The sequence below is a fragment of the Geotrypetes seraphini genome, chromosome 1 (assembly GCF_902459505.1).
Source record: "Geotrypetes seraphini chromosome 1, aGeoSer1.1, whole genome shotgun sequence".
Taxonomy (NCBI): domain Eukaryota; kingdom Metazoa; phylum Chordata; class Amphibia; order Gymnophiona; family Dermophiidae; genus Geotrypetes; species Geotrypetes seraphini.
In genome coordinates, this window is record NC_047084.1 from 468,294,023 (window position 1) to 468,438,201 (window position 144,179).

The following is a 144,179-nucleotide window of genomic DNA, read 5'->3' on the forward strand; positions in this document are numbered from 1 at the left end:
GTCTAAGTTGTGTGTATAGTTCCACCGTAAGTTGTAATTTTAATTATGTACATCGCTAAGAATTTTGATTAAGCGACTAATCAAATTTTTAATAAACTTGAAACTTGAATACCTGCTTACATTTCCACATGCTTTGCAGCTGCAACGTATGCAGGGAAGGACTTCCATCAAAACCATTTGCAAGGCAAATTTTAAAAGGGACATTTAGTGGAGAGAATTTGTTTATAATTCTGTCTACTTTTATTTAATTGGAAAATGTATGCCATCCATAATCTCTGTTATTTTGACAATTTAGATGTTCAAATTAGAATGATCTTTCTTTGTCTATTAAATATTACTTGCAAATGTTTCTATGAGACATGGGTGAAAGAAGCATTGCATGTGTGATATTCAGAAACCTATTAACAATAGCCTTGCTTTCCACAGAAATGTTATGAATCAAGTAATTGCTCCATTGTGACTGAATTCATCATTGTGGGACTAACCAATACTCAAGAACAGTATATCTTCCTCTTCCTGGCATTCCTCATCATCTATCTCATCACCCTGATTGGGAACTTCCTCATCTTCACTCTCATAACCAATGATTCCCGGCTGCACAATCCTATGTACTTTTTCTTAGCCAACCTTTCTTTTGTAGACCTGAGCTGTGCTTCCATCACCATTCCTAACATGCTAGACAACTTCCTCTCAGATAGGAAGTCCATCTCCTTCCTTGGCTGCATCACACAGTTGTGTTGCTTCCAGTTCTTTGTTGTGGTTGAATGTTACCTGTTAGCTGCAATGGCCTATGATCGCTATGTTGCCATCTGTTACCCACTGAGTTATGCATTGATGATGGACAGGAAGACATGTGCCAAATTGATGTTTGGATGTTGGGTTTCTGGCCTGGTGAATTTGACTGTGGAAGCTGTTTCCATCTCTACTTTAGACTTCTGTGGCCCCAATAAAATTGACCATTTCTTTTGTGATTTTGCTCCTTTATTGAAACTATCTTGCTCTGATACAACTATGAATCAGATCATCTTTGTGGTGGTCGTGGTGCTCTGTGGCATGATCCCATTTCTGCTGATTGCTGCTTCATATGGTTTCATTATTAATGCCATCTTGAAAATCCGTTCAACAGAGGGGAGGCATAAGACTTTTTCCACCTGCTCGTCACATCTGCTGGTGGTAACATTATTCTATTTCAGTGGAACCTATAGCTGTATCCGCCCCTATTATGAAAATACAGAAGATAAAGAAGTGAAAGTCACAGCTATGATATATACAACTCTAACTCCCATGTTAAATCCCCTTATTTATAGCCTGAGGAACAAGGAAGTTGCAGGAGCATTGAAGAAACTGATTACACAGAAGAGATTTTCGCAAGAAAAGCACACATTTAGATCTTGAACTCTTGGGCCCTGTGTAGCCAAAGTAATTTATCGACTTATGATAGTAAATGTGGTGCTAGGGTTGTGTTTGTCTTATATTTGCTTATTATGATGCTTTTCCTTGTAACTAATAATTAGTTGAACCATCCTCAGCTTCTGCTAAAATATATGAGTTGCTGTATTGGGTCAGACTAAAGGTCTATCAACCCATTATTCTGTCCCCAACTATGGTAGATATATTTAATGCTGTGTATTCTTAGGAATATGCAGTATCTTTTCAAAAGTTTACTGCTTTTACCACAACCTCCTGCAATGAATGCCAGACCTTAATTAAGCAATGAGTAAAAAAATGTTTCACAGCATTCGCTTGAATGTGCTTTTCAGGAACTTTATTGTTTTTCTAATTTTTGAAAGAGTAACCACCAGATATGTTTACCTTTTCTAGTCTACACAAGCATTTGAGAGCCTGTGTTTAGACTTGTCATAAGATGTTTAAAGCATTTTCGTTCCAAAAAGCTTTTCCTGTACTTGTTGCATATACTCGTATGTAATATGATTTGAAGAGAGCACATTGGGAGTGCAAATTGAGGTATCCATAACATGATTGTCTTGCTATTTATTTAGGGCTAGATTCAGTAAATGGTGCTCAAAATTTGGTGCCACAGAAAATCAAAACTAAGATCGATTTACGGAATCATGCTTAGTGCTGATTCCAAGGCCTCACTTTAGGCATCAGACTTATGCCTGCTGAAACCTGGTTTAAATGCTGGCTTCAAAGTTAGGCATACTGAGATTGCAATTTATAATTCTGTATGCAACTTTTCAGAATGCCCTTGACATGTCCATGGCCACATCCTCTTTAGAGTTTCATGAAAGACTTCTGGCTTATGCAATGAAGTTTGATATCATCGGTGTTTCATCACTGATTTGGAAACCTTCAAAGTCTTTCTCTAGAGCAGGGGTGCCCACACTTTTTGGGCTTGCAAGCTACTTTTAAAATGGCTAAGTCAAAATGATCTACCAACAATAAAAATACTAAACATATACCCCCTCTTTTAATACTAGCGCACGCTAAGTGCTAATGCGTCCATTATATTCTATGGCCGCATTAGCATTTAGCACGTACTAAATCGGCTAACGTGCCTTAGTAAAAGAACCCCCCATATTTATTTATATATATACCGAGTGCACCTCTTCTGTCCTCCAGACCTCGTTCCATTCCCCAACTAACATCTCTCTCTGTTCCTCCAGGAGTCCAACTTTTCTTCCTCTCTCCTCTACCCCTATTGGCAACATGCCTCCCTCTCTCTCCCTCCTCTGTTCTGATCTTGCATCTCTCTGTTCTTCCTCAGGGTCTCTCCCTCTGTCTCTTCTGTCTGTACCTTCCATAGTCCAACATCTTCCCACCTCTCTTCTACCTCCCCTTTGTTTCAAGCTTCTCCTTCTCTCTATCTTCCTTCTGCTAACATTTTGAGGCCTTCCACATTTGGTCCAGGTCTTTGTCTCTCTCACTCTGACTTCCCTCTCCCCAGGGCCTGGCATCTCTCTCTCCTCGGTTCAGGGTGTTTCCCCTCTCTAACCCTTCTAGTAGTCCAGGATCTGCCCTGTCTTCCCCCACCCTTTTGGTTCAAGGCTGCTTCCCCCCTCCCCTCCTTAAGGTCCTTTTCTCTCCCCCCCCGTTGCAGCATCTCTAAGGCAACCCCCATCCCACTGGGGCCCTCGCGATGGGCACAGCCTTACCTCCGCTGCTTCCCGCACAAAGACTGTCAGGACCTCAGACCTCTTGATTGCAACTGTTCTCATCTCCGTTCTTTGCTCTGGGCCTAACTACCACAGATGAAAATTAATTATGGCAGCCTGCAGAGTGAACATAGCAGGCTGCCGTTGGCCTCTGTAGAATGTTCTCTCTGCCGCGGTCCCGCCCTCCTCTAACATCAGGGGCGGGACCATGGTAAAGGGAACGTGCTACAGATGCCTATGGCAGCCTGCTACATTTGCTCTGCAGGCTGCCGTAATTAACTTTCAACTGTGGTAGGCCCAGAGTGAAGAACGGAGGACGCTGAGGGGGAAGCGTGTCATCTGAGCAAGACAGCCGGGCGCTCAACTAAATTAGCTGGGCAGAGCGCCTGGCTAAAAGATGCTAAAGACACTAGGGAGAACACACTAGGGAGAACAGTGGCATTGCCTTTGCGATCGACCGGTAGATAGCGATCAACGTTTTGGGGACCCCCTGCTCAATAGTTTCATTTTCACCCATCATTGTTGATGTCCAAAGTTTATGCCAAGCATTTTTTAATGCTGATCTAGTTACATCCTTGAGAAAGTCTTGAATTCTTATGCCTCTGTTAATTGCATCAAGTATTCAATTCAGAAAACAGTCTTTATACAGTACTTGGTCTTCATGGAACGTAAAATTCCTTGGTCACAAAGCTGTATTAAGGACGTCACTTTGGGTGAGAGGTAATTGGCTATTATTTTTCACAAGAAGTTCTTAAGGTGGATGTGCAGGCTAAAACCAGTAAAACTTCACAGTTCTCTTCCAGATCAACTCTTGCTGCTGGCACAAAGTTGTTATGGAAACAATTGCTAAATGTTTTTTTTGGTTATCCATGCTTTCTTTTTAACATAATAGCCCACAGGTAGATGATGTACGCCCTTGAAACATTGGGTATGTTGGCTTTTTCCAATCATTGCCAACTTTAATTTGTGTGTGCCTATAGCACTGGTATATGCAAGTACAGTTAAACTATCCTTTGTATCATTAAAACCATATAGTGCTCATTTATCCGCTGTTGTCAGTGTTTTTATAGGAACATAGCACCAGTAGAGAGATGTTTCATCAACACTGTAAATTTGTTCAGGGCCAAGGTTTCCACAGATATCCTTTTAGCAAATTTATCAATGTAACCTTCATCTGCCTCATAATCAGTAAACGCTGATTCACTTCTTAAATTTCTGCAGCCGAGCTTTTAAATATTCACACTCACTGACAATATTCATTTCTTGTTGGTATTTTTTTGCTCGCTTCATTACCATCAAACCAGTCAATGATATGCGTTCATTTCTTCTTTGCCAGCTCTATTCAATCAGCAATGATCTAAGTTTTCATTTTTTGCTCTTTGCAATGTTTTTCTAGTTTTCTTTAATTTCTGGTCACTCTAAAACTTATCTTTCTGGTTCTTTAAGTCATATATGGTTGTTGTTCCTAAAGCATGTTCTTCAGTCAGTTGTTATACAGACACACCTTAATCAAACTTCCCAATATGTCAACTTCCTGTGTGATTGATAGAGATAAATGCTTCCTTTTCTGCTTTTTACTGCTATGCCATATGACTTTTTCTGTTTCTCACTGCTACCCTGAGTAGAATCTGCATCTCTTCTTTGCCACTTTCCAGTCCTCTGACCTGAATTGCACAGAGATCAGGAGAAAAGCGCGCACCTGCTTTGGTTTCAGCATGCACCACTTTGGGAAAATTGACTACTTTCAGTTCACATTAAATTTCAGTTTTCGGAGCTTTTTGATTTTTGGAATTTTGGATGAAGGATCTGGTACCTATGCATGGATTTGAGCAAGATCTTTGCCAAAGGTTCCATATAAGCAAACTATCAATAAACTGAGTACCCTTAGTATGGTCCCTAAAGAGACTGATTGGATTAGAAACTGTTTGAGTGGGAGGTGACAAAGTTTACTGATAAATGGTGTGTTGCAGAGCTTGGTCCTCGGTCCTGTTTTTAAAAAAAATATTTTTATAAGTCATATTGCAGATAATACCAAAATCTAGAACAAAGTAGAGACCCTGGAATGTGTAAAAAATATGAAAAGGATCTCTAGTTAAGTATGAAGAATGGTATGCTGTAGATCAGTGATTCCCAAACAGCGGCCTGTGGACCTTTGAGGGTCAATGAGAATATTTTTTTCATGTTGCTATAATCCACGTGAGCAGAATTTAGAAGTGCCAAAAAAGCAGCAACTGTGTGGTAAAACTGAAGGTGGCTGCACTTTCCAGAAACAGAGGCATTCGAGGGGGAGGTACCAGCAGTGGAAGCAGTGGCGGCATGATTAGAGGTAAATGTAAAGGTTGGGAGCAGGACTGTCAGAAACTACAGGACCTGGAAACGGCAATGCAGAATCAGTAGGTGAGGAGAAGGAAAGATACTTATGGTGGAGACTAACTGAAGGAAGAGAGAAAAGACACTCTTAGGGACTGGCTGGGAAAGGGGAGACTGAGGCTGGGTTCATAGACAACGGCGCGAAAGACAAAGGTGCGCGCCGACAACTGAGCGCAAGACGGAGGTGCGCGCCACACAAAATTACAGTTTTTAGGGGCTCCGATGGGGGGTTTTGTTGGAGAGCCCCCCCCAGTTTACTTAATAGACATTGCGCCGGCGTTATTGGGGGTTTGGGGGGTTGTAACCCTTCACATTTTACTGTAAACTTAACTTTTTCCCTAAAAACAGGGAAAAAGTGAAGTTTTCAGTAAAATGTGGGGGGTTACAACCCCCCACAATGCGGCGCGATGTCTATTAAGTAAAGTGGGAGGGTTCCCCCCCCACATACCACCGTCGGAGCCCTAAAAAACAGTAATTTTGTGCTGCATGCGACTCTGCGCTGCGCTCAATTGTCTGGGTGCGCCTTTGTCCCGGCGCGCTTTTGACCTGACACCCTGAGGCTGATGAGGATTAGCTGGGGAAGGAGGAAGAAAGACTGGTGGGAGCAGGAGGAAAAGAGAGAGAGTATGGTGGGAGACTTGCTAGAGAAACATAGAAACATAGAAAAAAGCAGCAGAAAAGGGCTATAGCCCACCAAGTCTGCCCATTTCAAGTATCCCCTCCCCTGAATTTACTCCCTTAAAGATCCCACGCGAGTATCCCATTTTCTCTTAAAATCCGTCACGCTGCTGGCCTTTATCACCTGGAGTGGGAGTCTGTCCCAATGATCCACTACTCTTTCGGTGAAGAAGTACTTCCTGGAGTCGCCATGAAACTTCCCTCCCCTGATCTTCAGCAGATGCCCTCTGGTGGTCGAGGGTCCCATGAGCCAGAAGATATCATCTTCTGACTCGATGCGTCCCGTGATGTACTTATATGTTTCAATCATATCTCCCCATTCTCTTCTTTCCTCAAGTGAGTACAGCCGCAATTTTTTTAATCTTTCTTCATATGTGAGATCCTTGAGCCCCAAGACCATCCTGATGGCCGTTCGCTGAACCGACTCGATCCTCAGCATGTCCTTTTGGTAGTGTGGTCTCCAAAACTGAACACAGTACTCCAAGTGAGGCCTCACCATGGCTCTGTACAACGGCATCATAACTTCAGGTCTCCTGCTGATGAAACCTCTGCAGATACACCCCATCATTTGTCTTGCCCTGGAGGAAGCCTTCTCCACTTGATTGGCAACCTTCATGTCCTCACTAATGATCACCCCTAGGTCGCGTTCCGCTGTGGTCCTAACCAAGGTCTCACCATTTAGTACATAAGTTCTACGCGGGTTTCTCTTACCCAGGTGTATTATCTTGCATTTTTTAGCATTGAAGCCTAGCTGCCAAGTAGTTGACCATTGCTCCAGCAGCAGTAGGTCGTGTGTCATATTATCAGGTAATAAGCTTCTGCCTACTATGTTGCAAAGTTTGGCGTCGTCGTCGAACAGTGATACCCTTCCTCTAAGTGCTTGCGTCATATCTCTTATGAATAAGTTAAATAGAATCGGGCCCAGGACCGAGCCCTGCGGCACTCCACTGATCACGTCCGATGCTTCGGATGGGGTACCGTTCACCACCACCTTCTGAAGTCTACCACTCAGCCAATCCCCAACCCATGTAGTTAGAGTGTCTCCTAATCCTATCGATTTCAGCTTGTTCAGTAATCTTCGATGAGGGACGCTATCAAATGCTTTGCTGAAGTCCAAATATACCACGTCCAGTGACTCTCCGGCATCCAGTTGTCTAGTAACCCAGTCAAAAAAGCTAATCAGATTAGATTGGCAGGATCTACCCTGGGTGAACCCGTGTTGGTGTGGATCACACAGTTTTTCTTCATCTAGGATTGTGTCAAGATTCTGTTTGATCAGTGTTTCCATGAGTTTACACACTATAGACATGAGACTCACTGGTCTGTAGTTTGCTGTCTCTGTCCTGCAGCCCTTTTTGTGGAGTGGGATTACGTTGGTGGTTTTCCAGTCCAAGGGGACCCTTCCTGTGCTTAGGGAAAGATTGAAAAGAACAGATAATGGTTCTGCCAGGACATCCCTTAACTCCCTGAGCATTCTGGGGTGTAGGTTATCCGGTCCAATGGCTTTGTTTACTTTGAGTCTTGATAGTTCGTCATAGACGCTACTGGGCTTAAATTCAAAATCTTGAAACGGGTCTTTCTGGTTATCTCCCATCTGCAGCTGTGGACCAGCTCCCGGCGCTTCGCGGGTGAACACTGAACAGAAGTATTTGTTTAGTAGTTCTGCCTTCTCAGAATCTGATTCCGCAAAGTTACCGTCCGATTGCTTCAGGCGTACTATCCCATCTTTGTTTCTTTTCCTGTCACTAATATAGCTGAAGAAAGATTTATCCCCTTTCTTAATTTTCCGTGCTAGCTCTTCCTCCATTCGGAGTTTGGCTTCTCTGAGAAAAAACTGTGAAGTATGGCTGGAGAAAGACAGAGAGAGACCAGAGAGGGAGAAATGCAGACTGGCAATGACAAGCAGAAGGGAAAAAAAGAGAGACAGAGAAAGAAAGATACTTGATAGAGACCATATGGTGGGAAAGAGAGATAGAAATATCTCCCATTACTCTTATTTCTCAGACCTCCAACTCTATTTACAGTTTCCCACATGTGGTTATTACCCAGCCCTCCCTTCATTGGCTCATCCTTTATGTTACGTGCTACATCCTTCAACTTGTTATTTAAACAAAGCCCCTAGTTAATATTGCCGAGACATCAAGTTCTACTGTTCTTGGAGGCATTGTGTTCACACAGTTACATAAACTATCCTCACTGTCTCTGCAAGCATCAGCAACAATTAACACTGCTATATGTAGACAGTATTAGTACAAATTTCCCCCTACTGTTTTTATATTATTACATTCTGCAATAATTAACCCATATACCTATTAGAAAAATATATCTGCTAGTATAAACACTCATATTATATTATAAAGTTATTTCTTAATTTATTTCTCACACTCATCACAAACATACAGGAAGCTTTACTGTATAAATTTCTGATGGCAGAAGAATAAAATAAACTTTGTTTTCTCTGCTATGGGTTCCTTTTTTAATCTTTGTTTCCCTCTCTGAGCTATTGATCTGGCTGGGTTTGAGTTCTTCAGAAAGCTCACAATACACTTTCAAATTCAAACACACAACAATCAGCACCATGGAATTAAAAATAAATCTCTCAATCTCTCTATCTTAAATCCAAACTGTTTTTCTCAGGTTCCTTTTTCTTCTATATTAAATTAAAGCAATTCAGGGACTGACTGAAAATTACAATAAAACAGTTTTAAAAATGAAATGGAAATTACTTTTCAAACATGCTAACAAGCGTTCACAGCCAAGCAAAACTGACAATTAAGAAGTTAAACACTTCATGAAGGAAAATTCTCTAACTTTGACAGGAGCACCTTTCAGCACATCCATACACGTCTCAAACCACAGCAGCTCTCTCTAACGGAACGCCAAGCTGTTCCCTTGGCAACGGAGATTCAGCTGCCAGCAGCTGACCACTCACAGCCAATCAGGCACCACTTATAGAATCAGCGCCAAAATGTCCCCATATCCACACAAGGCAAGAATCATTCTAAAACTTTTCCACCTATCCCCTATTCAGTGAAATCTATTCAATAATCACTAATAATAAAACCCTAGGGCGCGCATGCGCTCTTGAAAATTCGTGATTCCTGGCGCCGTGAGGTGTGCTTCTGTGGCAGTATTCTATTTCACACCTCACAGCGCTTGCAGGGGCTGGAAGCATGTGCGGTGGCTGAAGGCACGCGACTGTGCTCTCTCCAAACCTCCCGGCTCCAGTGGCATAGGCAGCACCCGTGACAGCAACCGAGTGGTGGACAGCAGCCCCGCTCCGGCCGTTGACCCTCCACAAACCTCCCGGCTCCAGCGGCGTAGGCAGCACTATAAACATGCTGCTTTGCGCCCTTCTACTGCTGATTTCCTTTGCCGCGTCTCTGATGACATCATCGGAGATAGACGTGGGAAAGGAAATCAGCAGTAGAGGCCGCGAAGCAGCGTGTTTAAAGTGCTGCCTACGTGGCTGGAGCCTGGAGGTTTGTCGGCGGTGGGAGGGTCAGGAACAGGCCAGATCGAGCAGGACAATGGCAATAAAAGAAGGGGGATGGGCTGAACGGAGCAGGGAAGGGTAAGGGAAGAGAAGTTAAGAGAAGGGAAAGGGGGGTGGGGGAAAATGCTGCTACTGCTTCTGCACTGGAAAGGGGGGATAGGAGGGAAATGCTGTTGCTGCTGCATAGGGAAGTGGGATGGAAATGCTGCTGCACAGGGAAATGGGGAAAAATGACAGACAGACAGTGGGAGGGAAGGAGACAGAAAGAAAGAAAGACACAGGGGCAGGGAGAGGGACAGAAAGACAGAGAAAGGGGGCCAGAGAGAGATAGTCAGCGGGAGAGGGAAAGGGGGCTGCTTTGGGGGGAGGGGTGTGCTTGGGGCAAACAGCTTTGCTCTGGGGGGGAAGACAGAAGGGCCCATGGAGAGATAGGGAGAGGGAAAGGGGGATGCTTTGGGGGGAGGGGTGTGCTTGGGGCAAACAGCTTTGCTCTGGGGGGAAGACAGAAGGTGCCATGGAGAGACAGGGAGAGGGAAAGGGGGCTGCTTTGGGGGGGAGGGGTGTGCTGGGGGGAGACAGAAGGGGCCATGGAGAGATAGGGAGAGGGAAAGGGGGCTGCTTTGGGGGGAGGTGTGCTGGGGACAGACAGCTTTGCTCTGGGGAGAATACAGAAGAGGGCCATGGAGAGACATTTGGGGGGAGGTGTGTGCTGGGGGCAGACAGCTTTGCTCGGGGGGGGGAGGGGGAGACAGAAGGATACAGACAGCGGCCAAGGAGAGAGAGATAAAGAAACACAGACAGACAGACACATCTATTCTAGCACCCGTTAATGTAACGGGCTTAAAGACTAGTATCATATAATTGTTTAGCAGGAAAACAAGCAGACTGTGTATATTTGAAGGTTTTAGTCCCTACTTTGTCTCCCAAGTTTTATACATAAAAACCCAGGTCAGAGATACAGTTTTTCAAGTTTGGAGTTTTATACCTACTGATATCCATTCAACCCTGAAGCAGCCCCTTTGGCGAAACACAGCTATGTCGTGCATGCTTGTATAAAACCTGGGAACCATAGAAGTGAGTACATTAAAAAAAAAAAAAAAGGGAATACAGCCTTCAAATTTACATGCTCAACTTTTTTTTTTTTTCTTGCTAAACAATTTTGGTCTTGCAAATCATTTGCTTTGTTGTTTAATTAGATGATTGACTGCGTCAAATGGTGCCCAGATGACCAAAAAATAAGTGAAGACCTTCTGAATTTATTTTAGTTTTGATTTAGAATGGCATTTAAAATCTATTTCTATCACTTGTAATTTGAGGTGGGTTACAAAAAAAAGAGAGGTATTACATACAGAGAACAATGTTAGAAATATTTAGAATTTGCATAATTAATACACACTCATTCTTACAATTACTGGAAGAATCATTTATTACTATGCACACCGATGCTATTAGGTTCTGCATCCCCTACCCTCTATGTCATGTCTGTCTGTCCAAGTTAGATTGTAAGCTCGTCCGAGCAGGGACTGTCTATGAATATCAAAATGTACAGCGCGGTGTACGCTTTTCAGTGCTATATAAGTAATAAGTAGTAGTAGTAGTCTAGCCTAAAACATCCAAATTGAGCTCTGGACTTTTGTACAATGATAATCGCTGTATAACATGCAAGTGCTAAGCCTATCCTAAGCCTACCTCTATCACGTCTCCTTAAGCTTTAGACACACTGGAGACGAAACGACCAGAAAGACATCTTGAAAGTTAGTTTGGTAAATGCCCACTTGGATATTTTTACTAGTATGACGCTCAAGTGTTAGTTTATACCATCTTACGGATGTCTATCTTTTTTGAAAATGAACTCCTTAAGATTCATCTTTGCTTTTTTATAAGTTTCAATAAATATTTATCTAATGTTGAGCTGGCATTAGTTCTAGCCGCGTAACGCAGGTTTAGCATGTGCTAAAATTCTGCATGCGCTAAAAACGCTACCGCAGCTTTGTCAAAGGAGCCCTATTTTTTAAAATCATATTTGGGAGAAAGATTTGTGAACTAACGATTAATCAATGGCTCTGAACCTCAGATCTGCTTGGCTGTGACAATTGCTTATTTCATTATCAGGGAACAATTTGCCCTTTGTATACCCTTGAGCACTAATATGTTCAAGGGGAGAATTATTACATTAGGGAGAGAAAAAAAGTGTAGCATTAGAACTCAGATCCCTGGAGATAGTATAAAGCACAATAATATTCCTCTAAAGGTGGTGTAGATAATACTAAACTATAAATAATAAACTGTTCTCTGCATCAACGAAAGCCAGAGTTCTTCCTTCCTGTTATTTCTGCACAAAAAAAAGACATTTTTTGTTTTTTTGTGGCTCTCCAATATAGCTGTTCATTCTTATTGGAATAGGGTCATCCACATGGGCTCATGGAGCGTGGCAGGTCACCTATAGTAAGTGCTCTTCCCTACCTTAACAATGTTTTCAATCCTCTACAATACATGTTTTGCACACCATTCTGAATTTTGGAGTCTACTTTCTCTCTGCAGTAAAGTAAAATGAAAGCAATATTTTTAAACTAGAAAGCTGAAAACAGAAGTCATGAAGCCTACATGAACACATACTCTTTGCATCATGCATTTGATAGCTAGAAAGCCTGACTAGGAGCCTCAATTGAATCCTATTTCATAACTTTTTTGAAGCACATTGCTTTCTCCATTCCTATTGTTTTTTTCCCATACGTGTCTTACTTACTATCAACAACTTGTATTTCTCTTCCCATCCTCTCCTTTTGTTTCAATATGTTTTTGTTAGGTTAGTTCTAAGTGTTTGTCCTGTTTCCCCCTAAAATTTTGTAATTTTATTGATTTGTACATCGCTTAGAATTTTAAATAAGCGATTAATCAAGTTTATAATAAACTTGAAACTATATCACTCCTTGCTACACAGGGACTTTTATTAGCAGAAGAATGCATTCTAAACTTCATTATCTGCTGCCTGACTGTAGTGGCTGAGTTACTATGTTGCATATGCCAGTAAAATGAGAGAAAACTGAACTGGGAATTACGGAACACAAATACATACATTATTTATAATAAATCTTTCTTGCAGAGGGATTTCTATTACCGGAGGAAAACAAATATCCATACAAAACACATTCTGTGCTTTCTCATCCATTGATGTTCTGCAGCAATTGAATGATACGCTGGTGTATGACATGTAAATGGAGATAAATGTCAGCCAAGAGTCACAGAACAGAATAGACATCACTGATAGGCCACTGTTACACACCAATTATTTTCTCCTTAGATTAGATTCCCCCCCCCCCCCAAAGTCTGAGCTCCAGGAAAGTGAACATATAATCAAAGTTGTATCAGAGGGTGGAATAACTTGCTCAAGATTGCTAGGATCATCAGTGAAAGAAGCAGGATTTTAATGCTGGCTTTCCCTGATTCTTTTTTTTTTTTTAGTTCAATAAGTTTTTTTTATTATAATTTGAATAATACATTATCCAATAACAAAAGGAAAAAAAGAGAATCAACAATCAAAGTACGTACTACATCATGCATAAATCCTTTTTAAGCCCACTAAACAGGGGGGGAGGGAGGAGGGGGGGGGCAGGGTACTAATACAACAGGAAAAAGTAAAAGAAAAGATAAAGGAAAGATTCTCAGCTCGCCTTCGTGAACCTTGTATCACTCCTTACTGTTTTAGGGATACATTCCTCCTCAAAATCTTAGGAATGAAACAATGCAAATAAAGTAAATTATTTCTGCTCACGAGCAACTAGAAATTGTTCCAGTTGAATGGGATCCCAAAAAACATATTCAACATCGTGTAACTTAACTAAACATTTACAGGGAAATTTTAAATAAAAAGATGCCTCTAGGGCCAAAACTCTAAGCTTTAACTTCAAAAACTCTTTCCTTCTAAATTGAGTAGCTCTGGAAACATCAGGAAAAATCCAAACTAAGTCACCACAAAATTGAGTTAATCTGCCCAAGAGGTGGACCACCTGGTCACAAGAGAAATTAATCTAACTGAATTTTTGGCTTTTCCTGATTCTTGACATTCTCCTTTAACCAAAAAGCTGCCACTCCCCATTGGTTTCATTTCCTATTTCTTTACTTAGAATATATGGGGGTAATATTCAGCTAGCAGCAGTCAGCATTATTTTAACAGATGGCCAATTCTAACTGGATTGTATTTGAATATTTAGTACTAGCATAAGCATAGAGCTGGTATGTTATTTCCTAATTGGAGAAGCATATACTCAATATCAAAAAATTCAATGCAACTTCACATTCATGTTTTCATTGGTATAACCACTAGTATCTCATGGATCTTCAGACCACCACTTGAGTAGAATAACTTCATGTGGTATCAGTGAGGGGACAATGGATTATAAAAGCTAAGTGAAATGAACTCTGATATCACTTTTAAGTATTTATAATAAGATTAAGTATTTAATACACAGTGTAGATAAAAAGAAAAAGAAAAAATCACGAGGAATTTAGACATGAAGTTAGACTACTCAAATGATGGTCTGAAGATCCATGAGATACTAGATGAGCTAGATGGACCATTGGTCTGACCTAGCTATTCTTATGGTCTTACGTGTGTATGATCTGATATTTTTATGGAACTAATTGAGCATGTTTTAACAACTCCCCTCTTTCGTTTGTAGACAAACTATTAAAAAAAAAATCCTAGAATAAGTCTTGTGGTAGCAGAGTGAAAGCATAATTTATTTATATACCACTTATAGCCTAAGTGGTTTATATTCAGGTACTCAAGCATTTTTCCCTGTCTGTCCTGGTGGGCTCACACTACCTAATATACCTAGGGCAATGTAGGATTAGGTGCCTTGAGCAAGATCATAGGAAGCACTGTGGGGTTTGAACCCACAACATTGTCCAGGGTAACCTTATGATCCAGAGCAAACTTGCTTATCTACAATCTACTTGGTTAGTAAAGCCCCCCGGTTTCGAGAAGTATATTAACACATGGATTTTTTTAAATCACATTCATCTCACAATGTTCACTTCTATATATATATATATATATATATATATATATTCACCAAAATTCAGATATACATGTTACATACCTTAAGATAGTGATTTGCATATAATGGAGGCAGTGTATGCAAATTTCTTTCATGCATATTCATTGTGGATATCCTGAAAACCTGATTGGCAAGAGGGTACTCCAGGACAGAGTTGAGAAAACACTGCCTTAGGACCCCTGAGGAATGCTCCACAAGCTGACACATGGACCGTATTAGGCCCGCATCACTGATATGTGATTTGGATGAGTTTGAGCTTATATCATTACACTACATTACATTAATGACTTCTATTCCGCCTGTACCATGCAGTTCTGGGCGGATTACAAAAGAAACAGCTGGACATTTCCAGGAGAATTATAAGAAGATTGGAGAATTACAATTTAGGGTTTAGGATATAGAAAAGATGACTGGGCTATTCCGGTAGATTTACAATTTGGGGAGCTGTACAAATAGGAGATAGTGCAATTCCAGTAAATATACAATTTGGGAAGCAGTTGACATGCTTGAGGCTTTGAAGAGAAAGAATAACTGGAGATGAGGAGAGGTTTGGGGGGGAATTACACGGAGGGGAAAACCAGAGTTAGAGTTAAGACATCTGGATAAATTTTTTGAATAGAAGGGTTTTGATTTCTTTTCGAAAAGATTTGAAGTCGCTCGTTGTTATCAGCAAGTTGGAGAGGGTATGGTCAAGTTTCGCTGCTTGCGTCGCTAGTAGGTTGTCAAACATCTTCTTGCGCTGAGTGCCTTTGAGTGGGGGGTAGGTAAATGGGGTCTGAGTTCTTCTTTGTCTAGTAGTGTTGGTAATTTGATTTTATAGTGTTTAATAAAAATTTTCACCATGAAATTACATTCCATAGTTTTCTTTTGTTTTGGGATTCTGACCAGTTAGGCACATTCTTGGTACTTAAATGTTGGCACTCTTGCTATAGAATTACTCCCTTGGTAGGTAATTCTGTAGCTGGCAATGTGCAAATAAATCCCAGTATCCAAGTAATTTATATTTGCACGTACATAAATAGCAATAATTTGGGTAAACTCTATTCTGTAATCAGTGGCATAGTGAGAGAGATTGGCACCCGGCGTCATCGTACCATATGCCCCCCCACCCCACTCTTCTCTGCTGTTTGAGTTCCCCTCACTCTTCCCCACCGCTTCAGCATTCTCCCGTCCCCGCGTACCTCTTGAAATATTCACTGTCACGAGCAGGAAGTGGAAAATGCAACTTGCGCCGGTGAACATTTAAAGATGTGGGGCAGCGGAGAGGAGGAGATGGCGCCCAAGGCCTTCCGTTCCCCCCTTACTATGCCACTGTCTGTAGCTATGTACCTGTCTTCAATAGTGTGTAGCATGTAGATGGAGTCTAGGCAGAGCATAGGCAGGGCTAAGAACATAAGAACATAAGAAGTTGCTTCCGCTGAGGCAGACCAGAGGTCCATCTTGCCCAGCGGTCCGCTCCCGCGGCGGCCCATCAGGCCTAATTGCCTGAACAGTGTCCCTGTCTAATTTTGTAACTGCTTCTAATCCTCTAATCCTATCCCTATAACCTACCTCTACTCCTATCTGTACCCCTCAATCCCTTTGTCTTCCAGGTACCTATCCAAACCTTCTTTGAAGCCTTGTAGCGTGCTCCTGCTTATCACGTCCTCCGGTAGCTCGTTCCATGTATCCACCACCCTCTGGGTGAAAAAGAACTTCCTGGCGTTTGTTCTAAACCTTCCCCCTTTCAATTTCTCTGAGTGCCCCCTTGTGCTTGTGGTTCCCCATAATTTGAAAAATCTGTCCCTGTCTACTCTTTCTATGCCCTTCATGATCTTGAAGGTTTCTATCATGTCTCCTCTAAGTCTCCGCTTTTCCAGGGAGAAAAGCCCCAGCTTTTTCAGTCTATCAGTATATGAGAGATCCTCCATACCCTTTATTAGTTTAGTCACTCTTCTCTGGACTCTCTCAAGTACCGCCATGTCCTTCTTGAGGTACGGCGACCAGTACTGGACACAGTACTCCAGGTGCGGGCGCACCATTGCACGATACAGTGGCAGGATTACTTCCTTTGTCCTGGTCGTGATACCCTTCTTAATGATTCCCAACATTTTGTTCGACTTCCTTGAGGCTGTGGCGCACTGCGCCGACGCCTTCAATGATGTGTCTACCATCACTCCCAGGTCTCTTTCAAGGTTACTCACCCCTAGCGGTGATCCCCCCATTTTGTAAGTGAACATCGGGTTCTTTTTCCCTACATGCATGACCTTGCATTTCCCTATGTTGAAGCTCATTTGTCACTTTTTGGCCCACTCCTCCAGCGCTGTCAGATCCTTTTGGAGATCTTCGTAGTCCTCCATGTTTTCAACCCTGCTGTATAGTTTGGTGTCATCCGCAAATTTAATAACCTCACATTTTGTTCCTGCCTCCAGGTCATTAATAAATATATAGAACAGGAGCGGTCCCAGCACCGACCCCTGAGGAACTCCGCTCATGACCCATTGCCAGTCTGAGTAATGGCTCTTTATTCCAACCCTTTGTTTCCTTCCGCCAGCCAGTTTCTGATCCATCGGTGGACCTCCCCTTGTACCCCGTGGTTCCATAGCTTCCTTAGCACTCTTTCGTGTGGTACCTTGTTGAAGGCTTTTTGGAAGTCAAGGTAAATGATGTCTATAGATTCCCCTTTATCCACCTGGCTGTTTACCCCCTCAAAGAAGTATAGTAAGTTTGTGAGGCATGACCTGCCCTTGCAGAAGCCATGCTGGCTCGGCTTTAGCTGCCCAGTTTTTTCGATGTGTTCCCAGATGCTGTCTTTAATCAGTGCTTCCATCATCTTTCCCGGGACCGAGGTTAAGCTCACCGGCCTGTAGTTTCCTGGGTCTCCCCTTGAGCCCTTCTTGAAGATGGGCGTGACATTTGCTATGATTTGAGTCAGTGTTTGTGCCTAAACAACACATACATTATACCAGGTTACATTAGTATTCAAAGAAAGAAAGTAGGCACTTAGGCCCAGAATAAATGATCTTTTTAACTGAGTTCCAAAGTGGCTATGGCCACCTAAAAAATCAACGCCAGAATTGCACCTCCTAACACCGCCTAACACCACTTGGGCATAGCTAACACCAGAAGTGGCATTAGGCGGATTAAAGCATCTATGCCAGAAATGTAGGGCAGAAAAACCCCAGCATATATTTCTGGCACCTACCATTACTGGAGGTGGCCACAGACACCAGCACTGGTTACAGAATCAGGGTCTTATTTTCTTTATAGAAGAGACCTCATATTGGTACCAGAAAAGGGTAGACTAGTATAAGTCTGCGTAGGGATTTCATTTTGAACTCCTTGTTCCAATTCCTGCTTACTTTTCCAATATACTTTGAGCTGCAACGTATGCAGAGAAAGGACTTCCATCAAAACCATTGGCAAGGCAAATTTTAAAAGGGACACTTAGTGGGGAGAATTTGTTTATAATTCTGTCTACTTCTATTTAATTGGAAAATGTATGCCATCCATAATCTCTGTTATTTTGACAATTTAGATGTTAAAATTAGGATGATCATTCTTTGTCTACTAAATATTACTTGCAAATGTTTCTATGAGATATGGGTGAAAGAAGCATTGCATGTGTGATATTCAGAAACCTATTAACAATAGCCTTGCTTTCCACAGAAATGTTATGAATCAAGGAATTGCTCCATTGTGACTGAATTCATCATTGTGGGACTAACCAATACTCAAGAACAGTATATCTTCCTCTTCCTGGCATTCCTCATCATCTATCTCATCACCCTGATTGGGAACTTCCTCATCCTCACTCTCATAACCAATGATTCCCGGCTGCACAATCCTATGTACTTTTTCTTATCCATCCTTTCCTTCCTAGACCTGAGCTGTGCTTCTGTCACTATTCCTAAAATGCTAGACAACTTCCTCTCAGATAGGAAGTCCATCTCCTTCCTTGGCTGCATCACACAGTTGTGTTGCTTCCAGTTCTTTGGTGTGGTTGAATGTTACTTGTTAGCTGCAATGGCCTATGATCGCTATGTTGCCATCTGTTACCCACTGAGTTATGCATTGATGATGGACAGGAAAACATGTGCCAAGTTGATGATTGGATGTTGGTTTTGTGGCTTGGTGAATATAACTGTAGATGTTATTTCTATCTCTACTTTAGACTTCTGTGGCCCCAATAAAATTGACCATTTCTTTTGTGATTTTGCTCCTTTATTGAAGCTATCATGCTCTGATACAACCATCAATCAGATCATCTTTTTTGTTGTCGTGGTACTCTGTGGTGTACTCCCATTTCTGCTGATTGCTGCTTCATATGGTTTCATTATTAATGCCATCTTGAAAATCCGTTCAACAGAGGGGAGGCATAAGACTTTTTCCACCTGCTCTTCACATCTGCTGGTGGTAACATTATTCTATTTCAGTGGAACCTATAGCTGTATCCGCCCCTATTATGAAAATACAGAAGATAAAGAGGTGAAAGTCATAGCTGTGATATATACAACTCTAACACCCATGTTAAATCCCCTCATCTATAGCCTGAGGAACAAGGAAATTGCAAGAGCATTGAAGAAACTAATAATACAGAAGAGATTTTCGCAGGAAAAGCACACATTTAGATCCTGAACTCTTGGGTCATGTGTGGCTAATGAAATTCATTGACCTATGAAAGTACATGTGTTATTAGGGTTATGTTTGTCTTATATTTGCTTATTATGATGCTTTTCCTTATTAGTTATAGCATCCTCAGATTCTGCTAGAATACTGTATATGAATTGCTGTGAAGGCAATATATTTTTACCGTTACAGCACCACAAACTTGGAACTCTCTTCCACTTTACTTAAGACAGGAGAAAAATTTTGATAAATTTAAAAGCCAACTTAAGAGCTTTCTTTTTAAAGACGCTTTCAATATCTAATTGAAATGCCAATTGCTCTTTATAGCTGCCGTTCATTTTGTTCAATTGTGTATTATACTCCCAATAAACTATTTTGTTTTCCCTTTCCCTTTGTATATTACCCTTAAATGTTCTTCCTTACCTATCATAAAATGTATTTCATTCCCTTCTATCCTAGTGTTTCCTGTTGTAATGTGTCTATTTTTAAAAGATTTTTATATTTTTTATATATTCTTGTTATTGTTTACCTTATATTTATAGTTTATGTACATCGCTTAGTAACTGTGATAGGCGACCAATCAAATAACGAATAAACTTGAAACTTGAAACATATGAGTTGCTGTACTGGGTCAGACTAAAGGTCTATCAACCCATTATTCTGTCCCTAACTATGGTAGATAGCTTTAATGCTGTGTATTCTTAGGAATATGCAATATCTTTTCCCCAATTTACTGCTTTTACCACAACCTCCTGCAATGAATGCCAGACCTTAATTAAGCAATGAGTAAAAAAATGTTTCATAGGATTCATTTTAATGCGCTTTTCAAGAATTTTATTGTTTTTCTAATTTTTGAAAGAGTAACCAACAGATATGTTTACCTTTTCCAGTCTACACAAGCATTTGAGAGCCTGTGTTTAGACTTGTCATAAGATGTTAAAAGCATTTTTGTTCCAAAAAGCTTTTCCTGTACTTGTTGCATATACTCGTATGTAATATGATTTGAAGAGAGCACATTGGGAGTGCAAATTGAGGTATCCATAACATGATTGCCTTGCTATTTATTTAGGGCTAGATTCAGTACCGTATTTTCGCGGATATAACGCGCGCGTTATACGCGTTTTTACCTACCGCGCATACCCCTCGCGCGTTATACGCGTGAGCGCGGTATACAAAAGTTTTTCTACATAGTTCCCACCCCGCCCGACGCCCGATTCACCCCCCCCCCAGCAGGACCGCTCGCACCCCCACCCCGAACGACCGCTCGCACGCGCTCCCACCCGCACCCGCGATCGGAGCAAGAGGGAGCCCAAGCCCTCTTGCCCGGCCGACTCCCCGACAATATCGGGCCAGGAGGGAGCCCAAACCCTCCTGGCCACGGCGACCCCCTACCCCCCCCCCGCACTACATTACGGGCAGGAGGGATCCCAGGCCCTCCTGCCCTCGACGCAAACCCCCCTCCCTCCCTCCAACGACCGCCCCCCCAAGAACCTCCGACCACCCCCCCAGCCGACCCGCGACCCCCCTGGCCGACCCCCACGACACTCCCACCCCCCTTCCCCGTACCTTTGCTAGTTGGCCGGACAGACGGGAGCCAAACCCGCCTGTCCGGCAGGCAGCCAACGATGGAATGAGGCCGGATTGGCCCATCCGTCCCAAAGCTCCGCCTACTGGTGGGGCCTAAGGCGTGTGGGCCAATCAGAATAGGCCCTGGAGCCTTAGGTCCCACCTGGGGGCGCGGCCTGAGGCACATGGTCGGGTTGGGCCCATGTGCCTCAGGCCACGCCCCCAGGTGGGACCTAAGGCTCCAGGGCCTATTCTGATTGGCCCACGCGCCTTAGGCCCCACCAGTAGGCGGAGCTTTGGGACGGATGGGCCAATCCGGCCTCATTCCGTCGTTGGCTGCCTGCCGGACAGGCGGGTTTGGCTCCCGTCTGTCCGGCCAACTACCAAAGGTACGGGGAAGGGGGGTGGGGGGTGTCGTGGGGGTCGGCCAGGGGGGTCGCGGGTCGGCTGGGGGGGCGGTCGGAGGTTCTTGGGGGGGGCGGTCGTTGGAGGGAGGGAGGGGGGTTTGCGTCGAGGGCAGGAGGGCCTGGGATCCCTCCTGCCCGTAATGTAGTGCGGGGTGGGGGTAGGGGGTCGCCGTAGCCAGGAGGGTTTGGGCTCCCTCCTGGCCCGATATTGTCGGGGAGTCGGCCGGGCAAGAGGGCTTGGGCTCCCTCTTGCTCCGATCGCGGGTGCGGGTGGGAGCGCGTGCGAGCGGTCGTTCGGGGTGGGGGTGCGAGCGGTCCTGCTGGGGGGGGTGAATCGGGCGTTGGGCGGGGTGGGGGTAGGGGGTCACCGTGGCCAGGAGGGTTTGGGCTCCCTTCTGGCCCGATATTGTCGGGGAGTCGGCGGTCCTTCGGGGTGGGGGTGCGAGTGGTCCTGCCGGGGGGGGGGCAGGGCGGGTAAACGGAGAGTCGGGACAGCGCACGGAGAGTCGGGGAGGGCGAAAGGAGAGTCGGGGTGGCCAGAGGAGAGTCGGGGCGGGCGAAAGGAGAGTCGGGGTGGCCAGAGGAGAGTCGGGGCGGGCGAAAGGAGAGTCGGGGTGGCCAGAGGAGAGTCGGGGCGGGCGAAAGGACAGTCGGGCAGCATGCGCGTTATACCCGTGAGCGCGGTATACAAAAGTTTTTATACATAATATTGTGGTTTCTGCGCGCTATACCCGTGTGCGCGTTTTACACGGGTGCGCGTTATATCCGCGAAAATACGGTAAATGGTGCTCAAAATTTGGGGGCCATAGAAAATCAGCACTAAGAGCGATTCTATAAAGGGTGTGCACCCTTTATAGAATCTGCTTAGCACTGATTTCTAGGCCTAACTTTAGGCACCAGATTTATGCCTGCTGAAACCTGGTTTAAATGGTGGCATCCAAGTTTCACACACTGAGACCGTAATCTATAATTCTGAATGCAACTTTTCAGAATGCTCTTAACATGCCCATGGCCACACTCCCTTTGGAGCTACATGCTAGAAGGTACCATGCCTTACAGAATAGTGTGAAGCCATGTACACAAATACATTTTAATCACTGCCAGGTAATATCAATAATACTATTAGAGGCATTTTCAAAACACAAAACATAAAAAAAAACTCCATCTAAATCAGCATGTAGACATTTTTGTGGCAAAATGTCCAAATGCTGAATTTTGAAACAAATATTTTAGATGTTTTGCAGTAAATTCACGCTCAGGGATTTCTAATTCACAAAAGGACATGTTAGAGGTGTGTTTTGGGAGGGATTTGGGATGGCTTAGACTTGTACGTCTTGCAGTGATAATCAAACCTTTTATAAGATGTCCTGGACAGAACTTAGATGTTCTGACCCAGACCTGTTAAGAAGCATCTACTGTAAATGCCAAAAAGGAACCCAAATTGACCATATGACTACTGGTATGATACCCCCCACACTTCCCCCACTGTTCTGTCGGCATGTCTATTTATTTATTCAGTTTTCTATACCGTTCTCCCAGGAGAGCTCAGAACGGTTTACATAAGTTTATTCAGGTACTCATGCATTTTTCTCTGTCTGTCCCAGCGGGCTCACAATCTACAGTATCTAATGTACCTGGTAGCCCCTTCCATGTCTACAAGGTGTTGATTTGTACATTTCTAACTTGGACATTTTTATGGTTGATAATGGTAAATAAAGTTAGATATCTTGGTGGTATAGCTGTTCTGGCAGCCAAGACATTCAAGTAGACGATTTTCTCTCTAAAATTATTTGGACATGCTGTTCAAAAATGTACATTCGCCACCTTCAACTTTGGATGTCGTGTGGGAAACTTCTAAAGTTGGACTTAGACGTTTTATTGAAAATGGCTCTCCGTGTAAATGATTTTTGTTCCTGGGCAGTAAGGCCCAGATTCTATAAAGTGCACCTAACGGCGCTTAAGTGGTGCTTGCCGTTTCAGCGCCCAAATTACTATAAGTGATTAATGAGCGATTTTAGGGTCTTAACAAGCACTAATTGGCATATAGGCGTGCAACAGAATTAAACGCAAGTTTTCAGATGCATCTACAATTTGTGAAGGTGTACTCCATTGCTTACTGCACCTATCCAGTGCCTAATCATAGAAGCAGGGGCGTAACATGGGCATGGTCTGGGAGAGGCCTCAATATAGGCGTCGGTTCACATATTTGGGTGGCAAACCACATCTATCTATTGTGGAAATTGTAGCTGAATGAAAATCTGGTCTACTTTTCAGTGTAGTTCGAGCTTCAGCTAGACACTACTTTCTGTGGGCGGAACATGGATGACCCCAATGTGATCTTCTACATGGAGTTCAAAGATGTTATTTTTGCTTTATTTAGCTCCAAATACATTTAATAAGCCACCAAATGAACAAGGTACATCTATACAAACATATTGCATGCAAAACCTACTACTTTTCTGAGCAAACAGCAATATTATTTACTAATTAGAGCACGTGAAAAAACACAGCTTTAGGTTTCCTGCTCAAAAAAGAACTCTTTTTTTCTCAATTAACAGTGCTTCAATCAGCTCATTCTTCCAAGAAATGCACATACTTGACATAAATAAAGAGATTGCACAGAGAGCTTCATTTGCAAAAGGGTAAAAACAGAAAGAATAGATACAAAGCTTAGCATGGCTTCTACTTCATTGCAAATGGAGGTGTGCAGCTGCACAATGCTGACCTCATTGTGAGATCATCAAGGTGCACCTGCAAGGTAGAATGCCACAATTAAAAGATGTGCTGGCACTTGAACGCTTGATAGCTAGAAGATCAGCATAGTGCTTTTATACATAGAGCTACAGCAGCATCCACTTAGGTGTCTCTGATTGCCCTGTCATATCATAGCTTACTGACCTGCTTACATATCATCTGGCTTTGGTATGATATGTCAGTTACCTCAAAGAAAGCATTTGTAGCTCCCCAAGTTAAGGCACCTCATCTATTCTCTCAAGCTCACCAGTTCAAACCCCACTCTCACGTCCACTAATGGTGGACTTTGCCATTGTCATCAGCATTGTGCTGTTTGCAGGCACACTTATTTAGATCTTGACATGGCCAGGATATCCTAAGCTCTCATGGTAGGAAACCTCTCCCCTGACTGAAAGACAGTATTTGTGGCTCACCAAGTTTAAGGCACCTCATCTATTCTCTTAAGGTCACCGGTTGCAGAATTGGGAGGGGTCACGGGCAGATGGGGACATTCCTCAGAGCTGTGCATATAATTATAGAATAAGGGCATCTAGTTCCTGCCATGCCTACTTTGGCATTAAACAGCCTAAAGCATCTATATGGGTGTAATCTGGCACCTTTTATTTAGGCGCCTCTACCTTTCCGTTTGTAATGGCGCTTCAATGAACTTAGGCACTGGTTTTAGAATTTGTCCCTATGTACAAAGATGGCATACACTAAACAGTGAGCACTCTTTCACAAACTGTCATGCATGAGTGCATTATCAGAAAAGGATGCACCATCTTTACACATAGATTGCACTATTTAATAAGAAAACAACAAATAGCACACTCTTTAGAATGCATCCAATAATGTCTATGACCAAATTTACTTTCTTTTCTCCTAATTTTCTGTCTTATGATACAGACTCTAAATAGTTCTCCTTTGTGTTAGCAGATGTCCAGTTTTCCCTGGACATGTCCTTCTTTGTTTGGGTTTTGAAAAGTTTCCTCAAAATCTCGTCGGGTAGGAGGTCATCCGCGCATGTGCGGATGCCACGTGATGACATCACGTGCACTCATGTTCATGTATGATGTCATCATGTTGTATCTGTGCATGATCGGATGCCCTCCTGCCTGACGAAAGCAGGCATTGGGGGGTGGGGCTAGGGTGGGATTGGGGGCGGGACTGGGGCATGATGAGGCGGGGCAGGGATGGGATGGGTAGAACTGGTCGGGCCTGGGGGTAGGTCTAGGGGTCTGGACTTTACTAAAGTAAAATCTGGTAACTCTAGTTCTCCTCCAATTAGCTTAATTTTGAGCTATGACTAGAAGCAGGTAAAAAGTGAACTGGAGGCAATTTTTGGCTTAAAAATAAAGACTCCCTTTAGAGGGCATTCTAATAGTGATCCCTGTGCTTAATTTCTCTCCCTCCTCTTCCTTAGTTTTAGAGCACGGAGCTAAAGTTCTGACGGGGTTCCCCATATACTGCTACACTACAATCTTAAGAATTGCCACTGCTGGGTCAGACCAGTGGTCCATCATGCCCAGCAGTCCTTTCACACGGCAGCCCTCTTCTTGTTGGACGTCAATTAAGAGAAAAGAAGGCAAGGCTCTTCTCTTAACGTAGGAGCCTTTTAATAAAGCTTAGCATTCACAAACAAACATTAGCACAAGCTAAATGCTGAGGGTCTCATTTTAATCCTATGAGCCAAGTGGCAAGTAGCGCATATTAAGTTTCATTAACAAAGCCCCTTAGTAGGTTTGTGCTCAAATATTATTGGGCCATATTTGCAAGGAGACATCCTACTATTCAGGTTTGATTTGCAACCTGTCTGGAGCAGGGGCCCAGAACATTCTTTTTGCTAATGTATAGGAAAGAGCATTCTGACAGCCTGCTACAGATGATTTGATTTTTCTAATTTAGCACTTTTTGCACTTCAGCAAACAATAACATTTGCTCTATGAATGCCTGAGAGAAAATGGTGCTCTGCTGATGTGGTGCCTTAATTTTCCTAAAAACCAAAGGCGGTGGGAGAAACAACACTCTGTATCCAGATAAACTTTATAGTCAAAACATTTTTGATTGTAGCTGCTAATTTATGCACAAAATCAACCAAGGAAAAGCCAATTGATGTAAACGGACTTAACATGGTCTGGGTTTTAGCTTGCTGTGCCTTTCTCAGGAGTCTAGTCTTCTAAGGTATAAGATCAGACAATAAAAATCAATTCGTTAAGAAGATTCATATTCAGATAGGTTGGGGTGGTGAATGCTGGTCTGCTGCCATCACTCATGGGATTTCAGATAAAATAGGTAGTCACAGGCTTATTTGGCTATTTTATAACAGTTCAACATGATTGGCCAAATGCCTTGTGCATCTGTCTTCTTCCAAGGTGGCTCCACTGTGTCTGCCTCTATGCACCATGCTTTCCTGCCAAAAATCAATGACATAAATGAAGATACGGCAAATTCCACACTCCTGTTCATGCAGTGGGATTAAATGCATTGGAGCTGAAAACAGTTGATATGAAAATGGTGAAGTCAATGCAAATGAAGTAGACCTGAGTAGACTCTCTGAATGAGTAAAATCCTCAGGAGAGCTTGAATTTCTGGTTTAAAACCTATCTATGAATGCACCTATAATTATGATTGCACTAACGGAAATGTCATATTGCATATCTCAGCCTTTAATGGGTTAACACCAAAACTGAATCTATTTGTCCTGAAAATAATGATGATGTTTTAATCCTCATTATCAATTAATTACTGTTTTTTCCCTTTTACTGTTGTAGAGGAAAAATTGCTTGTCTCTTCGCTTGCTGGATGGAGGAGGAGCTTACCTAAGATGGTGGCTTGAATGCAGCCGTGGAGACACCATCGGAGTTCCTGCAGATAATTTTCCTTGACCGGGTTCTATGGTCAAAAGAAAATCAAGGATCTGGGTTTTCCAGGATGAATCTGCTGTAACGGAAGGGCCAATGGACGTGTTTGTGGCACGAGGAGTCCGAACTCAGCAATCCTCTGCAATGAGAGACACGCAGGCTGAAGCGTGTGATCTCTCTTGGGCGCCACCTTGTCCCCAGAGGAGCGTAGTCCTCTGATTCATCCCAAGGCAACGGGATGGCAGATGGAGGAGAAACCAGCTCGGGATGCTCCTTTCCTGACCCAGCAGAGTGTGGACAATGGCTCTACATGGAAGGCTGAGGAGGCTGTTTCTACAACGTTGCAGCGTTCGGAGAGTGAGATACAGCAGGCTACTAGAGCTCTTTTCCTGACAGAAAAGAAAGCTGCTGTGGCTAAAGGTACATTATTTTCTACAGAGGGCTTGGGGAGCAGTATTGTGCCTATGCAAAGGCCGAAGGAATTCAATATGGAAACGCTTTGGGAGGTAATTTCAAATTTGCAACTTACTTTGGGAACTCAATTCCAGCAACTTTCACAACGTTACACAGCAGTTTTATCTGAAAATTTGGATATAAAGAATAAAGTTTCATGTCTTGAGAGTAATTTGGATGAACATGGCTCCAGAGTAAAAGTAGTTGAGACCTAGGTCTTAACTTGGATTAAGGATAGTGGGAATCTTCATTTCAAGATAGAAATGCTGGAGAATGCCACCAAGAAATATAATCTTCGGATTATAAACTTTCCCAAAAAGTTTCCTTTATCAGCACATGACATGTTTAAAAAATATTTAACTGAAGTTCTTAAGGTTCCAAAAACTTCATATCCATCTCTCTCAAAAATTTATTACCTTCCTAGGAGACTTAAATCTCAAAATCCTAACCAGCAGAATTTATCTGCTGATAGTTTGGATTTAACAAATTTCTTAGAGAGGTCGGAAACTGAAGCGCAGGATACAGCTACATTGCTGGTACAGTTCGCTATAGATTCAGACAGGGAATGGATGTTAAAATTATTTTTCAAATATAAAGATGTGACCTTTATGTCACATGTTGTAAGGATATTCCCTGATGTATCTTGTACTACACAAAATAGAAGGAAACAATTTCTCATTTTGAGACTCCAGGCATTGCAGTTGGGCGCAACATTTGTCTTGTAAATGTGTTATGGTCTATCAAGACAGCCGATATGTTTTCTATGAACTACAGCAGCTCTCTAGATTTATATCTGCCCATGGGCAATCTGTAATTACTAAGTGAACCTGTTTCATCTCAGTATAAGCTCAGAGAGGATATGTTCTGACACCTACTAGCTCCATCTTAATTTTCCTTTGTTAAAGTTTCCTTTTAAATTTTCAGTCTATTTACAGCTCCTCCACCACTTATTGAGGACTAATTATACATTGTGAACTATTAGTTACATTACATTACATTACATTAGTGATTTCTATTCCGCCAATACTTTGCGGTTCAAGGCGGATTACATAAAAGTTTTCAGAAATTACATACAAGTTTACATGAATAGTATAAGAGATGTCGTAAGAGTTACATATGGATTATCAGAGAGTTTTCGAGATCTTAAGGTGATAAATGTTTAGGTAATAAGAATTATCAGAGAGTTGTCAAGATCTAAGGTGGTAAGTGTTGGGTAAATAGAGGTATTTAGCATTAGTTGGGTAGTTGGGGGCATATTAGAGTGGGTGTAGAGTGGGTAAGGGTTTGAGTAGGAACTGGTCGTGTTAGATAGGTTTTATGTATTTTTTGAAGAGCACGGTCTTAGCATCTTTATTGAAGGTTTTGTAGTCTGTGGTTGATAACAACAGAGTGGTGATATGTCTGTCCAGTTTAGCTGCTTTGGTGGCCATTAGGTTGTCATATAATTTTCCTCGTTTAACATTTTTGGTTGGTGGGTGTGTGAATAGTGAGTGGGTTCTCCTGTGCCTGGTTGAGGTGGATTGGGTTAGTCGGTTATTCCAGTAGGTTGGGCTTTCTCCATTAATAGTTTTGAATAGTAGGCAGTAGAATCTGAAGTGTATTCTTGCTTGTATTGGGAGCCAGTGAGAGTCGAGGTATGCTTCTGTGATGTGGTCATATTTTTTCAATGAGTAGATGAGTCTTAGGGCTGTATTTTGTATAGTATGTAATTGTTTTATCATGGTCGCTGTTCATGGGAGGTATAGTATGTTGCAGTAGTCTATTAGTCCAAGGATAAGGGATTGTATCAGAAGTAGGAATTGTTTCCTGTCAAAGAATTTTTGAATTTTTCTTAGATTTCTCATGGTCACGAATGATGCTTTTATTACTTTGTTGATTTATGGTTGCATGTAAGGAATATTTCTCTTTTTTTTTTATCAAATATTTTATTGATTTTAATATACAATGTACATTAAATACAGAAAGAAAAATGTTAACGTATTAACACTGTATTTTTTCTTATTTGACTGATGATTATGTTAAAAGTTTAAAATTTAAATAAAGAATTAAAAAAAATGAAAAACTGCTTGTTGGAGAAGGGAAAAAATGTTAGGATTGTCATATGACCTAGAATCGCTTCCTTAAGAACAATGTCTTAAATGCTCCTTTGACTTCCTTGTTCCTCATGCTGTAGATGATAGGATTCAGCATAGGGTTAATAACACTATATAACACTGCTATGACCTTCACCTCCTGACTCATTGCATACATAGAGTAGGGATTCACATAGCAATAAGTCCCACTGCCGTAGTATAATGTCACCACCATCAGGTGTGAGGCACAGGTGGAGAATGTCTTACGCCGTCCGGTTGATGTACGGATCTTCAAAATGGCAGAAACAATGCAGGCATAGGATGCCACTACCAACAGGAAGGGGATGATACCACTGATAAACACAACTACCATAAAGACAATTTCATGTGCGAAGATACTAGAGCAAGAAAGCTTGTAGAGTGGGGGGATATCACAGAAAATGTGATCGATGACATTAGGGCCACAGAAGTCCAAAGTAGAGACACAGACAGCCTCTGTCACTGAATTTAGGAAGCCCATGAGCCAGCAGCCAGCAATAAGCTGGAATCGGACTCTCCTATTCATAATCAATGTGTAATTTAATGGATAACAGATGGCAACATAGCGATCATAGGCCATAGCAGCTAAGATATAACACTCCACCACAATAAAGAACTGGAAACAATACATCTGCAACATACAGCCAAAGAAGGAAATGGACTTCCTGTCAGACAGAAAATTGTCTAACATTTTAGGGACAGTAACAGAGACACAGTGTAAGTCAACAATGGAGAGGTTGGCCAGGAAGAAGTACATGGGACTATGGAGGCGGGAATCATTGATGATGAGGGTAAGAATGAACAGGTTTCCCACAATGGTGATGAGGTAGATGATGAAGAATATGAAGAAAAAGATGAGCTTGTGCTGCTGACCAATATAAAGACCCAGAATGATAAATTCAGTCACACTGGAATGGTTTCCTCTATCCATGATGTCCATGATGTCAGAGAGTACCATTATTAGGTCTATTTTTTACTTTTCTTTTAGCTACATAGTAAATTGACAGCAGAAAAAGACTATCTGGCCTATGAATGCTTTCCCTACTAAAGATGATACTTCTCAGCTGCCAAACAGGGAGTGTGACCACTTGCAAGGTTCCATATCATCTAGGAAAATCTTTATCTTCCTCCTCTGCACTCCACCATCCTGGGAAAAAACAATATACACATTAGTTACATCCAAAACACTAAATTTCCCATGCCTATTGTGACAAACCCAAGTCCGTTTTGGGTTTTGTCCATAATAAACCCGAATCCGTCCAAGGTTTTGTCCCAAGAATCAGGAGAAACCACACTGAGCCTAGGTGTAGGAGAGCTGACCAGGTGGCCTGCCAATTAACAGAGCAAGCTGACTTCTGCTCAGACAATGATATGGAGTTAGAAGAGGCAGGGCAGGAAAAGGTTAGGGAGAAAAGCTGCACCCAGTGCAAACCCGTCCCTGCCATTGTCAGAAGTCTGATTCCGTTTGAACAGACTGTTAGAATTAGGACTAGCAAGAATCCTGCCTGTAGTAATAGGGAGCAGGCTGGTGTGTGGAAAACCCAGAGGGGGAGTGGCTCTCCACAGGATATAACGTGGCTCCTCAGAACAGGAAGAGGAAGGAGGCACACTGGAGAGGAACAGCCAAGAGGGAGACAAACAGCAGGAGAGGATAAGTTCCTCTCTACCCTACCTGCAGTGGCTGGTGACACAGACTGGCCAATGTCCGATACAGAGGAGATGTGTTCTGCCTCTGAGGTTTTGAAGCAGCAGGAAGAAGAAGCCATGGAGACTCAAGAAAGCAGGGTAGGAATTGAGGCTTACCCCATAGCAATGGAGGTGCAGTGAAACATTGGAGTTTTTGTTTGCCTGCAGTTTTGAGTTCCCAGTTAAGCTATACCTGTTTGTGCAAAAGGTTAGGTTCTCTATTGAGCATGAACTTTGCATAGTTTCTTATAGCCTTAAGGTTTGCTGCCTACAAGTGTGTGCATGTTTCCTCAGCTACTTATCAAGCTAGGAAATCACGTTTCTCCTTCACAGCTTTGCATGATTACTGCAGCAACGTTTCAGAGGGAAACATATGCATGATACTGGGATTTGATTAGAACAGTGATTTTGTTTGATATGGACTGTGTGATAAAACATTACATGCCTGATGTATATCTGCTCTGGTGAAGAGGACTGAGTTATATTATACTGTTAAAGCCCAGAAGCAGGGGACTACACTTAAGCCATTGCCGGCGGACTTGAACACTTTGGGTTTTGGGGATTTTGATGGTTTTTGAGGCACATAATTTCATGGAATGAATGTTTTCTGTAACTATCAGGCAGAAGCCTGCATTTTTGTTTATTTGGCCAGTGGCTGGAATAAAGCTATTTTTGTTTTGCCATTTCTGACTTGGACTCTTTTACCTTGCATGCTCATGAGGCAGATATTGGGCCTGCATTAAGACCTGAAGGATCCCTTGGTAGGAAGGGACACGCTGGATCTGAGGTCTTGGTCACGTCCCCGTGGGCTCGCCATGCCTTACAGGAGCGCGGGTGTGACACTATGCAATGTGAAATATTTTTGTATTTTTGGATCAGTTATTTGCTTTCACTCAGTGTGAATTACAGTCAGGTAGAGTAGGTCCTGAAGTTCCCTTCCAAGGGGACTGCAAATAGATAAGGAGATTATTGATAGGTAATAGAGCACTTGCATGGACATTTAAGGAAAAAGATGTTTTTATCTGAAGCACCTTACTTTTCAGTGCAATCAATTTTTTCTCTCTAATTTGTGTGTTATCGAGCTAAAATTATAGAAAGATATTAGTGAAATGTATTTATTTTCCTTAGATACATTTTATTTTCATATTTTCAGTGTTTGTTTTCTCATTATTGTGTACTAATTGATGTCTTAGATATTTTTGTACTTCTGATTTTTATCTTTATAAGACACCTGCATTCTTTGCTTTGTTTGCATATTATACACTAAAATTGTCGCCCTGTGGTAATTCTCCATATCTTGAGCTGGTTGTCTGAAGTCCCCTCTCCACATTTTTGTCTAAAATAGGGCTCTATATTTAGTACATGATTTTAATCCATATGTTTATTCACACCTTAAAAAATGTAGCAGATTGGAATGGAAAACCTTTGACAGAATTCATTTTGGCTTTGTGCAATCAAAACCATGATCATCATTATGTTCAATAATTTTGTTCTTCATAATAGTTTCTACCATTTTTCACACACTTCTCTAACAATATTTTATCTTGTGGCACATTTCCCTTGTTTAAAGGTCCCTAAATTATAACTTAAATTATTGCATTGCATGCATGGTATTGTAAATAAACTTGCTCTGTAAAATAAAATTCTACAGTAGGTCTTCCATAAGTGCTCTAAGTATCTGTTTTAAATATTACATAGAGCTATGTTATAAGTAGGTAGTCCTTCCCAAATTAGCATCTCTTTGGCCCCCTTTTATGAGGCTGCATTATCATTTTTTATCACCAGCCTTGGCAGTAAAATCTTTGATGCTCATAGAATTCTTATGTGCGTCGGAGATAATATTGCTGTGGCCGGCGATAAAAAACCCTAATGTAGCATCATAAAAGGGAGGGGGGGGTTATGATATATTTATTTTTTAAAAATTTATATCCCACTGCATTCACAGTTCTGCGTGGGTTCCACTAAAACATACATAATCAAATTATGTCAAAATAAACAAACATAAAATAAAACTCATATAAAATTTATATTCTACTACTATTCTCACTAAAACATTTTGCAATAACATATTAAATTGAAAATCTACCTGTTCTAACTCCTCCTTTTACAAAACTACAATAGTGATTTTTAGCTCAAGCTGGCACACTGAATGCTCTGTACTGCTCCTGATGCTCCTAGGAATTCTATGAGTGTTGGGAGCAGCGCAAAGCATTCTGTGTGCTGCCCTGTGTTAATAAATGCTATCGCAGTTTTGTAAAAGGAGGTGTAAATGAAGGAACTTACTCATATTATCTCTTGAATAACAGCATTTTCACATCTCTCCTAAATTGCATCACAGTGGAAGACTACTTAATTTCAATTAACAATAAATTCCACAAAACTGCACCCTGTACTGATACCATTTACTGTCAAATTCTTACTTGTTTCACCAAATTCAATGATGGAATTTCAAGATTCCCTGATTCTCAGACCATAATGTTCTCTTTGGTTATACTACGAGAGGAGGCCCGGCCTGACAATACAGTAGGCCTTGCCTGTATGATGTTTAAAAAAGTTACGGAATTAAAGGGAGGTAGTTTCATCACCGAATAGCTCTCTGGGAGAGTATGATGAAACTTTGGGGTTTGTTGCTGTTTTATTTAGATTGTTCTGAATTTTAAATGATGTGAATATTGTTATTAAAGCTGCGGCCAAATTAGTTATTCCACAGATATGAGTCAGTGTGATTATTTATGAAAGCTATACTGTTGGAAGCAGGTGTTAAAGTGAAAATGCTAATGTTATAAGTAGCAATGCGTATTAAGGTACTAATGCAAGTTAGATCTAAAGTTGGGCCCATCAGAGCTGTTAAATTTAATTTGAATGAACATTAACTTCTTCATTATGGGTCCATTAGATGCAATATCTTCATTCTCTTGGAGATCTTCACTGGCAAATTATAGATGTAATGAAATAAGAGTGGGAGGGAGGGATTTATGAACGCCAGCTTAATTATAAAGAACAAAATAGAGTTTTGAGTTAAATACAGTTCACCCGAAGGAACTCAATGAAGAACAATGCAATCAAATATATTACAGGTGGTAAAGGCGTCTTTTTTTCAATTACGGATGTTGTCTAAAGTTAGGCCAATGTTGTCTGTGATTTTAGGACAGTGATACAATATCTAGTGGTCTGTAGACTGGATTTCTGCAATATCTTATGGCTAGGGTTACCATATTTGTGAAGACAAAAAGAGGACACATGACCACACCCAAAGCCCCACCCATATTCTACCTACTGCCTCCACACTCCACCCATTTCCTTGGTCACCTTTCCCATCCTCTGTATCCTTTCAGTGCTTCTCTCTCTCCCTTCCTCCAACCCTCTTCCCACACAGGTGCTTCTCTCTCTCTCCTTCCAAACCCCTCTCCTATGGGCCTTCTTTCTTTCTTTCTCCCCCTCCCCTGTGGGTGCCCCTCTATCTCCCTCCAACTTCCTCTCCTGCTCTTTCTGTCTCTCCCCTCCCATCCAGCACTATCCTACTCCATGTTCTTTTCTCCAGCACTCTCTTCTTTCCATAATGCTTCTCCAGCCCTCTCTCCCTCCATGCTGTTTCTCAAGCCCTCTTCCCTCCCTCTATGCTGTATTTCCAGCCCCCTCCATGCTGTTCCTTCAGCTTGCCCTCCTTCTCTCCATGCTGTTTCTCCAGCCCCCTCCCCTTCCCCCTCCGACAATGCTTCCCCTCATGACCTCTCAAGCTCTCTACTCCCCCACCTACCTTTTCCCTGTGCCTGGTCGCTGTAATTGAACCTTTGGGTAGCAGGCAGCAGCAATGAGCTAAGCCTGCTCCTGCCAGACTACCCCAAAAGCTGCCTCTTTGCAAGTCCTGCCTATGCAGGAACAGGAAGTCGCTGTAGAGAGGCGGCTTCTGGGGCAGACTGGCGGTAGCAGGCTTACCTCGTTGCAGCTGCTGGCTACCCGAAGATTCAATTACAGCGGACGGGCCCAGGGAAGAGGTAGGTGGAGGAATTGGGAGCGCTGGCTAAACCCATACAGATTTCTCCATTTAAAAAAACCATCCAGGCACCCAGACTGTCCTTAAAAAAGAGGACATGTCCAGGTTTTCCCAGTGGCAGAGAGAAAAGGAAAGTGAGGGAGATAGACAGAAGGAAAGAGACTGCGGGGCCCCCTGGAGCTGTAGGGCCCAGGGCAGCTGCCCTGTTTGCCCTCCCCTAATGCTGACCCTGCAAAGGAGAAGTTAAATAGTTTGGACTGTTCTGAAAATAACTATTTTTCTCTGCTCAAAAGAGCCTTTTTTCACCTTGAGAAGAGTAAAATTCACGTTTGGAGCTTATAACGGTGGTGTGGACTTCCTTTATTTCTGAGAGAAAGGAAAGCAGAATGTCTGGTGCTTGCTTGCTGTGGGACTCAAGGGTCCCAGCTCTCACAAATAAAATTAACTTCCTGCCAGCATCCAGATAAACAAGAAGATTACATATTGTAAGCCTTTGCGAAACATTTAAGAGACTGAGGTCATACTTCGCATGTCCTAGCTTAGGAGTGAGGTTCATTCTTGTCATGATATGCACAAAACTAACCCATTCAGAAAAATTGCCCTGAGACATACACATAAACACACATGGATATGCACACAGTCGCACAAAAACATACAGATATACAATATACATGCATGTGGACACGTGAAAGCAACACTCACACCACATTCCCACCCCCACGAACACAGGAGTGAAAATTCATTTATGTCATGGTCTCAGTGGGGCTGCACTTTTCAAGGCTGCATTGTTTGTTCCCCTGATGAGCCAAACATTGGTGAAACAAGGTCGCTTGTTGGGAAGATTGGAGAAGACATGACAGCGTTGGAGCTCAAGTCGTCTTTTGCCAGCTAAGTCCTTGAATGTGCCTCCGGGTGACTTTGCCCTTTTTCTAAACCTGAGCTGTTCTGTGAGGGAGTTTTTTTTTGCCAGTGAAAGTATTGAAAGCAGTTTTGATTTGTATGTTTTGGTTCTATACTACTACATTAGTCTGAGGCTTTTTCTCCCTCTTTTTGGATGCATGCTGAGTTTGAAGAGGGGGGTACCTCGGTGCCACGATCATACAACATTTTGACTCATTATATGAACATATTATATGTTGTGCATCCTCATACAATTTGTTAACACATATGCAAAATTAACCAATGTAGAGTCATTGCTCCCCCCCCCCCCCCGGAAAAACATTCAGCATAAAAGGATTCTACGCCTAGGTATGTACACAAGAAAAAGGTTTCTGTTTGAATTTTCCCAAATTTTCCAGATTTGTGAATTTTCCCCCCCTGTTTTTTAGACACATTTGTTATTGTGTGTATCCTTTCCTTGCCTGACATTTTTTATGCATTCAAATCAATTCTATGTGCATTAATTTGCATGCGTATTTAAACATACAATCGATTCACATACACAAAAATCTTATTAGGTGCCCACATGAACCAAATTCATGCTAACACACATCCGTAACTCATGTTCCTTCTCTAAATCTCTTTCTTTCTCTCTCCCTATGTGCGAGGGGACTGCTGAAAAGATCTCAGCCCAACCTTCAAAGTTGGGGCAGCCTCCATCAAGGGCTATTCACTTAGGGCTCCTTTTACTAAGGTGCGCTAGCGTTTTTAGCGCACGCACAAGATTAGTGCACGCTAGCTGAAAAATTACCGTCTGCTTAAAAGGAGGCGGTAGTGGCTAGCATGAAAAAAGTAGAAAATGAAAAAAGTAGAAAATTTGCTGGTCTAGGTGTATAGCCCTCGCCGAGCCATTGGAGAGTTAAGTGATTTGCCCAGGATCAGAAGGAGCTATAGTGGGAAAGAAGAGGAACAATGGTTAGCTCAGCTCTTTTACTTGGAGATAAAATGAAAAGCAGGGCCAGAGATGCTGTACAGATAAAGTCACTGGACTCACTAATGGCCTTCCAAAGAGCAGTGAAGACCTTCCTATTCTGCTAAACCTGCCATCAGCAGACAGACTCCTCTCAATAAGCCTCCTTCTGTGTGCTCCTTGTTTGTAACCAACCCCCTCTTCTATTAAACTGTGCTAGCAGTTTCTAGCACGGGGAGCAGCGCTGAATGGCCTGCGCTACTCCCGACGCTTATCGGGAGCAGCGCGAGCCATTCAGTGCGGCTCTCTGTGCTAAAAACTGCTAGCGCAGTTTAATAGAAGAGGGGGCAAGTCTTGTCCATAAACTTAATTTGTGAATGTCCTATTGTAATCTGTTCTGAGCTTCTGGGATAACGGGATAGAAATCTAAATAAATAAATAAATAACTATCATATGTACGCTGGAATGAGGAACTAGCACACTTCCATTTCTATAGAGAAGGATAAAGGAGGATGTATTATGTAAAATTTGAGGAGCTACAGAAAATCTTAGACCTCAGAAGCAAGAGGAAACAAGGAAGAAGTCACTAGGATCCACAGAGGTCAGAAGCTTACAGAGAAGTTCCTGTCTGGCGAAGATTCAACCCAGAGAGGGCAGAGTAATAAATGACTTCCTTAGAAGCTTCCAAAAAGATCCCTGAAAAAGCATACCAAAAATTTATCTCTGCCAGTGTTATTGTTGATATTTTGCCACTTTCCTTAAAGAATTTAAGTAATCCCTTTTAGTTCAGGAGAACATTTCTGGTCTAGACCAATTTATTGGATGACAGAGAAGGAAGGAATGAGTAGATTAATATTGCCAAAAGTTTCCCTCCACCACTACTGTATGATGGTCCTAGTACTGACCCACCAACAAACCATAAATATTTTACTAAAAATAATTCACTTAAAGATTATGCAGGCAACAAAGGGCTAGATTCATCAACCTGTCCGATTGGGCCCGATCCGGGCAGGTCGGACGAATTCCAAAAGATAAAATATGCAGATGGGGGCGATCGTAGGAATGCCCCCATCTGCCTGCACGGATCGCTGTTGTGCGATCCACACGCATGCGCAGACTATCTGTAGAATCTGCTTTGCTACTTGGGATCTAGCTAGGTGCTTGGGACCTGGGTTGGACACTGTTGGAAACAGGATACTGGGCTTGATGGACCTTCGGTCTGTCCCAGTATGGCAATTCTTATGTTCTTATGCAGGTGATTCCAAGTATCCACCACCTTCTTAATAGAGGAGTATTTTCTCATATAACCTCTCAGCCTCCCTCTCAATAACTTCACCCCCTTGTCCTTGAGCTGTTTCTTCTATGTAAATGGAACATGTTATATTCTTGCATTAATGCAGACAGATAAGATGTAATCACTTACCACAATCTATCACAGGCAAGAACAAATAGATCTTCAGACTCCTGTAGAACTTTTATAAAACTGTACAACTCTTCCATCTCCTACAGGAATAATAGGAAGATTCCCCGAGTTCCCTGTAATCACTACTGAGAGATGATGGTCTTAAAAGAAAAGATACCTAATGAGAGAACTGAGGAGGCTGCAGTTGTTTATCTTCTTCAAGGGCTTCTGAAGCTCTAAAGGGACTATTGTGTTTAATATTACTGTTTAATTATTAATTGTAAATTATTTGCCTTTCTTGTAATATCAAGAGGATATACATCAAACTATGTTACCATAGAAGAATCAATGGGCTCAAATTAAATCATTTAATGGACTAAAATTAAAATTCTTTAAAGTGTCAATATATGGTTTTCTTTTTCAGGAGCTAACATGTAGAAAGCCTTGTAAGTTTTGCTCTATAAATAAATGTAGGGTATGTTTGATTTTTCATAAATGATTGTGGGTGACTAATCGGGGATCCTTTTTAGTTGTAGTGAACTCAAGAGGCTGGCTTGGTTGGTGAAACACTTTTGCATTCTTTGGGCGCAATTTTGCGAGTGTTGACAAGAAACCAGTCTTGACAGCTGCTCAGTATCAAAGCTATGAGCTTTATTCTGTAGTAGGAGATGGCTGTTTTTTTTTTCTTTTGCTATTGTGGATATTTGATTTTAGCATGTGAGTGAGGTATATCAAAGAAGGAGAGTGTGTTGCAGTGGTTAAAACTACAGCCTCAGGACCCTGAGGTGACGGGCTCATACCCCCACTGCTCTTTGTGACCCTGGGCAAGTCACTTAATCCCTCCATTGACTTAGGTACATTAGATAGATTGTGAGTCCAGCAGGACAGACAGGGAAAAATGCTTGATTTCCTGATTAAAGTCATGTACACCATTCTGAGCTCCCCTGGGAGAACAGTATAGAAAATTGAATAAATAAATACATTCAGGTAGTGGTTTTATTGATTTGTGGGGGAAGAAAGTGATGGTAAGGAATGGTGTATAGTTTGACAGGTCTAATAACCAAAAACAAGTCACACCTTAAGATCTGATGCTTCTACCCTTTAGTAAATTATCAAAAGAAAATTATTTCAAGAAAACTATTGATTATAATTTCTAATTTTCAAAGTTTATTAAATACCCTTTTAAGTTTGTATAAGTAATTTTGAGACACCTGGTTTTATTGTGGTTGAAGAGTGTTTTGGTTTCTGTGTTACTGTTTGAGACTGATTTCATTTTTCCCTAGTTGCAGTTTTTTTTCCCCATGGGCCCAAATTTCACCCTTAGTGCCTGTTCTTTCTCTATCTGGAAGAGCAAATACAAAAGTATTCCACAAACAAGCATTGAATTTCCATGTTTTGGGAGCTAGCTAACACATAGCTGGTCAAATGCTATATTCAAAAACAAAGAAACTGTGGAGGCCAGTGGAGTTGCCGTACTGTGAAAGGTTAGAGAAACTGGGCCTCTTCTCCCTTGAAAAGAGGAGACTGAGAGGGGACATGATCGAAACATTCAAGATAATGAAGGGAATAGACTTAGTAGATAAAGACATGTTGTTCACCCTCTCCAAGGTGGAGAGAACGAGAGGGCACTCTCTAAAGTTAAAAGAGGATAGATTCCGTACAAATGTAAGGAAGTTGATGATCTTGATTTAAAAGTTTTAATAACAACTGTTATTCACAAATAAAAGCGATACAGTCAATATAAAAACAATCCAAATGAGACACAGCAAAGTGGTGTGGACCCGATACGGTCCGTGTTTCGGCTATAGAAAACCTTCTTCTGGGGTCCACAAAATTTGCCAAAAATTTAAATATACACTTGAGCATCCAAATATGTTTAAACGACAAGTGTGAAACGCTGGGAGCATGGGGTGCATAGCACGCCAAATCAATTGTTTTTATATTGACTGTGTCGCTTTTATTTGTGAAGAACAGTTATTAAAACTTTTAAATCAAGATAATCGTTTCCACAGTTTCTTTGTTTTTGTTTTTTTCCCTTTCGTCTGTGGAAGTATTTGGTGGTTCTGTTCAAGTGCTATGGTCAGCATTTAACCAGTTATGGGGCATTATATAAAGATAGAAATGACTTTTATGCAATACGATGTATGTACATTAAACACATAAGAGAAAGTCTTTACTATTACTATAGCTTTACTAGGCACACACAGCGCTGTACACCAAATAGACAGTCCCTGCTTGACAAAACTTACAATCTAATTAAAAAAAAACAAAACAGGACAAATAGAGACAGGTGAAGGTTTGACAATTCCAGTGTGTTTATCATTTTAATGTCATATACAATGGGGGGAACTGTGCAGCTTTGGAGGGAAGGGAAGGCATCCTGACCGAGCAAGCTATTCAGGAAGGATGGACTCCACCTCAGCGGAGATGGAACGAGACTACTTGCAAGCAACATCAAGAGAGAAATTGAGAAGTTTTTAAACTAGGAAGAAGGGGAAAGTTGACAGTCGACCAAGAAACAATGGCTTAGGAACCGGTATACCCAGATACTGTGCAGGAAGATAGCGGGGAAGACTCATCGGATCATAGGCAAGACAGAAATCCTGACAGATCGAAAGGGATACATGAGGGAAAGAAATACAAGAAAGTAACAGGCCGCAAACTCAAGTGTATGTACATGAACGCATAAGATAGGGGAATTAGAATCTATGGCACAAAAACATAACCTTGACATCATCTGCATCACGGAAACATGGTGGAATGTGGAAAATGTCTGGGACACTGTGCTACTAGCTATACCGCAGAGACAGAGTGGGTCAGAAAGGTGGGGGAATTGCCCTATACGTTAAAGAGGGAATTGAGTCTACTGGAGAGAACACGCTGGAAACGAAAAATAAGTTAGTCTCCATGGGTCAAAATTCCGGGAACAAATGGAATGGAAACGAAAATTGGAATCTACTACTGACCCCCAGGCAGTCTGAAGAAATTGATGGAGAAATGATGGACGAGATTAAATGTAACTGCAAGGGAGGCAACACAGTTATCGTGGGTGACTTCAATTATCCAGGGATAGACTAGAACCTAGGCACCTCTGGCTGTGGTAGGGAGACCAAGGTCCTGGATGCTGTAGGCGATTGCTTCCTGGAACAACTTGTCAAGGAAAATACGAGAGGAAATGTGATTCTGGACTTAATTCTAAATGTACTATGAGGACCGGTGCAAGGTGTAAAAATAGAAGGGACGCTGGGAAGCAGTGATCACAATATGAAGAAGAACACAGTGCTACTAGAAAGGGTCTAGAGATGAGCGACCAAAATGGTTAAGGGGCTGGAGGAGTTGCCGTACAGTGAGAGGTTAGAGAAACTGGGCCTCTTCTCCCTTGAAAAGAGGAGACTGAGAGGGGACATGATCGAAACGTTAAAAGATAATGAAGGGAATAGACTTAGTAGATAAAGACATGTTGTTCACCCTCTCCAAGGTGGAGAGAACGAAAGGGCACTCTCTACCGTACAAACGTAAGGAAGTTCTTCGTCACCCAGAGAGTGGTAGAAAACTGGAACGCTCTTCCGGAGGCTGTTATAGGGGAAAATACCCTCCAGGGATTCAAAACAAAGTTAGACAACTTCCTGCTGAACCAGAACATACGCAGGTAAGGCTAGACTCAATTAGGGCACTGGTTGTTGACTTTAGGGCCGCCGCATGAGTGGACTGCTGGGCACGATGCACCACTGGTCTGACCCAGCAGCGGCAATTCTTATGTTCTTATGACTGCAGCAATATATCACATATCAACCCTATCATGTTTGGCATGGTGATGACTTCACAATCAGCATTTTTACATGGCTCTGGTCACCTTGTTGGGCAGACTTGATGCACTGTGAGGGTCTTTTTCCGCCTTCATTTACTGTGTTACAATGTTTATGTTTAACCTGGCTGGTGAAGTGCTGAACATCGGCTCTTAACCAGCCAAGTGCTGACCCTGTTCCCCAAATACCCCCAAAATAGCTGGTTTTGAATTCTGCAGGAACCAATTATTTTCAGCCTAACTAATGCCCGATTCTATAACCGGAGCCGTTGTCAGCGGCAGTCTTAAAAGTGGCCGCTGATTGCATGTCAATGATGCAATGGTGCCTGTTAAAGAATCACGCTTCTGCTAAAGGTAAGCGCCAGAAATGTAGGCCAGGGTTTTCCAGGCCTATATTTCCAGCACTTACCTTTGAAGTGAATCACACATCCATAGGTGTTTAATGGCATCTAACACCACTTCTGGCGTTAGCCATGCCTACAGTGGCATTAGGCACCTTAAAGCACCTATGGAGATGTAATTCCAGTGCTGATTTTTTAGGCATTGGTAGGCACCTTGAAAATCAGTTCACTGAGCTTGGGCACCTACCAGAGCCTAAAATAAAGGCCCTGGTTTAAAGAATCCAGGCCTAAGTGGTTAGCCCTGAACAGAAGCCATTTCTGGCCAATTAAATAATTTTAAATATCAAACCTCATACTATTTACATAATAGAGCATAGGCACACATCTGACATATATGCTCATATGTGCTACTATTCACAACATTTATGTGTGTAACTGGTGTGTAAATATTAACGCGTACTTAAAAAAATTGTCCCCTTGAATCTAAGGACAAAGACCCCCCCTTCCCCTTTAAATTTTCTCATTAATAACAGGATTTATTTGCTGGTGATAGAAATTGTCCTTTCCATAAGTTTATGCAATTCATGTTGCCATGCATTCTGGAATACTGCCCACTACTTAACTAAATTTTGTTTTGTGATTTTTACTGTATGGTTGCTGACTCAGGCACGGGATGAAAGGATAGGGGGAGAGGCTCTCTGGAAGGTGAGACAGTTGGCTGTGTAGTTAAAGTCTTCTCAGCAGTCCCACCATCTCATTTGCTCATTTCATATAATGTGGACAGGTATGGGTTAATTTTAGTTTTTCTCCATTGCATCTCTAGGATGAAGTAGATCGTTTTTTACAAAATACAAGAACCTGGACCTGTTGGGCCGCTGCGCGAGCGGACTACTTGGCACGATGGACCTCTGGTCTGACCCAGCAGAGGCACTTCTTATGTTCTTAACCAGTACAAAGCTTAGTGCAAATGACATTGAATTAGTTGTTAAACAACATTCCCTCTAAGCTGCTTGTGTCCTTCACTGTCATTCCTGCTGGTGGAGGAGAGGGGTCCTTGAATATTTACTTATACAGTATTTCTTATATACCACTTATATCCTTAGTGGTTTATATTGAATATCAGTCAGATATTCAATACGCTTGAGTATTTTCCCTATCTTCTGGAAGGCTCACGATCTAACAATGGCACCTCGGGCAATGGAGGGTTAAGTGACTTGCCCAGGGTCACAAGGAGTGGCACTGGGATTTAACCATAGCCTCAGGGTGCTGAGCCAGCAGCTCTAACCACATGGCCACTCCTCCACTTGATGTCACAAGGGTTATGTATTAAAACCCCACCCCTCAATGGCAGAAATACTGGTGGAGGACTCCTGTACAGCTTTATGCTGCTTACAGGAAACATTACTCACTGTGTGAGGGTAGATCGTGTAGAGCTCAGTTCGAGAATGACACAGGGATTAATTTTTCCCCGTCCCCGTGGGAAATCATTTTCCTGCCCCTGACCCATTCCTGAAAGCTCTGTCCTCATCTGCACAAGCCTCAAACACTTTTAAATCTTAAGTGTTCAAGGCTTAAGTGTTCAAGGCAGAGCTTAAAGGAATGGGGCAGGGACTGCGACAAAACTCACGGGGACAGGGAAAAAATTGTCCCCATGTCATTCTCTACTCAGTTCTTCACCATAGATAGATCCAGTTCTCAATTACCCCTACCATATCTAAGAACTGTAATTCTGATTTCCCTAAAAAATAAAGTTCTATAAATCTATGCCAAACTTAGATCCACTTGACCTGAAAAAAGGGTGATAGTTTTTAAATATTGGTGAAAACACATGATAGGATTTGTACATGACTTAGGAGAATCTCTGCTTTAGGAACAATGTCTTAAATGCCCCTATGACCTCCTTGTTCCTCAGACTGTAAATGATGGGGTTTAGCATAGGGTTAATAACACTGTATATCACTGCTATCAACTTCACCTCCTCACTCAATGCATACATGGAATAGGGACGCATATAGCAATAAGTCCCACTAACGTAGTATAATGTCACCACTATCAGATGTGAGGCACAGGTGGAGAATGTCCTGCGTCGCCCTTCAGACGTGCGGATCTTCAAGATGGCAGAGATGATGCAGACATACGATGCCACCACCAGCAGTAAGGGCATGATGCCACAGATGGAGACGACCACCAAGAAGACGATTTCTTGGGCAAAAACACTGGAGCAGGAAAGCTTGTAGAGTGGGGGGACATCACAGAAAAAGTGATCGACAGCATTAGGGCCACAGAAGTCCAAAGTACCGATGCAGGCAGCCTCTGTCACTGAATTTATGAAGCCTATGAACCAGCAGCCAGCAACAAGCTGAACACGGAATCTTCTGTTCATAATCAATGGGTAATTCAATGGGTGACAGATGGCAACATAGCGATCATAGGCCATAGCTGTTAAGATATAACACTCCACTACAATTAAGAACTGGAAGCAATACATCTGCAACATGCAGCCAAAGAAGGAAATGGACTTCCTCTCAGATAGAAAATTGTCCAACATTTTGGGGATAGTGACAGAGACACAAACCAAGTCAACAGTGGAGAGGTTGGCCAGGAAGAAGTACATGGGACTGTGGAGGCGGGAATCTTTGGTGATGAGGGTAAGGATGATCAGGTTCCCCGTGATGGTGATGAGGTAGACGATGAGAAATGAGATGAAGAGGATGATCTGGGAATCATGGCCATTAGATAGTCCCAGTATAATGAATTCAGTCACACCAGTGTGGTTTCTTCTATCCATGATATTCTTGTAATCTGTCAGAGAATAGCTATTAGGTCAATTCTTTATTCTCTTCTTGGTAACATGGTGAAATGACAGAAGAGAAAAGTTACCTGGCTTGTTCGTTCTGTCCCCGATGATAAGGATGCCTCTCAGCTGCCAACCATAGAATGTGACCCTCTGCAAAATTCCTCCCAATTTAGGAGATTGATTTTGTCTTTTTTTTGTGCTCCAAAGGGCTGGGTAGAAGAGGAGTTATTCACAAATTTACTTATATAAAGTATATTACTCATCCATGTGAACCTTCTCTCAGCATAAAAGTTTCCCACATAGATTCCTTTAGCACACCACACTACCAATGCCTATATAATATATTTTTGTATTTAATTAAATGCCTTTACAAACCTGAGTTCAAGATGAGTTATGGTCAGGAACGCAAGTTACTCAATCTAAGTTCATACTTACAGCAAAGAAGGATTAAGGGCTAGATGTACTAAAGTCAGCGATCGTCGCCAAACCTGTTTTCACAGCTTTAGCAATGATCGCTTTTACCAATGCAATGCACAAAACGGCTCACTGCGTGTTTTTCCCCTTGATCGTCCATTTTCCGATCCGGCCATGTAAATTAGCTAAAACTCCATGCAAAGTAGCCAAGCGATTGATGCACTAACATCACTTGGCTGTGCAAAACCCCCCCAGGGGTTTTAGCTATAAGAAAAAACCGACAGGTCTGCGCCTAAATTTAGTCATCAAGTTCCCAAGTTTATTAAGACTTTCTATTCCACACATTATGGTAAAAAACCATCTCAGCGGCTTACAATTCTAAAATATAATTTAAGGGATGTGTCATTTAATAAGACTGGACAGTGAGAATATATAATGAAAATACACTTCACTGCCAAATCTACATCAAAATTTAATTATAAAAAAGCATCATTAAAAAGAAATGTTTTTAATTCTGATTTTTTAAAAATCTCAAATTACTTTGGGGTCCTTTTATCAAACTGCCTGCCGCTCTAGTCGCTAACGCCTCCATTGGTGAGGCATTAGTTTTTTGGCTTGCTGCGGGGGTTAGCACATGGTGAAATGTAGCGCGCCTTGATAAAAGGAGCCCTTTGTATTTGTAAGCTTTTTGGTAAGGAATTCCAAAGTGTAGGACCACGAACTAAAAAAGAAGAACTTCGTATATGTTTACGAACTATTTCTCTATCCTCCCCCCCCCACCCCGTTTATAAAACCAAAAAGAAGTTTTTAGCGCAGACCGGTGCACTGAATGTTCTGTGCTTCTCCTGACACTTATAGAGGTCCTATGAACATCAGGGGCAGCGCAGAGCATTCAGCGCACTGGCCTACGCTAAAAACCGCTTCCGTGGTTTTGTAAAGGGGGGGGAAGGTATATAAAAAAACAATCAATTGTTTTTGATCCAAAGATTTATGTGTTCGACATAGTTAATATGGACTCAAAATGTGCGAACGATATGGTGGTTCATTTGTCATTAAAGTTTAAATACTAAGGGGCTCATAATAAAAAAAAAAAAACCAAAACATCTAATAAGTGGCCTAAATGGGTTCTTGGACGATCATAAAGCCTGATCGTCCAAGTACCCATAATCAAAGCTGGTTTTAGACGTATCTAAAACCAGCTTAGGCCTTTCCCCTGCCTCTAAACGCACAGAGAGAAAAGAGGCGTTTTTAGAGGAGGGGAAATGGTGGGCGGTGGGCCGACCTACACCTAGGCATGCAGCAGGTATAACCAAAACTTTAGGCAGGTTGCCTAGTCGGCACTTATACGTTTTGACTTAGACCAAGTAAAAACAGGTATAAGTGCTGAAAAGGGGCCGCTGAGCTGATCATGGCTGCTGTGATCAGCTCAGCGGCCCCAGCAACCTGCCTACTCCCTAAAGCAATGAAAGCGGCAGGAGAGATGGCTCATCTCCCCTGCCGCGATCCACCCTTCTCCCTCCACAATGATTAGGGCAAGAGGGAGCCCAAGCCCTCTTGCCCCTGCGGCACACCGACTCCCCAACTACGTTCGGGGCAAGAGGGAGCCCAAGCCCTCTTGCCCCTGTGGCATCCCGACTCCCTGATTACGTTTGGGGCAAGAAGGAGCCCAAGCCCTCTTGCCCCGTGATCCCCCAACCCCCCTGCTGAGTCCGATGGGGCCAGGAGGGAGCCCAATCCCTCCTAGCCCGGTGACATTCCTTAACCGCCACCCCCCCACTAAAATATGGGCAGGAGGGATCCCAGGCCCTCCTGCCCTTGACGCAACCACCGTACGACCGGCCCCCCCGAACCCCCGATCGCCCCCTGCTGACTCGCGAACCCCTCTGACCCCATGACCCCCCACCCCTCCTCCCCGTTCCTTAAAATTGCTGGTCGGACGGGCAGGTGCCAAGCCCGTCCATCCGACAGGCCAGCCATCTCCGGAATGGCTGGCTTTAGGACCTGATTGGCCCAGGCAGCTCAAACCCCGCCCACAAGTGGGGCTTGAGGCGCCGGGCCAACCGGAATCGGCCCAGTTGTATTAGGCCCCTCCTGTGGGTGGGGGCCTTAGGCACATGGGCCGGTTGGGTCTAGTTTGTATAAAGATCTTTCTCTTTATACAAACTAGAGTCGGATGACACGCGAACCTCGGGAGACCCTTGATACAGCACTAGTCGGTGCGAAACATGTCATGTCGGGTCAGACTCCCAGGCGTTGGCTGATACAAGCTAAGTACACATATCACCTTTTTATATAAAGAAAGAAATTAAAAAAAGACAAAAGATTAATAATTTATTTTTGAATAGTAGAACGTATATGGGCAGCCAATGATGAAGTGCCACGTAATTCTTCCCGCAGTTATGAGATAGTACAGCGGTGGAGTGGTGGGGCTGAGGCTTACTCATAAACGATACGAGTCTTTAATATCCAGTCCAACAGGACAAGCTTGTTACCTAACTTTAAGCATGGCATATAGAATATTACTCAGTGGTTTTTTTTGGTCCATATATAGAATTCAATCTTTTATCTCATTATTCATACTACTAAGCAGAAGGTAAACACAGTTCCTTTTAGCAAAACATCTGCTACTGTGGCTAGCAGTTCAGTATAGTTCACTAGAGGCTCCACTTACAGTTCAGGTATTGGCTGCCATGAAACCCAGGGACTCTGATACTCAGGTACAAGTCCTTTGCAATTGATATTAGCTGAAGTGTTCTTGAATCTTCAGGATCCCTGCACTTGTGGTATATGATATACTTTCTTCAGCTCTGTGGTATTCCTGGACCAGGTCACCTTGCTGTAATAGATAAACTGAAAGATGAGTTTCTTCTTCTCCACGGTATCAACAGTTCCCTGTTCCCTCTGCTATCCACTAGGACAGTTGCTTAAGTAGCTTTCTGATTCCTATACAGTACACTCCTGGATTCCTTTTGATTTTTCATATACTATCTATAAGACTTAGGTCTGACGTATCTCCCCCTTGCAGATAGAGTCAGATGCTGGTGAGGAGAATTTCAAAAGTGGGCCTATGTTTTATAGTCAGGGGAGTATCCTTCTCCCCACTTCTACCTCCTTCTAGAAGAGGCCAGGATTTGCATAAGTATAGACATGTATACTCTCCCACCCACAAGCAAACCTCTACTTCCTGTTTGATCAAATATACTCCATCATACACATAAGCTTCATATATGACATCTCCTATTCACACATACATCATGTACATACCTCCATCCTTATACTCCCTACCATTCTACTGAGACACACTTCACAACTCTGAATCACTCACACAAAAAGAGCCTGAACGTGCCGGGTTGGCTATCACTGTTTAAAATTCTGCAGCAATGTCAGTGAATTGCTATGCATTTCCAAAGAAGCAGTCTTAATGGGGTATCTTCATGTGGTGTCCTTGTTGCATAACATTTAGATCGTTCTCTACAATGTGGCTATTGCTATTGACTTACAAATGAAGGAAAAAATCATACTGACTACATGTCGTCTAAGATAAAAAGGTGTCTGCTCTTAGCCACAGCACTATGGATAATGATGGTGGTGATGATATTGCATGCAGTTCACATGAAGACATCTGGTTCAGTTATTAGGCCATGGTGAACCTGCAGTGAGACAGGACGATAGAGGGTATGCCAGTGGAACTTCTAGACTAGCAGATGGATATATTTGCTGGGGTCCAGAAGAGGGGAAGATTTTCTAAGTTAAACCGGACTCCAAAGGAATCAAATCATAAATCCGGCTAATATTAAGAAGGCAGCTGTTAATGTTTCTGTCTGCCACCAGCTGTTTTCCTGGATATTCAATGCTGGGCCAAGTCTGGATACAAGCACTGAATATCTAGTTTTATGTTAACTGCTAAAACATATGTGGTTAAGTGCAATATTCAGCCCTTAACCACATAAAATGAACCACAAATGTTAGGATCACTTTTTATGGAACCCAATATATGCTGCTAACAACTACTACTATTACTACTACTACTTATCATTTCTACACAGGGCTGTACATCAAAACAGAAGAGACAATCCCTGGTATAAAGTCTGATTATCAACACTTAACCACATACGTACCAATTCCTCTTCTGGACAGCCTACAAGTTAGTTGGTTTTAGCTCAGTTGCTAACCATAAATATTCAGTGGCACTAACTGGTTAGCCACCAACAAGCGATTTAAATGACCAGGAGCCTCTCCAGTTTGGAAAAGGTACATGTTTAGAATGCATGTGTGAGTGATATGGTGCCCACCGTTTATATGTACCTTCCTACACTACTCTGGCATCTGGCACAGTGAACTGGGGGAGACATGGCAATGTTTCCAGGCTCACTTGGCAGCAGCCTCTATTAGACCTTCAGGGAGCAACAACATGGCTGCCAGGCGGGTGTGCAAATTCTCTGACATGAGAGTCACCTCCTGGTATTCCTTCTGCTAACCAATGATGGTCACCTAAGATGTCAAGGCTTGCAACCAGAACCTACCAAGCCTCCCTCCCACCATGGTATATGAAATCCCTGAACACAGAGCTTTCTATTACTTTATGTAAAAAATGGGGAAAATATGCTACATCTAAATAGCAAATGCTAAAGCTGGAAGAATAGGGCATCATTGATACAAACTAAAACTACACGGGCTTTTAGTGGCAGGAGCAGGATGTGAACACAGGCACTCAACATGACAACATGCCAAAGTTCTCATCTTACCAATATAATGTGACCATTTATTTTTTTCATCAAAAAGGGACATCTATTAATATTCAGTCCCGCCCCCAATCCCACCCTAGCCCCACCCCAATCCCACCCTAGCGATTGGCTGGCCTAGAATGTCCTCTCCGACGTCAGAATTGACGTCGGGAAGAAGGCTTCCGGGTTCGAGTAGTGGCAGCAGAGGAGCAGCGGCGGTGGACCTAAATCGGGCCTGGAGGGAGGCTTTTTTTTTTTTTTTTTGGTGCGGCAGTGGAGGGACAGGAAGCGATCGCCTGTCCCGTTGTCCCCGTGCACAGCTTCGAGACGCTGTCCCTGAAAACGGGACATTTTGGCGTCCCAAATCTATGTGTGGGGACAATGGGACAGGGGATCCGAAAACGGGACTATCCCATTCAAAACGGGATGTATAGTCACTTTATACCAATACCAAAGTGCCCTAAGGAAAGTAGGGAGCTGTGCTTGGGAGTTGGTTGTCCACTAGAATGTGTTATTTCTCTAGGCACTTCAGAATTCTCAGGGACCTTTAAGCCCTGAAGGCCAGATTCTGGCACTACTTGAGTTCTCAGCCTGACCAGCTGTAGTACATCCAATAGAAGCAAGCAACTGAGCAGGATATGTGACAAGTGACTATGGGCTCCTTTTAATAAGCTGTGATAGCGGTTTTAGCGTGTGCTTAGAGTTAGTTCTAGCTGCATAGCGCGGGTTTAGTGTGCGCTAAAATTCTGCTTGTGCTAAAAACACTATTGCAGCTTAGTAAAAGGAGCCCTATGTCTCATGTCACCAAAAAAAGACAAAACCAGGTAGCATCTCATACACAAACTTATTTGGTAAGGCAAGAGATTTTCAGGAGCAGATTGTACTTACCACGTCTGATACATTGTACACTGGTCTCTGACCACATGAGATGTATGATGCTAGCACTGAAGGAAAAAGAGCACCAAGGGCCTCACAGTATGGGATAGTAGAGTGCTCTTTATTAAATGACCTAACACGGGCCATTTTTCAGCAGAATTGCCTGCACCAGGGGTCCATACTGAAAAATATACATAAACTTATAAAAAAACAAATAACATAATAAAACCACATCTAATATAATAAAATGATAGGCCGCGCATGCGCACTAAAAAAACGTGTTCCCTGATCCGTCGCGATAATACGAGTGCGCATGCGCGGGTTTTACGTCACCACCTACTCGCTTTGTACGTCACAGCCTCCCTGCTCTACACAAGCCCGACCGCAGCCAGACGACGATCTCCGTTCCTCCTGCCGCCGCCGATCTCCGTTCCTCCTTTGCCACCCACCCCCTTCTCTTCCCCACAGCCTCCCTGCTCTCCACAAGCCGGACCGAAGCCAGACGCCGATCTCCGTTCCTCCTTTGACACCCACCCCCTTCTCTTCCCGCGGGCCTGAATGGCGATTCCAGCAGCGTGTGCATCAGTCTTCACACGCTGCTTCGGGCCCTTCTACTGCCCTGATTTGCTCTGCCGCGTCTCTGATGATGTCATCAGAGACGTACCAGAGTAAATCAGGGCAGTAGAAGGACCCGAAGCAGCGTGTGGAGACTGATGCAAGCGCTGCTGGAATCATCACGTTTGTAGTCCGGACCGCAGGAAGGGAAAGGGCGGGGGGTAGAGGAAACGCTAATGCTGCTGCACAGGGAACGGGTGGGGGGGAGGGAAATGGAGGGGGAGGGAATGCTGCTTTGGACAGACAGACAGAGGGAGAAAGAAGAAAGACACAGGGGCAGGGAGATAAACAGAAAGACAGACAGGCAAAGGGGGCCAGGGACCGAGACAGACATAAAGGACAGCGGGAGCCACGTCAGGAGGGGTGCGGGATGCGGCAGTGGGAACTTTTCCAATGGGTGCAACTGGGCGGCTGTCGGGAACCTCTGATCAGGGACAGAGCAAGGTAAGAGTATCATAGGGATAAGAAGGAGGAGGGGTGATAAAAAAGGAAGGGATGCCTACTGCTGGACAGGGGGAGAAGGAAAGAGATGCTGATGGACAGGGGGGGTGAAGAAAAAGGAACAGAGGACAGCCAAGGAAAAAGAAAGACAGAAAGAAAGAAAGTGGCTAAGGAGAGAGAGAGAAAGAAATAAAGACAGACACACACACACATATGTTCTAGCACCCGTTAATGTAACGGGCTTAAAGACTAGTACAATTATAAAACATTAACAAAATATTCATATCGAAATATTATTTTACATGTAAAGCTCAAGAAATTAGAATAGTATAATACATATTTACAAATACATAATAAAATAATACCGTATAATAAGAAAATATATATGGGGCATATTCAAGGGTTGATTCATAAGTCATGGCAACTATTTTGTTTTCTCTTGCAAATGCTCCAGCACTGGAAATCTAACATACATGTTTGAAACTGAGTGACAGGTACTTTTTAATGTTGCCACCAAATAAGAGATGAGTCCAGGAGTCTCTAGTAGGGAAAAATCAAAAAAACATGACATTTGAAACAATATATAAGTACAAACAGCTTAACTGTTAACATACTTCAAAGTAGTCTTAAATACAACTGATGGTATTCACTTCCTTCCCCTTCGATGTACAGCCTGGGAGAATGTACAATATATCCTCTATAATAAAACCCTAAGCGCTCATGCGCACTTAGGATGGCGTGTTCCCTGCCATCGTGGTGTCTGGGTCCATGCCGAATTCCATTTTCGAACACGGAGGCAGGGAACACGCCGGCGACTCCCCCTCCCGCCCTCACTCGCCAACTGCTGCCGCCGCTGCCGCTCCTCTTCAGAGCAGCCTGCTGAGGTTCGCCGGCCGACTGTAGCGAACCTCGCAGGCTGATCTCCACCTCGGTAGCACGTTCCCTCTGACAATACGAGGAAACCTTCTGCCCAATGTACGGCGGTGGCCAAAAAAGCAAACAGAATGCTAGGAATTATTTTTAAAAGGGATGGTTAACAAGACTAAGAATGTTATAATGCCCCTATATCGTTCCATGGTGTGACCTCACCTAGAGTATTGCGCTCAATTCTGGTCTCCTTATCTCAAAAAAGATACAGCGGCACTAGGAAAAGTTCAAAGAAGAGCGACCAAAATGATAAAGGGGATGGAAATCCTCTCGTATGAGGAAAGACTAAAAAGGTTAGGTCTCTTCAGCTTGGAAAAAAGACGGCTGAGGATTTGGCACAAGCTAATAGTTAGCAAGCGCTAAACCCATTAGCGCACCATAGTTAAAGGAGTCCTATATTTCTAATTTAGTAAGTGCAGAACTCCTCCATTTTAAAGACTGGCTTCTCCCCCTAGGATAAAATATGCCCCCCCCCCCTCTTCACTACTACCATAGCAGTTTCCCTCCTCAGGTTCCACATTCACCATTTCTCTTTTGGCTTCTATCCCTTCCCCTGGTAAGATTAGTCCCTTGCTTTCTCTATGCTTTCCCCAGCGTGAATACCTACAATTTTTCTCTCCCTCCTTCACCTTCTTTCTGTTCACCCGTTTTCTGCCTTTTAACAGCACTTCTAGAATCCTCTATCCCTGTCCCTCAGCCTTCACTTTCCTCCCTGTGTTATCCCCCTAACTCCCAGCATGACCTCTGTTTTGTCCACTTTACTTTTCTCTGCCACAGTCCCCATGGCAAATACACATCATCCATTTTCCCCAGCTCTTGCCCTCCCATGGTCAAACATCCCCCATCCACCCTTTTCTAGCCCTCTACACCATGACACACACACGCACAGTGGCGTAGTAAGAGTGAGAGGTACCTGGGGGTGGTGGTGCCCCTCCCCTGCCCTCTTCACTGTCCCCTCCTCTCATCCGCTCTTTCCCCACCCCCCATACTAAGCCACTGCACACACATACACTATTCACCTTTGTCCAGTCCCAGGGAGGTTCTGGCAGCTCTGCTGTCACTTCTTCTCAATTCTTGTCTTCTGACCCAATTCAACATTCCATTTGTAGGTGACATCACCGATGTGGCTGGTGTAGCATGTGCCCCCATGCCATTGAAACCCAGGAGATCACTCATTCACAACTGCAGAAAACCCACACTCTCAAGTACCATACAGACTGCAGCATTGAGGGTGTCGTCTATATGATTACTTGCCCTTGCCAACTATTATACATAGATTATACCACTAGATCCATTAGGATGCGGATTATTGAACATCTTAGAAAGATCCAAAGGGGTGACATGGGAGCTCCTTTAACACAGCACTGGCATGCATAGTCACATTCCATAGATGATCTCAAATTCGTGGTTTTAGAGGCTCCACGGCTGAAGAGAGGTGGGAACATGACAGCCCTCCTATGGAAGAAGGAGCAGTCATGGATATATCACTGGCAGAGATAACCCTGAACGGGCTAAACCGCGAGGTAGAGTGGTGGGCATTCCTCCATAAATGAGTGACAGCGTTGTTAATAGATATTCCGGGGCATCAGCTGTGGGTGACGTTATTGAAATCGGAAGACAGAGGGTTAAGAGAGATACGTAAGGTATCCACCAGCAGCGCCTTCAGCTTGTATTACAAGATGTTATTTAAGATCGTGAATGGTTCTTTTATCTTTTATTTGTTAGGATGAAGTTTTTCTCCTGATTGCCATCCAGCGAGAGTGGGTTCTCTGAGGAAGCCGTTCGGGCGAAACGCGTCAGAACCTGCTGCAGTGAGATAACTTCGGACTCATTTTTTTCACCAATTTAAGCTAAGTTTAAAAGTTTCTTAAATCTTCACGATTTTAAATATGGACATTTGAGTAATTAAGTTACTTGAAATTATAGGAAATCACATGAAAAACCTCCTGACTAAAGATGGAGCAGTGATAGATATCATGGAAGCACATTTAATGGCTTGCCCCTGTTTGTAATCTCTACACCTCCTATGGTTCTGAGCTCTGCCAATCAGTTTAATGGTTGTTAAATACCCTAGAGGAAAGGAGGGACAGGGGAAATATGATTCAGCTGTTCAAATACTTGAAGATTATTAACGTAGAACAAAATCTTTTCCAGAGAAAGGAAAATGGTAAAACCAAAGGACATAATTTGAGGTTGAGAGGTGGTAGATTTAAGAGCAATGTTAGGAAATTCTTCTTTACGGAGAGGGTGGTGGATGTCTGGAATGCGCTCCCGAGAGAGGTGGTGGAGATGAAAACAGTGACTGAGTTCAAAGAAGCTTGGGATGAACACAGAGGATCTAGAATCAGAAAATAATATTAAATATTGAAGTAAGGCCAGTACTGGGCAGACTTGCATAGTCTGTGTTTGTATATGGCCGTTTGGGGAAGGATGGGCTGGAGAGGGCTTCAATGGCTGAGAGGGTATAGATGGGCTGGAATAGGTTTTGATGGAGATTTTGGCAGTTGGAACCCAAGCACAGTACCGGGTAGAGCTTTGGATTCTTGCCCAGAAATAGCTAAAACGAAAAAATTAAAAAATTCTAAATTGAATCAGGTTGGGCAGACTGGATGGACCATTCGGGTCTTTATCTGCTGTCATCTACTATGTTACTATGTTTTGTTCAGTTTTCATTCCTTTGGGACACTCCATTACTGGATTACCATTTTCAATTTGAGTGCAAATTGTTGGATATGCAGTCGGCGGGGGAGGGGGGATGATATATGTATTTGCCATAGAATATAATTTTGATTGATTTTAAGTGCTGTTAAAGTATAAAATGACTGTATAATATGTTGCACTTATTTTTGGCTTCAAAATGAATAAAGATTTATTTAAAAAAAAAAAAAAAAAAAAGCACTCCAATTGATGCCCAACATGATGCACAAAATGAAGCACCGGTTTTTAACACAGTCTTTGTCTCTACCACCTCTGCCGGGAGACTATTCCATGCATCTACCACCCTTTCTGTAAAAAAGTATTTCCTTAGATTACACCTGGGGTTCTCACCTCAAATCCAGGTTGAAAGCCCACTTTTTTGAAGCAGCATTTAGGTCCTAACCCAACCCAACCAACTCAGTTCTTCTGATTTGTTCTCTCCTTAGTCCCCCACCCTATCCGCCTCATCATTCCCCTTCTAATTCCCTACCCAAGCAGCATATTTAGAGTGTTTCTGTCTGTGTGTTCTGTGTGTCTGTCATAATTAGATTGTAAGCTCTATCAGGCAGGGACTGTCTCTTGCGTGTACAGAGCTGCATGTATCTGGTAGCACTAGAGAATTAATAAATTGTTGTTGCTGTTTACTTCACCCTATGCCCTCTCACTTTGAAGTTTCCTTTCAATTGAAAGAGTCTCACCTTATGTGTATTTATGCCACATAGATATTTAAATGTCTCTATCATATCTCCCCTCTCCCGCCTTTTCTCTGCTTCTTCTATGGAAAATGGTTCCTTCTTGTACTAACAAAAGCCATAATGCAGAAAGATGAGTTCACTTACCAAAGTCTTCCTGCTGAGCTGTCCAGTTCTTTATCACACAGTTCCAGCCGATGCAAGAACAAAGAGACTTTCCAGAGTCCCGTGGAACTGCCTAAACCCATACAGCCCCTTTAACCTGTACAGCTATAACCAGAGGCTTCCCTAAGTTTCTGAGAATTGCTACTGAGAGAAGGCAAGTTTTAAAGAAAAAGATGTCCTCCAAGACACAGAAGAACCCAGGGGACTGCAGTTGTTAGTCTTTCTTCTCCAACGGTTTCAAGAGCTCTACAGAGACATTGAGTATTGTATTACTAATTTATTTATTTATTTAGTTTAGTTTGTGGTTTTTGTTTTTTTTTACAATAATGATCAAGAAAGTTTACAACCATATAACAGGAAGAATTGTATAAAAGTCTACCTATAAAAATTCTAAATAAAATATACACCTGTTATAAGCCTGCATTACAAAAGGTATTTCCCGGATTCTATATATAAAGTGCCAAGATTTTGGTGCCAAAATTTATATGCAGATTCAAGATCCATGAGCAAAAAACCCCCCTTTTATGAAGCCATGGTAGGTTTTTTTTATTGCCGGCTATGGCAGTATTAGCTCTAATGCTCGTAGAATTCCTATGACACCTGAGTGTTATTGCAAACAATACGATGAAACCTTCTGCTCAATGTGTGGTGGTGGCCAAAAAAGCAAACAAGATACTAGGAATTATTAAAAAAGGCTAAGAATGTTATAATGCCTCTGTATCGCTCCATGGTGTGACCTCATCTGGAGTATTGCGTTCAATTCTGGACTCCTTATCTCAAGAAAGATATAGCGGCACTAGAAAAAGTTCAAAGAAGAGCGACCAAGATGATAAAGGAAGTGGAACTCCTCACGCATGAGGAAAGACTAAAAAAGTTAGGGCTCTTTAGCTTGGAAAAGAGACAGCTGAGGGAGATATGATTGAAGTCTACAAAATCCTGAGTGGAGTAGAACAGGTACAAGAGGATTGATTTTTCACTTCGTCAAAAATTACAAAGACTAGAGGCTCCTTTTACTAAGGTGCGCTAGCGTTTTTAGCGCAAGCAGCCAATTAGCACGTGCTCACCCTGCGCTACACAACTAAAACTAATGCCAGCTCAATGCTGGCGTTAGCGTCTAGCGTGCACGGCATTGTAGCGTGCGCGACTCCGCGCGTTAATGCCCTAGCGTAGCTTAGTAAAAGCAGCCCTAGGGGACACTCGATGAAATTGCAGGGAAATACTTTTAAAACCAATAGGAGGAAATATTTTTTCACTCAGAGAATAGTTGAGCTCTGGAATGCGTTGTTCACAGCAGTGCCCTGTAAGGTGCCCCACTGCTCTGTAGCCATGTCTGTGTGGCCAGTTCATCACAATGCTGGCCACTTCCACGTCCAAATGGTCTTGGTCTGGGCATTTGGGACTTAAATGAATTTTTGGTTAAAAATGTGGTATTAAGATAGACGTGCTGGCGGTCTAGAAAATCAATGGGCACGGAGGTCCACATAGATGGTTAAAAAAAAAAATATTCTAGATGTATATTTCGAGAATGGACATTTTACTACTCCTGACTCTGGGCATCTAGCACCAAAAATCCGAATTGGACTTAGATGTTTCTTTTAATTGTGCCCCTCCACATGAATAGTGATCTATACCACATCCTTCATTCAGTGGTGCACCACTGTCACCACCTGTCATACTGTTGGAATTATAGTAGCAAAACAATCATGATATGAAAGGTAATACTCACCTCCATGTAGCAATTTGATCTGTAGGAGACGGTCACAGGTGCACGGGGTAGAAAAGGAGCAACTCTTTCTGCCAAAAAGATGGGGGAACAATCAATACACAGTTCATAGCCAAGTGTTTTGTCGCACTTCCCCAGACCTGAATAATAATAATAACATAAGAATTGCCGCTGCTGGGTGAGACCAGTGGTTCATTGTGCCCAGCATTTCGCTCACGCGGCGGCCCTCTGGTCAAAGGCCAGTGCCCTGAGACTAGCCCTACCTGCGCACGTTCTGGTTCAGCAGGAACTTGTCTAACTTTGTCTTGATTCCCTGGAGGGTGTTTTCACCTATGACAGACTCTGGAAGAGCATTCCAGTTTTCTACCACTCTCTGGGTGAAGAAAACTTCCTTATGTTCGAATGGAATCTATTCCCTTTCAATTTTAGAGAGTGCCTTCTCGTTCTCCCTACCTTGGAGAGGGTGAACAACCTGTCCTTATCTACTAAGTCTATTCTCTTCAGTATCTTGAATGTTTCGATCATGTCCACTTTCAATCTCCTCTGTTCGAGGAAGAAGAGGCCCAATTTCTCTAATCTTTCGCTATACAGCAACTCCTCCAGCCCCTTAACCATCTTAGTCGCTCTTCTCTGGACCCTTTCGAGTAGTACCATGTCCTTCTTCATGTACGGCGACCTGTGCTGGACGCAGTACTCCAGGTGAGGGCACACCATGGCCCAGTACAGTGGCATGATAATCTTCTCCGATCTGTTCGTGATCGCCTTCTTTATCATTCCTAGCATTCTGTTTGCCCTTTTCATCGCCGCCGCATATTGCGTGGATGGCTTCATCGACTTGTCGATCAGAACTCCCAAGTCTCTTTCCTGGGAGGTCTCTCCAAATACCGCCCCGGACATCCTATATTTGTGCATGAGATTTTTGTTACCTACATGCATTACTTTACACTTATCCACGTTGAACCTCATCTGCCATGTTGATGCCCATTCCTCAAGCCTGATTATGTCATGTTGCAGATCTTCACAATCCCTCTGTGTCCTCACTACTCTGAATAACTTCATATTGTCCGCAAATTTAATCACCTCACTCATCGTACCAATGTCAAGATCGTTTATAAAGATGTTGAAGAGCATGGGTCCAAGGTTTAATAAGCGAATAACAAACATATTGGACATTTCTTGGTCACACTTACATGTAAAATGTTTCTCAATGACTCGCTGCCGCACCTGCCTCCCACTCAATGTGTTTTCCCGAGCACCTGGAGGTGAACATAATGGATCTGCACAGAGATCCTCATTAATCTCCACTGGGATATGATGCCAGAGAGCAATGTTGTGCAGCATACAGCAGGCTAGCACTATCTCAGCAACAACCTCAGGGGCTTATTGTAAGGCACCACTTGTCTTATCCAGATACCGGAAGCGTCTTTTTAATATGCAAAAGGTGCACTTGATGACCTTGCAAGTAGCTATGCTATGTGGACTTCATTGTATGTCATCTCTGCAGGTGTAACGGGATCACACAGTGGAGTGAACAGCCAGCTTCGACAACCATATCCTGCGTCACCTGGGGAAACAGAAGAACAAATATTACAAGCGAGCCATGCTGGAGTTGAAGGGCAAACACAGGGCCACATCCGAACACAGCTGTTGTTAGATGCACTTCTGTGATATCATGTCCAAGTCGTATCACAGGCAAATGAGAAGCAATAGTTGCCCTTGTACAGTGTGTTGATAATCATTGAGCTATTGATAGGGTTACCGTATGGCTCCAGGAAAAGGAGGACGGATTGAGATATCCGGGTTTTGCTTCCATTGCTTTCAATAGAAGTAAAACCCATTTATGTTTAAATATATTTTATTGAGCTCAACAAGATGTAAAACCCATTTATTTATATTGATTTTTATCCCGTCCTCTCATAAAACTCAGAACGGGTTACAAGAAAACAGTCATAAAATAAATCCAAGGACATGACTAGTTACAAACAGGAGCACACAGAGGGAGACATACAGGGCAGGAGTCTGCTTGCTGATGCCATTTTGAACAGAAAAGGAGAGTCTTCACTGCTCTTCGGAAAACCATCAGTGAGTGTAGTGCAGGGGTAGGCAAGTCCCTTGAGAGCTGGAGCCAGGTCACGTTTTCAGGATATCCACAATAAATATGCATGAGATAGATTTGCATCTCAAGGACGCAAATCCATCTCATACATATTCATTGTGGATATCCTGAAAACCTGACCTGGCTCCGGCTCTCGAGGACCGGAATTGCCTACCCCTGGTCTAGTGTCCTAGTTTGTGCAGGCAGCTGGTTTCATAGTCAAGTGATAAAGTGGCTGCATGCGGTTTCCATTCGGAGAAATCTTCCTGGGGTGGGGGGTGGGGTGCTGAGTTGTCTCTACTTCAGAGCCGGAGGGAACAGTTGGGGTGTACGGTCGTAGTTTGGCAGATGTCTTTATCTGTCCTCCTTACTTCCATTCACCTTTGTGCATTGCTTTCAGTGTAAGTGAAACCCGCATTTCTCAATCTGTCTTCTTTTTTTCTGGAGCCATAGAGTAACCCTAGCTATTGAGAGACCCTGTATGTGCAACTACCTTGCTGAAAAGCTACAGAAGTAACTGTCATGCCACAATAGAGCAAGGGTCACACATGTTCCTATATCACAACTGCTAAGTTACCTATTTAGACCGTTGAGATTGTGAGACAGTCCAGGATTTCTGATCAGCCCATCATTGGTGCATTATGGGACTTGCAGGATCAGGCAGTACAAATTCCACACTGCTTGGAGATGTGATTTTCAAAACATGGAGAATGCTAAAATCTGCAGCCTGGAACAGGGTAATTTGGCATCTCAGCTGTAATAAATGAAAGAAGAAATAACTTTCCAATAATATAAGGTGAATTCCTAATATATTTGTGATAGGAAATGGATATTGTTAATTGTTGCAAAGTATAATAACATATCAGAACAGTAGAAGGAACTTGTATTAACACTGTTTGCATATAGCAATAGTAATTGTTGCTGATGTTTGCAGAATCAGTGAAGGGAGGGGAGGAAGGGGGGTATTCCTGGGATAGTTTTTGTAACTGTGTGAACACAATGTCTACAGTGACCATAGAACCTGATGGCTCAGCAATATTAACCAAAAGGGCTTTTGCATGTAGCAAGAGGGATGAGCATGTGATGGGAGGATTAATGTTCCATATATGGGTAATTGTAAAAAGGGTTGGAGGTCTGAAGAATAAGGGTAATGGGAGAGGTAAACAGGGGCGGGGAGAACAGAAGTAGCTAAGGAAGCATCTGATAGGTTGTGAACTGCTGTTGCTCTACCCAATGAGCAGGCAGGCAGGAGGAACAAAGAAATACTTGAACTAACTGTATAACGAATGAATGCCCTGAACTCTGTGTGCCTACTTTGCCATTCTTGTGCAATTTGGACACCATGCCTGGCCAGAAAGAAAATAAAAGACTTTCTGGAGTGTTCTTGCGAGCTGTGTCTTCGTTCCATACATCAGTTATATGTATTCATGGTACACTACCTCCTTCAAAACACGCCAAAAAATCGAACCCTCCATATTCTGGGATAAAGCAGACCACGCCACCACCAACATAGCTCCCAACGAATTTATATCCCAATGGAGATCCATAAGCGAAACCATTCTAAATGAGCTAGCCCCAGAAAAACTAAAATTCAAAATATGCAGACCTTCTGATAAATGGTTCGACACCGAACTTCTCCAATCTAAAAAGCTCTGCAGACAACTAGAAAGAGTCTGGAAAAAAAACAAGAGTTTAGAACACACTAAAACTGCATGGAGATACCAAATTAATCAATACAAAACCAAACTCAAGGAAAAACGAAAAGCCTACTACTCCAAAATGATAGGCAAAAAAACCCCAGACACAAAAAAGCTATTTAATCTAGTAAAGAACCTCACAGATACCAAAACTTACCTCTCCACCCAAGGTATCAACCCACCAACAGCCATCCACCTAGCAGACCATTTCAAAAACAAGATCACCAATATCAGATCTACATTCATCAACACACACACCCATCTAGAAAAGATAACAACAAACCCATCAACTAGCAAAGCCATCGTAGCAGACAGAAGCTGGTCCGATTTCCCAATTCTAGTCTGGTCGGATATGAACCGACTCTACAATAAATACAGCCATGCTTCCAGTGACCTAAATAATTGCCCCACCTACATATTATCAAACGCCTCCACTACATTCAAAACCAACTTCATGCTATGGATTCAAACCACATTGACAGAAGGCCAATTCCCACAGGACCTAGGAGAGATCTTAATCACTCCAATCATAAAGGATCACAAAGGCCCAATAGATAGCCCCTCCAACTACAGACCTATCGCTTCAATACCATTGTATGTTAAAATAATAGAAGGCCTAGTGGCACAATACCTCACCGAATATCTGGAAAAACATAACCTACTCCACCCCTCACAATCAGGATTCCGAACTAACCATAGCACAGAAACACTACTTGTCACATTACTAGATACAGCCCGACAACACATCAGTAAAGGTAAAAAAATGATATTAATACAATTAGACCTCTCCGCAGCATTTGACCTAGTTGACCACACCTTACTACTACAAATTCTCGACGCCATAGGAATCTCAGGCAAGGTCTACAAATGGTTTCAGGGGTTCCTCAAATCTAGAACCTACAGGGTAAAATACAATGATATAAAATCAGAACCATGGACAAATCCCTGCGGAGTTCCACAAGGATCACCTCTCTCACCTACGCTCTTCAACCTCTTTATCTCCTCCCTAGGAGCCACTTTAGATACCCTAGATGTCACATCTTTCAGCTATGCTGATGACATCACCATAATCCTCCCCTTCGACCCATCAGAGACCACCACCACAACAAAGCTAGAAACAACCTTAGACACAGTAGAAAAATGGATGATGGATCACAAACTAAAACTAAATTCTGAAAAAACAAAATTCCTTTTGCTCGAAAAAGCCCAAACTCCTACCATCACTGAACTGAAAATCAAAAATACCAAATACCCAATACAACCCGAACTAAAACTCCTAGGAGTTACGATAGACAGATGTTGCACAATGCAGCCCCAGATCAACAAAACAACCCAGAAAGCTTTTCTAACCATGAGAAATCTCCGTAAAATCAGAAAATTCTTTGACCAAGCACAATTTAGACTAATCGTCCAATCCCTAGTCTTAGGTCTGCTGGATTATTGCAACTCCCTATATCTTCCTTGTCCAGCCACTATGATAAAACAACTCCAGACCATACAAAACACCGCCCTCAGATTGATCTACTCACTCAAAAAATATGATCACATAACAACTGCCTTCTTAGACTCTCACTGGCTACCCATACAAGCACGAATCCAATTCAAATTCTACTGCCTGATATTCAAAGCATTACACGGCTCTTCCCCCTCCTATCTAAACAACCGCTTAAACCAAATCTCCACCTCAAGACACAGAAGAACCTCGAACCCTTTCGCCTTCCCCCCACTCAAAGGCACACATCGCAAGAAAATGTTTGACAACCTTCTGGCAACACAAGCAGCAAAAATCAACCATTCCATCTCCAATCTTATGACAATATCAGACAACCTCAAAACATTCAGAAAAGAAATCAAAACCCTGCTTTTCAAAAAATTCATCCAAATATCTTAACCCCTCCTCTTTTACCTCCAGAAGATTCACCTACCTTCAGATAACCTTCCCCCAAATTACCCACCTTAACACCTTCCAATTAAACAAATACCATCAATAGATTGTAACCTACCCTCTCTAACTGCATTCCATATGTATTTTTCATACAGTTCTTCACTGTCAGTTTAATTTCCATCCTATAAGTTCACATAGAATTTTTCTTTTTTCAACCATCTTTATTTTCTCTTCTTTATTAATTTCCAGGTACTTTAGTTAGATTGTGAGCCTTCGGGACAGTAAGGGAATTTTTAAGTACCTTCTTACTTCTCATTTATAATCTTAATGTATATTTTCTTCAAACCGCTTAGAACCTAACGGATGTAGCGGTATATAAGAAATAAATTACATTACATTACATTACATATTTGGCAGTTCATATATACAAACACAGACCACAAGTGCTGTATAGTGAAGGTGACATCAAAACACAGACACCATAGTAGTTGAGCAACTATTGGTGTACTGCTGTAAGAGGGAGTTGTCACTGACAACATATCTAGGGTTACCAGATTTGATAAAATCCAGACATGAGACCAGCGGTTACTTCTATTGGTGATGTTTTTTTCTTATGCTATCCATGAAAATGCATAATTAGATATAAATCCTTTAAATATGTTTTCTTTGATCCATCCCAGCTGATTGGGTTTTTGTCTCTAAAACGCCTTGATAAAGAATAGATATGACAACCTCTAAATGAAGAATCAATCTCCTACCATTATAGGCTGTCTTTTTCTTCTTTCCTTGTTTCCTATATTATGTTTAGTCACTTAATGAATCTTGGTATCTCTAGATGTTGAGGACTTGAGAATGACAGAATTAATTGAATTTTTGAAATATGATTTGTTGTTCTTCGTAAATTGGTGATTTTATTTCTGTTTCTTTCTGTTCAAGATGTTTATGCTTGGACATGTATTTTGAAAATTGCATAAATAAATAATAATTAAAAAAAAGGAAGTGCTTACAATTTCTATATACCATTTCCCTTTCTCTGGGTGGTATATGCGCCACGTGTGTGCAATCGATTACTCCCATCACACGTTGTAGCCCTGCGATATTCTGAAACTGGTTTCCCAGGGTGGCTCAATGTAGCCTAGTATTAGGAAGCAATATGTAGTTCTTAACCCAGCCCATCACTGCACGCAGTACTTGGTGGAGATGAGACACAGAAGAAGAGTCCGTTCCACCAGCTGCAGCTAATGATGGTTGGAAGCTGCCGGAGGCAAAACAATATTAACACACTCAGCAGCTTTACCAGACCAGGCATAGTGTGGACCTGTCTGTGACAGGATCTAGCTTTGCCCTTAGATCTTCACAGAACTCCATAATTGCTGAGCTCAGTCGGTACAGAGCAACCCTCTGAGCTAGGGTTACTAAACGTCCGGATTTCCCTGGACATGTTCTCCTTTTGAGGACATGTCTGGGGATCGGGATGGCTTTTCAAAACTCGGCACTTTATCCGGGGTTTGAAAAGCTTCTAACAAATTGCCGTTGGGCAGGAGGGCGGATGCCATGTGATGATGTGGGCAGGCAGTGGGGGACGGGGATAGGAAGGGATTGGGGGCATAACAGGGCGGAGATGGGTGGGCCTGGGGGCAGACCTTGGGGGTCTGGATTTTTTTTTTTTTTTTTAAATCTGGTAACCCTACCATGAGCTTCCTGTTGCCCTTGCAGTATCATGCATAGGGGGAACACTTGATGGCAGTGTGGCTGTTCCACCCACCTACGAGGATGGCACTGCCTCTGCACCGGCGACTGCTCTGCTGTTCCTGTGCCGAAGCCTGGACCAGGGCATGTCCTGGGCCTAGGGCCCGAGCATGGGCTTGAGCATCAAAAATATTCCCAACAACTGGCCCATGGGCTTAAACAAAGCCATTCTAGAAAATACATTGGTGCATTCGTACTTGCCTTTTATTGGCTGAAAGGTGTCTATGGAGGTAGAGCTGTGAGCCACACAGTTCCCCGTGCTATTTTCCAGACTCAAAGCATGGCTGAAAAAGCAATACCTACACCATATTCATGACATTCAAACCTGCTGCACGTGTTAACGGGTACTACAGCAATGCACTAACCAACTTCTTTGTACACACCAATGCCATGCCTGTCTCTGTCCAGGTGTGCGTTATGCATGAATTGACACATGCTAATGCACATTTTACCACAAAAAAACCACTAACGCAGACATGCGTCACAGTTCTCGAGCACACTAATCCATACGCTAATGGCCTAACACAGTTTAATAAAAGGAGGCCCTAGTTCATGTTTTGTTCAAGTCTAGTATTCAAGTCTCAGGAGTCCTTGCTAGGGATTCTGTAACAGAATTAACCAGTCAAGTAAAGGTACTGGAAGATTGCCTCAGTCGGCTAAATAGAAATCAGCTAAGCTTAAGTCTAACCCGCAAGGGGAGAGAAAAAATAAAACAAACATATATGATTTTTTAAAAAAATATTTCAGTAATTTTTTTTCTATTGTCAAGAACTATCAGGCAGAAACTAGCCTTGAACCAATGAACTTTGAGTCAGAGGACAGCCACCTTCCAAGAGGAGCTTTTGAACATCTGTAGCTTGAGCTGGGGGGAGTCAACTCAGAGGGTAGACAGCTTCTGAATTTGTTTCCTGTTGCTTCAGTATTGTTTATGTCCAAACATGCCTTAAATTTTTTTTTTTAAACAAAACAAAAATTGATAAAAATACAAGAAAAGGGAATGAAAAAGCCTGTACATTACACAGAATACTAAACAAAACATTTTTTTTTTTTTGCTTGCATGTCCCTAACTTTTAGGGCATTGCAAATACAATAGAAACCATTACATTTCTATGGGCTTCATCGCATTTGTCGCACCAGAATTTGCTACCATGGCTTTGTGAAAAGAATCTTAAGTGATCTACCCAAGATCACTAGGACCTATATAGTAAGATTTGAACTAGATTCTGGGCTATGCTTCCACTCCTGCAAGCAATGGGATAAAACCAGGACTAAGCAGTACAAATGGAGCCAGTTAACTACACCTAGGTCTTGGGATTGAGTTTGAGGATTAGAGCAAATTCAGTTTTGCCACTGGACATTAAAACCAAAGCTACATACAAGATGACCCATGGAATGGGTTGTGTCAGTTCAGGTTTTGAATCATTGCATTACCACCAGGGGTCTCAAAGTCCCTCCTTGAGGGCTGCAATCCAGTCGGGTTTTCAGGATTTCCCCAATGAATATGCATGAGATCTATGTGCATGCACTGCTTTCAATGCATATTCATTGGGGAAATCCTGAAAACCCGACTGGATTGCGGCCCTCAAGGAGGGACTTTGAGATCCCTGCATTACCACCAATATAGTTCTGAAGCCTTGTAGGGCAGGGTTGTCCAATGTCAGTCCTCGAGGGCCGCAATCCAGTCGGGTTTTCAGGATTTCCCCAATGAATATGCATTGAAAGCAGTGCATGCACATAGATCTCATGCATATTCATTGGGGAAATCCTGAAAACCCGACTGGATTGTGGCCCTCGAGGACTGACATTGGACACCCCTGTTGTAGGGTTACCTTATGGCTCCAGAAAAAGGAGGACGGATTGAGACATCTGGGTTTTACTTGTACTGAAAGCAATGGAAGTAAGGAAGACAAATAGAGACATCTGGGCTTAACTTCTATTGAAAGCAATGGAAGTAAAACCTGGATATGTCTCAATCCGCCCTCCTTTTTCTGAAGACATCTCTGTGCTTGGAGCTTTTCTTAAGGACAAGTTACCCAGTTATAGGCTAGATATTTTGGGCAGTCCTGGATTTATATCAACACCCTTAGTATATTATAGGACTTGCAACACTGAGGTCACAGGGTCAGAAACTACAAATCCCACACTGCTTTAGGATATAAATTCAAAACCAGGACTAACCAAAATGTCTTCAGTCTGGAATTTGGTGACTTCTGGGATATAGGCAGTATAAACTCAGTGTTTTATAGATGTCATAGTAACTCATACCTGAAGCCCAGAGCTGCATTGTCCATTCCAGGAGAGAGACTTTTGGCTGGTCCTCTATTTCTGCCAACCTCATCCTGGTGCATTATGGCACCTACAGCACTGATTTCAAATACATGGATTAAATATATTATACTGCTTTGAGATATAAATTTAAAATCAGGACTGGCCAAAAAGTCTCACTCCTGGAATAAGTAACTTAACCCTGCAGGATCTAGCTAGAGCTAGAACCTACTAAATGTTTAATTTCCTCCAGAGTGCATTGTGGGACTTACAGCAGTGAAGGATTTCCAGCCAGAAGCCAGCTAATTAATGAAATGCTCTGCAGCTGTGGATGGGACAGGGTGTAGTATAAGAGTCCCAGAAACTAACTTGCTAGATGTATTATTGGTTTTGGAGCTGTGTGTCCTTGTTCCTGGTAAGGTTTGGTGGTTAGATGTAAGGTCTTGTTTTTTTGGGGGGTGTTTGGGGAATGGGAAGGGTTAGAAGACATGTTATAAGGATTTGGTTTTATAATTTTCTCTGGTTGTTTTCTTTTTTGGTTTTCCTTTTTTTACTTTTGGATTTGTTTTAGTGGTTTTAGACTTTCAGGGAAACTAGTTTAGCTATTTTTCATGTGCTTGGAAAGGTTGTCTTGGTTTCTGTAACCAATGCTGTTCTTGACAGTTTCTGTTTCTGGCCTAGTAAAATAATACTTTAGTGGCTTCTTCTACATTCCTTCAGGATTACTGACAAGGTATTTTGCCTTGGTCCTTATTCTGTAGTAGAAACAGCTCTTAATTCTAGTAAAACACTACTTAGCCCTATTTTGCATATTGAGGAAGTAGGGATAGTTTCTCAAGTACAACAGGCTAAAAACCAGGAAAGCTTGGGTTTAGATCTAATTCTGATTATCTTGAGCAAGTCACTTTACCTTGCACTGCCTTAAACCATAAGTTTAGCTGTTTCATTCTTTGCCAAGACTTTTTTAAGAGTCCTTGAGAAAATAAAAGGGGTTGACATTAGATCACAGCTTTTGCTTCATATCTACCAGATGGTACCTTGTTTTGTTAAACATTATGTGAACACATTTTAGTCTAATGTTCTAGTAGCATCCTTGTTTTTTGCTATTGGGCTAATTTATCTTTAATATTGACACTTGATGAACTGAGTTCAATAGCATATTCCTACAGCCAAAGATGCCACTCCTTTATTTATAAGCTTTCTTATTTGAAAGTTTATACATGCTCCTGGTGTAAATTAATGCCTCATTGCCAGTACACTAATGCTAATCATGAGGTGAGCCACCTAATTCTTCTGCTAGGCTCAATATGGAAAAATAGGAGGATGCCTTTTTCTATGCACTTTCTCTCCTCCACCATATTTCTCTCTTTCCCTACTATAAGTGCTCCTGCACTAAAATCTATGTATTGTAACTTTAGCCACTTCTAGTTTGGAGAACTTGAACAGGTCACTAGTAAGCTAATTGGGTAACTGTTCTTCATATCTCTCTCTCTCATTACTTCTGACTACATCCTTTCAAAGTTCCCAAAAATGGTAAATCTTATACTGCCTTTTGGAAAGCAATGGGACTGTCTTGTTCCCCCAGTCACATTGAAGGTCAAAACTCAACTTGCAGTTGCAGACAATCTCCACCTGTTGTGTGCTTAACCCTTGATTGGTTTCTCTCTGCAGGAGAGAAGCTCAGTCGGCATGTTTTTAATGCCGCACACCCTGTCTTAGGGGAACAGTAGGATGTTCTAAACAGCAGAACTTAAGACTACATCCTAGCTGTATGCAGTAGCCAATATAGCTGGGTTGGTACAGAGGGCCTGGTTGAAAGAGCAGGAAACATGCTTTATAGAATGAAATCGGTAATATTTCTATTAAGTTCTTGATATTGTACCATACTAGTTTAGTTGTCCACAAATATTTTTCATTTGGTTTAAAGCAGGTCTAACTATCCCTTAAATAGAAAGTAAACTACAGCTTGCAGGCCACATTGCTTTGTGGCATCAAGAGCATGTTTATTCTAATCTAGAAGTTCTGTTGAGCCCTTGCTTAGACTTGCCTCCCCCTCCCACTAACTGTTCCTTGGCACAAATGGTTTTCCTACTTATTTGATTTGATTCTACTGTAGCTTTCCCTGCTACTGGATGTGCATGTTCATTTTTTTCAAAAAAGCCATAAGCAGCCAGAGCTGTGGTGTTTGGGTGGGGACCAACTAAATGGGCACTAGGCACACAGTCCTGAACTGTGCTAGTCTTATCAACTAGCCTTTAGAGGGCTTCCAGCCATGGGTATCTGGTTTAGCCTGAGAACTAGGACCCCAAGAAATCTGCCATGTGGATGACACTTAAAATAACTTAAGAATGAGGCTTTACATGGATATGAAAGGACTTGACACCTGTTTGGTCAGGCTTGTTATGGGGGAGATTGCTTATTTTAATGTCATAACTCCATAAGTAGTAAACAAACATACAGTATTCAGTGTTCTCTATAGCAGATATGTATGATGCAAGAGGTAATTCTTTCAACTATGTAGGAAGAACGTATACTAGAACTACTAGAAATTATAATAGGTCTAAATCCCTTCTCTTATATTTGGCATGTAATTTGCTTTTTACAACATGATCGGGTACATAATGCACAATTTATAACTATATAGCAACATTAATATAATAATTACTTGTCTAGCATGTTTAACTAGTGGGCCATCAATCCCAGCGTCCTTCTTGACTGACAATTCTGACTTAATGGCAAAAGAAGCCTAATGTTGGCAAATTCTCTTACTACCTTTTTTGTATGTATTATCCAGTGGGTTTAAAGCATGTCTGGTAACTTGGCCACTGTACCTAGTTCCTCTGACTACAATAGAGGCAAATTTTTAAAAAGACCATCTTGGGTCCTATTCTGGTGCCTCCTAGCTGCTAATGCAGGATGAAATTGTAGCAGGCTTCAGAACTTACTTTCCTATATAACTGCAGGAAAACCATCTGAAGTGGGTAGTCATTTCTGAAAAATGAAGCTTGAACTTGTTGGAAAACAAGGCAAGGAGGAGCCTTGTCACCTCAGTGTCCTCGGGAGCATGTAGAACTGAAGAGTTGTTCTGGGGCTCACAAGGACATTAGCTTCCTGTTCAAGCAGAGTTTCTCATCCCAGTCCTTTCGTATACCCCACCTATTAAGTTTTCAGGATCTCCAGAATATGTATGAGACTTGCATACAATGAAAGTAATATACAAATGTCCACATTATAGACATCCTGAAAACTTGACAGATGGGGAATGTCTAACCACTAGTCTAAAGAAGAAAAGCATAGTGGTTGCTAGTCTGATCCTCAAGACTGTCCTATAGCAGGTTAGGCACATAGGGGTTAAAGCCCCAACATTGCATAAACAACTAGAGAACATTGGAGCCAAACTGATTTGATTGGCCCCTTCAAACCAAGAAAATATTTCCTGGTTCTCATCCTAATGGAAAGCTTGAGTGAAGTTTCTGCTGTGGCTTAGAGCCCTTAAGAGGACTTGAAAGCTAGGAGCACCAGATTAGTGAGTGCTAGGACCTATCCCTTTGTCTCATTAAGGTATCTGATCATAAGGCACTGATAACCTGCTTGTTCTAGGAGTGAGCACTGGGGACATGGCCTAAAGAGTGAAAATGGATAGAGTGACTGGAAGGTAAGAAGTCAGTTGCTTACCAAAAAGTTACCCGAATCCATGCTCAAAAGCTACAGCCTAACTATGAAGGAATAGAGTATTAATAGCTACCTAAGAGGGCTAATGAGCTTTTTAACATAAGAATTGCTATACTGGGACAGACTGAAGGCCCATAAAGCCCAGTATCCTGTTCTGTAACCCAGGTCCTAAGTACCTGGCAAGATCCCAAGTAGTAACAAATTTTATGCTGATTATTCTAGGAATAGGCAGTGGATTTCCCTAGGCCATTGAGATGGCTTATGAAATTTTAGGAAATCATCCAAACCACTTTTTTTAAACCCTGCTAATCCAACTGATTTCACCACATTCTCCAGGAACAAATTCAGAGTTTACATGTTGCATTAAATTTTCCCTGGTCTTAAATCTACTTGGTAGTTTCACATGCCTTCGCCCCTCCCCCCAGTCCTAATAGTTTTAGAAATGTTAAGCAATTCATTTATATCCTTGTCCAATTGTCTTATGTAAGCCACTTGGGTGTCATACCAGATGTTTCATTCTCTGGTAATACTCTTTAGTCCTTGGGGCAAATAAAAGGAGCAAGTTAAGGAGACTGAAGGCACACACTGAGGAAGATTTTTCAGTTGTCCAGTCTGCAGGGATGTGCAAATGTGATCTTAAGTAGAGAACACTGCTCAGAACCATGTTTTAAGCCTTGGCATTTACTGTGCCTTATGAACAATTAACACTTAAAGCCTCCCATGAGGGAACATTTTTACAAATCTAAGACCAAAGATGTTGAGAGACTGGGAGCATATGAGGCAGACCTTAAGTCCATTACACAACATTGGTCACTACCCTCCCCTTTTTACAAAACCACACTAGCGTGTTTTTCTTGTCAGTGGTAACAGCTCCGATCCTCAAATCCTATGAGCATCTGAGTAGTTATTGCTATGGCTAGAGCTAAACTAGTGTGGTGTATGGTGTGGTTTTTTTTAATTAAACACAAAGGGGAGGGGGGCAGAGTGTGCTTAATAATAATAATAACTTTATTTTTATATACCGCCAGTAATCTTGTGACTTCTAGGCGGTTTACAATAAAGGGTAACTGTAAATACAATAAAGAGAGGCTGTACATATGACAAATTAAAGAGTATAGCAGTGTACATCTGAGAATACCGGCATTAATAATAGTAACAACAGTTTGTATGCTGCAAGACCAAGAAGTGCCGTGCTGCTTACAAAGAATTAGAAATGTTCCATGAATTGAATGGAGTATTCATAGTTAGTGATTAGGAGTTAGGTTAACAGTTTACAAGTTCGGGTATGTGATGGAGTTACGGGAGGGGCTGATGTCCTGGTTCGTTTCCTAGGTATTTCGAGAACAGGTAAGTTTTTAGGTGTTTCCTAAATTCTTCATGATCCCCAGAAACTCTAGGCCACTAAACACCTACTGTTAACTTATTTTTCTTTTAATCTTGGAACATAGAATTGACTCTTAAAAAGTAAATTTACCAGCTATACCATTTTTTCTCATCTGCAGATCACACCTCTTCCAGGTCTGACCTGAACTCTTTTCTGCTATACAATGGTAAGTCTGTCTGTCTACTAATATATAGGGTTTGCTCTGTCATAGTTGGTCTTCAACATCCAATCAGACACAAAGAGTGCAAGGATCAGTTTGGACTAATTTTCATGACTCTTAATCACTGGATGCTTCACTAGACTAGCAGGGGTACAAACATCCCTCTCATAGGCTTGGCTTGTAAAAATATTCTAGTACTGTTGTCCATTGACACTATTCTATCAAAGGAGTAAACATGAGGTCATTGAGATGAGATCATTTACCATACCTGAGAAATTAACAAAACAGGCTTTAGTAAAGGTCAATGTTCAGATCACCAAACTTTAGTCTCCCAACTATGGGATTCAATTATGGGTGAATGCACAATGACATGCTCATATGTCCCAGTAAACAAATATTGGAAGGGTGTATACCATGCAAACAAACTAATCACAATTAGTGACTAAGCCACTCCACTTTATTGATGGTACATTATTTTCAATCATACACCTAATATTAAAGTGTACATTTTATGCATACTGTGCCCAATTAAAAATAACTTAGTTGGCTCTTTGAATTTAAAGAATCTTCATTCATAGTTGAAGAAATCATCATTCATAGTTGAAGAAATCAAGCTTTTTAAAAGGGAATGATTTAGAAACATGATTGGCTTGCAGTCAGCTAATCTAATATACAATATCTATCACACTACCATTTTGGTTCAAGATGGCTTATAATAAAGAAGCCCTAAACAAGCTATGGGTGAAAGCCATTGACTAGTTGGAATGACATAATCCTAGATACTATTGTATAAGTTTGTCAACTTATGAACTCGGATATCAAAATTCAGTCATGGTGCACTAGAAAATTATTCCAACTAGAACAGCATAGACTAAGCTGCTCTTATCACATTCCTTCTGAATGATGGATAAAGAGCATACCACTCATCTGAGCAGAGGATGTGTGAAGTTGAGCAAAGCACAACAAGGTAATTGGAGGAATTGGCTTGTAGCATGATGGAACCAAACACTTCACTGTAGAATTTCATATTCAAAATGCTTTTTTAATCTTGGAGAACTCAAATCTTTGCTTGACTTCATATTAAGATGTGTTGCATTCAGCTCTTCACACAGTATAAACTGATCTTATGGCAGTACTTGTTTTGTCAATTGGAGCTGAGATTTAGTACAGGTTGAACAATATTAATGTACCAGGGCCAACATTTCATGCTCCTTTTATTCCTTGTCTTTCAGGTGATCTCCAAAGGCTTGGGAGCACTGGAGATATACCTAGATGCAGAGGAAGGGGTAACTTTCAAGACAGATAATGATATGTACTGGAACTCATATTATGAAGTATACCGCTACATCATAATGCCTCTGGAATTCAAAGATGAATGCAGCAAGTTTCTGTTAACTCGACTTCCCTCAGGCAAAATCCTGCTACGTGATGTCCGTGATATGTATCTCAGTTGTACCCCTCATGATGGAGTTGGCCACATTATGCCTGATAAGGAGTCCCCTGATCGCTTCTGTGAGTTTGAACCCTACTTTGAAGAGGACAAGGTGGCCCTCAAGGCTGCTAATGGCATGTTTGTCTGCCGGGCATACCGGAGGATGCATTTTATTGAAGCATCAAAGCCCACACCAGAGGAGTGCTGCCGTTTCCGACTCCAGATTGGAGACCTCCTTTATCCCTGTTATGACATTTTCAGTGTGGTAGTAGGGGACACAAGCCATGTAAGATGCCAGCCTAGTGTGGTGAAAAAGGAAACCTTTGTCAACAAAACAGATCAGCCTGTGAGCCATACTTTCAACTTGGGCTGGGAAATGCGAGCCACCGAGACCACTACTTGGAACCACCTGTGGGGCCTGGAGTCCATCACTTCAGGCACCTTTACTCTACAGGGGATGGAAGCCACGGTCACTTACAATGGAGGCTATCTGAAAACAGTCTCAACCTTCAAGAATATTTCCGAGAAGAGGTCTTCCACAGTTAATGTGCCAGAACATAGCAAGGCAATAGCACAGCTGGTGGTGACAAAGCAGGACCAGGTGACGGTGCCTTTCGCAGTAAACGTAAGGAAGACTAAGAAGGATGGAGAATCGTTCTATATGGAGGAAAAGGGTTCTTGGAAGGGCCTGGTGTATACTGATGTAACATTGGAGACCAAGGATGAACCAGATCGTGGTGATCAGTGCACAGCTGTATAAATGGCATGGCCACTTCACATCACTGTTCTGAAATGCTGTTTGAATCAATACTTGTTATGCTGTCTTGCTAGGCACAATCTGCCTATAATGTAGCAGACAGGCTGTAGGTAGTTCAATTTTATTTGATTGTGTCATTGCTTTTCTGATATTCTCGATGGATGCAATGGAAGTAAAACAAGGACTACCTATGTCTAGATGGCAGAGCCAGTTGATAGTTATAGGCAACTAGGTGGTGGTTGGCCTTTAAGTATCTGAGTTCTTGCTCCAAGATTAGATTAACTATGTAGCTCTGTCCTGTGTGGGGTGTTTATTAGTAAACTGTACTGTAGTCTTATCTGTTCTGTAACATTGACTAGTTGACATTTCTATTGCTTAAAATAAATGCTTTTAAATTTCAGTATGCAGTCTTGAGTGAAGCTTTTGTAGTATGAGCAGCACAGGTGGATCTTCAAACTATTTAATGTATATCCCACCACATCCACTGTTCAGAGTGGGTTACATAACATTCACAAATTTAGTGACGAATGAGAAAATCCTTAAACAATTTCACCTGTCAAACTCAATTCCTGTAAAACTAAGCCTGACTGCAGTACATAAAACTTAAATACTCCAGTGTAGTTTCACTTTCCCCCTAAACTGCGTCATATTTGAAGATTGCTTTGCTTCAACAGGCAATGAATTCCATAATACAACTCCCTAGACTGACTTGCTGATCTAATTAAATTTAGAGATCAAATTAATTCACTCACAAGATGCCACATCTTAACTTAAGAGCTGAAAACTGTCAGGTTCCTGTGTGAACCCTGGGTTTGTTTTACTTGCAGCAAATATGGTTACTGATGCAATGACCACTTTACCTTATGTTTGCAAGGCAAGAATAAAAATACATCTTGACTATCCAAAATAGACTTGCATGCGGTAATAGATTTGATATACCACCCCCCACAATCACAGCAGGTTTAGGGTTTTATTCCCTGTTCTAGTAGGTTCACAATCTTAACCCTCCATTGCCCTAGCTACAGACCTTATGACTTGCTGAGGTCGCAAGGAGTTGTAGTGGAAAATGGAACCTGGCTTTAGCCCAGCTGTACTAACCATTAGGCTAGTCCTTTTTCCTCTTAAGAACACTCTCTAAAGAGGCACAATTTTAATTTTAAATGATGCCCAAACATGCCACCATATAGATGTGCCAGTGTACCTAGGTGAGGATACACCAACATCTGCAGTACAGCACATGTTATGTGCTGACATGTCTATGGGGTCAAGTCTTGGTAGCTGATGCCAGGATGGGGCAAAGACTGTTCAGGGAATGCAGACAAGATGGGCAAGGTCTAGACTGCTATAATGCAAGGGCATCCTACTCCTACTGATCCCCTATGCCAAAGGAGGCAAATTGGGGCTATTGGCTAGACTTAAGGTCCACAGTGAAGCTTGTCTGTGGCCTATAGATAACATGCTGACATACCTACAAGTCTGTTTTCCTAGCACCAATGATTTCTTTTTAGCTGTCTCTAAAATGACCAATATGCTTATACAAAGGGCCAGGCTACATTATTGGCTAGTGACAACAAATGTGCTGCAGGCCAATAGGACATAAGGTCAATGACACTATCTACTGCATGCTGGACCAGTTGTTAGGGCCACTAGCCATAACTGACCAGATTTTCTCACAAATAAAATGCACAAATATTAGAGAAATCACTTGCCTCAATGATGCTAGGGAGGAGGGGAAAATGGGTACTATGAACTCACTTATTCACAGAACAAGCTAACTGCCCTCCCACATAACTGAGGACACATGGTGTTGTCATATGTCTCTGTCTAAAGGTGACCCCTGAATACAAGTAGGTGTTTATCTAGTATAAAGTCACAGGGGCCTATACTAGATATGCACACTGACCTCCCCAAGAGTCATCACTAGGACACTGAGCATATAAAGACTGAAAACAAAGGGCTTTGCCCAGACTACACAGTGTGCATGATAAGAGTAACCTACACAAAAATGACTTGTTCTATGCAGGCTGAGGATCTGAAGAAGGCTTTCTTCTCTGTACCTGTATTAGAACTGGCTTCAGGAGGCCCAGATAGAAGAGAGGCACAAGGTTTCTACAAGTGTTCATATATGCTACAGCAATTAAGGAAAAACATAACATCTGCATACACCATGTCCTTGTCTCGCCCATAACCAGCACCTCTAGTAGTGACTAAGGCTGTCAACTCAATTCCTTCATGGCAAGATTCACCCTGGCCATAAAATACATTTTTTAGCTATCTCATCCTAAACCAGGTTCCTCCTCTAAGCTATATCCCTTTCTGAATGGGTTGCAATGGACAAACATGCTGTCTTGCTCCAAAGCTGTCTTTGGTAAGGCTGGGTTGAACAAAACAATCTTTGGTGTTCCCTGTAGCCAAACACCATTTTTAAAAAAATTTATTAAAATGTAACCTGTCATCATAGTTTGAGGTTGATAGCTCTTCTCTCAGTGTGAGCCACATCCAGTCATGTATCCAGAATACATACCATTAATATGCCTCAAGAAGGTTCCCATATGAATAAAATAGGGTGTGCATACTTCTTTGCAGATGTGAAAGGAATAGTCTGAAAACCTGAATGACTGGGTGCATTGTTGGGACAGGAGTAAGAACATCAATAAGGAAGTTTTTTTTAACACTAGTTAATTAAAATCAAAACAAGATAGCGTAAAACTATGAAATTGGAATAAACAAAACAACTAAGCCTTCAATTTTACTTATATGAAATGTTACTCTCCTATTCCCATAACCCAAAGAAATGTCCTTGGTACAAACCACACCTTGCCAATCTGACCAAGCACACATATGACAAAATAAATAAAACCATCCATAATACCCAACCATATAAATCATGCTGTCTGAGGTAAGCCACATAATTAATATTGATGTCCCAGGAATACATTTTCTACCTATGGCATACCTGCTATAACAAAACTATCTCCAAAATGACCTTTGTCCAAGCACCTTGTGTATACTATTGAAACCTATCCAGTACATGCTCCCATTGTAGGCAGAATCTGTCTGTCTCTATCACATATGGAGGTTTTACCTGCTCATCTAATAGATGGTGATCCTGTCTTGACTAAATGAGAACAATAATATATACTGTGCTACCAAGACCATGCCTCTAAAACTTTGTTCTTTGTCCCCTAGCCCAACATCAATTGAAGGGCCTCAGGTGTCCTGGTTCCTCAGCATGATGGGGAAGAAGATTGAGTTAGGACTGCAGTATTGGAGCCCTCCAGCATAACCTTGCCATTATTTCCCAACCATTCCTATCCTCTTTACCCACTCCTTCCTAGATACTTTTGGTGTCACCTAAAAAAGATCAGGAGGTGGTCATGATCTCTGGCAGCAAGTATGGTAAGAAATCCAAGTGCTACTATCTGCTCCTTAGCAATGCCCCATTTGTTACTTCATTTGCCACAGGAATTTGGGCATTAATTACTGTGATAAAGAAGATAAGATGGAGGTCCTAGAATAGAGACTAATGGCCTCTTTTACAAAGCTACGCTAGCAGCTGCTCTGCGCTAACGGCCCCAAAGCCCATAGAGAATTAAAGGGCTTCGGGGCTGTTTCTACGTGGCTTTGTAAAAGAGGCAGTAAATCTCTGGAAGAGTACCCTGAGAAGATTTATATTGAAACATTTTTATTGAAGGAACAAAAATACATTCATATAATATATAAAAATATTTATTACAAATAAATTCATATATCAAAAAATTCTACTCCATATAGGGTTCCTTTTATCAAGCCGCGCTAGCGGGGTTAGCGCGTCAGAGATTTCATCACGTGCTAACCCCCGTGGCTGACTAAAAAACTAACACCTGCTCAATGCAGGCGTTAGTAGCAGGCAGTTTAACACACGGTATTATGCGCGTTAAACCCCTACCGCAGCTTGATAAAAGGACCCCATAATCTATAAATACACTTGTATATTATCAAATATCATTCCTCTAAACATTTTATATTATAAACCATAATCCCCTTTTATAACTCCCTCTCCATTTTTCCTCCCCCACCCTCCAACCCAATCCCTTCCCCTCCCTGCCATCCCATTTCTCAAACCCTCCAGCAGACAAGTTTTGGAATACAATTAAGAAAACCATAGCTTCAATGTAAATCATTAAGAATTAAACTTCTTGCTTTAGGTGAAAGTTTCTGAACATATGGATCCCAAGTTTTCATAAAAAGATGAGTACGTCTAGGAGATCTACAAACCTCCCAAACCTTAAATAGCAGTAAACGATATAATTGATTCCTCCAATGCCAAAAACTTGGAGGTTCTGTCTGTAACCAATACTGCATAATACATTTATGACCTATCATACATGCTTTCTGAAACAAGACATCTCCCTTGACCAAATACCCTTACCAAAAAGTACTTTCCTTAGAGATCCCACAACAGGACTATCCCATAATGAACCTAAATATAATAGGATGGCAGACCAGAAAGACTTAATTAATGGACATTGCCAGAAAACATGGGACAATGTGTTAAGATCTTTATCACATTTGATACAAATTGGAGAATTTATCAATCCCGCATGAAAAGCTTGTACTTGTGAAAAATAGGCCCTATGTATCATTCTATCCCTCCATACAAAACCCATAATAATTTTAGGTATTCTATTAATTGCTTGACTAAATTCAAGAAGCAATATATGAGTCCCTAATTCCTCATTCCAATTTAGTAAAATGTTTTCATATGTGCGTTTTGGAAGTAAATTCCACCACATCTTATATAATAAAGATACTGAAATTGGCAAGTCCTCACATTGATTAAAAAAATGTAATAATTCTATCATGAACTCCATGTGAAATACCCAATTTCTGTAATTTATTCACATAACTCACCAATTGCATATAACCATATAGAGTCCCAGAACTACTTCCTACTATTGAAAGATCAGGATAACTCCTTATTTTCCCTATTTCATCAAATACCTGTGCTAAATAATTAACACACTAAATAGAAGTTCCCCAATGGGAAGACTACACCAAATAATATCAACCAAGTAATTCCCACTTATACTAAAATGTGAATGAAAGTTCTATTCTGTTATCAGGAGTCGGCCTCAGTAATGGAGCCTACGCGTAGTCGAATTCAATGACTGAAGTGTTCAGCGTAGTTATTTTTGCTCCTTATTCTCCAATCATTGGCCTCACTCCCATTATTTAAATTTATTCAAAAAGACTAAATCTAATATAGATTAGTTATTCCTATTTTAAATCTAATATAAATTAGTTCTTTCTATTTTTTCAATTTCGTTAAAACATAATGTTTAATTATTATACATAATTAAACATAATGTTTTAACGAAACATTATGTTTTAACGAAATTGAAAAAATAGAAAGAACTAATTTATATTAGATTTAAAATAGGAATAACTAATCTATATTAGATTTAGTCTTTTTGAATAAATTTAAATAATGGGAGTGAGGCCAATGATTGGAGAATAAGGAGCAAAAATAACTACGCTGAACACTTCAGTCATTGAATTCGACTACGCGTAGGCTCCATTACTGAGGCCGACTCCTGATAACAGAATAGAACTTTCATTCACATTTTAGTATAAGTGGGAATTACTTGGTTGATACTAAATAATTAACACCCTTAGACCCCCAATTTCTAAAAATTCCAGATGTCATACCAGGTGTAAAATCACCATTACCTTGAATAGGTAAAAGATCAGTTTTTTTTTAAATATCATGTTTATTGAGGCAGAGAATAAAAGATCAGTTATATGGGTTATAAGCCCATAATTTTAACAAAATACCCCATACTGACCTCATTGGTTTTAAAATAGAATTTTGTCTTAAATGAGCTGGTAATTTTAACTGATGTACCTGAAGTAAGAATAATAAAATAAAAGGATAATAAAAGGCCTTTTCATAAACTATAGGAATAAATAAAGCATCATCCATAACCCAATCTCTAATATGTCTTAATAGACAAACCCTACCATAGATCAGGAAGTACTTTTCCACCTCTCTTACCTGATCCTAATAAAATATCAAAAGATAATTTTGGCTTTTTCCCTGCCCAACAAAATTTAATAATTGCAGTTCTTAATTTCCACCAGTCTCTACTTGTTAATTCCAGAGGAAGCATCTGAAATATATATAACCATTTTGGGAAAAGAACCATTTTAAAAAGAGCTGTACGCCCACCTAGGGTTAAAGGCAAAAACTGCCATTTCAACAATCTCTGTTTCATATAATAATAATAATTTTATTTCTTATATACCGCTATACCATAAGTTCTAAGCGGTTTACAACAAGATACATACAGTCAGAGAATGAGATGTAAGGAAAAAAAAACAACAACAAGTCGAACTGGGATACAATTACAAATGGAAGAGAACCAAGTTGGTTTGAATCTAAAGGATGTATATAGTCAAAGATTAAGATGCAAGGGGAAAACAATTTGGATTGGAATATCATTACAAAATGGGAAAAACATGAGTTAGTCTAAGGTCTAGAGATTAGGGGATTGGGAAGTGGATAGCTGAGGGGGATTGGGCATGAATTGGGATTAGAATTTGTTAAACAGACTGGTCTTCAGAGATTTTCTGAAGTCGGCGTATGAAGTGGCTTCGAGTATGGGTTTTACGAGCCACGTGTTCAGTTTGACTGCCTGGAATGATAACATTCTGTCAAGGAACTTCTTGTAATGGCATGATTTCAGGGATGGGTGGTTAAAGAGATTTATTCTAGGAGAGCTCTTATTAGAGCTTTTGAGGATGAATTGAGAGGCGAGGTAAGATGGTAGCATCCCAAAGACAGCTTTGTAGCTGATGCAGGCGAACTTGAAGAGTATTCTGGATTCCACCGGCAACCAGTGGAGTATCTGGAAGTATGGGGTGACATGTTACCATTTTTTTAAACCATAGATTAGCCGGATCATATGACTCAGTAAATCTGGAATATTAGATTTATATAAAAGTTTAGAATCTACTAGTATATGAATAACCAAGTATTTAAATTGATCTTCCATCCATCTTAGTGGAAAATCAGGACCCCACTGTATGCGTAAACTATCATTTGTAGCAATAGCATCAGATTTTTCCATATTTAATTTAAATCCTGAAAAATCACCAAACTCAGCAAAACTTTCCAATAAGGACTGTAATGATATCCTAGGATTTGTTAAATGCTCTAAAATATCATCCGCAAATGCAGCAATTTTAAAAGTAGAAGTCCTGATATCCATTCTGATAATATCTGGATTAGTAAGAATTTCACGAATCAATGGGTCCAAGGTCAAAACAAAAAGTAATGGAGACAAAGGACATCCTTGCCTCGTCCCTTGACCCACAGTAAAAAATTCTGAATAACATCCATTAACAAATACTCTAGCCTGTATATCTGAATAAAGGGTCCTAATATCCTCCTGAAAATATCCTGTAATACCATATTTAGTCAAGACTGCAAATAAAAATTCCTATTTAACCCTATCAAACGCTTTCTCTGCATCAAAACTAATCAACAATGATGACAGATTCTTATGACATACCCATTCTAAAGAATATAAAATGGAATATTCTTAACTGCCATTCGTCCTCTTACAAATCCTGCAGCAGCAATCAAATCAGGTAATAACTTTGCCAATCTATTAGCTAAAATCTTAGCCAATAATTTAGCTTCATAACAAAGAAGAGAAATTGGCCTGTATGATTCCACCTTATTAGGTAATATTTGTTCCTTAATCTGATTATTAAACATTAATACTAAAGGAGTTGCTATATTTTGCCCAAGAATCTTATAAAACTCTGCTCTATAACCATCCAGACCAGGTGCTTTACATAATGGACTTTGTTGTATAGCCAATAACAGTTCTTCTTCCCCAATAGGATGATTCAAATTGGTTTGTGCCCAATACATGGTAACTCCAAACTAGACAAATAAATATCACTGGATAATCCTTTATCCTGACTAGGAGCAAAAAAAGAAGAAGAAGAATCCTGAAATATTTTACCAATATCTTTGTCTTTTATATGAAATTGACCTTGGACCAAACTGAATTCGTGAAACTCTAGATAGCAAATATTTACCCCCTCACCTGAGAAGATTTAAACTGTTTTAGGGTACATGTTGTAAGTACTGGTGATGGCTGATATTTGTCTTTAAATGTGCTTGCATCATCTAGATCAGTGGCTCTTAAAACCTGTCCTGAGGGACCCCCATCCAGTCGGATTTTCAAGATATCCCAAATGAATATGCATAAGGCAGGTTTGCATACCTGTCACCTCTATTATATGCAAATCTGCCTTATGCATATTCATTAGGTTTCTGGGTTACCAGATATTTGGGAAAATCCAGACATGTCCTCTTTTTAGAGGACTATCCAGGCACCTGGAGGAATTTTCAAAACCTGGCAGTTTGGGTTTTGGAAGCCCTGAGCTCGCAGGCTGCATCTGGAGGTCTTTGTGCATGTGTGGCCATCACCGTGGTGATATCATACATGCATGTGTGTGATGTCATTGTGTCAACATCCGTGCATGCGCAAAGGCTTCCAAAGGTGGCCTTTGAGGTTCATGTGGGGGTGTGGCTGGGTAAAATGGGGCAGGGCTAAGCTTTTTCTTTTTTTTTCAAAGAGGAAATATGGTAAGCCTAATTAGGGATATCTTAAAAATCCAACTGGCTGGGAGACCCCCAGGACAGGTTTAAGAATTGCTATTCTATATGTCCTTTTTTTAGTGACCCTTACTCATACCGTGTCCTGCCACCTAACCTCCTCCTCTTTCCTCTTGCTATGGCTGCCTACTCTTCTTCCACTGACAAAATATTCTTTCAATGTAGTTATAAATAAATGTTTACATGTTGGTGGTATTAAAAGATGCTAATGCACACATTTTCAAAGCACTTAGACACACAAAGTTCCATAGGTTGCTATGGTACTTTGAGCGCTAAAAACGCTAGCGCACCTTTGTAAAAGGGGCCCAAAGTGCTTGAAAATGAGCCTCAATGTATCTATTTTGCTTAGATATTTTAAAACATGTAAATAATAGGAAGAAGTACAAGAGTGGCATTGTGAGACTCAAGGGAGTGAAGGATTTCATTTTTGGACCAGATATACTTCTTAGCGCGACTCGGAAATTTCTGATTAGATTAACTCAATTTATTCTAACAATTTAAAAATACAATATTACAAAAATACAATATTTGTTTAACAATTTAAAAATACAATATAAAATTTGCAACAAATTAAATATATAATATAAAATCTGCTGATAAAATTGTGAATAGCTGTAAAATTGTATAAAAAGTACTATATAATTCCACTAGGAATACTTGAAACAATAACATGTTCATGTATCCATCTGTAAAATTTGTTCGATACAAGAAATTTCTCGAAAGAACGTTTGCTTACCAGGCAAGGAAAATGAATTCTTGGTTGAGTTCCCTTATTCCCCAAGCTGAATCTTACTATGGGGCTCATAATTGAAAGAAAAAACATCCAAACACCGGCCTAAGTCGGCACTTGGATGATCATACATGAAAGACGTCCAAGTGCTGATAATCGAAACAGGTTTTGGACGTGTTACAAATGACCTAGGCCTTCCCAGTGCCTCTGAATGACCAGAGCTAAACAGGGCATTTCAGGAGGAGTGTTGAGGGCGGGATTTGGGCGGGACGTGGGCCATGCTAGACTTAGTCATACTGAATGTATAACCAAAAGTTTTACAACACCGCTTAGACGGGACTTGGACGTTGTGACTTGGGCCATTTAAAACATGGTCTAAGTCACAAAAATCAACCTAAAGTGACCATATAAGCACCTCAAACACAAAGTACAGACCCCCACACACTACCCCAGTGATCACCGAACCCCCCCTAAAAATTGTAATAACAACTTTAAATATCTGTCTCCAGAACATCTGCACCTGGCAGCCTGGCAAAGGAAAGCCTAGTCAAGCTGCACAGAGGTATCTTAAGTTGTCTTGGGGGTAGGTTAGAGATCCTTGGAGAGAAGGACACAGGCCCTTTTGCCATTGTAAGCACTGCATTCATGATGCAACATGTGCACTCCCCCCAAAACCCTTTTGCACTGCCCTATAAGTGGCTTCTGCAGCCTAAGGGCTATTGGGGTGGTAGATAGATGGGTCTAGGATATTCTGGGTATGTTTTGGGGGGCTCACCATGACCTATAAGGGAGCTGTAGTGAGATTAGAATGTGGTACCCTTTTTGTGAAGTTCACAGCAGTGCCCTGTAAGGTACCCCACTATTCAGGTGCCATGTCTGGGTGTCCAGTCCATCACTTTGCTGACTCCTCCCACGTCCAACAGGGCTTATTCTAGGGTTTTTTGACTTGGACGACTATTTGGACGAAAATGTGGTATAAAGATGGACGATTTAGCAGCTTGGCCGATCAGACGGCTGGACGTATAGTTAGACGATTAAAAAAATATATATATTTTGGGTGTATTTTTCGAAAATGTGTCCTAAGCTGTGTCTGACTTTGGATGACTTGCGACTTAGGCAAAAATGGACTTAGACTTTTCTTTCGATTATGCCCCTCTAGGCTTTTAGAAAGGCCTCTTTGACTATGGTGCGCTAACCGAATTAGCGTGTGCTAAATGCTAACACGTCCATAGACAAACATGCATGCGTTAGCGTTTAGCACACACTAAATCGATTAGCGCACTTTAGTAAAAGAGAGCCTAAATTATTTGAAAGATCGTGAAATCTCATGTATTTTTATTTTTATTGATTACAGTGTTCCCCTGGTCATTCGCGATTCGTGGTCCCAGTCATTCGTAGTATTCTCCGACCGGGACTTCCTGTGCTAAAGTCGAGCTTCACCAATCAGGAGCTGCGTGTCAAAGCAACTCGTGATTGGTGAAGCCTGAGTTTAGTGCAGGAAGAGGCGGTTGGAGCATACCGCGAGTGATTTCTTTCACTCGCTGGTGCTCCAGCTGCCCTCTCCTGCCTCCCCAGGCGAAAAACCGTATTTGCGTTTTTTTCTATATTCGCGGAGGTTCCTGGAATGGAACCCCCATGAATATTGGGGGAGTACTATATATAGTATACTTCACTGAATGTGCAGTCTTCTTTATGGAAACTGCTCAGAACTTATGGCAGGGTGGTATATAGAGCAATAGTCAAGCTAATAGAGTTTTAGCTAAGGTCAGCAAAGCATTCACATTTATTCAGAGAAAAAGACCTTAGAATAACATCTTTATATAGAGATTCGTAGACCTCAGTGGTGTAACTGTGTGAAAATCCAGCACACACAGTATATTCTACACCAAAAATCGTCATCGGTCCAAAAAGTTTTTTTCAAAAGTGCTTAGAGTGCAATTTTCATAAATAGTTTTAATAAATAGAAATACTCATCTTAAATGTGCAAGAAAACACAATTCGGGGGTATGTACTACGACATAGAGCTATGTTTCGCCGGATGGCTGTATCAAGGATTCCCCCTTTAAGTTAACTCGAGTGATGTCTCCCGCGTTTCCTAGTTCATGGAAATGCGGGAGACATCGCTCCGGCTGACTTAAAGGGGGAATCCTTGATACAGCCATCGCGTTTTCTTGCACATTTAAGATAATGAAGGGAATAGACTTAGTTGATAGAGACTGGTTGTTCACCCTCTCTAAGGTAGAGAGAACAAGAGGGCACTCTCTAAAGTTAAAAGGGGATAAACTCTACAAATGTATGGAAGTTCTTCTGTACCCAGAGTGTGGTGGAAAACTGAAATGGCACCATGTCCGTACCTTGGACACCATCTTGCGGTGTCCCTCAGGGATCACCCCTATCCCCTATTCTCTTTAACATCTACATGTCCTCCCTGAAGCTCCTCCAACTTTCCCCTCTTGAAACAATCTACACATAAGCTGATGACATCCTTGTTCTCCTTGAAACAGACCAGAACCTCACCAACCTCCACGAGACCATTACATCTTGCATAATGAGACTCCACTCCTGGTCCCTCTCGGTACAGATGAAACTAAATGAATCAAAAACAAAATTACTCTGCCTTGGCCTAAAGTTAGAACACCTGCCCACCATCTTTGCACTACCCACAGGTGCTGCTCTGCACCTTGAGTTCTCAAGCAAGGTCCTTGGCATCACTATTGATTCTTCTCTCTCCCTCAACGACCACCTCAACTCCTTGGCAAAATCATGCTTTTTCAGCCTCCACATGCTCAGGAAAGTAAGATCCTACTTTCGCCAAAAACATTTTGCCGTCCTCGTCCAATCCATCATCCTCTCCAAACTTGACTACTGCAATGCCATTTACTTATGCCTAACAAAAAAAGTCTTCAAAGACTCCAGCTTATCCAGAATACTGCAGCCAAGTTGATCTTTGCAAAACGCAAATCTGACCATGTCTCCCCACTCCTGTCCAATCTTCACTGGCTCCCAGTGATTTCCAGAATCCATTTCAAATGCTCCTGCCTGGCTTTTAAGATCATTCACGGCATCCTTCCTCCCCTAATCCCACTATCCTTTAACTCCTCGAGTCCTGACTCCACCAGATCCGCCCAAATATATAAACTATCCTTCCCCTCGCTATGCGGTATTCTCTATGCAGGTAAACTGGGAAAATCTCTTCTCTTCAAAATCACAGGTCTCTGGAACGACCTTACTATCCCGTTGCAAAACTGGACCAACAACTCACCAATCTGATGACTTTGACCACAGACTACAAAACCTTCAAAAAAGAAACAAAAACTACTTTTCAAAAAATACATAAAACCAATATAACTCAACCAAACATGTTCCTATCTCCTTCTACAATACCAACTACCCATCAGCAAACCAGGAAATGTTCAATCTATTCCCTAAATATTTCTTATATCTTAATTTCTTAACAATATATACTTCTTAATATCTTAATCAATTCTTATGTAATCCGCTTTGAACCGCAAGATAAAAGCGGAATAAAAATCACTAATGTAATGTAATGTAATGTAATTTTGAGAGAGAACATATCATTCTAAGATGATGAAAACATTTCTGGACAACAGTACTAATGTGATAGTGGTAGGATAATTTACTGTCAAAGGTGACTCCTAACAGCTTTAACCTTTTCCTATCGTAATAAATTTTACGTAAAGCTGGTTCCAATCGTAATTATTTTAGCAAAGTTTTGTATTATTCACCGTTATCATTTACGGCTATTGTAAACATAATGTAAATAAGTCATAAGTCTGTAAATTCAAATATTTTGTGTTCCTGGCTCTTTATTAGTCCATACAGACTGTTTATCCACTGTCTGTCATTTTTGGAATGTCCCGTCATCCGGGACACACGATAGGAAAAGGTTGAGGTGGGTACAACTTTGATTGGTAGAGATTCAAGTTTCAAGAGGGTCTGAAGGGTTATTCCATCTTTAAAGGGAAAGATCATTAGTTTTCATTTATTGATGTTAAGGGACAGTCTATTTGAATCTAACCGTATTTTAATTTTTTCTAGTTTCTGATTGATGGATGCTACATCCTCCATGTTATTATGATTAATGGGATGGATTAACTGCACATCGTCAGCATATGCAAATGTGGTAAAGCCAATAGACTGACCCACAGTTAGAAGGGGGGACATGAAGATGTTAAAAAGCAATGGCGATCAACACCTCCTTGATGATCAGGTAACAGGGTATATCCTAGTGAGCTTGCTCAGATCTTTCCATGGTACATAAAATAATTTCCTACATTTTTTCACTCCAGATATTTTTGCCTGTTTTCCTCTTTCTGCGATCTTTTGTCATTTATGAAAGCTAACCTCTTTTTCCTTACCTTCTCACCTACTATTTCTGAGAACAAAAGCGGCTTTCTTTTCCTCTTATTTTTACTTTCTTCCCTTACAAAGTGGTTTGTTGCCCTTACAATAGCTTTCTTGCCCACTGCTTTCCTACTTCTTCCAGATGTTCCCATCCAGACAATTCCTTGACGTAATCCTCCATCTGAACAAAGTTAGATTTTTAAAATCTAGAACCTTTATTTTTGAATGAGCCCTCTCTACACCTGCCTTAATATTAAACCATACTATGTGATTATCATTAGATGCCAGATGACCACCCACTGAAACATGAGAAACGCTTTCCTCTTTGTAAGCACTAAGTCCAGTATGACCTCATTCCATGTGGGTTCTTTTACCAACTGCTAGAACAGTTTTTCTTGTAGAGAATCCAGAATCTCTGTACTTCTAGAAGACTCTGATGTGACCTCATTAAGCACAGTGAGTACATTAACCTTGGTTAAGGGTACGTATTGCACTAATGTTTAGAAGAGGGGTGTCCAACATCAGTTCTCAAGGGCCACAATCCATTTGAGTTTTCAGTATTTTCTCAATGAATATGCATGAGATCTGTTTGCATGCATTGCCTCCATTGTATGCAAATAGATCTCATGCATATTCATTGGGGTAATCCTGAAAATCTGACATGGTGAAGGCCGAGGTTAGACACCTTTTGGTTTAGTTTATCTACTTAGTCCCCTAAGTTATAAATGTCACTGCACACCACTGAGAGACCCAGTGAAAGGCACTTATCTGGATATCAGGTTCTGGTTTCTGGATAAGTACTTTTTAACACTGGTCCATGCGAGGGGTATTCAATAATTTAGCTACCGCAGTAGGAAAGAAAAAAGTTTTCCAATAATTTATCTCAGATGGCAGCTTGTGATTGTCATGGCATGTGCACTGGCACATTATCGTGAAGAAGTAGCACACCTGTAGTGAGTTTTCCTCATCTTTTCTCCTTGATTGACTCCCACAAAGTGATCATTGTGTTGGCGTAACTCTCCCCAGTTATGGATGTCATAGGTGGCATAAACTTCAGAAGCAAAAGTCCTTCATCTTAGTAGACAGTTGCCATGATTTTCCCTGCAAATATTTCTGTCTTGAACTTTTTTGGGGGTGGAAGATGACTTGTGCTTCCACTGCATTAACTCAATTTTGGACTTGGGATCTCTTTGATAGACCCAAGTCTCAACTCCAGTCACCAAATCAGTGTCTCTCACACTATGTGCCCCGGTAGAGTAGTGTACCCAAAAGAGATTCTGGGTGTGCCATGAGATATTCCAGAATTTTACTTTTATTTTTAAAAATTCCCTTCATAAGTACACACTAGAATATTTGATATGTACGTCACGTACGCAAGAGTCTGTCAAAGTTATCACAAGCATCATTCTTTGATGTGATTGGTCCTTGAAAACTAACAGCAAGTAATTTTAGATTTGTTTTTATTGAGCAACAAAGCAATCAAGGCTTTGTTACCATTTGGATCTTCTTATCTTTGTGAACATGGAATTTCAGCTCTGACAGAAATTGAAAAAAAAAGAGAATGAATGCAGATGATGGATGATGAAATGCGTGTCTGCTTGTTGACTATCGAGCTACATTTGGAGTTAATTTGCATTAATAAACAAGCACATCCATCGCATTGATTAGCTACTCTCAAATTTAATTTTTTGTTGGTTTTGCAATTTTATAATTTCAATTATAATGTTCCACGAAAAACATTTCTTCCATTTAAACCCCCTTTTATTAAACTGCGCTAACAGTTTTTAGCGTGGGGAGCCACGCTGAATGCCCTGCGCTGTCCCGATGTTCATAGAGTTCCTATGAGCATTAGGAACAGCGAGAGGTATTCAGCGCAGCTCCCGGCGCTAAAATCTGCTAGCGCAGTTTAATAAAAGGAGGCCTTAGTGTGTCATAGCTAAAAAAGTTGGAGAAACACTGCACCAAATGATGGAAAAAAAAAATTCACTTGGTCATCACAGAGCATCTCCAAGTTCTCCTGAGAGCACTGGAGCCTTGTGGCCTTATAACATGGCATCAGCATTCTTGGAATCCATCTTGCATTAATCTTGCACATGCCCAACTTTTCATGAATTATTTTCCAATTGTACCTGCCAAGATGCCCATTTTTTTCAGCTATTTGGGAATCCTTAATTTGTCTGTCTGACAAAATTAAATCCTTGACTTTCTTGAACATTTTTGTGGAAGTTGCTTCCACAGGCTGTCCAGTGTGAAGGTTATCCTGAATGGACTCTCTATTCCACTTAAACTGCTTGCTTCAAAATTTTACTTTGTAGGATGATGGGACAGACTCATCATAAATTGCAGTCATACATTCATGGGTCTCCTATGGCTTTTTCTCTTCTTTTATGAGAAATTTTATCACTGAATGGTGCTCCAAATCTAGCAGTGTCACTTGATTCGCACACAGACTCTCCTGACATCCTGTCTCTTGGAATGTCATCCTGTCTCTTGGAATGTTAGACTCGCACTAAGCCACAACTGTGCATGAGTAACCTTGAGACACGTCACAGCATGCACAGACTTGTTTCAATACGCTTGCTACTTTTTCATACTCAGGTAAATTATTGAACACTGCTCGTATGTCTGTCAATGTTGATCATTTCTAGAAATTGTTGACTATGGTGGATGTTGATCATGATGTTTCCTATGGTGACTGTGGTTGATGTTCGTGTTCTGGAATTCCTGATCATAGTTTGACAATATTGTTTCTGATCATAGTTTGACAATACTGTAAAAATGGTTGACCAGATTTGATAATTACACTTAGTTACACTACTAAGTTTTGTTATTCATATTTGGGAATTGCTGATCATATCTCTGCAGTTATATTTCTCATGGGGATAAAGTGAGGTAATTAAGTTTAACTATACCCAGTGCAGTTTTCTTTCATCCTTATCAATGTGCAAGTTCCCATCTTACTTGCAGAAACTACCAATAGAATCTGAGCTCTAAAACTACAAATACCCTCTCCTTTCCTTCAGCTCAGATTCTTTTTGCAGGAAGACAGTGGCAGGAAACAGACACATCCATTGAAATTTGAATAGGTAAAAGCATTTCTCTCGCACAAAAAAATGCCACGCTTTAACATTACATGTAGTGAATCCTGCTTGTGCTTGTCTAGAGAAAGGGATAAGTAGTTTTCTTTTCTATTGAAAATCAGCATTTTCAGGTTGTTTAAAATTACCTATCTAACTCAGTTTGTCATACAATGGAAGCTTTGCCTCTAAATCATCCATGTCCATTAATGCTCTGTGCACTAAGGAATCTTTGCACTATAATTTTGACAGAATATAGTGATGAACTTCTCCTACCCCAGATCTTGAACTTAAGAGTTTTTTTTCTTTCTGAATATATTATATTCAGCTCTTTGTAGCTGAATATATGTCTCATTTTCTCATCCATTAGACCATAATGTGACAATTTTGGAAGAGTTGGGTAAAACCTGATACACATGTAATGTATAAATGCTGGCTTAATATAAGAATAAGCAACTGTTACTGGCTTAATATGAGAATAAGCAACTGATTAGTTTGCTTGTTGAAAGGAGGATGCATGGATATATGGAGCATCTCAATCATCAGACTAAAAAGAACCCTCCATTCATTATACCACACTAACAATACTTGTGCACCTAACAAATTGTACACTATTAATGCATTAGATGCACAAGTATTAATAGTGTGGTATTATGAGTGGAGGATTTTTGGACTGATGATTGAGATTGATCCATATACAGGTAGTAAGAGTGTCTTGTGAAATCATTGGATACAGTATTGACCCTTGGATCTCTGAGGTCCTTTTCTCCTTCCAGCAGGCAAAGAGATCAGTTGCCCATTGTTTTGTTGTTGTATGAGTACCAAGTGTTGCTTCAGGGTAGCCCTGTTTTGAGAAGTTTAACATAAGAATAGCCACACTGGATCAGACTAATGGTTCTTCTAGTCCAGTATCCTGTTTCCACAGAGACCAATACAGGTCACAAGTACCTGGCAGAAATCCAAAGTATAGCAATTGAGAACATTTTGCATCTGGTGGAAGCATGCAGAAATTTTAAGGGGAAATATTCTGGGTGTGGTTTGGACAGTGCCTCAAAGTATAAGTGCAATGAATGGTTCACAAGGGCAATATTGGTATACAACAATCATTTTTTCATGCTGACACTTATTTCTGCATTTAGTCATGCATTACCTCTTGATAACTTCTAATTTGGAGGGACACTTAAAGCAGGAGGGGATTTTAAAACCATCTTTAAATATTTGAGTTTATGAGCTCTGCTGCTTAACTGGGCCCCTCAGATGCATAATTATACAAAATCACCACTGATTAATATTTGTAGCATTATTTATACATGCAAAGCACTGAGTGATGTCAATCTTTTTTGTAAAATGCTTTCTTATGTATATTATGACAAATATATGATCTGTTGGTGGTACTATCCATACTTGATAAAAGGCTCCACATACAATACTAGAAGGTTGTGAATATATGGACCTGAATGTCTGTTTTATTGCATAAAACTCTTTCTGCCCAAAGGGGACATTTTTAACTGTCGGAGTCTTTCCTCTTGTACGGAATTCTAAGGCCCAATTCATTAACTGAATTTTGTTTTGCTGTACTTTAAAAATCAAATGTGCTCTCTTAGATTTCTATGGCTGGTATCATCCTTGTTGAAGTTTTCTGGGTCTCGCTGCGCCTGGTCTAATTTAAAAAAAAAAAAAAAAAATTTCAGCCATCAAGCTGTGGCTTTCTTCAGGGTAATCTGTGAGGTCTGCAGTTTGTCTTTATATGCTGTATAGTGAGCCCTCAAACCTGATTGGTTGGAGTTTGAAGAAAGTCCATTGGCCACCAAATTGAATTTTTGTGGGAAAATCAGTTGGTCTTCTTTTCCCCTAGAATGGAAGATTATCTGGTGAGTTTAAAGATATTCTCCCTTTGAAGCTGGGTTATATGCAAAATCAAATGGGTTCATTCTAGGATAAACATACCAAAATTAAAAAGAAGGGTTAGGGACATGAGGCCATGGTAAGTCTTTCTAGGTAGAGAGAGACCAAAAAGCGGAGTGGGGGGAGCGATCTTCTTAGCGTTGGCAAGGTAATGTATCAGGATAGCACAGGCAGAGCAGCTCAGGTAAAAGTGGTCATGCCCACTGGTGCCATAGCTTGCCCCACATGCCAACAAGTAGGGGGCTAAGTAGGACAGAAGTAAAGACTGGAATACCAAAAAGGTATTCCATTGCCCCTATAAGACATGAGTTGAGAGACAACAGGCGTAATAAGAGCAGAGGGAAAAGGAAGAGGAATAGGTAATTGATGAGGGAAGACATGTGAGGAGGAGTGGAGTAGCTATTGCATAACATTTAAGACAGAGAAGGAGGAAAGGAGAAGTCCAGAGAGTTTGAGGCAGTTTAAGAGTTAGGGAGTGAAGAGAGTTCTCTAAATACTTGGATGACAATGTCCTAATTTACTTACCTGTAAAAGTGCTGATATTAGGTATATAAATATTTACATGCACAACTGGCTTATAAATGTGGCACCCAGTTACAGAATTGCCCTTCACATGTACAGTAGTGACATTTGGCTGCTATCAGAATTATGAAATAATTTAATTTAGACCTGTGGGAAAAGTGGTCCTAACTTAAACCCCTACCTATATATCCAGCTGACGGCAGTGAGTGTGTTCTATGTATATTCTGCACTGTCACCTATATGGATAGTGATGCAGAATATATGTAATTTATAAATAATTAATCTGGCTTTAAAAGAAAAGAACCCCCCCCAACAGTATGTCTGAATATTGACCTGATTATGTTTTGTGAAAAGTCAGCAAATAGATTGGGAACAGAATAAACTGATTTCAGCCATAAATTCCTAGATTTTGCAAAAGTAAAAATCAGTTTAAAATAATTTTCACTATGAATTTAGCCTCCCCCCCTTTTTACAAAACCGCGCAAGAAAATTTTAGTGCCAGCTGGCGCACTGAATGCTCTACCCTGCTCTGCTGCTCATAGGAACTCTATGACCATTGGAGCAATGCAGTACATTCAGTGCGCCAGCAAGCACTAAAAACTTCCAGCACGGTGTTGTAAAAATGGGGGTGGGGGGAATTTTTTAGAATGTTTTTTAAACTCTAAATTTTATTTCTGGTTGTTTTAGGTAGGGAAGAGGAAGGAATAGACTTAGTAGATAAAGACAGGTTGTTCACCTTTTCCAAGGTAAGGAGACCAAGAAGGCACTCTCTAAAGTTAAAAGGCGATAGATTCCGTACAAACGTAATAAAGTTCTTCTTCACCCAGAGAGTGGTAGAAATCTGGAACGCTCTTCCGGAGGCTGTTGTAGGGGAAAACACTCTCCAGGGATTCAAGACAAAGTTAGACAAGTTCCTGCTGAACCAGAACGTATGCAGGTAAGGCTAGTCTGTTAGGGCAATGGTCTTTGACCTAAGGGCTGCTGCGGGAGCAGACTGCTGGGCACGATGGACCACTGGTCTGACCCAGCAGCGGCAATTCTTATGTTCTTATGAATAAGGTTATGTGGCGGTGTGCTGTTACTGTCTTTCAGCTTTTTAGGATGTTTGCCTTGTGCGGTATACTTTTGGGGCTCATTTTCAAAACTGAAAGATGTTCAAAAAGTGGCACAAAGGAGCGGATGGACATTTTTCTCGCCAAACTGTTCCAATTCGTTATTTTCAAAACCTATTTTCTAGATGGATTTCTATACTATTTGTCTGCAGTTCATCTAAATCTCAAGGGGGTGTGTTAGAGATTTGATATGGGCGAGATTAGGATAGGCTTATGATCTTGGATGTTTTTCTGCCATAATTGAAAATTTAAGAATTTGTCTAGGTCACAGTTTGGACATCTGGAGTTAGACCTCTTTTAATAACGAATAAGTGCCAAAAGTTGCCCAAACTTACATTACATTACATTAGGGACTTCTATTCCGCCTATACCTTGCAGTTCAAGGCGGATTACAAAAGAGCTAACTGGACATTTCCAGTGAAGTTGCAACAGTTTTAGGATGTTTTTTTTTTTTTTTTTGGTTACAATGGAGGAGAGGTACCTGGATTAATTCTGGAAGAACTTGCAAATTGGATATTAAATTGACTGTACGTTACTGTGTGATATAACAAATAGATTACAGTTAGAGTACAAATAAGATTACTGACCTAATGATCATGATCACCCAGTGGTTACTGACCGCCTCACCCCCACAGATGGTCTCTGGAGTAGCCTAGTTGGTAGTTTAGTCAACCATGGAGATGGGGACTTAGGTGCATATCCCACTCTATCTACTACACTTATGGTGCAAAGTGAGCCCACCAAAACCCACCCAAAACCTAATGTATCATCATATAGGTGCCACCTGCAGGCATATGGACTATGTAGTATACAGTTGGGTACAGTGGGTTTTAGAGGGCTCACCATGCACTATAAGGGGGGTAATGGCAAGATGTCTACCTGGGTCTTTTTAGATTAAATTCACTATAGTGCCCCCTAAGGTGCCCCATTGCTCTACTGGGATGTCTGTGTGGCCAGTCTATTACAAATACTGGCCCCTTCTACATCCTAATGGCTTGTTCTGAGTGTTTTTCTTTTGGACGTGTGGGCTTTTTTTTTTTTTCTTTTTCAAAAAATGGTTCAAAAAGATAGAGACACATCTGAAAAACGGTCACTTTTGAAAAAAACAAAAAAAACCAACAACACCCCTTCCACACACACACGATAGAGGTTTTGCAGTTTTGAAAATGGGCATGTTTGGTACTGGATTTTTGTGCGTCTTCTGCAACATGCCCGGATTAGTATTTGTCCTTTCAAAAATAGCCCTCTTTATCTTGTGCTGTTCTTAGAATTACTGGCAAGCTATGGATGGAAAACTGAGCAATGCGATTTGAGGGGAGAAGAGGGTGAACATGGCAGACAAATCTGCTGAATATTTTATTTTTTATTGTCTTGTAGCCAAAATGGTTGGAGTGGATTGGAATTTATATTTAATGTGAACTCAAGGGGCCTGAGCCTATAAATGGCGTCTAACGGCACTTAACTCCTAGGTGCTGCTTGGCACGGTTGTCAAACAACCGCAAGGCACCTTTATATAATTGTGCCTACTGGTACATGATCTGTGACTTAGGCATTGCTAGACGCCCTAAAGTTAGGTGCCAAGGGGTACAAGTGGATCGATTTTTTCCCTCCGTTAAAAATTACAAAGACTAGGGGACAGTCGATGAAGTTACATGGAAATACTTTTAAAACCAATTGGAGGAATTTTTTTCACTCAGAGAATAGTTACTCTGGAACGCGTTGCCAGAGGATGTGGTAAGAACGGAGGGCGTAGCTGGTTTTAAGAAAGGTTTGGACAAGTTCCTGGAGGAAATGTCCATAGTCTGTTAATGAGAAAGACATAGGGGAAGCCACTGCTTTCCCTATATCGGTAGCATTGAATATTGCTTGGGTTTTGGCCAGGGACTAGTGACCTGGATTGGCCACTGTGAAAATGGGCTACTGGGTTTGATGGACCATTGGTCTGACCCAGTAAGACTACTCATATGTTCTTAATATATTAGGCCGTTAAGTGGGGAAGTTATCATTGTGGGCTACCATTAAGATGGGTTATTTCACCACAGGGTGTGGTATTTTAGCATAGGGTCTCATTGTAGTACAATAACCCAATTTAATGGTAGCTCACATTGACAGCTTCCCCCATAAGTTTTGTTTTCATTCCTTCCTTCTAAAGAGATTCTTTTTGTTGCTCCCATGCATTTTTTGATTCAGTCATTATTTTTTCTCTACCACCCAATGACATAGCGAGAGTGAGTGGTGCCCCTCCCCTGCCCTCTCCTCCACCCCCTGCCCCTCCAACCCCCCCTCCCATGCACATCCCTTCCCCCGTACCTTTTTAATTTTCCAGGCGCCAGCAACATCACGAACTTACTGCCTGCATCGTGTCGGCTATCCCTCTGATGTCACTTCCTAGGTGTGGGGCCTGACGCCGATGACACCGACGTGGGCTTCAAGTTCTTAATGCTGCTTACACAGGGAAAATTATACGAGGGAAGGGGTGGAGTGGGGGGTCAGGAGATGTAGGGGGGGGCAGAGAGGAGAATGGGTGTCTGCACCCCTTACAAGAACTGTGCTCGGGGCGAACCTCCCCTCCTTTACTGTGCCATTGCCACCACTTCTACCTAGATGGGAGGGTATTCTAGGCATCCCCTCTTCAGACATCCCCTGGTTCTTCCACTTGCCTATCTCTGGAAAAAAGATTTGTTTGTATATTAATACCATTCAAGTATTTAAATATATGCATCATATTTCTCCTTTTCTCTAGCACAGTGGTTTTCGATTTTTCTTCTATGCTGTACCACATAATTCTATTGTGACTCTACTGAGAAAAAGTAGATCAGAGGGAAACAGCAACACAGAATAAAACAATTGGCAACAAAAATGCTGCGAAGTAGGCCTGATAGATGTGCATACTGAATGTATCATTCAACCTGGGATATTGTTGGATGTTTTTCAGACTTGAGATGATTTACAGTACCCATAAAAATAAACTTTCAGGCTTAGATGGTAGCCACGGTAGTTGGAACGTAAGGCCCGTGCCTGGCAGACTTTTATGATCTGTGCCTGGAATATTTATTTAATTCATTTTCAATAATGTCCTCCCCAAAGAGCTCAGGATGGGCTACAGGTTAACATACATAATATACAGTTATGTGACCATCTCTGGGAAAAGGTGACTAAAGTCTCCAGAAACAAAAATAAAATGAATTTTTAATGAATTTTGTTAAAGCAATTTGTAATGCAACTGTGCAAACCCCATTCTTTTATGTGAAAAAATAAAATAAAATTAGAATTTCAAACATAACTTTTTCATACTGTTTATGTACTCATGATGTGAAAAACTAGCCATCCTCAACATTTTTGATCTGAGACTTTACTCACCTTTTCCTAGAGACAGTCACATATGGCAAGTCTGATCTGGGTGGGCTAGAGTGGCCTTCACTGGCAATTCCAGTTGCTGAGAAGTAAATTAGGCCCATAAATCTAGGTAAATGAAAGATAGTCCTACAAATATAAGTAGCGAAGCTCCTCAATTAAGATTAATTTTAAGTGGAGAAGTTAGGTTCCATCGATTGTCTGTCTGAAAATAGGGCACAAAGTTAGGAGCTCAGCTTTTTTGGGGTATCAGCCCAAAGCCTCCTTTTTGGCAGCAGATTAAATAGAATGGAATTTCTGAAAAATGCTCAGAGGTGACACTGAGATCAGGGAGATATGGATATAGGTGTAAATTCATAATCAAGAAGAGTTGTGGCAGATGATTAACAGACGATACTTTCAGAAGCCATAATTACTGATGCATTTATCACAGTCATAAAAATGGCACAGCTTTGATGGTATAGTGATCATCATACAGCCACAGTCTTCATATAGCATGGTCAGCCATTCCCTAGTTGAGGCCCTCTTTTACTAAGCTGCAGTAAAGGTTTTACCATGGCCTGGGACTCTAAATGCTCCAACGCTGTTCTGATGCTCATAGGAATTCTATGAACGTCAGAGCAGTGTTAGAGCTTTTAGCACTCTGGACCATGGTAGAAACCTCTACCACAGCTTAGTAAAGGGGGTTTGAATGAAGAAACTGCTACTTAACAACTGCTCTTGATGTTGATCAGCATGGAGCAGTGTCTTGCCTCTGCTGATGGATCAGGACGTTAAAATTAACTTTTTAAATAAGCCTTAGATTTCTCTGGGTTTTTATTGGTTGACTGAGTTTGAAGCAGTGGATAAGTGACAATGATGACAGCAATCTTCTTTGTTTCTTTCCCTGAGCACTCACTCTCTTCTGCCCTGCTAAACTTTCTTACAGCTTCATTCAAACCATGGCCCGTGAAAACCAAAGCGGACCTTCCGAGTTCCTCCTCCTTGGATTCTCTGGCTTCCATCGACAAACAGCACTTTTCACGTTCTTCCTGACTATATACACTGTGGCTGTTGTGGGCAACCTTTCTATTATGACCACCGTCTGGCTGGATCCACGACTGCACAGCCCCATGTACTTCTTCCTGGGGAACCTTTCCTTCATTGACATCTGCTTCACCTCTGTGACCATGCCCAAACTGCTGCTGACCCTCCTTACTGGGGATGCTTCTATCTCCTTCATTGGCTGTTTCTGCCAGATGTTCTTCTTTGTCTTTCTGGGCATAACAGAAGGTTTCCTTTTGGCTGCCATGGCTTACGATCGCTACGTGGCCATCTGTGTTCCATTGCGCTATGCAGTGCTGGTGAGCCGAAAGCTGTGTACTGCACTGGTGATATCTTCGTGGAGTGCAGCTGCTCTGCATTCTTTGCTGCACACAATGACTATTTCCCATCTCTCATACTGTGGGAGACAGCGCCTTCACCACTTCTTTTGTGACATGACAGCACTGTTAAAACTCTCCTGCTCAGATATATCTGACTGTGAACTGATCATCTTTACTGAAGGGTCCGTGGTGGTCATGAGCCCTTTCATCTTCATCCTTTCTTCCTATGTTGCCATTCTTGCTGTCGTCTTGAAGATCCATTCTGCAGAGGGGAGAAAAAAGGCTTTCTCCACTTGCTCCTCTCACCTCACTGTAGTCACCTTGTTCTATGGGACCATAATTTTTATTTACTTCCGGCCTTCATCGAGTTACTCTAACAGCTATGATAGAATTGTAAGTGTTATATATTCTGTGGTCACCCCTATGCTGAACCCATTTATCTACAGCCTGAGGAACACAGAGGTGAAAGCAGCATTAAGGAAGGTGATTTTAGAAAAGATATTTTCACAGGGAAGAAGGTTGAGGACCTGCTTTTGATAGAAAATTTACAAGGTACTTTCAACCACTGCATAATATGGTGCTCTCCTGCCTTATCTGGAGAAGAATCTTTGCTGACTTCTCTGCTATTTGTTCTACTATCCTCTCATGAGTAAAGCAATGTTCTCTGTGGTTTATGGAAAGATTGGCGATATAATGTGGGTGGAGGAGATGGGTACTAGTTAAAAGAGCCACTACTGAAACGCCCTGTGAGCCAATGATGCTTGGGTACATCGATACAAAATCTATAATTTTGAAACAAAAATGCAGGACTATGGCCACTGTTCCTTCTAACATGCATGCATGACCATGGACAATTCTTTCAGTGGCTGCTGATGCTGTCTTTCAGTCTATACAGGACCCTGGTGAAGGAACAGTGACAGCCCATCCCGTAGCTGCTTCCAGCTCTATCTTCTCTCTCCTGGCACTGCATGCAGCTTCATTTGGAGGAATTATGGGGAATGTGGGAGGGTCTTGATTTGAGTGTATAGAAGGTTGCCTTCATTGCTTATAACTTGAGGGAGAATGATCTTTGAGGGGGTGGGGATGTTTATGTGTGGGAACATGATGGCTGGAGCAGGGAGGCTTGATGTATGCAGTGATGGTACATTAGAGTAAGACAGTATCTCCTATACTAACCTGCCATTACACTTCATACTGGTTGACATGGGTAATTCTGACAGGCAAAATAGATGCATGCCATATTTTTGAGTGTTAACCTGCATACTTTTGCCATTTACATAGTATTGAAGCAGTATTTACTCTGTGCACGCTATAATATAGCTGGTAAAATGTTAAAGTTGTGTTTTATCACAGACTAAAATCTTATGAGTGTGCTCTAAAATGTTTTTCGTACAAGTTATAGTGTGTGGACCCTTAAGTCTAGTGCAGGTTTCTCATGAAGGAGCAAAGGTAGGAGCAGAATTTTAGCAGGTATTCAAAACCAGTGCAAAGGATGGACTCTCAGAAGGTGAAAGAGCAGGTGACTGCAACCAAACACAGAATACAGGGGGCAAATACTCTGGGTAGAGCTGCTGCCTACCTGAGACAGGCTGCTCTTTCTGGTGCCTGATGGATATGGGATGCTCACTTTTTTTTTTTTCAGAGATAACTGTGTCCCATAGATGCAAACAGGAATCTCTCAGGATGATTTTACTTATTTATTTATTTTCAGTTTCCATATGGCAGTCTACAAACTCACTGCAAAAAGCAAGTGTGCATAGTGACAGAATGGAATAGTGTTGTTTCTCTGCTCAGGTTAAGCTATTAGTAAACCTTGCACATACTTTAAGGGCAATTCTATACAGGAAGCCTAATGTAGATGGAAGAGCTACTGTCTCTGCACCCAGAGATTGTGAGATCAAATCCCAGTGCTGCTCCTTGTGACCCCAGGGCAAATCACTTAATCCTATGGTGCCTACCACTTTAAATGTCAGCTTTGAAATGCCAAAGCCAAAAAAAGGCGGTATACATACAAGTCCCTATTTCCTTTCCTAATTTTTTGAATAGGCAACATATGCATGCGAATGATATCACTGATTGGCATTTATACATGTATGTGCAATGTGCCATTTCATTAATAGTGGCAAGCTAGTCACATGGTACTGAATTCTATATACTCGGCGTCTAAAAATTTTGTGCTGAAAAAAAAAATGCCTAAGTGCTATTCTATAAATGGCGTCTAATGTTGGGCGTGATTTATAGAATAGCGCTTGCACACTCTCTGTCCACGACCATCCCATTTCCGTGCCCCTTTTTGGCACTGTGCATAAAATTTAGGCATGGATCCCGTTCCTAAATTTACATACTGTGACAAACGGACGTCTTCCCCAAGGTTTGCCAAAGGGAAATTAAGGAAAGTATATAAACCCCAGTGCAGAAGGGCTGACCAGGTCAGTGCCCAGGACAATAAATTAGCTGACTACCTAGTGAGTGACAATGAAATGGAAATAGAACAGGAAGGCTTAGACTTACCTGAAGCAGTTCCAGAGCCAGGCAGGAAGAAGCTGCCTTGCTATTGTCCATTGCCTGTAAGGCAGAAAGCTCATAGGCAGTTTCCCCTCAGAGAAACGGCATGGGCTGAGGAAGGAATTCCCTTCCCCCATCCAAAGCCAAGGGGGAGTGGTTCTTCCCCTCAGCTTAAAGCCAGGCTCGTTAGAGAGCAGAAGGAGGAAGAGCAGAACGAGGCTTGGCAGTAGAGCAGAGGCAGGACGGGGCTGAGCAGTTCCTCAGCACTGACTGGGAAATGACGGAGGAACAGGCTGGTAATTTGGCCACTGAATTCCTTTCCCCAGAGCCCATGGTATGGGAAGAAAGTGGGGCTATACAGGAAAGCTGTTCAGAGGAAATGGAGAGCTGAATATCCTGGGAAAGGTCTGTGAACATTTTGTCTTGGCTGTATTTCTCTGCTTGCTCTGTGAACTAATGACTGTGGGAGTTACTAGGGAAATAATCCTGTATTGCAATTTTACATGCTGTTTTGCTGGAGTTTGGAAAGGCTACAGTAATCTCCTCTTCAGGTTATGTTCACAGCTGAACCAAAAGCCAGGGTGTAATGATGGCTAGTTTAAAGCCCAGAATTTCCTGACTTCCACACTGTGAAAGGGCCCAGTTGTAAAGATAGTGCCTTAGCAACTAACTAATTCAATTAGTCTGCCTGCCTTATAGGGATAAGGAAATTAGCCCTCTCAGGGAAAAGCCTGCTCGGGACTAGGGAGAAAGTCCAGCCCAGCTGGAGAGTGTAAGAGCACTAGAAAATAGCACAGAATATTTCTCAATCCTGAACAAGAATGTCTCTCCTGTAAAGCTACAATGGAGAGTTATTTGTGCTAACTGTTTCACCTCCTAACCTCCTGGAATATTAATGACTGTATGTGGTTTATTAACCCAGTCCAGAGCTGATTACTGGGTGACTACGAGTGAGATGAACTTTTTCTGTTGTTTTTGTATGATGTTCATGCTACCAGGAAAACCTGGAGCGGCACAGTAATTCCACGGCCGGTGGCCGAATAAAAGCTTATGTTTTCACCAAGGCCATTCTGACAAAGTGTGATTTTTCAAAACCCTTGAAGAATAAGCTTAGTTGGGCATTTGCCAGGGACTACCAACTTGAAAGGTGACCCTAATTCTAAAGGGACCACGCCAGTAACAAGCTTCATGTCACTACCCGACGGCTCAGGGTGTTCGCAGAGAGCGTGGGTGTGACAATACCTACATTTAAATTAAATCCAATTTATGCTGATAATTGCTTAAACCAATTATCAGTGCTAATTGGCTCATTATTCAATTAAGCTGCAAATTAAGCATGCGCTCAAATTTCTGTGTGCAGCTCAAAGCACCTATATAGAATTTGGGGAATGATGTGTAACTGCAGATGGGCTGTATAGGTGGACAGAGCATGGACATGTCCTGGTTGATCCATCTAACAAAGCATGCATCTTATAGAAAAGTAGCGCAGCGTCCTCAAAAAAGGCGAACAGAATGTTGCGCATTATCAAAAAAGGTAGCACGACCAGAACAAAGAAAGTTATCCTGCCACTGTATTGGGGCAATGGTGCGCCCACATCTGGAGTACTGCGTCCAATACTGGTTGCCGTACCTTAAGAAGGATATGGCGATACTCGAGAGGGTCCAGAGAAGAGCAACAAGGATGATAAAAGGCATGGAAAACCTTTCATATGCTGAGAGGCTGGAGAAGCTGGGGCCCTTTTCACTGGAAAAGCGGAGACTTAGAGGGGACATGATAGAGACTTATAAGATCATGAAAGGCATAGAGAAGGTGAAGATTCTTCAGACTAGCGGGGACAACAAAAAACAAGAGGGCATTCAGAAAAATTGAAAGGAGACAGATTCAGAACAAATGCTAGGAAGTTCTTCTTCACTCAAAGGGTGGTAGACACCTGGAATGCGCTTCCAAAAGAGGTGATAGGATATTGGGTTTCAAAAAGGGATTGGATGATTTCCGAAGGAGAAGGGGATTGAAGGGTATAGATAGAGGGTCACTATATATGATATTAAATGATTAGGGAACAAAAGGTTTAGGTAAAGGATCACTTACAGGTCATGGACCTGGGGGGCCGCTGCGGGAGTGGACTGCTGGGCACGATGGACCCCTGGTCTGACCCGGCAGAGGCAATGCTTATGTTCTTATGGGTGCACTGTAAGGCAAATTTGGGCGCATAAGCTGCCATAGCTAGGCTTCAGCATGCCAAAGTGGTTTTTTGCTACTGTTCTATAAAGGGCAGTGGCGTACCTAGGGGGGGGCGGGGGGGGCGGGCCGCCCCGGGTACCAGCCCTAAGGGGGTGTTCCCGGCCTTGCCGTTCAGTCCCCCGCCACCCCCGAAGGACCGCTCGTCCCCCTGGCCTCCCCGCACCACCTATGAACAGCCGCAGCAGGATCGCGAAGTCAGCGTCAGCATCCCTGCGCTGCTTCCTACGACGCGATCCCGCCCCTCCTCTGACGTCAGAGGAGGGGCGGGACCGTGGCGCAGGAAGCAGCAGGGATCGCTGACGCTGACTTCGCGATCCTGCTGCGGCTGTTCATAGGTGGTGCGGGGAGGCCAGGGGGGCGAGCGGTCCTTCGGGGGTGGCGGGGGACTGAACGGCAAGGCCGGGAACACCCCCTTAGGGCTGGTACCCGACGCTGACTTCGCGATCCTGCTGCGGCTGTTCATAGGTGGTGCGGGGAGGCCAGGGGGGCGAGCGGTCCTTCGGGGTGGGTCGGGGCATCAGGCCTTCAGGGTGGGGCGGGCGGGCAGGCAAGCAGGCTTTCAAGGGGGAGGGGGTGACAGGCAGGCAGGCAGGCCTTCAAGGGGGGACAGGCCTTCGGGGGGGGGGGGGTGCAGACATTCAAGGGGTGCAGGCCTTCAAGGGGGGCAGGCAGGCCTTCAGGGGGGTGCAGACCTTCGGGGGGGGTGTAGGCCTTTGGGGGGGTGCAGACCTTCAAGGGGGTGCAGGCCTTCAAGGGGGGAAAGGCAGGCAGGCCTTCAAGGGGGGGGACAGGCCTACAAGGGGGGGGGACAGGCCTACAAGGGGGGGGGACAGGCCTACAAGGGGGGGGACAGGCCTTCAAGGGGGGGTGCAGGCCTTCAAGGGGGGGTGCAGGCCTTCAAGGGGGGTGCAGGCCTTCAAGGGGGGAAAGGCAGGCAGGCCTTCAAGGGGGGGACAGGCCTACAAGGGGGGGGGACAGGCCTACAAGGGGGGGGACAGGCCTACAAGGGGGGGGACAGGCCTTCAAGGGGGGGTGCAGGCCTTCAAGGGGGGGTGCAGGCCTTCAAGGGGGGTGCAGGCCTTCAAGGGGGAGACAGGCCTTCAAGGGGGGGAAAGGCAGGCAGGCAGGCCTTAAAGGGGGGACAGGCCTACAAGGGGGTGGGACAGGCCTTCAAGGGGGGGACAGGCCTTCGGGGGGGTGCAGACCTTCAAGGGAGTGCAGGCCTTCGGGGGGGGGGGGGGCAGTCCGGGAGGGGTGGGGTTTAGGCCTTCAGAGGGGGACAGACCTTCGGGTGGGAGGTAAAGTCCTTCGGGGGGTGCAGGTCTTCAGGGGTGGGGTGTAGCCCTTCGGAGGGGGGACAGACCTTCGGGGGAGGGGGGTCCTGGTGTAAAAGTACACAGAGGGAGAGAGGGAAGGGGGGGTTCAAAGATACATGCATATGCCAGACTTTGGGGGTTAGAAATAATGGGTCTAAAAACAGAGGAGTGGGAGAGAGATGGTGCATAATGGGATTTAGGGAGGGAAGGAACAGAAAGGGAGAGAACTTGGAAACAGGGGATGGTGTGGAGGGGGGATAGAGATACTGGATAGGAGGATAGTTGGGAACAGAAAGGGAGAGATGGTGGATCCTGGGGTGGTGGGGAGTTGAGAAAAGGTGAATCTGTGGATGGAGACAAAAAAAAGGAAAGATGCCAGATCTCCGGGAGAGGGAAGGGAAACGGAAGGGGAGAACAGAGATGGCAGACGGATGGTTAGCACGGAGAAAGGAGACCCTGGCAAGCAAGACAACAAGAGCCTGGGACCAACAAGATTTGAATATTGATCAGAGAACAAAAGGTAGAAAAAATAATTTTATTTTCTGTTTTGTGATTACAATATGTTAGATTTGAAAAGTGTAAATGAGACAGCTTGAAATGGGAACTTTTCTATTTTTGTGAATGGCAAGGCTGAGTTCAGTTAAAATATATGCTTTATAAGAAAATATAATAATGTGTTTTATAAAGTTTATAAGCATTGCTGGCATACTCGGTGAGGTGTTCCTAGTGTTGGTGGTGGTGGTAGCATGTCAGTGTGTTGAGAGGAAGAGGTAGTCTGGGAAATTCTGCTGAGCAAACTCTGGGCCCATTTCCACCCCCAGTTAGTCCACTCCACTCAACTGGTTCACACACTGAGTGGGTCTTTGGGTGTTATTTCTGGGTAGTTGTTTTAGAATCTCTTCCAGTGGTTTGTCAGTATCTCCTTCTGGTCCAAGGAAGGAAACTTTGTCAACCTTAGCATTGACCTTCAGAATATGTTTGTAACAGCGCTGCTTGTGTGGCATTAGGCTATGTAGTGATCGAAAGAAAAAAAACAGACCTTTGCACATTTTTGCACTATATGGTGGGTGTATGAGGAGATTCATTTCCTGCACAGTTAAGTCCATTTTTTCTACTGAATAATAGTATAGGTACAATGAAAGTAAATAGCAAAAATGTTTGAGTAGATAATTAAGGAAATCTTTTTCATATTGCTTGCTTATGGACTGGGAAAAAAGACTGTTCAAGCAAATGTCTCCAGAACTGCTTTAATGGAAAAATTTGATTTTTTTTTTTTTAAGTACTTTGTGAAATTTATTGTTGTTGTGAAATTTATTGTTATACTTTGTTTAAACTTAAAAAGCGGTGTCATTAACAGTGAATCTAATCGAAAAATCGATTCAACAGGGTGAATCGGATCGAATGAAATATTTTTCTCTGAATCGGGCAGCACTATTGGCTACCATGAGAATGGGCTACTGGGCATGATGGACCATTGGTGTGACCCAGTTAGGCTATTCTTATGTTATGTTCTCATCTGTAGGGGCCTTTGTTTTCACTTCTTATTTTAATGTATTTTTTTCCTGGGAACTTATCAGTGTTTTTTTATAATGGGAACAAAAATGGAAGAGAATTAATGTGTGTGGAATGGGGGGGGGTAACTAATTTCTTCAGCTAAATAATTCAATCCACTTCAAACAGACATAGGAGAACTCACGCACCATTCACACACCCTCCAACCAAAAACGTCAAAAGAAAAAAACTGTTCGACAACCTCCTAGCCATTCGAGCTGCAACACTTGACCCCCAACTCTACAACCTATTGACCTCGACCACAAACTACAAAACCTTAAAAAAAGAAATAAAAACCCTTCTATTAAAAAAACACATAAAACCAAACTAACATAATCAGAACTGTCCCAAGCATCACCTGCAACTACTCCATATGTACTTCTGATGTCATGACAATTCAGACATAATTTATGTTATGTTATGTTTGGAATAATGGTTACATAAATGAGGTTCAATAAAAGAAAATTTTCTGTGGGAGCATTTGTTGGAACTTCTGTTATCCTGATTTCTTCTATCTGTGGGCTTTCTTTAGCTAACCTACTTATCTGGGGCTTTCCACTTCTGCAGCTGCCCTTTTCACGGTCCACTTTGCGCTTGCACTCTCTGGGGAGGGGGGGTTGGGTCTGGGCTTGGTGGGGTAGGTGTGTCTGGTAGTTTTGTCTGGGTGGTGGCTGGGTGTTTCTTGGGTGCTTGTTGTGCGGATTGGTGTGTCTGGTGAGCGGTCTGGGTGTTGTTGCTTGTGGGGGTTTTTTTCATTATAAAATATGGCTGAGGGTCTAGTCCGGCTTATTATTCTTGTGGGTTCTGGGGTGGGATTTGTTTGCTTGCCCCAAGTTTTGGCCTTTTGTTGTGTATTGCTATGCCTCTCATTGGCAATTTTCTCTTGGGAGAGGCTTGTTCATGCTTGTTGTTGCTGTTACTCTCATTCTGTGTTCTTTTTGATAATGTATAAGTTTCTGTACAGACCATTGTTGCTTGTCTGGACCTTTTGCCATTCTCAATAAAAATACTTTGGAAAAAAAAAAAAAAAAAAAAAAAGAAAATTTTCACTGCCTGTTTCTATTCTGACCATTTATTCCATTTCATGGTTATTGCAAAAAAAAAAAAAAAAAATTTTACATGAGGGGGGGGGGGGGGTGTCAAAAAATGATGGGCCCCGGGTGCCACATACCCTAGGTACGCCACTGATAAAGGGTCATGCATTCCTTAATGCCATTATCAAATTGGTGCTTTGTTGTGCCTACATTAAGGTGCAGAACTGCCCTCTTTGTGGCCCCATGTTTAAGGGGCATTGTGAGATATGTTCAGAACTCAGGAGCTTAGGATTGCCAACCGTTTGGCTTCTTTTCAGATCAAAAGTCTCTCTGTTCTACATGACATTTGAACTTATTCTTCCCTTCTGTACTCTCTTAGGAATGTGATCAGGTTCAGAGGCACTGTCAGGCATCCATGAGTGGCAATCTGTTAGAGTCTAAGATGATCTTGCATTTGAGGAGATCAGATACTAAAGATGTGAAACAGGAGTTAGTCTGGTACTCCTTTCTGTTTTTTGTATTTTTTTTATATCATATTTATGCATTAAACAAATAATAGAAGCAACCATTTCACATTGATGAAATACATACAGAATGAGCTGACTGGATGAGTCATATAGCCTTTATCTGTCATCATTTTCCCCATTTCTAGAAAAACCTGAGAATAATTCTACAATTAAGATGGGGATGGGATTGGAGAGTGCCCTTACAATAGGAGAGCAATACAGTACAAGATCTTTTTGCTGACCTACAAGTGTGTTCATTCTGCTGCCCCTCAATATCTCTTCTCTCTCCTTATACACCTCCCAGAGAACTCCGTTCGTCAGATAAGTCACTTTTAACATTACCCTTCTCCTCCACTACCAATTCCAAACTTTGTTCCTTTCATCTAGCTGCCCCTATGCCTGGAATAAACTACTTGAGTTTGTCCGTCAAGCCCCTTCTTTTACCTATGGTATGAAAAAGTCACTTCATGAAAGAGTCACTTCATGAAAAACAATCATGAAATTTATACATAATACTTGTCAATTCACATATCGAATAGAACTTTGCTCAGAGACATAAAGGCATAATATTCTGCAATGATTGGGTGGTGAGGCGGAATATTATGCCTTCATGTCTCTGAGCAAAATTCTATTCGATATGTGAATTGACAAGTATTATGTATAAATTTCATGATTGTTTTTCATGAAGTGACGCTTTCATGAAGTGACTTTTTCATACCAAAGTATTTTTCTTTAGTCACTCAACAGTACCAGTCTAGTGGTTGAGTTAGTTACCTCTTCAGTATTTTTTGGCCTTCTTTTACCTAAGCAGACTGAAAACCCACCTTTTTGGTATAGCCTTCAATCCATAACCCTACTCCCCACTGCCCTCCAACCCAGCCAGTAGATTAACCACTCCCTTTAACTGTATCCATGACAACCTGTTTGTCTTTCTTGTCTGTTTACATTGTAAGCTCTTTCGAGCAGGGACTGTCTTCTTTGTGATTCTGTACAGCGCTGTATATGTCTGGTAGTGCTATAGAAATAATTAATCGTAGTAGTAATACTAAACGATGTTGCCTAATTAGTACAGCTATATTCATGATTCTATGCGACAAAGTGGATACATGTTACTATTGCTACTATTATTTCTAGATTGCTATCAGCACTCTACATAGTCATGAAGGAGACAGTCCCTGCTCGAGTGAGCTTACAATCTAAACAATCAAGACAGACAAACGAGATGCCAGGGTAGGGGGTTACAGTTAGAGGGGATGGTTAAACTGCTGGCTAGGGTGGTGAGCAGAGGGGAGTAGGGTGATGAGTTGAAGGCTCTCTCAAAAAGGGTTGTTTATTCCAGGCATACGGGGGCAGCATGATGAAAGGAACGAAGTCTGGAAGTGGAGGAGAAGGGTACAGATAAAAGCAACTTATCTGAAGAATGGCATTCTCAGGGAAGCGTATAAGCAGAGACAAGAGAGACGAGATACTGAGGGGTTGCAGAATGAACACACTTGTAGATAGTAATAGATTTGATTTTGATTTATTCCATTTGATATACCACTTTCCACCAAAGGCATCAAAGTGGTTTATAATAAAATCTATAATAACAAAAATACAATAAAATAGTGTTTTATATTTTTGTTATTATATATATATAATACAATAAAATAGTGTTTTATATTTTTGTTATTATATATATATAATACAATAAAATAGTGTTTTATATTTTTGTTATTATATATATATATATATATATATAATATATAAAAAAACAAAAGAGATACCTACCAGACAGCCCTGACCCAGCAGTACAGTGAAGTGATTTGAGAAGCGGGGTAAGGTGAGTGTAGCAAGATTGGCAGAAGATAAGTTGTGCAGCACAGTTTTGCATAAATTGCAGGGAGGAGAAGTGGTTCAGCAGGAGACTTGTTACAAATAAATTGCAATTGTCTAAGCTTGAGGTTACAAGAGTGTGGACAAGGATCTGGGTAGCATGTGGCACAAGGGAGTGTGTGGCGCAGTGGCTAAACCTACAGCCTTAGCACCCTGAGGTTATGGGTTCAAACCCACACTGCTCCTTGTGACCCTGGGCAAGTCACTTATTCCTCCCATTGCCCCAGGTTCACTAGATAGATTGTGAGCCCACCATGACAGACAGGGAAAAATGCTTGAGTACCTGAATAAATTCATGTAAACCATTCTGGGCTCCTTTGGGAGAACAGTATAGAAAATTTAATAAAAATAAATAGAGTGCTCAGAGAGGAAGGGATGAATTTTGGTGATGTAGAGATAGAAGCAACAGGCTTTAGCAGTCTGTGGGATGTGCATAGAAATGAGAGGTTGGAGTCGAAGATGACTCCAAGAATATGAGCAGACAGGAACTATAACAGTATTATTTACAGAGATGGAGAATGTAGGGAGAGGAGCAGAGGGTTTAGGAGGAAATATTTCACAAACAAAAACCAACTCCTTGCTACACCTCTGTGAATGGTTTTTTGGAATGTAGGATGGAAGAATGAAAAGTAAAAAGGTTTTCTTAAAGAAGAAGCCAGAACAGTATAATACTGTATATATTGAATTCTAGTTAATATTGTGAAGCTTGAAAGTGTTTACAATTGTAAAGTTTGTTATTACTGTTATCGTAACATTTTCGTATCAATAACCTTCTTGTCAGTCTAAGGTGGATCTCTTTTTACTACCAAGAGTTCTCCTTTTAAAAACAGGAATATTCATTTGTAACCCTGGATATTTGTTCTGATGTGTACCCTTCTTGTTTTTGTGCAGTTGAAATTCAGTATCTCAGTACCCTGTTGTGTTTCCCATCCAAAACCCTGCAACTGAGCTCAATTACTGTATATACTGGTTAGTGTACGTGGGTGCATATATCAGTCATACCTAACGTGACCATTTACTTTTTTCCTCAAAATGAGATGTCTACTAATTTTTAGGTAGTAACATTGTAGATATCTGTCTTTCTTTCTTTTTCTTTCCCAACGATTGGCTGGCCCAGAACTTCTTCTCCAACATCAGAATTGATGTTGGAGGGGGTGGGGGGAGGCTTTTGGGTCCGCCGCATATAAAGTTACATCCCCAAGCACAGCGCCTTTTTTTGAAATTGATACAGTGGGTTGCTCTCTTTCTGAAAACGGGACATTTCGGCGTCTCGAAGATGTGCTTAAGGACAACGGGATAGACTACCTAAAAACAGGATGGTCCCTTTCAAAATAGGACGTATGGTCATGCTAGTCATACCATAGACTACTTTTGTCCCATGTCGCACCTCACTAACTCTTTGTGAATTGTGCACACTCTTTTGAAGGAGCTCCTATTCAGTGGCGTCTCCAAACAGAAATATTTGGGGTGCCAACAGAGGGGCAAGATAGATATGGAGGGGGAAAGCCAAAATGAAATTTCTGCACATCATACCCGCTACATCAAACATTCCTCCCCAACCCCCTTTCTTAAATTTGCAAAATAAGACACCATGGCCTTCTATACATAAAGAAACCATCCTCCTCCAGTTAGTTTCATCTTACAGATACAACCACCATTATAATTGATAGCATCAGTCAATAAATTCTTCTGTGTGACATGAAGGCTGAATTCTCTACAGGACTGGACAGAATCTCAATATAATTCCTGCACTTTTATTTTTGTATCACAAACTCCATATTCCTCAACAATGGAGCTATCCCTCTTACAATATGTCATTCAAAAAATATTCAGGCTGTGCTTATCAACTCAGGAGCAGTACATGCTCCTGTTTGTTCTACTCCCACCACTCTCTCTTTCCCCTCTGCTCACTCCACCTCACATCCCATAATCTTTCTTTCTCCCTCTCCTCCTTCCCTCCTTGGCCCCACATCTCTCGTTCTCTCCTAGTCCTCCCCCCACACAGCATCTCTCCCCCTACCCACTTCTGTGGTCAGACATCTCTGTTTCCATTCCATCCCATCCATGCTCATATCGCTCCCCCCATGGGTACAGCATCTCTATTCCCTTCCTCCTCCTCCTGCCCTCCCCGTCCCCTCTATTCTTTTCCTTCTCCTCCTGCCCTCCCTTGCCCCAGTCTAGTAATTCTCTATTCCCTTTTTCCTTCCCTCCTCCACATGATTCCTCCAGTCTTTGGATATGTCATTGATAACATCAGCCCCTTTGAAACAAGCCACTGTCAGCCTGCTTCAGAAGTGATCATTCTGCTGGTTCCTGCCTCTAAGTTACTTTTCCCATAGAGGCAGGATTGCTGGAGCTGGCTTGACAGTGACTTGCTTCAAAGAGGCTGATGCTGTCAATGACATAGCTGAAGATTGAAGAACCAATGAGGGTGGATGAGGATGGAAGAAGGGAGTTGTTTTGTTTTCCATGTCAATTCCATGAAAGTTTGTTTGTTTTTGTTATGTTATCATGAGAACATAGACAAGTGCCACCCCTTATAAAATGCCTTGAAACCCGAATTCCATCACACAAAATGTTCAGCATCTTCCACCTGCCCTCCCTACCCCGGGTCTGGCATCTTTCCCTGTTCTTTCCCCCACAATATGTGCAGTCTGGTTACTTTATTTCCTTCTTCCATCCTCATTCACCCTCATTGGTTCTTCAATCAGGGGAGGGGATCTCCAAAAGTGAAATTTCTACAGTTTGAGCCAAAGTCTCCCAGCTCTAAAACCTCTTTCTTAAGGGAAATCCCCACGGGCTGTTTTTTTGGTGCGATTTACTGACAGTGGACTTCTTGGATTTTAACAATCTTTTTTTTCTCTAAAGCCTCCATCTGCCTTAAAACCCACTGATTTTACTTACAATAGATAGGGACGTACCCCTCAGGCCTTCCTACCCCTATATCATACCAGGTTTATGCTGTATTGCCAGCCGAGGAGTGTCGATGTCCTGCCTGCAGTGGAGCATGCGGGGAGAGGCGGGAGCCTTGGACTCAACCTCCTTTGAGTCCTCCAGGGGTGGTGATCTACAGGAGGCATGTCCCTTTCCATAGGGAGGAGACCCTTTCCATAGCTCTCCAAAGACAGCATATCCCAGATGGTTTAGGGTCTAGGAAGTGGGAATTTTTGAAGCTCTTGAAGATTTCATCCTTATGTGGGAGGTCAAGTGACGCAGATTTTAGGTCCTTTCAGGGGTCACAGCAGAGGTTCAACGGGGGCAGGAGACAGCAAGCCTCTTGCTTTTGTCCCTCCCTAACCTCCAAGAATGCACAATGATGCCAGGACACAGGCCAGATCCTCCTCAGATATCGGACAGGCTGTCAGCCTTTTGGTCGGTCTGGGCTCAGATAGGTTCAGATGTTAGGTCCTAGAAGTTGTTTGAGAAAGGTTACAAAATTGAGTTTTTGTGCCTCCCTTCCAAACCTCTTTGTAGATTCTCCAGCCAGCCAGCCTGAGAGAGCTCTCACAGTCCAGGTAACAGTACAAAGGCTATTGGATTTTCATGCCACAGAGCTGGTTTTGGATGAAGAATCAGATGCGGGCAGATACTCCATATACTTCATCGTGCAAAGAAAGGCTCAGATGACTGGAGGCCAATTCTGGGCCTTAAGTGCTGCACTGAAAGTGCCACATTTCCGCATGAAACCCTTTCGGTTGATCATAGCGGTAGTGGCGCCAGGGGAGTTTCTTGCATCCCACAGGAGGTACTTGTGGTTTCATGTGTTGGATCAGCATTTCCAGTTCTTGGCACTTCCCTTTAATCTTGCAATAGCACCTTGCATTTTTATCAAGGTGATAGTAGAAGTGCACTAGAGAGTTGCACGGGGACAGAAATCCCACCCATCCCCGCCCGTTCCCGCCAGGATCCTCTCCATCCCCAACCGTCCCCGCCAGGATCCTCTCCGTCTCCACCTATCCCCGTCAGGATCCTCTCCATCCCCACCCATCCCTGCAAGGTATAACCTCCATCCCCACCCGTCCCCATAAAAAGCAGCAATTATTTCTGACAGGATCATCAATTCCACAGTTTCTTTTGTGTTTGCGCTGCTGTTTTCCTTGTGGAATCTCCTTGGTGGAACCCTTTTTTTGTTTTCTGTTCAGGTAATTAATTTATAAACCCCCGCTTTTACTAAGGCTGACATGTCCATTATATTATATGGACGAACCCTGCTTCCAAAGCCTTCCATCCCCGTGGGAGTCCCGTTGGCTAGAGGGGGTCCCCGTGGGAGTCCCGTGGGTTAGGGGGGGATTCCTGCGGGACCCGCGGGATTCCCGTGATCCCCGTTCCCATGCAGGCCTCTACAGTGCACTTCCGCAAGGCAGGGATCTTGGTGCACTCATATTTGGACGATTGGCTAATTAGAGCCCTATCAAAGGAGAACTGTCAGTTTCAAGGATAGTCCAACTCATCTAGGACTTGGGATGGATATTCAGCTTCAATAAGAGCCAGCTGGAGCTGACTAAGCATTCTGTAGTATCTGGGAGGTTTGTTCGACATGACCTTGGGCCAGGTTTTTCTTCCAGATCCATGCAGACTGAAGCTTGAAGCTTTTGAAGCAAATTTTGGACCTGCTATAGAGCCGAATCCCAAGGCATGGCATTATATGCAGGTCCTGGTGTTGATGGCAGCAGCCATAGAGGAGGTCCCTTGGGCAAGAATCCATATGAAACCTCTCTAAGACTCTCTTTTCTCTCAATGGTCTCCTCATAAGGCAACTGCTTCCCTGGTTACCAGAAGGGAAGAGCAGTATATGGTGGTGGTTACAGATGGCTGCCCTCTGAAGGGACATACCTCTCTGACTTTCCTCCTGTGAAATTCTAAAGACTGATGCCAGCCTTTATGGTTGGGGGGTGGGGTAATTGTAATGGACACCCAATTCAGGGTCGTTGGATACTGGTTCAGAAAAATTGGTCCATAAAGTGACTAGAACTTAAAGCCCTTTGAGTAGCGCTTTAGGCACTGGAGAAGTCTCTGGAAGGCAAGGCAGTCAGAGTATTCTTGGACAATGCAACAGGCAAATAGGCACCAGAAGCACACCATTATACCTAGACGCTCAACTCCTCTTTTGGTGGTTAGAAGCTCATTTGCAGGCTCTCTCAGTTGCCCACATAGCAGGAGTGGAAATGTGTAGGGTGACTTTTTGAGTTGGCAGACTCAACCCAGGAAAATGATCTCTGTTCCCACCAAAATATCTCTCCTATGTAATTCTTTATATTATTCTTTTAGAAGAAACAGCGATGAGAGAGGCATTTGGAATCAGAAAACGTGGGAAGAAACAATGAAAGTAAATGAAAGATCCTTATTGCTGAAGGTCACAGAAATGTGTAAGCAATGGAACCCCTTACATCTTGGTGGGGGAGAGTTCAAACAGTTAAGATGATGATTTTGCCTGTGGTTTGCTACCATATGGGTATGTTGCCAGTTTTCTTTCAGGGGCCCTTTTATAAGAAATTAAATAGTATTCTTACCAAATTTATTTGGCTGGGTAAAACTGCTCAAATTGCTTTAGTATCATTATAAAAACCAATTGCGGCGGGTGGGGTAAATTTTCCCAACTTTTTATAGGTATTGTCAAGCCCATATCATGTGTCAGGGTATGTACTGGATCCTCCCCGAGCTCATGGAAAATCTCCCAGATTGGTTATACTTAGAATGACAATTGATGTCCCCATTGCGACTGTTCCATGTGTTGAGTATCAAATTACCAAGTTATGTAAAGGACAATAGTATTCTAATTGACACCTGGAAAACCTTGAAATTTATTAACAAATTAACAGATACTTCAGCAGAGAAATCCACATATCAGTCCATATGGTTAAACACCAAGATTCAAATTGGCAAGTCTGGGATCTTCTGGAAGCAATGGATGCAAGCAGGGTTTCGAAGCAGGGTTTTCAAACTTTTCTTCAGGGTCGAGGGAAACATTTGAGGGAGAATCCTGAGTTAGCTCTCTGAAATGTTTCCCTTGACCCTGAAGAAAAGTTTCACTATGAAACATGCATGTCGGGAGAGGTGAATAGAGGATGTGATCACTATAAGCTAAGTGACGTTCCTTTAATTTTATTATATAGAAAAATCTCAACAAAAATAATATATGAAAAATTAGAAAATGAATCCTATATGAATGATTGATAAAGGCTGGACCGATGAAGAGTATATAGCACCGGGAGCGTTGTACACGGTGGCGATCTGAAGGTCCATACAATAAGAGAACAATATCTATGAGTTGTCCCTGATGTGATATTAATAAGACTAAACAGTACATGATTTGATTGATTGTGGAACAGCAGTTTCTATATTTTACGGCATTGTCATTTAGACATTGGGACACTGGTTCATCTGTTGTTCTATTGTCCTTTGATACTTAGCTTTTGGAGGTCAATATGGAGTAGAATTAATAACATTTTGGAATCATCAATTCCTCTAACATATGAGGCTGTCATTTGTGATACAATATTATATGTTAAGCCCTCTATAGATCAATATAGAGGACGTCTTTTCCTTATAATGACTGGGATAGCCATCCAGATGATCACCCGAAACTGGAAGAACTGTGATCGTTTAAATTTTTCGTTCTGGTGGGCAAGTCTTTGCTCTAGTTATAGATGTGAAAAGATGAACGCTGAGAATTTGGGACATGGTAATATATCTAAATTGATATGGGGCCCATTGACATCGTATGTTACCTCATTATAATCGATTATTGAAGGTGAGTCAGTTTTTGTTATTGTGGTACATATCCAGGGAAGGGTGGGAGAGGGGGAGGGGGGGGTTATTTCTATTATAAATTGATTTTAAATATTTACACATGGGGTGGGTGGGAAGATATCAGTATTTTGAATGAGGTAAAGTTTTTGCGGTAATATATGTTTTTGTGTTTTATTGAATAATCAATGGGTGGGTGGGGGGAAAATGGTTGATTGTGAATATGTGTAAGTTGAATGTGCTTTTATTCTATAAGTATTTGTTACATTTGATGTAATGCACTATTAAAGTTTTGAAAATTAATAAAGTTTATAAAAAAAAAGACTGCACCCAACCAGCCAGCCACCCCCTGTCAGACTCTGCACTCAGCCAGTCGGCCACCTTCCCCAGACTCTGCACCTAGCCAGTTAACCCCCTGTCAGGTTCTGCTCCCTCCCCACATCTGTCCATCCATCAGATTGCACCCCCCTCTCCCTCCTCACTCATTCGCTCGCTCGCTGTGCACCCTTCCCCATCATTCTGCCTCCTTTGGCCTGGTCGCAGCTGGTTTCTTCTGCCGTTGAGCGGTAATGAGGGGGAGTGTGCTTTGGCGCTCCTGCTTGATGCTCAGTAACTTCTTTGACTGGCTCCCGTGAATTCTCGCGAATCATGAGAATTCACGGGAGCCAGCCAAAGAAACTGCTGAGAGCCGAACAGGAGTGCCAAAGCATGCTCCCATTCATTGCCACTCAGTGGCAGAAGAATTTTGCCACGATCGACTGGGTGAGCAGCGGAGCAGAAGCTGGCAAGCTCACTCCTGCCTGCTGCACCTCACTCCTGCCTGCTGCACCTCTGGACTACCAGAGATTAAGTGGCAATTTAAAAGTGGCAATTTTGGGGAGGCCCCAGCCCCTGTGCCCCACATTCCGAAGCCTATGATCCAGATAACTGACTTGACATCACCACTATTCAGATAATCAGAATACCCCAGCATTATCTACATGGCACCCAATGATCATGAATGATTTTCACTATCACCCTCTGAATAGTTCCACTGGAAATAACCAGATAGACCCAGCCTGAGGCCCTTATCTGGCTAGCAGGTTCTGCTGTCTGGCTAGGTGCTTCTAAATTTTGATCAACCTGTCTGTTGGGTCTGACCATGGCTCATGATGCGACTATTGTGGTTGATGTCCATGTTTAGGAATTCCTGATCACAGTAGGACAATATTGTAACAATGGTTGATGTTCCACTTTGAGAATAACTGACCATGGTGTGACTGTATGGTAACTAGGTTTGCTAGACATGTTTGGGAATTGTTGATCAGACTTCTGCAGTTAAATTTCTCCTGAGGAAAAATGAGGTACACTGTAGTTTTGTTTTAATTATTCCCAATTAGCTTATTTCATCCTTAGTAATTTACAAGTTTTTCCCAGTTGCTCACAGAAACTGTCAATAGAACCAGAGCTTTAAAACTATAGATACCCTCTTCTTTCCTTCACCTCAGATTCCTTCTGCAGCATGACAGTGGCAGGAAGGACAGACACATCTCATCCGAACTTGAATACGGTAAAAGCACTTCTCTCTTATATAAAAATGCCACATTAAAATTGCATGTAGAGAAACCAGCTTGTGCTTCTTCTAGCTAAAGGAATAAGTAGTTTTTTTTACTGGAGGTCATAATAACAATTTTTATAACGTTCTCATAAAAAAGTAATCTAAAATATTTTCTAGTCAGATACTAAATATTACATATCACATACAGTATTTTGTAATGATACACCAAATATTCTACCTTATGAATATTACAATGACACTGTACTGTATATTATATATGATGTTCAGGAGCTGTATATGAATAAGATCCATCACTAACCTGCAATAGATTAGGTAAGGGCTAGCTGTCTGATGATAGATTGAAAATTGACCCTCATCAGTCAGCTTTATGTGATTTTACTCAGTAGTACATTGAGATACAAATGTTGAAAATCTGGGTCAAGACTTAGATACATAAATAAAGGAGCTACATTCCTAAATCATCTGTATGCACTGATGTGGATTTTCAGCCATCTAAAAATACTCATGCGCAACATGCATAATTCTGTCCACATGAAAAAAGTACTCCAGAAGGCATTTCAGAGGCATCTTTTGAATTTACAATGAGGGGCATTTTTGAAATGATGTCTAGACCAGCGTTTAGATGCTTTGAGGAAATAACACAAAAATTTAGTGGCAAACATAAACCATTTTCAAAACAAGAAAACATCTTTCTGTTTCGGAATTAGCCATTTGCCAGATGTGTTCAGTATGTCTCTCTGAACCATTTATTGAAAAAAAAAAAACAACCCAACAAAAAACCAACAACCCCACATCCAAAAGAAAAATGCACACAGTAAGCCATTTGGATGTTAGAGAGGCTAGCAATAGGCACTGCAGTGAACTTCACATAAAATGTCCCAGGTACACATCTCACCATAATCCCTTATACTGTATGGTGAGCCCTCCAAAACCTATCTAAAGCCTAATGGACACAACTGTTTGCCACACCAATAGCTCTAATGTTTGCAAATGTCACCTATATGTAGGTACAGCGGAATTATGATGAGGTTTGGAAGACTCACATATTCCAACCTAAGTGTAGTAGGTAGAGTGGGATATGGACCTGGGTCCCCATCTCTTTAGTTTGCTATACCATTCACCTGGAACCTTCTTGCTGGTCTAATAGGATTGGCCTTATCATCTGAAAATGTCATACAGGTAGGTATGTACGATATCATTTACATCTTTGGGGAGTGGGAGGGGGGGGTCAGTGACTAGTGGGGGGACTTTTTTTTTTGGGGGGGGAGGGGAGGTGATGCTTACAACCCTCCAGTAGTCTTCTGGGTCCTTCAGTAGACCTTCAGTAGTCAATTTGGGTCCTTTTTGGCATGTATTCATTGCTAAATAGGTCTAGTCCCAAACTTCCACATTGTACCTTGGACATATTCTAAAATGTTCAATTATTGCAGAAAAATATCCAAATCATAAGCCCGCACTAGTTCTGCCCAAATCATGCCTCTAACATGCACCTTTGAGATTTAGATGCACTGCTTATGAACAGCAAAGAAATCAAAAATGCTAAAATTGGAAAGGTTTGGCAAGAAAAATATACATCTGTCCTTTTATGCCACTCTTTAGATGTTTTTATTTTTATGAAAATGAGCCTGAAAAGAAATTTACCCCCTCTTTTACAAAGCCACGCTAGTGACTGATGTGTATCAAAACCTCAAAGCCCTTTAAGTCCCTATGGGCTTTGGGGCAATTACCAAAGCGGTAGCTGCTAGAATGACTTTGTGAAAAGGGAGGTGGGGGAGGGTCGTTTGTAAGGGTTCTACATGTAAGTAGTAAACCAGCTTTGCTGATAACTTTTATGTCCCTTCTGTTTCAAATGAAGTTAGAAATCAATTTTTAGTCACATACTTTATTTTTGAAAATCAGGTTTTTAAAAAAAAATTCTTTATTGATTTTTAATCAAAAACAGTGTCACACAAATGAAAGAACAGTAGGTGTTACATGCATTACACTAATATACATATAGGTAGCATAGATATCATTCAATAATTTCAGTTTCTTACATTTAATAACAGTACAATATATCCTAATCTATAATACAAATGAAGAATAAAGTTACCCAAATGACGCTATCAATATTTACTCTCCACCTTCCAACCTCCCCCCCCCCCCCGAAGTGTAAAGGTAAATGAACTAAAGGAAAGATATGATAAATATACATTATTATATTTTTACAAAATTAGTCAATGGGCTCCAAAAAAAATCAGTTTTTATGAGGGTGGGTAAACTCTATAACTTTGTAGTTTGGCATACAACTGAAAATTTATCTCTCATCCACATCCATGCTCTATGTACTAAGGCAGTGTTTCTGAACATGCTGTATGCATACCCTTAGGGGTGCGCAGCAGTGGCCACCACTGAGGATATTGTCTCACACCCACTGAAGCCACCACCAGGGATCCCTCCTTCCTGCCCTCCACCCTATGTTGAAGTTGTTGCTAGGGATCCCTCCTTCCTGCCTATCCCCCTCCACCGAAGCTGACCCAGAGGGCTTCTCTCCTATGTTAGAACTGATGACAGAGGAAAACCTTCAGGGTCAGTGGGGGTGGGGGTCCCAGTTACCTACGTCTGCCTTCAGTGGCACTCATTGCAGGGATGCGCAGTGGTTCACACACTGTACGTAGCTAACCCAGAAACCTTCACTCCGACATCAGAGCATGTGAATCGCTGCTTGCACATCCATGCAACGAACGTGCCACTGAAGGCAGAAGGAATGAGTGTGGCTCGAACAGGTAAGGGAGAGAGGGGACATGATCTAGGAAAAAGGAAGGGAAGAGGAGTGCATTAGAACATGGGTGGGGCACAATTTTGGGACATAGGCTGGAAGGCAGGGAAGGGGGCACAAACTCGGGACACAGAATGAAGGGAGGGAGGAAGGGGGCACTAACTTGGGACATAGGGAGGGAATAGAAAGGGAGAATTGTTGGGCATGAATGTATGAGTGAGAGGGAAAGAGATGGTGCACATGGAGAAAGGAAGAAAGAGGGAAATTTGGCTTAGAGAAAGAGAGAGAGAGAGAAAGGAGTGAGGTAGTAATCTTCTTTATTCATTACCCTGAACACTCACGTTCTATCCTGCTAAACTTTCTTACAGCTTCCTTCAAACCTTGCCCCCGGAAACCAAAGTGGACCTTCTGAGTTCCTCCTCCTTGGATTCTCTGGCTTTCATCATCAACAACTGGTACTCTTCACATTTTTCTTGGTCATGTATACCATGGCTCTTGTGGGCAATCTTTCTATTGTCACTACAATCTGGCTGGATCCAAGGCTGCAAAGCCCCATGTACTTCTTCCTGGGGAACCTTTCCCTTATTGATGCCTGCTTCACCTCTGTGACCATGCCCAAACTGCTGTCCACCCTTCTGACTGGCGATACTTCCATCTCCTTCTGTGGATGTTTCTGCCAGATGTTCTTTTTTGACTTGCTGGGTGTAAACGAAGCCTTCTTGTTGACCATCATGGCCTATGACCGTTATGTGGCCATATGTGTTCCACTGCGCTATACAGCACTGGTAAGTCAAAGGATATGTGCTGTTCTGGTGGCAACTTCATGTAGTGCATCTGTCCTGCATTCACTGCTGCATACAGTGACTATTTCCCATCTGTCCTACTGTGGGAGACAGCATATTCACCACTTCTTTTGTGATGCGACAGCACTTTTAAAGATCTCCTGCTCAGACACATCTGCCAGTGAACTTGTTATCTTCATAGAGGGGTCTTTGTTGGTTATGGGCCCTTTCCTCTTCATCCTTTCCTCCTATGTTGCCATTCTTACTGTCATTTTAAAGATCCACTCTGCTGAGGGGAGAAAAAAGGCTTTCTCTACCTGCTCTTCTCATCTCATTGTAGTTACCTTGTTCTATGGAACCGTAATATTTATTTACATACGGCCTTCATCAAGCTACTCTGACAACTATGATAAAATTGTAAGTGTTATGTATTCTGTTGTCACCCCTATGCTAAACCCATTTATCTACAGCTTGAGAAACACAGAGGTGAAAGAAGCACTAAGGAAGGTGATATTAGAAAAGATGTTTTCACAGAGAAGAAGAGTATGGGGAGAGTGTGGCACAGTGGTTAAAGCTACAGCCTCAGCACTCTGAAGTTGTGGGTTCAAACCCATATTGCTCTTCTGACCCTGGGCAAGTCACTTAATCCAAAGAAAACCCATATACAGAGATGAGAAAGGAAATCAAATTCTATATCCTATAACTTTCTCACTGTTATACTCAAAATTAAACTTTTCCACAATTGCATTGAAAGTTTCATTTGCATCAAAGCTCATTAAATTTGATGAATGAGGGGAGAGCCTCAGATCCCCGTGCGTGACTGTTAGTGACTACCGCACTGGAAAGGGAAAAGTTCTTCACTGGCTCTTGATCCCCCTCCTACCCACAGGATGTAACTTCAAGTTTTTTAAAAAAAAATATATCTAAACTACTTAGCTGTAGGTGGAGTAGTTGATGTATTATTTAAATGTCATTGTGCCCTGCCAGTCCTCGCTGATGGACGTCAAGCTAGCTGCCATTTCGCCCACAAGCTGCGTCAGGGCTCCGGACCAATGTCTGGAAAAAAATAATAAAAAAGTGGCAGAGATCCTATCTAAGTGCTGAAACACATTTCAATGTTGTTGTAGCTTACAGCAGCGTTCTGATTCATACGATTACTGGGACTGAGACCACCCCAGGTGAAACTGCTGACTCTTAAATCACATCTGACGTCAATGCGTTTTGCACGTTCACAGCTGATGATTACATGCAGAGCCTCACTCTCATGAACGAGTGAACCTCTGAAATGTAGTTCAGATGAGAATTTTAAATTTTCTTTCAAGTATTTCTTAAAAGTTTCAATTGGTGTAACAAAACAAGTTTAGGAAAATTCAATATACGCAAGTTAAGACGCCTATTATAGTTTTCCAATTGTTCAATTTTCCTTTGTAGAAAAAGCCTGTCTTTTACCACAGTTGATCAGACTTTTTGTAATTAGTGTAGCTGGGTTTAAAAAAGATTTAGACAAGTTCCTGGAGGAAAAATTCATAGTCTGCTACTGAGACAGACACAGGGGAAGCCACTGCTTGCCTTGGGATTGGTAGCATGGAATGTTGCTACTATTTGAGTTTCTGCCAGATACTTGTGGAAATAGGCTACTAGATTAGATGGACCATTGGTCTGATCAAGATGTAAATAGTACATCACAAATTATACAGAAGATCAATAAATTTCCCTCAAAATCTTCCCAAATCTCAACCCTCCCCTCACAACTATCTACATGTCTGCCCCATATGCCTTATGATGAAGACCACCAACCATTTTAGTAGCCTTCCTCTAGACTGACTCCATCCTGTTTATATCTTTTTGAAGGTGCGCCCTCCAGCATTCTACATAATATTCTAAATGAGGTCTCACCAGAATTTTATACATGGGCATCAATACTTCCTTTTTCCTACTGGTCATACCTCTATGCACCCAAGCAGCCTTCTAGCTTTTGCGATGTCTTTTCAACCTGTTTGGCCACTTTAAGATCATCATATACTATCACATCCAAGTTCCGCTCCTCTTTTGTGCACAAAAGTTTTTCAGCTCATAAACTGTACCATTCCCTTGGGTTTTTGCAGCCCAAATGCATGACCTTGCATCTTAGCATTAAAGCTTAGCTGCCAAATTTCAGACCATTCTTCAGGCTTTGCTAGATCCTTCCTCATATTAATCACATTTTCACAGATAGCAATATCAGATAGGCAAATTGAGATTCAAGCTTGAATGTCTGTAGAGATTTCAGGTGTAGAGAGGTATATCTGTGTGTCATCAGCAAAGAAGGGATACTGAAAGCCATGGGAGGTGATTAGAGCACCAAGGGAAGAAATATAGATGAAAAAAAAGAAGCAATCCCAGGACAGACCCATGAGATATTCTGACCAACAAAAGGATTGAATCTGAGGAGGATCCACCAGAGCATACACTAAAAGTGTGATGGGAAAGGTTGGAAGAAAACCATGAGATAACAGAGCCTTGAAACTCTAGTGAGGATAGGGTATTGATGAGTGGGAGTGATCTACCATGTCAAAAGCCACAGATAGATTACGGAAGATGAGGATGGAGTACAAGCCCTTGGATTTGGTCAAGAGCAGGTCATTGGAGACTTTAGTAAGGACAGTTTATGTGGAATGAAGAGGGCAAAAGCTCAATTGAAGGGGGTCAAGGATAGCTTGAGATGAGAAAAAGTCAAAACAACAACAGTGAACAACATGTTCAAGTATCTTGGATAAGAAGGGGGAGATGGGGCAATAGTTAGAAGGGCAGGCAGGGTCCAGTAAGGTTTTTTGAGGAGCAGGATGATGGCATGTTTAAAGGCATTGGGCACAGTCACAGTGGAAAGTGATAGATTGAGGATATGACAGAGGAAACGACAGTAGGGAAGATAATGATAAGTGTAAAGGGTGGGAATGGGATCAGAGGAACAAGTGGTGAGTTGGAGGAGGAAAGAAAGTGTGCAGTTTCCTCCTCAGTGATTTCTGGAAAGGAAGAGAGAGCAGTGAGGACCAAGTGGGGAAGGGGGAGGGGTGGTAGTGCTTAATAGAGCAGGTTGGGGGAGGTGGCTCGGTTGAGAACTCAAGGTTGATTTTGTGGACCTTGTCATAGAAGTAGTCAGCCATAGTCTGAGGGAGAGTGATATTTAAAAGGGACATAATTCAATCTGCAGTCCAAAAAATCTCTATTATGCAATAAATCAAAAAGTCTGCAAAGATCACAAATTATTCAATCTTAACTCCTAAAAGCAAAAACTTATCTTCAGACACAATAACATCTTCTTTAGCAATCTGACCCAACAAAGGTCCTCATTTTGAAGAAGAGCTGTTGCTTCAGGGCTACATTGTACTCGATTTCCCTTCAGGAAACACTGTGCTTAAGATGGTACATGCTACAGTTTATACAAACTTTCATCTAATCAAAATCAGTCCCAAATGTCAAAGAACCAAATCAGATTATGATATTTCAGTTTGATATTAAGGATTCCTATTGAAATATTGATTGAGACTTCCTTGCAACTTCACACGCCAAGTATAGCAGTCCTTCTTTCCTGAGGAAGGAACCCCCCCCCCTATAGCCACAACCACCCACCATGTAGCAACCTTGCCATGAGGCCAACCCTCCAGGCAACAAACACACTTTGAGTTGTTACTGGCACACCTCCCACCTCTCAATCCTCACTCCAGCTTTAGTGGAGGTCCCTGGAGTCTAGTGGGATGGGAGCAATGCTCACACACTCCCTCTGCAACAATCCTAGCTTTCAATATGGCTACCAAGAGCATACAGTATTACAGCTCATGAAAGTTACTTCTATTCTTCAAAGATATGTGAAACTATATATTTATTTGAGAATAGTTATCGATGAAATTTGAATAGTAAATATAAAAGTTTAAGTTTAGTGAGACTGTGATGATTGGATACTTAAATCCCAGCTGGCAAAGAAGTTATTGAGCCGACACAGATGGTATCACTGAGGTCTCTGAAGGAGCTCAGAACGGGTTACAAGTTTACATACATATAAAAGTGTATTGTATGGAGATTATTGGGATAGTATGATCTATTAAAATTTGGCCACCGTTAGGCCTAGTCACCACATATATAAATATATACCTTGTTCTTTATAGACCCTAACCACAAGGTGGAGGGTGTCCCTTATTGTGTAATCATAGGAGTCAGTTTGACTCAAAAGCACAGCTAGGATCTGGATGTCTATACTCCCTAGCCAGGAGAGAGTGGAGATGTCCCTCATTGTGTGGCTCTCAGAAATTGGATCTCTATATACTCTATAACATGCAGACGTGGTGCACTCATAAATGTTTTCAAAGAAGCAGAGATACTGTAAGTTGTTTTTTGAGACTCTTTCCATCAACCCTGTTGTACATAAACAGAAACCTTGTGTATCATTTGCCAAATACTTCTCCAATCAACTACATATGATTCTAGGTGTAAGTCTTGAATTTACTTCTATATGAAACCTTGTGGGATATTGTGACCATAGTTTATGGCCAAAATATTTATTTATTTGGTTTTATATCCCGTCCTTCCAGGAGAGCTCAGAACGGGTTACAAGTTTACATACATATAAAAGTGTATTTATACAAAGTAATGACAAATATTACATGGCAGGACATTGCCTGCCAAATATGCCCATAAATATCTATTACTCAAATATTGCTCCACAGCATTCAGGGCCTTAAAGCACGCTTAAGTTGACAATAAATATATTTTAAGTTCTCTAGTAAATTCATATTGTGAAGTTACTTTAGGGTTTAAATCTATTAGTATTCTATAACTGCCCCACCCACATCAGTCCCTTATATTCTTGAACGTAGGTGAGAGAGGGAAAACTACCTTCCCCAATATTCTCTAAAGTCCTATAACTGTCCTACCAGCCCCTGTCCCCTTTTAAGCTATTCCCTAATTTCAGGACCTAAAGCACAAGGTAACACGTGTATCTTTAAACATAGGTGAGAGAGAGATTTCCTCCCCCAATATTCTCACTAATCAGTGTGCCTGCTGCCTGCCTGCTGTGAAGTGACTGGAAGGGGTAACAGAACCCCAAATTCTACTACTGCTGCCTGTGCATCACCTGGCAATGTGGCGAGAATAACGGCAGATCAGTTACTATTCTTTTCCCATAGTTCTATTTAGCAACAAATAGAACCCCAAATAAGCCTCCAAAACAACTAATGTTAAAATAAAATACACAAAATCAAACTCGTGGAATATAAATCTAATGTTTGGAAGATCACTGATATAAATAACCGATCCCCTCCCTATATCATTTTAAACAGATTCACAAAGCAAACCGGATTGTGTACCGATCGGTTTGCGACCCCTTTACGATCAAATTTCCCTCCGGCCCCATTCACTAACCTCTCCAGCGATCCGCTTCAAATCCGTGCATGCAAATGAGGAGAAATGCATGCAAAGTAGGCAGGGACGCGATTCACAACACACATTTCACGATCCGACTGGGCTGGCCGATCAGCTCCAGAAGCGACTGCTGGGGACCAGTCACAGACCTTCTTTTCCCACTCTCCAGCATCGCCCTGCTCTCTGCTGCCCCGATATCACTGCTTCAGGAGCTGCAGAAGCCCTGGGGCTTGGGACGGACTAGAGACTCGTGAATAAAAGATGCCACAGTGCATGGCCAGCAGCAAAAGAACCAGATCACAGCTCTGGTTCTAGTTGAACTGGAAGTCCAAAAAGAAACTGCTAAGCCCAGAAAAGGGAACCTGGAAAATAGAGATCACAACAGAGAAACTCCAAATTTCTCTCGCCGCCCAGACTGTTCGCGGGCTGCCTTCCTTGCAGTGCAAGTTTGCGGGTTTAAAGCGGGGCTGCACGCAGCAGTGCAGCCACACTTTAAACCCACGGGCTCGCACTGCAGGGAAGGTGGCAGAGAGCAGGAGAGTCTGGGCGGCAAGATTGGCTGGAAGGGGAGAGCAGGAGAGCCAGCCCATGCGAAGGAAAAAGAAAAAAGTCGCGGCTGGGCGGGCATGCGCAGATCAGATGGGGGTGTTCCTCTGATTGCCCCCATCTGCATATTTTAGCTTCCAGAATTTGTCGGACCTGCCCGGATCAGGCCCGATAGGGCAGGTTGATGAATCTAGCCTTTAATACATTATATGTAAACTAACTTCGGAAGTGCTCAGAACCCGCAGGTAGAGAAGCCGCAAACGGGGACACGCCTCAAAATGCAAACCCCCCCTTGATCTATCACTGCACTTCCTCCTACACTGCAAATCTGTTTAATTAATCTTATTATATTATTTTATTGTGATTTTATTCTTTAATATAAAGTGCTTAGTGCTTGAAATTCATGCTTAAGGTTTCAGTCATTTCATATAAACCCTAAAAAACTCCATAGCCTAGTAAAGTCAATGAAGCTGACTGTGATAGTGCTGTCAGGCTCTGACTCGTTTCGCCCTCGCGGGCTGTCTCAGAGAACCCACCACTTCTTGTGACAACCAAGAAGACTACTTCTTCTCCTTCTGTTCTTCAGTGCTGCATTTCCTGTTCCTGTGGACTTTTTTTAGGGTTCATATGAAATGATTGAAACCTTAAGCATGAATTTCAAGCACTAAGCACTTTATAAAAAAGAAGAAAATCACAATAAAATAATATAATAAGATTAATTAAATAGATTTTCAGTGTAGGAGAAAGTGCAGTGATAGACTAAGTTTAAGATGATACAGGGAGGGGATCGGTTATTTATAAAATAAAATACACAATAGTTAGTACAAACAGTAACACACAAATTAAAACTCATAAGAAAATCTACCTCACACCATAACATGGAAAGAATATAACCATAGTTCTGGTCCACAAAATCTGTACACATTCTAGAATTAATATAAAATTAGCGTACTAATAGAGGTAAAAGAGTGATACCGTATTTTCACATAGATAACGCGCACCCGTGTAAAACGCGCACACGGGTATAGCGCGCAAAAAACACACATTTATGTACAGAGATTTTTATATACCGCGCACACCCGTATACCGCGCATGCTGCCCGACTCTCCCGTTGCCGCCTGACTCTCCTTTCGCCCGCCCCGACTCTCCTCTGGCCACCCCGACTCTCCTTTCGCCCGCCCGACTCTCCTCTCCCCCTTCACCCCCCCAGGACCGCTCGCACCCCCACCCCGAAGGACCGCTCGCACGCACTCCCACCCGCACCCCCACCCTGAAGGACCGCTCGCACCCCCACAGCCTCCTGACCCCCCCATCATGTAGAAGCTCCTACCGGTGTCCTGCTGCTTCCTCTTAGCGGTCCCGACTCCCCGACACGATCGGGGCAAGAGGGAGCTCAAGCCCTCTTGCCCCAGCCAACCGCGGCACCCCCGACACGATCGGGGCAAGAGGGAGCTCAAGCCCTCTTGCCCCAGCCAACCGCGGCACCCCCGACACGATCGGGGCAAGAGGGAGCTCAAGCCCTCTTGCCCCAGCCAACCGCGGCACCCCCGACACGATCGGGGCAAGAGGGAGCTCAAGCCCTCTTGCCCCCCCGACTCCCCAACTCCCCGACAATATCGGGCCAGGAGGGAGCCCAAGTCCTCCTGGCTCTTGCGAACCCCCCCCCCCCCCCCGCTAGTTGTTCGGGCCAGAAGGGAGCCCAAACCCTCCTGGCCACGGCGACCCCCTAACCCCACCCCGCACTACATTACGGGCAGGAGGGATCCCAGGCCCTCCTGCCCTCGACGCAAACCCCCCTCCCCCCAACGACCGCCCCCCCCCAAGAACCGCCGACCGCCCCCCCCAGCCGACCCGCGACCCCCCTGGCCGACCCCCCCGACCCCCCCACCCCCCTTCCCCGTACCTTTGGTAGTTGGCCGGACAGACGGGAGCCAAACCCGCCTGTCCGGCAGGCAGCCAACGAAGGAATGAGGCCGGATTGGCCCATCCGTCCTAAAGCTCCGCCTACTGGTGGGGCCTAAGGCGCGTGGGCCAATCAGAATAGGCCCTGGAGCCTTAGGTCCCACCTGGGGGCGCGGCCTGAGGCACATGGTCGGGTTGGGCCCATGTGCCTCAGGCCGCGCCCCCAGGTAAGTATGCTTCCTGATGAAGCCCTTTTGGGGCGAAACGGGGCCCGTAGCATGAACTAAATGAATATATAGTGGAAAGTCGCTTCACGAGTGCTTTTTCCAGCATACCCGGCGCTTCAGTTTTCTTGGCGTCTTAGTGACTTCCTGAACACGCTGCACTTTTACAGCGTGATAGCTTCTTCAGATAAGTGCTGTTTTTTAGCCAGCTCATTGTGATATATTGTGGCAGCTTAAAGCATTTGCACTTTATCTAATGTGCAATATATTTTTTTCATTCAGGCATAAAGCACTTTATTCGAAGCACCTTTATTGAAGCACTTTCATCTATGCACTCAGCACTTTCTCTACATTCTACATTCATAAAAGAAGCAGATAAGTAATATTTTTTGCACTTTATAGTCTGTTTTAGTTATAAAGTTAGTTTCACTTTAATATTTGAAAAAGATAAAAAATCAAGATTATATTAAAATATTTATGATAAAAAATAAAAAATTTAAAGGAGGTTTTTGATCAATGAAAGACACCCACTTGCCACAGCAATATAGGGAGAAAACATATATGTTCCCTATGTGGCAAACATCTGAGATCTTTTCCTCCTGATAGGTAAAATTCCTTATATCAACTTGGAATAACAACACTCACCAGAAGATAACACAAGATGGCAGCATAACACAGCAGCATAAGGTATAAATTTGGATCATCTAGCAGGAAGCAGGGTTGTATTGTGCTCATACCCAACCAGGATTTTAAATATAGCCACAATTTTGGCAATTCTATCCTTGTGGGTAGCCAAAGAGTAGTTAAAGAATTATGGCTTTTTTTTTTTTTCTAGAAGAAACGGTCTTGAGCCAAGTAATCCCAAAAATACTTTAGTCAAGTTATTCCATGACATGTTAAAACGAATTAAGAGGGTGGGATAAGATGCTCATTTTCTTTTTGTTTGTAATAAATTTTAGGTCTTCTTTTACGAAGGCGCGCTAGCATTTTTAGCGCATGCACCAGATTAGCATGCACTAGCTGAAAAACTACCGCCTACTCAAGAGGAGGCAGTAGTGGCTAGCGCACATGGCATTTTAGCACACGCTATTCCACGCGTTAAGGCTGTAACTCGCCTTCGTAAAAGGAGTCCTTAGTGATTTCAATATGTTATACATAGCGAAGCGTACTCATATATAGAAATTGTAGAAAAGGAAGTCATGAGCTAATATTTATCATAGTTGTATGCCTCAATTTAAGGTTAAAAGATTAGTAGTATAAAAAAGAAGAAAATCAAGATGTGTGTGTATGGGGGGTGGGGGGTATTGATTTGGATAATTATAATAGGAAAAATATGATTTTGATGAGTACTGCTATCTGTTATTTCTTCTTTATTGTTAGCTATTATAATAGTGAATGGGTTGGGGATAATTTGGAAGGAAGGAAAGTGTTATTATTATTATATAGTGGTGTATATAACTGCTATGATGTATGATTTTGAAGCTTTGTATTTTGAAATACTTTAATAAAGAATATATATATATATATAAGATATTATGGCCTGGATTCTAAAAGTGATGAGTAATCAGCAGGCACCTGAAAAATTGATGCAGGTTGCATGTCACTTAGATTAGGGAAGGGGTAAAACACGGACCTGATGACCTCACGGATCTAAAACCGCACGTCCTTAAAAATCTGAGGTCTGTGTCCGTGCCGCTCGTAGTTTCTTTCTCTTACAGACCTCGATGAGATTTTAGCGCTGACGGATCCTAATACTTTTCCCTCCCTTTGCTGAGACGGATCCGTCAGCGCTAAAATCTCATCGAGGTCTGTAAGAGACAGAAACTACGAGCAGCACGGACACGGACCTCAGATTTTTAAGGTCATGCGGTTTTAGATCCGCGAGGTCTGTGAGGTCCGCGTTTTACCCTTTCCCCTTAGATTATGGCGCTGTGTTTTGAATCTCAGCCTGCATCGAAGGTAGGTGCCATTAGTGTAGGCCAGGGATTTAAAAGCCTACATTTCTGGTGCCTAGCTTAGTGGCACTGAATGTTAACCCCCCCCTCCCCACAATCGCACATCTTTTGATGCTCAGCGCTGCTAAGCATCTGCATAAATGCGATTCTGGTGCCATGTGTGGAGGCATCTTGTGGCACCTACTTTTTTTTCCTTTTAATTTGTTTTTAATTGATTTATAACGCTGAGGTCAATTAATTATGAGTTCTAATATTACATTAAGCTGGAATTCTGCCAAGAAACTGTCTGGAAAAAAATGAGTGGTTTTTAGGTTTCCTGGATTGTGATGCTCCAGTTTCTTGGAATTGTTTTATTATGATACAACCAGAGAAATAAACAGTTTGGATGTAAAAAGCCACAATATTAGTTAGATATTAAAACTAGATTTGTTAAAGGACCAGTGACGTGTACAAAGTGATACCCTTTTATCTATAGAGCGTCATTGGTGAGGCAATTTATACTTTGGCATTGAGGGCCTTTTTTCTCCAGTAAATGGTAACATAGTAAATGACGGCAGATAAAGACCCGAATGGTCCATCCAGTCTGCCCAACCATACATGATGCATAAATTATTTATTTAGTTTAAATGGTCCTTTTTCTTAGACATTTCTAGGCCAGAATCCAGAGCCCTGCCTGGTAGTGTGCTTAGCTTCCATCTACTGGAGTCTCCATCAAAGACTTTCTATTTTCTGAGACAATTCTTGTAAACTGCTTGATTAATAAGGGTACATATCTCTTTTACTTATAATTTTTATATTACGATATATTACAAAATAATTTATTAATAATTTAACATATATTAGATACTCCTGATGGCAAAACATGGCCTTATTAGGTTTTATCTTGGGTTCTATTATTTTTTTCACTTTTACCTTATATTTAAGAACAAAAGACCCTGGGCTAGTCACTTAGGGCTCCTTTTATCAAGGCACGCTACGGGGGTTAGCGCGTCGGACATTTCATCACGCTCTAACCCCCGTGGCAACCTAAAATCCTAATGCCTCGTCAATGGAGGCGTTAGGTACTAGCGCGGCAGGCGGTTTAACGCGCTGTATTCTGCGCGTTAAACCGCTACCGCGCCATTGTAAAAGGACCCCTTAATCACTCCCATAGCTCCAGGAACATTAGGTAGAGTGTGAGCCCACTGGGACTGATAGGGAAAAACGCTTGAGCACCTGAATGTAAACCACTTAGATTATAAGTGGTATATAAATACTAAAAATAAATAAATGAGATTTGCCATACTGGGACAGACCAAAGGACCATCAAGCCCAGTATCCTGTTTCCAACAGTGACCAACCCCAGTCACAAGTACATGGGATGATACCAAGAAGAAAAACAGATTTTATGTTGCTTATTGTAGAATTAAGCAGTGGTTTTCCCAAGCCATCTTCATAATGGCGTCTGAACTTCTTTTTTTCTAGAAAATTATTCAAACCTTCTTTAAACTCTGCTAAGCTAACTGCGTTCACCACATTCTCTGGCAATGAAGAGTTTTTCTATTTTTTTAGTTCAATATTTACATATTGAGTGAAGAAATATTGTCTCAGTTTTACTACTTAGTAGCTTCATTGCATGCCCTCTAGTCTTATTAAGTTTGGAAAGCGTAAACAAGCAATTCATATCTACTTGTTCCATTCCATTCAGGGCAGGATGCATAAAGTTCCAAAACCACAGTTATAAATACCATCGTGGGAGTGATTTTTCAGGAATGGATAATTCTCAGCATGAACAGCATGCAAATTATATGCATGCTATTCACGTGGATGAGCCATGGTAACAGGGGGAGAAACTGTGCCTGGCACCTGCTCAGAAGAGTAGTCACTAGACACAGCTTCTCCCCCAAATCCCTTCTGTCAAAATTTTCTTCTGCCCCGCTGCTCCTCTCCCTGCCAGCTCATCTGATCATTGTTACTATTGAAAAAAGTCACTTCATAGAAAATAATAAACATGAACTTTAATTCAATGTTTTTGATTTACATATCCCATAGAACTCTGCTCAGAGACATGAAGGCTGATCTCTCCGCCTCACCCACCAATCATTGCAGTGTTCAATGTAAATTCACTCCAGGTTATATACTTATTGATTGTTGTATTGCTAGCTATGCTGAAACTTCTATCAAAACTTTATAATGCAAAAATTGTTGACACTTAGCTTAAATAGATAACTGGTTTTGACGTGCCACGTTTCGGTACTGCGTCAGGGAACCAACAAACAGATACAGTTTTAACTGGAGGTGAAGTCTTACTACATATTACGCGCAGTTTGGACTTCCCATTCAATACTTGTTTCTTCTTATTGTTCATGTTTATGATTTTCTGTGAAGTGACTTTTTTTTAATAGTAACAGTTAATTCTTTGATCACTCAACAATAGCAATATAATAGTTGAGTTTGTTGCCCCTTCAGTGATTTTTGACTAAGCTCATCTGATCATGGCAAGGGATTTCCCAATCAGCTGAGCCAGCAGGACTCCCCAAAGCCTTTGCTATGGAAAAATTGCTAGAGCGGATTTGTAAAACAAGCCCTTTATTAGCTAATGGAACCACACTATCATCAGTATCCCTCTTGGGATGTTATTAATTTTATTCTAGAGCAACACACAGGGTTCAAGTTAGACCATAAATGCAACATTTAGGGTCCCTTTTACAAAGCTGTGGTAATGATTCTTTTGTGGCCAATGCACCAAAGCCCATAGGAATTGAATGGGCTTTGGTGCATTTGCTACAGCAGAATCGCTACCCTGGGGCCGCAGTCTTCCCTGAATGCATCTTGGCCATGCAGAACAGGAAGTTGTAATGCACAGGAAGTTGAGATGCATATGCATCACTTGTGGTGTCTGATTTAACATATTCTGTAAAATTGCAAACACTTGATAACAAAACATAATTTATTAATATCCCTTACAGATTAAATAATTGTAATTTCTGATAAACACTCGAGAGAACATGCTGTTCCATAGCTTTGTAAAAGAGGCCCTTATATTCTTGGTGATCCATTCCTATCTTCAAAAACTGAATTCCCTGTGATCAGCAATTCAGCATCTAATATCAGGCAATGACCTGTGGAAATTTCTGTGAGTAGCTCATCTCTTTTTGAGAAGTTTATAATTGATATGAACTCCCAGAAGAACTGATAAAATGTCTCAACAGCCTTTTGTGGCAAATGCATCTCTTGTGGTGTCTGATGTAACATATTCTGTAAAATTACAAACACTTGATAACAAAATATAATTTATGAATATGCCTCACAGATTAAGGTATTGTAATTACTGATAATGAACACACCAGAGAACATGTTTGGGGAGGTATGTTGAATTATAAAAGATGCATTCACTAGTATACCATACAGCTATTTCACCTTTCTTCTTGGAAGGTTGAGCACTGACACCAAAAAATCCTTTGATTCCACATCATCCCTCTATCCATATTTTTTTTGCTGTACATAAGCCAAATTCATTTTGCTTGAATTGTGATCCCCTGATTTCCATGGAAATTAGAAATATTCATTGATCGGAAGCACAGTACGATTGTCAGAATACCAGGTATAAGTCTTCCTTTTATAAAATTTTTATATTTTCCCTTTTTCTCTTATTCAATTGCATTCTTTTCAGGTGATGGACATGATAGAGATGTCCAAGTATTCAAAAGGATTTATTAATGTATGAGAACAACCATTTTTTAATTTAAAAAAATGTTTTACTATAAGAGACCAGGATGTATTGCCCAAAGGGGTTAAGCATACAGAAATAAATATTTCTTCTCAGAAAGGATGTGGATATATGGAACAGCTTTTTAGGTACTGCATATAGCAGAGATGAAACTACCAACAGAATTCAAGAAATCAAGATATAAAAGAGAATATTTAGGTAAAAAGATATGTGTAATTGAGATCAAGTAGATGTTGTGGTATTATCAGATTTAAACAGTCTGCTTTAGATGAACCTCATGGTCCTTAATTTTGGCATTTCTTATATTTTTTATTCATCTAAGGGGGATAGTTTTCTAAGTCATTTCTGTGGTTAAAACTGCATCTTGCCCATGTAAATAGACTTTCATAAAACTGCCTTCCATAACATAACATAAATTTTTATTTATATACCGTATTTGTCGGCGTATAAGACGACTGGGCGTATAAGACGACCCCCCAACTTTTACAGTTAAAATATAGAGTTTGTTATATACTCGCCGTATAAGACTACCCCTTCTTCCGCACACCTTCTGCACAACAAATAAAACTTAAAAGAACATCCGAATTTATTTCAACAATTTTAATTAATTCACTAAAGCTGAATAGAACAATAAACCCATGGGAGCTGCCATGCTATTTGTTTTCTAAACTGTTAACCAAACTGAAACTGTCAATGATAGAAGGAAGATAACACATAGAGGGAGAGAGCAAGTGCCGGGCAAGTCCCTAGCAAGTTTGCTGGCATGACAGTTTCCCTTTAAAAGCCTTCAAAAGCCTCCTGTTCGCCTCCGCAACTTCCTTAAGGGCTAGACTCCACACACGGCCGCATGTGCGAGAGACGTAGTAAAGAGAAAAGGGGTGGGGCCAGAGCGCCGCTGCTTCCCGCTGCACAGGATGAAGGAGCTGGCACCCTTGTCACACTGATGTCCCGCCATGGCCCCGCTGATGTCCCGGCAGGTTTACTAGTACCGTAAGCACCGTAAGGAGGTAAGGAAGGAGATGTTAGGGCATGTAAAGTAGAGAGTTGCGCGGGGACAGAAATCCCACCCGTCCCTGCCAAAGTCCCACCCATCCCCACCCGTCCCCGTGAGGAATCCCTCCGTCCCCACCCGTCCCCGCGAGGAATCCCCTCCATCCCCACCCGTCCCCGCGAGGAATCCCCTCCGTCCCCGCCCGTCCCTATAAACTTCAGAAATAGTTATTTCATTTAATTATGCTACTGAATTAAAGGCTCTGGTAGAAACCCATTTACAAATAAGCAAAAAGACTTTATTAATTTGAAAATATTAATTGGGAAGAATACATACTTTGTAAACGGGTTTCTACCAGAGCCTCTAATGTTTATAAATTTTTATCAACACAACTAATATACTACTTTATCCTGAAGCAAAAAAAAAAAAAAAAGAAATAGAATTCTTTTCCTACCTTTGTTGCCTGGTTTCTGCTTTCCTCATGTTCTCATTCAATTCCTTCCATCCACTATCTCTCTTCCTTCTGCATCTTCCATTTGCTCTGTTACTGTGCCTCTCCCTTTCTTCCCCCTTCCAAATTGGTCTGGCACCCATCTTCTTCTCTCTGCTCCCCCCATAGTCTGGCATCTGTCTTCTTCCCTGCCAGCGTCTTCTCCCTACTCTCTCTTCCTCATTTCCTTTGTGTCCTTCTCCCCCCCATCTTCCCCATGTCCTTTCAGCGTCCTTCTCCACCCCTTTGTCTTCCCCATGTGCTTTCAGACTCCTTCCCCCCCCGCCCTTCCCATGGCCTTTCAGCGTCCTTCTCCACCCCTTTGTATTCCCCCATGTGCTTTCAGCCTCCTTCTCCCTTCTCTGTCTTCAAGTGCTTTCAGAGTCTTCCCCCCCCCCTCCTGTCTTCACCATGGCCTTTCAGCGTCCTTCTCCCCCCCTCCTTCTCTACCGCCCCGGGTGCAGCACAGCCGGCCAGGTCCCCTTACTTTTGTGGCACTTCCCCGACCGACCGACAACAGCCCCGGTCCGACAAACCTCCCTGCCCTTAACCGCGAATCTAAATTACCTTCTTACAGCTGCTGTAAGAAGGTAATTTAGATTCGCGGCTACAGGGCAGGGAGGATTGTCGGACCCGGGCTGTTATCGGTCGGGGAAGTGCCACAAAAGTAAGGGAACCTGGCCGGCTGTGCTGCAACCGGGGCGGGGCGGGCCGCCCCTCTCCCTTGGTAGCCACTCGAACCGCGAGGCTACTCTCCTTCTCCTTATCTGCCCTGCCTGCAGCACAGAGCCGAACGGAAGTCTTCCCGACGTCAGCGCTGATGTCGGAGGGAGGGAGGGCTTTGTTTAAGCTTTGTTTAAGCCCTCCCTCCCCTCCGACGTCAGCGCTGACGTCGGGAAGACTTCCGTTCGGCTCTGTGCTGCAAGCAGAGAAGGTAGGGAGAAGAAGAGCCGCGTACATCCAGAAGACTGAGTACATCCAGCCCCGCAGGAGCCCCGCGACCCTCGGAGGCGTCCCCATGGGATCCCCATGACCCTAGGGGGCGTCCCCACGGGATCCCCGCGACCCTAGGGGCGTCCCTGTGCAGCTCTCTAATGTAAAGTAAGGGCATGTAAACAGTACCCGGCGTATAAGACGACCCCCGACTTTGGGGAGGATTTTAAGGTACTGAAAAGTCGTCTTATACGCTGGCAAATACGGTACTATACTACCCTGAAATTCACAGGGTTCTGTTCCAGGAACACCCGCAAATTTAAAAAAACCGCAAATGTGGTTTTGTGTTTGTTAAAAGGCAAGAGACGCAGGAGAGGGCAGCTGGGGTGCTGGCAAGTACAGAAAATCATTTGCGGTATGCTCCGACCGCCTCTTCCTGTTACTAAAGTCAGGCTATACCAATCAGGAGCTCCTTTGCCATGCAGCTCCTGATGGATGTAGCCTGACTTTAGTACAGGAAGAGGTGGTTGGAGCATACTGCGAATATCTGAGTCCGCAATTTGCAAACCGCGAATTCACAAGGGAACACTATACTGCAAAAGCCTTTTGGTTCTATCCGGTTTACAAAAGAGATCGGCTGACCATTGTCAGTGAGCTACACTAGATAAAACATTGGCATCAGCAAGTTAACATGTATGTGGGTAAGCTTACCATGTAGTGTCACTGAGGATAATTTTATAACAGATGTCCTAGACTTGGAGCTTATTGTGAAATATTTTGTATGTGTCTTTTATATGTGTATTAGGGGCATTTCTGAAATCCTTAGATGTCCAAAAAATGGCATATATTGGGCACCTGAGTGTCCTAGTCTCCAGAACGTCCAAGTGCTGATTTTCAAAACTGTCTTTATGGACGTCTTGTGAGTCATTCCATCCGCTATGCGTCCAAGACTAAAGTGGAGTGTGTTGGAGACATGTTCTGGGTGGGCTTTGGACGTCTTGTGGCAATAATCAAATGTTTCCTAAGATGTCTTACACAGAAATTAGATGCCCAAGGTTAGATATGTTTTAAAAGCATCTAAATGTCACACATGTATCCAAACTGACCAAAGGACCACTAGAGGGATTAAGTTATGACTCCCCAGTGGTCATTAAGCCCCTCCCAACCTCCCAATCTGAATGAAATAGTACATACCTGTCTCAAGAACAGCAGCTTCTGGTATGGGAGAGCCTAGTAGAGCATCACATAGGTGTCTTAGGTAGCCTGGTGAGTGGGCTAGTGAAAAACAAAAGGAATTGACCCCGAAATATCCACAAAGAAGAAAATCTAGAGAAAACCAAAAAAACTCTGTGGAGTGACGATGTTCCTAAATGCACTTTATTTGAAAGTGTCAAAGTTCCAAAGGTACACTGAAATCATCCACATAAGAGCCTTAAAGGACCTAGTCCGCTAGGGATACAGGACCCAACACAGTCTGCGTTTCGACAAAAAGTCTTCTTCAGGGGTCCCTGGGGGTCCTATAAAGGTGAGTACGTGGGAAACAATTGTGTGGTGAGCCGGAAGTGAGACACTGCTTGCATTTGCAATGGAAAGGGGGCTAGTGAGCAATAGATAGGTGGTCCCAGGCTCATAAGCCACTCTAACTATTACGTTTATGGTGAAAAGTGTGAGCCCACAAAATTCCTACTATACTGCCATATAGGTGCCACCTGCAGCCATAAGGGCTATAGGGGTGGTAGGTGGGTATAGTAAGCTAAAACAGAACTGATCATCTTCCCACCTAAACCCATCTCTATGCTTCCCTCGTTCTCCATCTCTGTGGACAACACTCTCATCATTCCTATTTTATCTGCTTGTAATCTTGGGGTCATTTTTGACTCCTCTCTCTCCTTCACTGCCCAGAAACAACATATCGCTAAAACCTGCCGCTTCTTCCTCTATAATATTACCAAAATCCAACCCTTCCTCTCTGAGCACACTACCAAAATACTTACCCACACCCTCATCACCTCACGCTTAGATTACCGCAACTCGCTACTCTCAGGTCTTCCACTTAGCCATCTCACTCTCCTCAAATCTGTCCAGAATTTGGCTGCATGACTTATATTCTGGGAGAGCCACTATACTCACATTACCCCTTTCCTAAAGTCACTCCCCTTTTTGTTTGTACCTTTTATGTCTTTCATTTCTTTAATTAATTGTAGTTCCATCTACTTTCCTTCTATACTGGTCTGTTTTTGTCCACATATTATTGCAATCTGAATGTAGTTGGGTTTCACTAATTTTTTAATTGTACATCGCTTTGAATCATGATGATTGCGATTTAAGGGATCCAAAATGGCTGCTGACTGACTGGGCTGTGAGGCACAGCTTGGAGCTATCTATTGAATTTTTGCAGCTACCAATTTACCTCGTTTGGAACAATGCTGAAATGGAGAGGGAAGAGCTCTGCTGGGGCCTCGTGGAGCTCCTCTTCGACCAGGTTCGGTAACATAGAACAGCTCCTTCGCCGGATGCAAGTCACCTCGTTGCCAGCCTCATTGCCGCTGGAGACGCCATGAGCAAGTGGACCCACAGTGTTCTCTTTGGAATTATACACCACACTGAGCCCCGACACTAGGGCTCTGCCCCCATGCCCTCGGAGCACTAGCTCGCCACAGATGGAGCAGCCTGAAAGGAATCAGCTGCTGCAAGTCCAGGAGGCTGGAGAGACCATGGAAGGCAGAGCTGAGATGGATACTCTATCTTCGGTGGGTACTCTAGAATTGGGCTCCGAAGTTGAGATCCAGCATGGGGGCGAGAAGATCCAAGGAAACAACATGGATGGAAAGCAAGAAAATGGAGGGGTTCCTTTGCCTACACTTTGCTTGCTGCCGGTTCAGAAACCCCAGGAGGTAACATTAGAATCTATTTGGGACCTTGTGGCTACTCTGCCTACATTAATTAATCCCCATTTTCAGCATTTGGTAGATAAAATGAAAGTTCAAGGGACAGATATAAAGAACTCGCAAACAGAAATGTTAGATTCCAAGACTTCTTTAATGAACACCAACCAAGAAATTAATATTCTTAGAAAGACTCATGAAGTTTCTACTTTTCCCTCCCTAATGTTCTTTCCATCTATGGCTCTTTTCTGTACTTTAAAGCATTGAATTGTAGTTCTATCCCTCCTTACCTTGTGTACTGATTAGTTTGTAAGTCTGTTGGTCTAAGCCATCATTTTTAAATTTTAAATGGTATGTCTAAATATATGTTTATATTTTTATTACTGTTGTAACTCGCTTAGTAAATCTAAATAAGCAACTCATCAAATTAAAATAAAACTTGAAACTACAAATTTGCGAAGAAAATTAGAGTCGCTAGAAAATTAATCACGAGCGAATAAAATTAGGGTGATCAATTTCCCAAGGAGTGCTTTGTACACCCCAAGGGAATTGTTGAAGAGATACTTTCTTGAAGTACTGGAAATTTCAGAGGAGTTATTACCTCCTATATCTCAAGTGTATTACCTACTGGGAAAATTACAAACTCAGCAGCAAGTAATGGCTTCTTTTTTTTTTTATTTATTATAGTTTTGAATACATTACAATATCCAATAATTCCAAAGGAAAAAAGGAAAAATCACACAAAGCAATACATAATCAAATCATACATACATAATTCCTTTTAAGCCCACATCAATGGGGAGAACATGTTACTATTTCTAATCAAATAAATTCAAGAAAACAAAAGAACAATAATTCTCGGTTCGTACTAGACCACCTTGAATCATTCCTTACTAAATGGGATATTAATTTAATTTCTCCTCTTATTCTCAGCTAGATGAAACAAACTCATTTCTATTCTCTCGCAACTAAAAATTGTTGTAGTTGTATAGGATCCCAAAAAGCATACTCAATATCTTGTAACTTAACCAAACATTTACAAGGAAATTTCAGGTAGAAAGATGCCTCTAGAGCCAGAACTCTATCCTTCAATTTCAGAAATTCTTTCCTTCTCAATTGAGTAGTTCTAGAGACATCCGGAAAAATCCTAACAAAATCCCCACAAAATTTCATTAACCTATTTTTAAAATAAGCAGCAAGTAATTGCTTCTGATATGAATGTAACTGCTTTACTTGAACTCTCTGATACAGAATCAGTTACACCCGCTACATTACTACTGACGGTGGCTATGGCCCCAGATAAAAATTGGCTTCTGAAAAATTTATTTAAACACATGCAGAAAGAATTTCTAGGTTTAAAAGTACAAATGCTTCCAGATTTAGCAAGGGATACCCAAAGGTGCCGAAAGGAATTTCTTTTATTAAAACCTGGGGTTCTTGCATTGGGGGGTGACTTTTTTCCTATGT

At 42.0% G+C, this 144,179-nt stretch overlaps 7 protein-coding genes across 7 annotated transcripts in view; 5 read left to right on the forward strand and 2 right to left on the reverse strand.

Annotated features, from left to right (window-relative positions):
* LOC117359389 (olfactory receptor 1019-like) overlaps window positions 1–1,395 on the forward strand; it is a 3,211-nt gene extending 1,816 nt beyond the window's left edge. Inside the window, exon 2 of the mRNA XM_033942117.1 lies at window positions 427–1,395. Coding sequence (XP_033798008.1) covers window positions 427–1,395 — 969 coding nt within the window. The remainder of the gene's footprint in view (window positions 1–426) is intronic.
* Window positions 1,396–14,171: 12,776 nt separating this feature from the next.
* LOC117359436 (olfactory receptor 1019-like) lies at window positions 14,172–19,337 on the forward strand. The gene is made up of 2 exons (XM_033942249.1): window positions 14,172–14,240; window positions 18,369–19,337. Exons 1-2 carry the CDS (start codon window positions 14,172–14,174, stop codon window positions 19,335–19,337), a joined length of 1,038 nt encoding a protein of 345 aa, XP_033798140.1.
* Window positions 19,338–29,454: 10,117 nt separating this feature from the next.
* LOC117359481 (olfactory receptor 5V1-like) lies at window positions 29,455–30,417 on the reverse strand. Its single transcript, XM_033942387.1, has one exon. The coding sequence runs from the start codon at window positions 30,415–30,417 to the stop codon at window positions 29,455–29,457; it is 963 nt and encodes a 320-aa protein (XP_033798278.1).
* A 12,284-nt stretch (window positions 30,418–42,701) lies between these two features.
* LOC117350232 (olfactory receptor 5V1-like) lies at window positions 42,702–68,380 on the reverse strand. Its single transcript, XM_033924374.1, has 8 exons — window positions 68,299–68,380; window positions 61,280–61,456; window positions 59,798–60,171; window positions 52,877–52,943; window positions 51,360–51,528; window positions 48,419–48,583; window positions 45,417–45,542; window positions 42,702–45,338 (listed from the first exon to the last, which is right to left on the reverse strand). The coding sequence occupies exon 8, from the start codon at window positions 45,322–45,324 to the stop codon at window positions 44,386–44,388; it is 939 nt and encodes a 312-aa protein (XP_033780265.1). The 5' UTR covers window positions 45,325–45,338; window positions 45,417–45,542; window positions 48,419–48,583; window positions 51,360–51,528; window positions 52,877–52,943; window positions 59,798–60,171; window positions 61,280–61,456; window positions 68,299–68,380; the 3' UTR covers window positions 42,702–44,385.
* A 232-nt stretch (window positions 68,381–68,612) lies between these two features.
* On the forward strand, window positions 68,613–76,103 carry LOC117350227. The gene is made up of 3 exons (XM_033924361.1): window positions 68,613–68,713; window positions 73,473–73,520; window positions 74,747–76,103. The coding sequence occupies exons 2-3, from the start codon at window positions 73,518–73,520 to the stop codon at window positions 75,704–75,706; spliced, it is 963 nt and encodes a 320-aa protein (XP_033780252.1). The 5' UTR covers window positions 68,613–68,713; window positions 73,473–73,517; the 3' UTR covers window positions 75,707–76,103.
* Window positions 76,104–100,386: 24,283 nt separating this feature from the next.
* On the forward strand, window positions 100,387–101,346 carry LOC117368403 (olfactory receptor 1361-like). Its single transcript, XM_033962022.1, has one exon. It carries the CDS (start codon window positions 100,387–100,389, stop codon window positions 101,344–101,346), a length of 960 nt encoding a protein of 319 aa, XP_033817913.1.
* A 15,029-nt stretch (window positions 101,347–116,375) lies between these two features.
* Window positions 116,376–137,410, forward strand: LOC117368408 (olfactory receptor 1361-like). The gene is made up of 3 exons (XM_033962035.1): window positions 116,376–116,531; window positions 123,270–124,226; window positions 137,357–137,410. Exons 1-3 carry the CDS (start codon window positions 116,376–116,378, stop codon window positions 137,408–137,410), a joined length of 1,167 nt encoding a protein of 388 aa, XP_033817926.1.
* Window positions 137,411–144,179: the final 6,769 nt, after the last annotated feature.

Bases quoted from the DNA above. Each gene is read 5' to 3' on its own strand.
- LOC117359436 (XM_033942249.1), top strand. From the start codon at position 14,172: ATGAAGTTAGACTACTCAAATGATGGTCTGAAGATCCATGAGATACTA. The intron at 14,241-18,368 runs GTCTGACCTAGC...TGCTTTCCACAG, and splicing joins ATGAGCTAGATGGACCATTG to AAATGTTATGAATCAAGGAA.
- LOC117350232 (XM_033924374.1), bottom strand. From the start codon at position 45,324: ATGGATAGAAGAAACCACACTGGTGTGACTGAATTCATTATACTGGGA.
- LOC117368408 (XM_033962035.1), top strand. From the start codon at position 116,376: ATGACCTTGGGCCAGGTTTTTCTTCCAGATCCATGCAGACTGAAGCTT. The intron at 116,532-123,269 runs GCAAGAATCCAT...ACTTTCTTACAG, and splicing joins CCATAGAGGAGGTCCCTTGG to CTTCCTTCAAACCTTGCCCC. The intron at 124,227-137,356 runs GTATGGGGAGAG...CATTCTTTTCAG, and splicing joins TGTTTTCACAGAGAAGAAGA to GTGATGGACATGATAGAGAT.
- LOC117368403 (XM_033962022.1), top strand. From the start codon at position 100,387: ATGGCCCGTGAAAACCAAAGCGGACCTTCCGAGTTCCTCCTCCTTGGA.
- LOC117359481 (XM_033942387.1), bottom strand. From the start codon at position 30,417: ATGGTACTCTCTGACATCATGGACATCATGGATAGAGGAAACCATTCC.